The sequence below is a fragment of the Strigops habroptila genome, chromosome 7 (genome assembly GCF_004027225.2).
Source record: "Strigops habroptila isolate Jane chromosome 7, bStrHab1.2.pri, whole genome shotgun sequence".
NCBI lineage: Eukaryota > Metazoa > Chordata > Aves > Psittaciformes > Psittacidae > Strigops > Strigops habroptila.
The window spans coordinates 44,557,861-44,679,231 of record NC_044283.2 but is presented as its reverse complement, the minus strand read 5'-3'; the positions used below and the strand labels follow the sequence as shown (position 1 = coordinate 44,679,231).

General features: G+C 38.2%; 4 protein-coding genes and 1 non-coding gene across 6 annotated transcripts; 3 read left to right on the top strand and 2 right to left on the bottom strand.

The window, feature by feature from the left end:
• Positions 1-7,601: 7,601 nt before the first annotated feature.
• On the top strand, positions 7,602-50,764 carry GUCY1B1 (guanylate cyclase 1 soluble subunit beta 1). Its single transcript, XM_030491935.2, has 14 exons — positions 7,602-7,690; positions 8,018-8,091; positions 25,022-25,122; positions 25,758-25,876; positions 30,809-31,006; positions 37,433-37,663; positions 39,101-39,217; positions 40,042-40,175; positions 41,548-41,745; positions 43,553-43,790; positions 44,628-44,768; positions 45,925-46,079; positions 46,388-46,514; positions 49,429-50,764. The coding sequence occupies exons 1-14, from the start codon at positions 7,688-7,690 to the stop codon at positions 49,450-49,452; spliced, it is 1,860 nt and encodes a 619-aa protein (XP_030347795.1). The 5' UTR covers positions 7,602-7,687; the 3' UTR covers positions 49,453-50,764.
• TRNAG-UCC lies at positions 12,453-12,524 on the top strand. Its single transcript has one exon. It is a non-coding gene; the product is annotated as a tRNA-Gly (tRNA).
• A 15,941-nt stretch (positions 50,765-66,705) lies between the features above and the next one.
• ASIC5 (acid sensing ion channel subunit family member 5) lies at positions 66,706-82,105 on the bottom strand. Its single transcript, XM_030492572.1, has 10 exons — positions 82,066-82,105; positions 78,334-78,640; positions 76,722-76,953; positions 75,535-75,654; positions 74,418-74,567; positions 73,688-73,835; positions 72,621-72,677; positions 70,389-70,557; positions 67,512-67,603; positions 66,706-66,905 (listed from the first exon to the last, which is right to left on the bottom strand). Exons 1-10 carry the CDS (start codon positions 82,103-82,105, stop codon positions 66,706-66,708), a joined length of 1,515 nt encoding a protein of 504 aa, XP_030348432.1.
• A 10,765-nt stretch (positions 82,106-92,870) lies between these two features.
• Positions 92,871-104,990, top strand: TDO2 (tryptophan 2,3-dioxygenase). The gene is made up of 12 exons (XM_030491889.1): positions 92,871-92,958; positions 93,332-93,437; positions 94,928-95,018; positions 95,844-95,914; positions 97,639-97,766; positions 98,711-98,897; positions 100,135-100,242; positions 101,180-101,291; positions 101,406-101,463; positions 101,975-102,054; positions 102,780-102,870; positions 104,005-104,990. The coding sequence occupies exons 1-12, from the start codon at positions 92,924-92,926 to the stop codon at positions 104,156-104,158; spliced, it is 1,221 nt and encodes a 406-aa protein (XP_030347749.1). The 5' UTR covers positions 92,871-92,923; the 3' UTR covers positions 104,159-104,990.
• A 223-nt stretch (positions 104,991-105,213) lies between these two features.
• Positions 105,214-114,041, bottom strand: CTSO (cathepsin O). Of its 2 annotated transcripts, XR_003992207.1 has the most exons (9): positions 113,671-114,041; positions 112,757-112,862; positions 112,625-112,674; positions 111,638-111,771; positions 110,629-110,796; positions 110,241-110,362; positions 108,945-109,108; positions 108,391-108,483; positions 105,214-106,616 (listed from the first exon to the last, which is right to left on the bottom strand). XR_003992207.1 is itself a non-coding variant. In XM_030491892.1 (8 exons), exons 1-8 carry the CDS (start codon positions 113,869-113,871, stop codon positions 106,582-106,584), a joined length of 1,023 nt encoding a protein of 340 aa, XP_030347752.1. In that variant the 5' UTR covers positions 113,872-114,041; the 3' UTR covers positions 105,214-106,581. The 2 variants fall into 2 exon arrangements, 1 of the variants encoding a protein (XP_030347752.1); XM_030491892.1 differs by lacking the exon at positions 112,625-112,674.
• Between the last annotated feature and the right edge of the window lie 7,330 nt (positions 114,042-121,371).

Genomic DNA, 121,371 nt, shown 5'->3' with positions numbered 1-121,371 from the left:
GATTTTGCTCTCTGCATATTTTCAAGGAGCAATTACATTAGACTAAGGTGCCATTCTGTTCATTTTCTGAACTTGACTGGTTCATAATGAAGCTCAATATACTGTTTTGTCTCAGGTTTTTATTTGAGTGTTTATCTGAGTAGAAACTCATACAGAACATGGACCATCTCATACAGAACATGGACCATCAGAGCCTTAGGAAAAATCCTTATAAGAGACTAGCACTAAGAACATTTTAAAAGAATATTTTAATACAGATTTCCTGTAATCAGCATTTAAACAAAACTTGAAACATTGAATCTTGCTATTGCTTGAGGTCTCCTATATCCATCCAACACACTTAGAAATAATTCTGTGACACAAAAATGGAACCTGAATGTCTATATATTTTATATATATACACATCTCTCTCTTGCGCACACCATATATATACATGCACATATACAAGCAGATGTATTTGTAACATTTTTAACAGCAGTGTTTCAAGGAAACAAGAACTATGCAAATCTTGGCAACTGATATTTGCAATATTATTTTGGTTGGAAAATTCTGTTCTATTGATATAAATACCCAGAGGCTAGTAGCAGTCCCATGGGGCTACTCCTGGATTTTAAAATGTCAGAGTATTTGAGTACTGAGTCTTCAGTAGGCTCATTATATTAAGTCAGTAATGACTGAAGTCAGTAGGAATTTATCCATCCATGTCAACTGTTGAATGTTAAAAAGCAAATAGGCTTTTAAATTAAAAAAAAAAATCTTTCTCCGTATCTACTGAATAGGAAGGACTCCTAGGAGTGAATTTGCTTTTGTCCCTAGGAAAGAATATTGCTGGACTGAATGATGATGGCCATTCCTTTGTCATTCAGTAGGATGTCCATGACACCTTCCTAAGTATATCTCTGTAAAATTAAATGTGCCCTAGGCCAAAGGGGCTAAATTAATAATTGTGTATTAATGCAGATAACAGATCTTATTACAGATCAAATTCATCTTCCAACATTAGTTTTTATATCTATTTTTTAATACACTCTAAGCTACATTACCAGCTAGGATAGAATTGCCATAGAAATCCTTTTTATTTCACTTTTTTTCTGAAAAGTTCAAAACTTCTGCTTCAGCCTTAGTTCAGAGAAGAAACTGGATAAGGCACTTAAGTGTAAACATAAAGGAACTTACTTGAATCTCAGTGAAGTAAATAGGATTTAGGCATGTATTTAAGATGATTCCATAAAGCGCTTTAAAATGAACTTGTGTTCAGACCTGTTCTGCAAAAAACCCCACAAGTCTATGTTTAGCTTGAAGTATAACTTTAGAATCCAGGTCTCACTGAAGCTGTTCCTCTGTTTAAGTTTTTTGCTGAATGAATATGTATCTAATAAGGGACAATTATTTTCAACTAATCTTTTCACTTAGATCTCCAATAGTCCTTTCACTTTTTAACTAATCTTTTTACTTAGATTAAAGTCAGTGGAAAAAAAAAGAATCAGCCAGCAAGAAAATTGCTGATAAACAAAAGGAAGGCAATTTAACTGCTGCTATACTGGAAGATTTTGCAAGGAAATAAACCAGTTGTTTTCCAACTGATGTCTTGTATAGTAGTATATTGTACATTATTGTGAAAGTCTTCAGATGCAATGCTGTTTACATAAGTATACAAATACCTTAGTATTATGTCCAGAAACGGTGTTGTTACTATATGAACTTTTATTTTATTTTAATGTTATTAATTCATGAAGATTCTAAGGGGCTGATTCCATCACTATCTGATAGAAGATAGATTTTATCACAATGCAATTTCTTTGCCGAAGAGGTGTTCATGGCCCTTGAAATAAATAACAAGTGGGACCTCTGAATCTTAACAGCGACATAGCGAAAGTAAAAGCTATAGCAAAAGAGTTCAACTGATTTTATTTCATCCAGGCAAGACCTGATAAGATTTCAGGGAGATGTTAGAAAGAAATTCTCATTGCTGGTGTCAGAGGAAGTGCAATTAGTGTGGAGCTAATATTTTCTTTCTCTCTAAACTACTGTGCAAAACCAAAGCAAACGAAGTCACAGAAACTGATAAAACAGTGAAGTGCACAGATAATAGAGCCCTAGGACAGATCTACTTTTTCCTGTGAAATCTTACAAAGGAAGAATTCAAACCTCCCCCAAATCCAGTATCTTTCTCCCATCATTTTCTTCTGCATTCTCTGCAGAAATAGCTGCAACAGATAGTACAGGAGACAGAATCAGTATTTCCAGCTGAAGGCCACCACAATTGAGGGGAATTTCTCTTGAATCTTGGCAAGAGGACCATTTTTCAAACCCCACCCATCCTATAACCTAGCAGGCCACTGTAGCTCCTACCAATTTTTCTGCCTGTTCATTGTTCTGCAAAAGCAATGGAAGGGAAGTTTTTGTTTCCTGCAGCAGCAATAATTTTTGTGTCTATTTGCCCTATAGCAAGGAACCATGTTGCTTTCAAAGCCCTGCTCCAGTTTATCAGAAGTCAACTTGGCAGGAACTAAACTTAACTTCGAGGCTGTTTCTGAAGTGAAAGCTAGGACTTTCTTTTCTACCTCTTAAAGTCGGCAAGATGTGTGTGACAACAGTCTTTAGAGACCTCTAAAACCGTCTCCCATGGTATGGCTGCTCACAAATACATATAAAGGAAATAATCAGATACAAGCTGCTTTTTTCACCCTTTTTTTCTTTTTTATTTTTTTCTTTTTTGATTTCCTAATCCCATTCATATGAGTTCACTCACAGTCTTTTTCTGCCAAGAAGCAAAGGCAGAGAGTAAAACTCACTGTCTTATGCTACTCAGCATTGTTCTGATTCTGAAGTGCAAATACAAGATGGAAGATAATCAGTGGTTCTGGAACTTGTGCTACATTGAGATGCAACAGTTTAAAGATACGTACTCTCCTGAGAACAAACAGTAGGATCTGAATGTTAAACGTCCAGTTAGGCTAGAACATGAAACTGCAGAGCGAGTCAAAGAAATAATAACCTATGAAAGAATCTCAAACTAAGGAACCTTGTAAAGTTTTGTGTCTCATCTGCTTTTGATGCTTAAAGTCAAGTTTAGCCAGTAGTTTCCTAATATAAATGGAAATGAGCAGTGCTGTGTAGCACCATTATAAGGCCTCCTTCAAAGATCTATGCTGAAATTGTTTCCCATCTTCTGAACAGCAAAAAGTTACAAATTCTTGTGCCACTACACCAAAACCTGTCATGTTTATATGATTATCCTGAAAGCATGTAATAGGAAATAACCTAGAGGAATACATGCTGTAACATCCCAAGGATGTGAAAGGGGGCAGATTAAGTCATAGATACACTTCTACTCTTCTGAATTTTTCAGCCCGAACAAAACCTGCCAAAGAAAATATCAAGGACAGTAACATTCCCAAGAGCTTTGGAGTACAAGCCTAGGAAAATCAAAGTCTTTTTAGTGATTGCAGAAGGTATTAGGGAAGATTTGGATATATGATTAGTTGGCTCTACATTGTTAAAATTACATTCGTCTTGCAGGAATGGGCAGAGCCCACAAAGTTTCTCAAGTCTGCACAGGTTATGGCATTACAGAACAGCATTGACATGTTGAGGACTGTTTCAGTCAAAACTTGTCAATATCAGCATTGGAAGATGAATGTAACGGCAGAGTGAAATAGCGTACAGTAGAAATAATGAATCTTGCTGAAGTGATCTTTAGAGAATTTCTCTGTACCTGAGAAGTATTATTATTATTATTACAATACCAAATGTCAAGTATCAGGCCATTATGATTTGAAACAGATAACTAGAAAATACCCATAATTCAGTTTTATGCCAGTAACGTAACTCTAGTAAGTGAAATCCAGCAATACCATGTAAGGCAGCAATTTTATTCAGGATTACAGGAACAATATAAACTGTAAAAGCAAAGTCCAAAGTAAAAAATGCAACTTATTACAATACTTTGTTTTATAGTGCTTGTGTATTAATGCAAACCATATTAAACTGAATGTAGATGTTCTTGGCCAGCTAGTTGTTTTCCCAAAGTCATTGTCTTGGCGACTGCCCTTTCATACAGCATAAAAGGATCTTATGCTGCTTTTTGTTTTCATGAATCTCACCAAGAATTTCCAGATGAAGTTAGTATCTCAAATCAGGAAAAAACATGTACACCATCATTTAAAAAGTACAGCAGTTGTTTTCTTCCTGTAATCAGTGACTACAACTCTTTTGGCTTTCTGATGGCCAGTGCAGGAAACTCCTCTTGAGAAACATGTTCTGGGAGACACGAAGTGGCGAAGCTGCCTGGTAGGATTTCAGTTACAGAAAACACTTTCTAAAAGGCTCCTTTCCATCCCATACACATCCCAGTTGTGGCTAGTGCCACAGCTACTCTCCCACTCCTGAATGCCAAAAAGTGTCTGAGCAGCAAGGTCATGAGCTGTACCTAGCGTAGAGGGTCCCCGAATGGGAATGAGATTGTGTGCTATAACGAATAAGCTGCAGGCTTTATGGAAGTGCATCAGATTGAGTCCAAATGATTGCATTATGTGCATGATGCATGTAACCTAACAGTACTGATACTGATAGAGTTAGGCCTTGAAAAACATAGCCCATATGTAGTTCATCTTGTTGACTTAGATCCTTTCCTTCAGCTGAAACAAAATCTTGCCTAAGACCTACCAGATAGTCTTGATTCACAGGCATCTGGAATGGAGGCAAGTCCCTCTCAGCAAATCATTTTGTTGAATTCTTTAATTCATCATCTTCCAAACGTTTAAAAGGGGATCCCTGTTTTAGAAAACTAAATCAATTGTCTGCATTAATTCTGCCCATGCTGGTTTCAGTTCACATTTTACAAATCTCACCTGGCATGCTAGAACTTCCACTTGTATTACAATGGTTTAATGGCAAGAACAACCTGCAAAGGCAACCTACGAAGCTTGAAGCAAACCAGAGGAAGAAAGGGAATTTCACAATTGACCTTTGCAGATATCAGCACTTTTTCAAAATGTCACTCAGTAACACAAAGTTGTCAGGATAATTTACTTTCTGAACACTGCACCTAAAAATTATTTTATGTAATCTCTCTAGTATCATATTATGAGTGTGAGGATTTACCCCATATACAGACTAAGCAAGTGGATCCCCTTGAAACTTATGACGAATGGAAATGTTAACACTGATTCTCAATCCAGTCTTCTTGTTTCCTGCCTGGGATGTGCTGTCAGGACTTCCTTGACATTTTGTATCCTCAAAACTGTTTTATAGGTGTGCAAAGAGGAAGACTACACAACATCAGAGGGCAAAACTCCCAGGTGTTGTCTTAGATCTTCCAGTAGTGTAGATTTACTACCACCAGTAGGCACACAAAGATTACAAAGGGCATGTAACTACAACATTTGTATTGTAGGATATGTTTTCCTGTTTTCCCAAAACTTACTTCCTACCAAATCAGAAAAGCAGATGGAGACCTGATATACTTGAATCCTAGTTAACTGGTGACTAGCTGACCCCTTCTCAGCTATAGGGAAACGTAGCCTTTTGTCTGGTTACAGCAGCATGATTTATTGTATCATCTCTGTTGCCAATTTCCTGGAGATTTAAGAGATTCTTAGAGATTTCATCTGTTCAGTTTTTGTTTGGTTTTCTACACAGGTATCTTTAACCACTAGTTTGGTTATTCTTTCCCAAAAATTTTCTTTCCTCCTTTAAAAATTAGCGTACTATTTGTACGGCTTTAATTGGCTATGTTGAAACTTTTGTTCTTGGTCAACCTTTAAAAAATGTTGAATTGGTTTTCCCAGTAGATTAGGAATGTGTGAAACTAAGTAGAATTGATTATTATGCCTATGTGACCCAAAAGCAGGGTTTGACTCTACTGTTCTTGGAGGTGATGTTTGCCAGATTTCTCATGGTTATCCACCCATAATCTGTCTCCTCACTTATTAGCAATTTTAACAGACCTTGACACAGATTTGAAAGTTCACCAAGCAATATATGAGATTTCAAAAGATTTTAAATGCTGTCATTGATTAACTTATTTACATAGAAGTTCCAACACACTCCATCTTCACTTTCTTTTTTTTTTTTCATGAAGTATGTGAACAGTTCGAATTTTAAAATTATTTTGCACTATCTTACTAAGGTCTGAACTTTTGCAATTTTACTTAAATCTAGAACCACCTGGATTAACATCTATGGCTCTACTGACTTGATGTACCAAGGTCTCTGCCCAAGAGCTACTACAGTAGTAGTCCATCAAGTATTCATCCTATACTCCTTCTAGATAATGTCATTATCTCTTGAACATATTTTGATTCTTTTTAAGCAAGAAAAAAACCAAAAACCAGTAGTCTCCACAGTATTTTTATTTCATGCACTGAGGTCAGGTCTTTAGATGGTACAAAGGGCTCTAAACTAAATGGGTTCTTCAAGTGCTGCACTCTCTCTTTTGTTCCATGTATACGATAACATATGGTGACAGTCGGTTGTTCCTGAACTGTCTTAGGCATTTTGTCAGCAATCTTCTGCTCAAAACCTCCTGTTTTAAGGATCATAACTTACTTGGAAGACCCTTTCAGAATCAGTCTGCAGTGGGTTACCGATACAATGCAATGTTTATTCAGTGGCTACTGACAAGGACTCAACAACACAAGCCTCCTTCCCGTCCCCCTCAAATATTACTGACAGCACTTGTTATCATGCTTTTAACTTTAACAGCATTTGAAAAAAAATGAACGCACAGAAACAGGGTGCCTGAAATCATTTTCATAGATTCATAGAATACCAGATTGGAAGGGACCTCAAGGATCATCTGATCTAACTTTTCTAGGCAAATCATGACCTAGACTAGATGGCCCAGCATCCTGTCCAGCCAATCTTTTGCCCCTCAGATTCTTCACTTTTTAGGGGGCATTTATTTCCCTAAAAGCTGAGTGGTTGCACTGGGATACGAACATCTGAGGAAGCATTTCTACTCCTGCAAAAGCAACCGCTGCAAAGGGCACTGACACCAGAGCACATGTTGCCCTACACGTGCCTACCTAACCAGTAGGAACCTGCATTTTGATCAATTTTCTGCGCCAGTGTCAGCCGAGTCCCAACGACTCCGGCTGGAGAAAAGCATCTGGGAAATCCTTTTTGATGCGTAGGAAACTGCAATTTAGATGTTCAAAGGGTTCCCCGCTGAGGCGAGCATCGGGAAAAAATAGCCGAGCGGGATGTGCGTGTTCCCTAGGCCTGTCCCTCCCTCCCTCCCTCCCTCTCTCCCTCTCCCCCTCTCCCACACACTCCAGCCTCAGGCGACAGCAACCGCCGTTATCCCGCCGCCCGCAGCACCTGAGGGCTAATCCCGCCCAGCCGCCAGAGCAGCGGCCCCGCCCGCGCCCCCCGGCCCCGGCCCCGGCCGCGGCAGCGGCGCCCCGGGAGCGGGGCGAGCTCCCCGGTGCCCATTGGCCGCGGCCCTCGCACCCGCCGCTCCCACTGCCACGCGCCCAGCCCCCCGCCGCGCCGCCGCATCTCCCCATCCGAGCCACCCGCAGTCCCGCCTCCGCCTCTGATTGGAGGAGAGCACGGCGGCCGCGCTCGCCATTGGCTCTCGGCGGATGCCATTCGGGGCGGTGGCAGCCGGGGGAGGTTGTGAGGCAGCCGGGACCGGTCTTGTGCTCTGTGGCGGCGGCGGCGGGGTGGCGGCGGCACCATGGTGAGCTCCGCGGGGAGACCGGCGCTGGCGGAGGACGTCTGGTCTGGTGTGGTCTGGTCTGGTCTGGTCTGGTGTGGTCTGGTCTGGCCGATGGGAGGGAAGAGGCTAAATCCGCTTGGGAAGAGGGAACCGTGAGGGGAGCTGGGCCCCAGCGCTTTGTTTTCTGGGAGGAGATGGGGTGGTGGGTGGTGTGGTGTTTTGGGGTGGTTGGTTCCCGTCGGGGTAACCGGCACCGCGGTGGGAGGGATGGGGTGGGATGCTGCGGGCTGTGGCAGGGGCTACCCCGCCCGGTGCCTGACCGTGCCGCCGTCTCGTCCTGCCCCGCAGTACGGCTTCGTCAATCACGCCCTGGAGCTGCTCGTCATCCGCAACTACGGCCCTGCCGTCTGGGAGGACATCAAGTAAGTGTGTGCGTGTGTCTGTGTGCGTGTGCCTGTGTGCGTGTCCCTCCGCCCTGGGCGGGCGGGGCCCGGGTTTGGGGCCGCCCGCGGACGGCGGTACCAGACCGGGTGGCCACGGCGCCGCGGTGCCCCGTTTGCAAGCGATACCGGCAGGTCTATATAAACGTCTGTTGCGTGCCAGCGGACCCCAGGAGGTGGCTCTCACCCATCACAAGACCAGCACGGTTCTTGCTGCGTTTGGTCCCGCTCGGGGCCTTTCTTAACGCCACAAAGACCCGGCTTGTCCCATCGTTACTGCTGTCCAGGAGCCGCAGCGGAGATGGCATTGATGCCTGTGGTTCCTTCGGTTATGCGAAGTGTATGGCAGAAATAACGTGTGGGCAAAACGTCCAAGAAACCATGGAAGCCCTTCCTTGAGTCAGACTACCAGATGAACCACATAGCAGTTACATCTCTTTGCGTTCCTAAAGGAACGGAAATGCAGTGTTTAGCTAGTAAACTCTCATCTAAAATGAGTGTGAACTTTTGGGAATTTGATTAGCTTGAAATTAGAAAAAGTCACTGCTGTATAGAAATATGTATAAGAATGTATGTATAAGAATGATTTTTGGTTTTCTGCTCAGGAATTCTCATATTTCTTGTGTCCTGCCCTTGCTTGTCTGTCAGTATAGCATTTTTCCAAGGAGGTGACTGTCTTTAAACTTTTGATGAATTGTGAGATTGCACACAAAGTTTGAAGTGGGTAGTGCAAACAAAATTCCGATTACCATAAATATAGTAGTATTGATACTTGGGCAAACTACAAGAAATATTTTTTAAAAAGACATAAATGCTTATAGAGTTTTAAGCTTACCTTGTAAGGCATCAGGTAACTACGTACTTAGAAGAAAGGGTTCTATATAATTTCTTGATATCATATGTTTTAGAGGAGAAATAGATTATCCAACTTGGAGAAAGTGATCTTCTTTCAACTGGACACCTTCTTTTATACTCCTCTTTCCAATTTATTTTGGGCCAATTTTACTATGTCAACGTAGCTGTCTTGCCATTGTTCTAATACAATTTTTGGAGTTAAAGGACTGTTCCTGACTCTCAGATTTTTGTGACCATGAGATTTTTTCTCATTAATCCATTTATTAAGAATGTGGTAATCTGACACAGTATCATGAAATTAGAGAATCATAGAAATGTTGGTTGGACAGGACCTCTGGAGGTCATCTGGAGGTTCAGTCTCTGTTACAACCAGGACTGTTACCGGCACTAGATCAGGGCTCAGCTATGATTTTTGTCTAGCTGAGTCTTTAAAATCACCAGAAATGGAGAGTCCACACTTCTGGTTTTGCAGACATTCTGTTCCAGTGATTCCTGTCAGTCCATAAGTTACTCCTTGCAAATGAAGTTCTATGGATTGCATAGATGAGTGTTGAGTGAATGCCACACAGTTTTGTGCTGTAGGTGAAGTGAGCTATATATTTTTCTTACATACCTTGTCTAAACACACTGCTCTATTTTGAATTCTTATGGTTTGATACTGGTTTTATAGGACACATGTAAGTTAAGAGACTTAATAAAAAAATAGCGATACATACATCGTTTCTATGAAAATGATAATAAAATACGTATAAAATATAATAATGTTCACTGTTTCCTGGCATGCCATCACTTACCAAGATGCCTTTCACTGTTATGGTCCACTTTTGTGAACTTACCCACTGAATAGAATTTGTGGTTAAGATTAATCCATCTGAAAAGATACAACATTTCATCTTCTGGTATGAGGTCATGCTGCAGCCTGTCAGAACCTGGTCATAATTCATGAATAGAATTTGTATTTAGGATTAATCCATTTGAGACGATAGAAAGTTTCATCTTCTGATACAAGATGATGCTGCAGCCTGTCAGAACCTAGTCATAATTCCTGATGCATCCTGTCTCTTAAGATTTTACATGCGCCTAATAGATTACTGAAAATAAATAAGTAGTATTCCTTATAGGCTTTAGTTAATATTTCGAAGAAATTTAGTAGAAAGATATGAAATACTTTGCAAAGGTCAGTTGTGGAAATTCGGGAAGCTTCTACATCCTGTTTCTGATTTTCAGCTGAGAAACGTTTCTGTCTTGTAGCAGCCCAACATCTAGGCCCTGCTATTAGCTCACAGAGAAGATGGCTTTCTGGAAGGCAACCTTACCACACCACCATCCAAACAAGAATGGAACATGATCTGCAAGAAAGAGCCAACATATGCAACATCTGCCATAGCTCCTGATGCAAAAGGTGTTTGCAACAGGGTAGTTATTCAGCAGGATTTATCTTAACGAATAGTGTATCCTAGAGTTTAGAAACCAGCAAACAAGCACCTGTATATATATCACTGGAACAAATTATAGTGATGCTTATTTAGGGGATGGTACAGGTTCGAGTGATAGCCACTAAATGCTTGTTGATTTAGGTACTTTTAGGTACTACAGGTTCCTGCAGAGGAGATGTGGAAGAGGTTAGGTGTTTTAGCTTATAGAAGTAAATACAGACTTCTCGCAAAGGCTTTGTTAGAAGTGTAAATGATGTAGACAACAATGGGAAGATACAGACTAGTGCTGTGGTATGCTGGGTTGAATCGCTGAATCGCTGATGATTGAAATGGAGGAGTAATTGCTGAAGTCAGCAATCCTTGGCTGTGTCATGGCTGTTTTTAAAAAATGAGAGGAACTTAGCACTGCTAGTATGGTTGAACTTGCAGCATTTGCAACAATTTAAGCATTTCTGTGAAGCAGAAAGGCCTCTGGGTAGTTTGGTACAAAATTTGACATATAAGCTTTATTTTTTCTGTTGAGCTAATCACATGCTGCTATTTTGTTCTCCCTGAAGTCACTGCAGAAGCTGTGAATCAGCATTGCAGAGTGGTGGGTTGTGATTGCTGAGGGATTCTCAAATGCCAGTGGGTGAATTTGTACTTAATATTGATAGAAGTGAAAAGAAAACATAGAACTGAATAAACTGAAGTAATGCAAGTAAGTCATTCTTCAAAAAAGTATATTCAGAAAAGTTAAATACAGAATTTAAAGGGTATGCTCCATCTGAAGCATGAAAACTTTTGTCTCCTGTGGCTTCTTCAGTCAAAAGCGACATTGAATGAAGTTCTCAAATATAGAATTTGGGAGACCAAATAGTTGAATTGGATGCTCTTGGGAGAGATGTTTTCATTGACATGACTTAGTATTAACTGAGTCAGAATGATGATTTCAAGTCTCTGTTTCTGCTGTTTCATTCATTTTTCAATGTTCTTGTCAAACAATCTATCTAAAAAACATACATATTGATTCTGTTTTTAAATGTCTCAGAGTGGAATTCTTGGGAAAGTTAGACTCCATGGTTTTTTAACCCACCTTTAAAACAGAGCATAACTAAACAACAGACTTTTTTCTTTTTTTTTTTGGCAATTGTGCATTTGTACATTAGGCAATCTTTACATTGAGGTACTAAGCTTATGGAAAAATTATAGTATATACTCTGAAATTTTACTGACTATCAGTTTTGTCAGCTCAATGGAAATACTGCTTGGTTTTCCTAAAGAACTAGAACTAAAAATCTTTAAACCCCAAACAATTTAAAGCCATCTGTTTCAGAACCAACATTGTTGATCCCAAATAGGATGAACTCAAAACAAGATGAAGAAAGCCAGTATATGAGCGATGAGAGGTGATCTTCATTTATGGAACCTTTATTCCTTTTCTCAACTGCAAAGTCTCATAAATTAATTTCTCCTTAAGTTTTTCTTTGGCTGCCACTCATAGAACTGAGAATTTGGGCTTGTGGATGGTTTTTTCATGATGAAGCCCTAGAAGGATTAGAGGGATTTAGCAAAGCTGGATGAGAGGGGAAGTGAGAGCCTCTTGGAAAGAGTCCTTCTGCAGTTGCTGAATTCTGCAGTAGCAGATTTTTCTTACTGGGAAGTGAAGATGATCCAGCATCATAATTTCTTTTCCTTACTGGCAGTTTTAAGCTGCATATACACTTCTCACTGTAGTTCACTCCTTAAGTCTTTGGAAGGGGGCAGTTAGGACCTGGAATACATGGAAACATGCTTCTTTGATCAGCATTCTACTAGTTCTGCAAAGAGTTATTAGTAAATAAACTTTTAATTAGAGCTGTTAATCACATTTTCGCTAAGAAGACACTTTTGATTTGTCCCTTCCCTACTTAAGAGAAAAGCTCTCTCAAATTGTCATTTCAGGGCTATTTCAGATTGTGTGGCCACAATTTCAATAGCTTGAAAAGATGGTGCTCAAGATTCTTTTGGCATTAGTTATCTTCAGTTCCTCTGCAGCCAACATAAATGCTAGCCAACATAAATAAAACATCTGCGTTGGTGGTATAGTGGTGAGCATAGCTGCCTTCCAAGCAGTTGACCCGGGTTCGATTCCCGGCCAACGCACCAATACTGTTCTGGGTTCAGCGGTGACAGTTATTTTTCTCCTTCTTAGTAGCTATACAGTGCTGTGTTTCAGTTTGAGAACAGTTCTGTTAACACACCAATGTTTTGGTTGCTGCTAACTAATGCTTAACTAATCAAGGACTTTTCAGTCTCTCATGCTCTGCCAGTGAGGCACAGGAAGCTGGGAAGAAGCAGAGACAGGACACCTGACCCAAACTAACCAAAGGGGTATTCCATACTGCAGCATGTCATGCCCAGTATATAAACTGGGGGGAGTCACCCGGAAGGCCAGATCGCTGCTCGGGTTGGGCTGGGTATCGGTCGGCGGGTGGTGAGCAATTGCATCCTCTCCCCTTATTATTTCCCTTATCATTATTAGTATTAGTAGTAGTTTTATATTATACTTTAGTAATTAAACTGTTCTTATAGAGATAAGAACAGTTTAATTACTAAAGTATAATATAAAACTTGTGGGGTTTACATTCTTTCGATGCTCTTCCCCATCCCGCCCACAGCTAGAGGGGGAGATAAAAGGGGGACACGAGTGAGCGGCTGTGTGCTTCTGAGTTACTGGCTGGGCTTGAATCACGACACTAGCATAAACTAAAAATTGTCAGGCCTAACCATTCTCACATACATGCAGTTGTGTGCTCATGTCTGATCGAAGCCAGGTTTGTACTGCTGGGTGATATGGTAGTGTGTGAACGTGACAGTAAGTAGTATGCATGGAATTACTGTCTATGTGCCTGCCCAAAACAAAACAGAGATTACTGACATTAAAAAAAGCAACCAACCAACCAACCAAAAAAAAAATAAAAATCCAAGGCTTATGAAGTTCTGTCTTCTCTGATATTTAAACACGTGCGGTTATGTATTTTTAAAAGGGGCTTCTATTATGATAAAATCTGAGTTCTTCTGCAACAGGTGTCACATCTGGCTGAGCTGAACAGCCAATACATATGAAATTCTGAGCACTCCATTCAGCATCTATAAAGTTTTAGTTGTTTAATAAGAATTAACAGGGATGTCTTCCTGAAACAGCTCCAGGACAGTATGTGGGAACTAGAGCAGTGCTGTCAGCAGGGAATATGTACATAGTCATTTATCTTGTGTTTCCCAACAGTATCCCTCTGTATTTGATTAAATGAGTATAGGGTTTGCTTACAGGCTCCTAAATCTGAATTTAGGCCAGATTAGATGCTCAACTGTGACACTTTCAAATATATTGCCAAGAAAAGGAATAAGAACTCAAATATCTTCTTAAGAAATCATAGAATCATAGAATCATAGAATCGTAAGGGTTGGAAAGGACCTTAAGATCATCTAGTTCCAACCCCCCTGCCATGGGCAGGGACACCTTGCCCTAAACCACGTGGTTCAAGGCTGTAGAATAAATTAGTATTTTTTCCACAAAGGTACATGAAAGATCTGGTTTTGAGAAATCAAACGGCACAACCAGTCAGCTGCTGTCTCCACAAATGCACACGTAGCCTGATGAGCATGGAAAAACTAGAACTGAAGTTGACAACTCAGTGTTTGCAAAAAGTAACTACCTAAAGGTCAAACCACTTTCTAATTTATTCTAGAAAATAATCTCTGTGTTGAAATTTGCACAGTAGCAAAACAAGCATTTTCTGCCCCAAGAGCTATGAGTCCTTTGCTGGCTGTACCTTAGTGTGGGATGCAAAAAGCAAGTAATGGTCTTATTTTCTTGGTGCTCAATGCTTAATGTAGAATTAAGGCATCATCCTGCCTTTGCCCTTTTTTGTCCTCCTTTTGTGGGTTAGGCTGGTGTGTGCTGTCTACACATGCTCGTAAATGCCAAGACTCCAGGTCTGGGTAGCCTGCCTGTGTAGCACAAACTTTACACGGACCTGGTGGTCTGGAAGTGCGCACAAAGAAAGAGCAAAAGTTAATCACTTGTCCTGTGAGAAAGGAAATTTTTGTTATTCTCCCCCAGACTTCACACCTTATCACCTACCAAGGCTCCAGGCTAGTTTACTTTACAGAATTTGTTTTCTGTAACTGTCCTGTTATGGTTAAAACAGTGGAAGTCTGAGGGTTGAGAAATTATCCTTGTGCAATATAAGTGGAATGTGTCTCTTCTCAGTTCCAAATTGGGTTCAACTGAAGTGGTAGAAAACTGTAGAATTAGAGGGAGTGAGATAAACTGCAGAGCTACCAATTGCCTGTAGAAAACTGAACAGGCACAGAAACTTACGCATCATATAGGTAAAAGTTAACAAGGTCAGACTTAGGTACCCACTGTGGCTTTTGCAGTAAAATGTAAGTGATTTAAGAATACATATTTATTGGGTAAATTTTAAAAGGCATTTAGGTACATTAGCAGTTAGGTGCATTAGTGTTGTTGCAGGTTGGCTAGTTAAGTTAGGAGAGGTAGATGCTTTTATTCATTTATGCATCTAAAAATGTCCTCCACTGACTTTCACTAGAATTTAGATATTTATAAGCTCATTGACCGATTGTGATATCCTCGTAAATTTTATTTGCAGTTATATTCCAAAATAGTAAATAATATAAAAGATTATAATAGAACATCTACTAAACTCTGTCTTTAAGCGTATATATTACAGGTGTTTTTTGCAGGGGACAGAATTGGATCTTTTTTTAAACTCTCATTGTTTTCTTGGAATTTTTCGCAGAGCAAAACCTGCCATTTTTATGCATATTAAACAAAGTAAATAATAAAAAACCTTTTGTAGCTGCAGAATAATGGCACTAGCTTGACTTACTGTGTCCGTATACAGAGTTCAGAATGTCACCTTGTCAAAGATGTTTTTTTCCTGCTTACTAATATGCAAAACACAATTTACATTTGTTGACAGATCCTGTAAAAATCAAGGTCTTGGCCTGTTACTGTTGCTTAGCACAATGTTTAGATGTAATGACTATTCATATTATAGGATAGTTGAACTTTTCAGAAACCTAGAAAAATGTGCACAGAAGCTGTAATGAAAGGCTCTTGTTACAAGTTGCATCGGTAAGCTCTTAAGAGGTGTTGGAATTCAGATAGCTTGTTGGTCTGATGTTGGTGGCTTGTAAAGTCCATGTAAATGGTGTTTTGAGCATAAAAAGTGTGAAGTACCTTGAAAAAACAGGTCCTCCTATCTCAAACTGGGCACCCAACATTAATAAAACTTTCTGTCTGTAGTAGTCTTGTACATTTAAAATGAAAATGGTATAATTGGCCTCACGAACTTGTTGGAGAGCTAGTTAACACTTGTGTGTGCAAATAGTATAGGGATCAATTCCACAGGCAGGCTTGCTAGGAATAATTCTCTCTTCAGAGCTATGCTGTAAATCAAGCCTGATGTTACATATCAATGAATGGGATAACACAAAATACGGAAGAGTTGTGCACCAACTGATTAGGATCTGTCTCAGTACTGAAACAGCCAATAGCCTGGAGGAAAAGGGACAGGTTTGGTGGACACCTGGGTGTGATTGATAGGTTGTGTCATGCAGGCTTAGGGAAAGGCAGGGAAATGTGGCTTGGATCAAACTTTACTAATGTTGCTGCAACTGGTACCTCAGTGCATCTCTCCTGGTTTCATGAAACAACAACAAAAAAAGTTCATCATCAAATGCTTATGGCTCCTTATAAGACACTTGTTTTATTTCTTCACAATCATTCTGGAAAACGCCATGTTCTTTAAGTTTCCAGCTGACCGTAGTTTTTATATATAGGGCAACCCTTTAAAAAGCATGTAAAACAGTACCATAGCCTATACCAATCTGTCTACAGTGTTAACAGCATCATTTCTGCTAGGAGAGAATATCAGCTGAGAATGTACATTTTTTTGAGAAACTGTATATGTATATGTAGATACATATGTATATAAATATATATGTGTATGTATATATGTGTGTGTGCATATTATGTCTACATAACCACAGTGTGACCTGGGCAATAAAAATGCAAACTAAGCAGGAGAAAAGAATCAAAAATCTGTGCAAAATAGGAGGTATGGCATTTCAGTTAGTTATTGTGGGTACTTGAAGTGAGTGAAAAGCCTTCCAGTTACTTGTGATATTTCTCAACAAGGGCTGATTTGCAAGAGAACCTTGGTGTCAAACTCCTTTTAAACATCAAAACATAGGTTTGGGTGTGCCTAGGACTTCCAATTGTTTTTGATCCTATTAATGCCTTTGGGATTTCTCCCGTTAAATTGCTGTCTTTCCTATTCCTTTTTTTATGTACTTCTCTTCCTAGGAACTGTAGAAGAAGTCCAGATGGGTAACAAGTGAGTTACGGATTTTACCAGATAGACATGTGTAGCTGTATATTGCAGTGGTGGTAATAAGTCCCATGTGCATCATCTCTCCTGCATTGTTGAACTGCTGTTGAACTTGCTCAGTATTTCCCTTTCCTAGCCCACAATTAATTTATTGTAAAGAATGCTTGCTTTACAGTTGCCTAAAGTTACTGATTCTTTTATGCTCAAAAACACTGCAAACATACTGTGTTAATTATCTTGATTGTCTTCTCACCATGAACACTGATGAAAAAATAGACTATTCACTAGAGCTTTAGACTGGAAGCCCATTCTTATTTTAGCTCATCTAGGACTCAGTTATAATGAATTGCAGTGGTGTGTGAAAAAACATGGAAATTAATTTTTCACTGCCTCCTTAGTAGCATGTGGGTTTACCCATTGCTGAAGATGGAGTAATATGTTCAATCAATCTCATAACAATAAAGATTGCTTATAAACAGATGCCAAAAAGGGACTTTGGAAAACAAACAGTAGTGAAAGGACAATTCAAGATTAATTTTTTTAATCCATATACCTCTTAACATTAATGAGTGTTTATCAAGAAAGTGGTGGTAAGTAGGAACATTTACTGTTGTTTATGTTTCTAGGTCCTTATTTCATACTGTTCCAAAGTTCTAAGCAGTATATTTTAAGTTTTCTTAAAACTGATGCTGAATAGATGATTCTTCATGGGTCTGGAGATTAATATTCACAAGATTCATAGGGTCAGGACACTACACTTCCTGCCCCTTCAGTTCCTCTCAGTGGAAGGACCTGCTTGGAGGTCAGGAGTTTAGTGTGGATGCCAAATTCTTTAATTCATCTGGGAAAGACTTGTCTAAAAGGAAATAGTGGCATGTTGTGGAGCATGGTGTGAATGTTCTTGTAGCATCTCTCAGGTACTCTGCAGTTTTCCCAGAATTGGGACGTGCTTTTAGACCTGTCAGGATAGTAGGTGTTATAAACATATCACTCATATAAATGAAATGCTTAAAAGAGTATTTTGTAAATATCATTCCTTTGAAAAGGAAGCAAAATAATACTAGCTTTATATTTTCGGTATTTGGAATAGTAGCAAGAAGCTTCTACATTTGTTGACTGTATCTTTTAGGATTATCTTGTTTTGAAAACCTACATTAAACACTTTCATATCCAGCCTGTAAAACTGGGAAATAGCTCAGAACTCTGAAGTCTATAAATACACCTATTTACTTTACCCAGAACATAATTTTCCTGGACAGATTCCCATTTTTATTTAATCTTGTAACTTAATATAATTTATGTTTTTCCCAGCTGGGTGTTTTAAAATATCTCTGGACCATCTACAACATGTACACGTCTATTTTCTTTTTTTACTTTTGGGAGGAGTGAGAAGAATAGTTCAATATTTTTAATAATTTTTAACAAAGCATCTTTATGAAATACATGAAAAAAAGATGAGAATCATTTTGAAAACACAAACCATCTGTGAAATAATAGAATGAGCAGTGAGTTTGCTATTTTAGTATAAAAGAGATGCAAAGATGATGATTCTGATTTCACTGATACCATCTTCAGTTCTGAACCACGTAATTCTGTTTAATAGTGTTACTCTTGGAACGGAATTAAACTTGACGTGCTCCTATCAGTGAGATCAGAACCATGCTGGGTTTCTAAGTGCAGTAGTGTTATTTTGTCATTAAGATTGTTTTGACTGGTCTCTTCAATTTAATGACCACTTTTTCCATCCTTGGTACACCAAGAATAGTTAAAAATAGTTAAGCACAATGGTGGCAGAAGTCCCAACAGAAACAATACCTATCAGGGAAGAAGTCCTAGAGGTGGTCTTGGAACTAGCTGGTGGTGCGGTGTGTTCAGGGTGACACACCCAGGGCATGCGCTTCAGACTGGAGTTTTCATAGGAGCAGATCCAGTTGTGCTTTTGGGGCAGAGATGATCTTTTAAAGTGACACCAACAGCTTCTAAATAATAATGTTGTTACATCACAGAGAAGCCTGCGCATCTTCAGGATAAAGTAACTGTTCCGTGCAGTCTTGTAAAATCTTTTTTATTTTTTTCTGCCTGTTTGTATCCTTTACATTTTCTCAATATTTACTGAATGCAAAGCTCTGTAATGGGAAGATTTCTTTTTCTGTAAGATTGTTTGTTTTAATTCCAGCTTTATGACTGACTACAGAGACAGGATAGCAAGTGCTACTTCACAGGAATAAAAAAGTTCTGACAGCAGCAACCTTCATCTTGACTATGATTTATTCAAATTTGCTTTGAATGCTACAATCCAACTGCAAAACTACATTAAAAACCACGTTGTACACAATGGGCTGCATAACTAAGACCAACCTGATGTGGCATCTTGTCCAACCGTGTTGTCTGTAAAATCTCTAAAGATGAAAAAAAAGAATCCTTACTGCATCAAAATAGAGAAAATACTTTATGTAAAATAAAAATATGTGCAATCTGTGGTTTAAAAATCTGCACTATTAACATTACCTTTAAACATTAGTAGTGTGTTTTCAAATAGTAAACTAGTTTCACGATTTTTGAAAGTTTTTCAAAGGGCCCATTGTACATGTGTAGTATCGCCTTTTATACTATTCTGTGCTGTTAGACCAACGCAGTTTGGGAGGTGTTAGCATGACTGATGAAGGAAAGGCTGCTTTAAGACTTGATCCTGCTTTGACCTACTGAGTAGGAATTTTTCCATTGATTTCAAGGTCAAACTTGTACATGAAAAATGGCCTCTATATAGCTGTGTTATTTTCCATGGTGCAATGGTTAAGGTTCTTTTTTCCCCAAGTAAACTTCCTCACGTTAACCTGGATAATATAAACATTCTGGAGGAAGACAAAGGGCATTTTAGGAAAGTCTGGGCTGGAATATTTGTTTCCCACAATTCAAATAGCTCTGTGTAATCATTCAGAATTAGTCTAGAGTAAATAAAAAGGGCTGCCAGACCATAGCAGTTAGGACAGGACTAACATAGGATGTAAGTTTTGAACCATGAAATATCACATCCATGTGTTGATAACAGGAGTCAGTTTGGGCAAGAGTGTTAAGTTCATCGATTTTTTAGAAGAAAAGCGCATCCTTCTTTTGTCTCTAGAAATGTAAATGAGACATTAATTGTAAATTCTGTTCAATTTGACTTAGGAGTTACTTTGAAAGAAAGGCCATATAGAAGTTAAAAGTTTGCTACTGTAGTGCTGCTACTTCACTAAAGAATTAACCAGGGCTTGGGAATTTGCCAGAGCTTGTTGCTTTTGGCTCATTTCCAGTCAAGCCTTTAAGAAAGCCACCAACATGTTATTGCTGTTAATGCCTTTATGATCAAACACTGCGGTCTGCAGAAAACATTAGAGCAATGCTAATGTATTCCCATAATTTTATCTGGTCAAAAACTGGAATTGCAGCAAAACATTTCAGGCAAAATGCCACAGTTTTTCATAAAACTAAGGATTATGAAGTTTTCTGTGAAATATGGTCAGCCAAATGTAAATTCTCTGCATCTAAGGGTGCTGTGTAATATTGCAGTTCTAATCCCAGCTCATGAACCATCTGTCAGCCAGGAGAGGGAAGCAATTTGGGTGAGAACAGTTGTAGTTTTCTGGTCTTTTAAAGCTCACATTCTCAGGTCTGTAGCCGTACCTTGTTCCACAAAGGCAGGTTTGTTTTCATACGTGGTACTCATGGATTACGGAGGTAAAAACACCTATGTTCCACTGGAGGAATTGATGTTGATGGACAGCCAACCACAGCAGCTCTGCAAATGTGACAATGCATGCTCACTTTTAGTATTAGTTATAACAGTTTCCACAACACATACATTTCTTCATATTACCCTTGTTGTAGAACTAGTTCCTTAGTGTAAATGCAGGAAGCTTTGATACATCAGGTGTCAGTTTTGTAGACTTGCTGAAGGACATGGGCCTCTAAAAATAGGAGTTTTCACATTGCATTGACCATTTTGAATGAGCTTACAGCAGCATTTCCCCATCACATGCAGTCTTAAAGCTAATAAAATACTTCAGAGAGGAAAACTTTCAGAAGTTCTCACTGCTGTCAGATTACAGAGAGAGGCAGAAAGGCCTCAGAAACCTCAGACCCAGCTCACTGGAGACAGGGCAAGTCAGTTGACTTCAGTGAACCTCTGATTCTGTCCTGAGCCACTCCATCTGGCTACACGTTGTTCTGTACGCACAGCAACTTCTGTGACAAGGCGATGAAGCAGACAGGGGAATCCATCCAACAGAAAAATAACCCAGGAAAATAAATATCTAACTGAATTACATTTCAGCTCAACATCTAGCTAAGTGATTGGGATGTAGCAGCACAGGAGGGTTTAGAGGTATGGAGAAGGAATTGTCCTGGAAAGGAAGAAAAAATGTAATAATTTTCAAGCACAGGCTTTAAAAAGGCAGTTTATCTTTTGGCACGGATTTAGATCAGACATTGTCATGGGATTTACCATCTTTGTAGGACAAAAAGAGATTTTTGCCCACATGGTTGTGAGTGAGGAGCATAATCCCCTGCAGGAGTAAATATTTAATCTGACAAATTTTCTAGAAAAAAAATCACAAAACGAATTAGCTTTTGTTGGATTACATTTTTTTTTTTAATATATTTTTCTCTGTCTTTTTAAAATAAAAATAACTAGAAAGCGGGATATTTTTGTTGTTGTTTTGAAGTATTAGCCTGCAGTACAAGCACCGGGTCCTTTTCCTGTACTGCAGGAATGCCTAGCAAGGCTCCTGATACTGGGGGATAGCAAAGCCTTAGAGCAGTGAGTTTCACTCCAGAAGATTATATCCAAGGAATGCAGATGTGATTGCTGATTGAACTATTTTTTGTTTAACTTTATCAGTAAAGTTGTTTTACTGGGAAATACAGCATTAAGGCTGCAGAGAAGATGTCTGCTGTGTGATCGAAAGGATCTAGAGAAAACTGAAGAAAACCAAAATAGCTAAAATAATCTAAGTGGAATAGGCTTGAAATAACCACTGATTGTTTTAAAAAGTGGTGTATCTGAAAAACTGCAGGCATTGAAGAAAAGCTTTGAGAAAATAAACTAAAATCAAGACAAGAAAAAGGAAGCATGGCTTGGCACAGAGAAGGAAACAGGAAAAATTCCACTCAATGTAATTGGAAAGAAATGTAAGAAGTTTTGAAGGAGATACCAGTGTCATAAAACCGGGTCAGTTTTTAAGAGAGAAAATTCTCACACACAAAAACTATGTCTACTGGATTGGTCAAGTATGCATTATTTTCGAGGATGTTCATTGCTTTTCCAGATGTGTGTGTTATCCTTTGTGGTTTGGCTGAGATCAGAGAGACTGAAAGAAAGCACAGTATGTATCAGAGATGTGGGAAAGTTTGTTCGCTCTTGCAAACTTCCCTCCAAACTGTATCTGACTTCTAGTTACATAGCATATTATGAGAATCAAAGAATTGAGATGGTTTTCTTCTCATATTAATTTCAATTCAGTTCTAAGGAAATGTAAACTCTACCTTCTTGTCCCTCACTGATCTCGTATACTTCAAGACAGTGTTTCCCACTAATAACTCCAGCTCTCCTCTTACTTAGGAAGAAGGAATATGTGGCATGGGAGCTGTTTTCAAGAATCAGTGAGACTTGGTATCCTGCAGGGTGATCTAAAGTTTTCAGAGAATGGCTTGGGAAGAGGACCGGCAGTACTATTGTGGAGTGTGAAAATACTTTGGAGTATGAAAATAAACACCCCCATTAAGTTTATTAATGTTTTTCATGCCATTGACTAGAGAATGATGTTCCGTTTATGTAGAACTATGTAGTCTCACCTTGCTCTATTACTTTAGGAAAATTGTTTAGCTTGTTTTTAGTTCATGCCCATTCATAGAGTGAGTATAAGAATGTATTTCAAGTAGCAGTTACAAGACTTCATTAATTTGTTAAAAAAAAGTAGATATGTATTTTAAATGTAAAAACAATGTAGTATAATTTTTGGTCAGCAGTAAGAATATGATGAGCAAGATTAAAGGAAAATGAAGAGGAAAAGGAAAATAGTGAGTTCCAGACTTCCATTGACAAGTGAACAGATATTAAAGACTGATGATTACTAACTAGAGAGTTAAATGACAAGGAATTTCATTTAGGTCAATAGAATACTACTATATGGGATTGGATTCAGGCCTTATCAGCAGTATCATTTGCTGTCTAGCAGTTTAAAGATGAACAAGAGTACTTAATTCTCAGACCCCTCTCCCCTTTGAGTAACACAGAAGATGTTTTTGTGTGTATTGCTGGATAACTCTACTACAGCTGTAAATGCTTGAATGGTGTGCAGGCATTATTATTTTGTATTTTATTTTAAAAATAAGTTATGCCTGCTCTAGAAAATTAGAATCTGAGTTTCAGTCAGAGACTTTTGTTTTGTTTGATGGTTGCCCATGTTATGACTACAAAGATTTTAATGTAAAAGGAGATGTAGGATTTTACATAGTAGATTTAGAATGTACTTTTTTATAGGTTTGTAATTCCTCTGATGACGGTTAGAAATTTAGAGCAGTTAGAAATGTTGGCTCTTAAACTGTATGTTTGAGCATTATATCAAGGAGCATTTCTGGTACTAGTAAATATTGGTTTTACTCATGGATCTCTTTCATTTGTACTTTAGAAAAATAATTATTCCAGTTCTGAGTTGATGAATGTCTTGATTTGCATGACATGTGCTTAGTTTTTTTATAAAAACTACCTCATTGTCTGCCTTTTGATAATTTTTCTTATTCTAAGGTTTTTTCTGAAGAATAGCTCCCTTTACTGTTCGTTGTTTTGGTGTGACATAAGGACGTATGATTCAGTCATTCTCTTCTAGGCTTTCTTACCTCTTTGCCTTTCTTTTGTCTTTCTGAAGTGTTCTGCAGCATAAAGCTGCTTTAGATGAAAGGGTATCTTTTCTTTTTGATGAGGTTGCTCTTACCTTCCACCTGAAAAGCCACTATTGGTGCAATGATCATATTAGTTTTACTCAGCCAAAATACATGCTAAGTGCATAAATAAGAGCATGAGTACCTACAAATGTCTCCTGTTTTGTCACTATTCTGCAAAGAACATTGTCTCTATAGAGAATCATTGTAGGTGAGACCACAGAAGGTGAAGAACTATTATAAAAAATATACTGAGAAAGGAGGCTGTGCTCCTTTGTCAGATGAGGGCTTCAACAAACAGAGCATGGCTTCATCGCAGACCACAGTGTGCCCACCTGCATGTCACATTTCGCTGCTGAAGGAGAATGCAACGGGATGAGGAGCAAATACAGAATATGGCTTGCACTTGCAACAGGGCAGAGTTGGGGCCAATGTCCATTGGCATGTTCTGTGCATGGGCATAGGACAGCCGCGTCCTGGCGTCTTGCCTGTGCATGAAAGTGTCTTTGTCCGCCTCCTGAGAGCTGGGACTCAGCCATCACTGCAGCACCAGAGGCCTGGTTCCTCTGTTAATCCCATGGGGTAAAACAGGGAGGAAGGCACTTGTGGACTCTCCCTAGTAAGTCACTTTTTTCAAATGCAAGGCATGGAAGGCACAACAGTTAATTTCCTAGGGATAGCAACTTGTTTACCTCAGGCAAAAGAAAAAGGAAAAAAAAAGCTTACAAAGTTGCCTCTTGGGCAAGCTGCTGACTTAGTGTTCAAGCTGAAAGGAATAAGAAATGATCCTGAAAAATGAAGGTGTCATTTCAGTTTTTTACTTAGCAGCAGTAGTAAGTGTGCATGTGATATATGCATGAGTCTTGTCTTAAACCTGGGGTTGAGAGTTGTTTCCTTTATTGAAGAAATGTATATTTTTATTATACTTTTAGTTATGAAAGTAGCGTGCAATGCAAGAACAAGCCCTTACAAAATCCTAGCATGTTTTTTTTTTTTTCCTATCGAGCGTGTGCAAAATTCTGGAAAAAAAAGAAAAAAGGTATTTGATTAGGTACTTCCATCTTAGTTTTAGATTCTTCTTTGAAGATACGTGCAAATCATTAAAAACATTCCATGTCTTTTGTAAATAAAGTGTACCTTAATGACTCTGAGATATGGAACAGATTTCTTTCTCATTTTCGATCTTAAGTAACTTCTTAAAGGTAGAACCTACAAACTTACTTCTTTAAAAGGCTAGTTAGTACCAAACAATATATAATTGATTTATCAATATGGTGCTTCTGCCTCAGCCAAAAAGATTTTATGCTATTTTCTTTTTAGGAAGGAGGCACAGCTGGATGAAGAAGGACAGTTTCTGGTCAGAATCATTTATGATGATTCCAAAACCTATGATCTGGTTGCAGCTGCAAGCAAGGTCCTTAGTAAGTAATAAGGATATCTTCTTTGCCCGTTTATCACCAAAGAAAAAAGATAAACCCTCCTCCCTCCCCCCCCCAAGAAAAATCAATGTAACAGAGAGAAACAAGATTTAGCACAGAGGAAATGAAAACAGGATAGTGGTCAAAGAGGTTTTTTTTTTTAAATCTCAGAAGAAAGGAGTTTATTTATTCTATTTAAGATATTTTTATTCCTTTTATTCCTTAAATCAATTTTTATTACTTCCAAAGTATTCCAAGTCATAGGAACACCTTAAATGGTAGTAATATACCTCATCCACAGAGCATGGTCAGTGTTACAAGCAGTTAGTAGTAGTGAGCACTACTAACAACTGAGTTCGATTTCTTACCTGAATCAAAATCTAAAATGAAAATCAAAATCAAAATGCACAATGCAGCAAATTCATAATGGTAATTGATCAATTCTAATGAAATTCCTGTATTTAATACTAATTATGTGCCATGTGGACCCTGAATCTTGTTTTTCTCATATTCTTGATCTGGGATCTGGGTAGAGTTTAGGTACTGTCTTTCTTGTTTATGAATATGAAACTGAAGGGGTAAGCAAAGTGCATGAAATACAGTGTTTGCACTTAATTGTATTTTCCTTTTTTAACTAGATCTAAATGCCGGGGAAATTCTTCAAATGTTTGGGAAGATGTTTTTTGTGTTTTGTCAAGAATCTGGTTATGATACAATTCTACGTGTTTTGGGCTCGAATGTCAGAGAGTTTTTGCAGGTAAGAATTTTGTGACAAATTTTTTCAGATACCAGATGGAATTATGGTCTAGTCAGCAGATTAGATAGAGATTTGGAAATACAAGCTGCACTCTGTAATCTCCCAGTTATTTGTGGAGAGGTGTCTGAAAACCTTCTTCCTTGGTATTTGTACTTTACAGGGCTTTCCACTGCTCAGCAGTTTTAGTGGTGGTGGTGTCTTTCCCTCTCAGTTAATACAGTATTCAGGTACCTGATAGAGTCATAATTTTCCATAGCATCTTTAACTGTTCAATTTTATAAATGAGTGAGAAGGCATGTAACCTGGGGTTGCAGAGGCATTCCTAAATCTGAAATTTCATTTGAAATTCCAAAAAAAGTTTTGAACAGTTCTTATATGTAACAGAAGTATGGGGTAGAAGAAACCTGGAAAAACCCACCAGTCCACATTGTCTGTGTGTGTTAAGTAAAAAGACTTACCTTGCTTATTCTAACAGAAAATGCGATCTTCAGGTTTGTAGGGTATATCTTCTTCTAAGTTCTCTTGGACTAACTATAGCTACTGGTTATTTCTAATTGTACATTATGTACAGAGCTAGAGCTCGTACACAGCTTGTCTCAAAGACATTATCCTTCATCCCTGAAGTATGGGTGGGATAGAGTAGCAGTGTTAAAGTAAATTTTTATGCTTTCCTGACTGCAGAACAGCGTGGTGTGGCACTGTAAACCAAAACAAAATGAAAACAGTTTCTCAGTAGCGTGAAAGAAATGCAGTTGCTTCTCTGAAGTGTGATTTCTAAGTGTAGAAAAAATGGGCTTCCCTTTTTTGTCACTTGGAAATTGCTAACTTCAGAAAAACACTTTGGATTTAAGATTTGTCATATATTTCACTTTTGGAGAGAACTGTGTGCTATAATGAGTATAAAAGTACTCATTAAGATTTCACAGGACATTGCACAAAAGCCGAGTGTCAAATCTCTGTTGATTTTCACTGGAAATTTAGCAGCCTCTTGTAATCTGTTCCCTTAAAAGGTCTCCAGCAATAATAAGTGAAAAGAGCAGAGTGCACAGGTTGCTGGCTTGCTAGAATATTTACTTGTGTGTCTCACTACTTACCCCATAATTTGGATTATTACAGAGTAATAGATGTATCTACATCCTAGATGTAGTCAACCCAGACTTCTTGTACAGATCCCATGAATTGTAATTGCTGGGCAGACAGTGCATGTGTACTCTCCAACATGCGCATACCATGTGTGATCTGTGTACTGCAGCAGCCTCATGGAAGATGATCTTTGCTGCATTGAAACGCATTGATCTGTGTACTATTGTCTGTCTGTGGGATGTGATGTCCTTTATATTTCATGGCTTCATTCACAGGCCACCCTCAAAGCAAGCTTTCAGATAAATGGGATTTCTAAAGATGACTCATGTACTGAAGTTGCAGTTAGGGTTGACCAAGAATAGGGGAGGAAGAAAAAAAGGGTGTAGCTGGCCCATTGCTTCATCACTGTGGGTATACAAGGATGGGCCAGTCCTTCTCTGTTCCTTTCCTTCATGCCCTTTTCCATACAGTGTACTTCCTTCCATTCCTTAATTATGTGTGATGATGAAAAGACTGCACATTTGTAGTGCGCACCAAACATTTATAAAAGTGTGAACAGCTTACATTTATTTTCTTCTAATGACAGTATTTTAAGCTGCTGTGTTTGAATTCCAGTGTTAACAGATGACATTGGCTATTATATACCTCTGTAAATTTTTAGAGGACTAATGTACTAGTAACTGTGCCAGAAGTGTACTTTTTAGCTTTTTGTTATGATGAAAAATCAGCGTTATCTGTGATTTATTATTTGTGCATCTTCCAGCAGTCAGATTAGGTCAGGAAACTAATTGATATACCTGTTAAAAAAATAAGTGCAGATTGGGTTCAATGTGCTGAACTTGTGTCAGATTCTTAAAACAGAGTTCCAAAAGGTGCTGCTTAAAGTCTGTACTGAGTCGGGGTACATGAAGTAATTGAGGCCTGCAGCTTTTTAAAGTATGTGAAAATAAATCTCATCTATACGTTCTGTTTCCCTTGACATCTCAGAGAAAATTTAGTTTATTCATAGATGAAACACAGGTACTTCAAACTTCATGAAAGAGGTAAAAAAAAAGATGCAGCTAAATCTGATATTTATACTTTCTGTGGAAAACACAGGCCTGGAAGAATTGCAAATCATATTGAAAGACACTGTGCCCAAGAGAAGCAGTGTGAAAAGAGGTATCTCCGAAGAAACCCAGTGTGTACCTTTCTACTGAATGAAAATCAGACACTGCAGTAGTGGTTAGTTCTCTCATTTAGGGAATCATTTACATGACTATTTAATTGTTCATAATAGCAGTGCAATAAATTTCAGGGGACTAATTCCTCTTTTAGAAAAGTTTCCAGATGCTTTGTACTGCACAGAGCTGAACAGCCTATCTTTGTATTTCAGTTGCCAGTCACAACTCTTTTGCTTTTAGACAGGCCAGGATCTGCCTGAGTTAGTGTTACTGCTTGTTCTTGCTTGGAGATCCCTTTGTGTTTTGCCATGGAGCTGGTCGCTGCTCTCCAGAGCACTAGAATTAGTGTCTCCGGTCCCAGCACAAGCTCTGGCATATATCTAAGCAGTTTAGGAGCCACGAATTCAGGCAGAGAGCTTAACCTATTATCTGTACCTGATCGCACCTCTGGCCCACAGCAGGTAAACAAACTAGAAAAACCCACACATTTGTTCTTCCAGAAGCTGCAACGTCAATTTAGAATGGATCAAACACAAAAAAAAAAAAAAAAAAAAAAAAAAAAAAAAAAAAAAGAGTGGAAGTGACAATGGCACAATGACAATGTCTAAATGGCAGGGTCTGGGAGTGACTTCAGCCCCTTGATCTTGAAGCACATCTCTACAGCTTCTTGAGTTGGAGCAGGGTTCTGAATATTGTAAGCTCTTTGCTCGACCCATAATCTGTATGCACAGGGAGAAAAGACGCATGGGGGACTAGAAAGCAGCTGCAATACATCCAGAGCTAGTCTGTGCTCTGGATGACTAGAAAGTAAAGGCTAAAGGGCATATCATATGGGTTCACCTGTGACACTTCTTGGACAAAGTCAGCAGTAGTGGGGTAGTAGGCTGGCAAAGTGGTCTTGCAGAATGGGGCTAGTGCCAGATGTTAGCAATACTTGTGCCAGACTTAAATGTTAATAATTACACAACCATCTTAATAAAATTCTGGCCATGATACTGGCCATAACAAACTCCTTTTTAAATTCTTCAGGTGTTGATGACTAACTGAAAGATTGTCGTCTTTTCCCACGTATCTCTTCAGCAGTTTTTTTCCAAAAGGTCAATATATCCCAGCTGTTTCTGAGACATATGTACTGAAAGAGCATTTCTGTACCCGATTAAGGAGATTGTGGGGCACTCCCTCAGAGCCAGTCAGATCTCTTGGTCTTTTCTCATCCACACTTCCAAAGCAGTCTCTTCCCATTTCATTGTCTTGAACTCTGCAAAGATCTTGCAGAATTTGCCTTCAGGCAATTGCAATTGAATGCCCACTAACAGCTGGAATGAATTGACTCCCAGATTGTTGCCTTGTCAAGTTTTGATTTGGAGGTGTTGATATAGCAACAAAAACATAAATTTGAAACAAACCAAAAACTGAAGGAGGAAGTTCCAAGCTGAGTACATCCTACGGAATTCATTTCTAAGCATCTCATTTCCTCTGAAAGCCTCCCAGAAGAGGCAGCTGTCCAAGCACTTCACAGCTCACATGAAATCAAGTTCAGTATGCTTCCACAAATTTGATAATCAACAGATGCTCATGAAAGGTGGAGAATGTCCCAGACAGCACATTGAAAATATTTTCACCTCACTTCTTGTGCTGGCAGAAAACAACATGCAGAGCCTTGTGCTAGCACTTACTTCAGAGGGCAAGAAAACAACATTTAAAATATGCAGTAATCTTCTGGACTTAAGATGTAAAGGAGTTGTATGAATTTTACAATATAGGTAAATAATTGTGTGGGTTGCAACACTATCCACCAAACTAGGTTGCTCTTACTGTGTTAAATATACAGTAAATAGCAACCTGAAGCCTTGAAAATTGCTTCACAACCAAAGTCGGAGCTAGTCTTGTGTTCTAAGTGTGATTGTGATCTCATTGTTCTCTTTAATGTCCTTATTAGATATGCCTATCAATTTATCATTTAGCTCTCCTTTTTCTGGTCAAGATTTAAAGTTCAGTGCATAAGATGTCCAGGACATTAACTAGAAAAATAGAAGACTTCTTCCCTTGCCTGAATAATCTTTTCTGAAACGTGATTACAGCAGCTGTGATATGTGCTATGTATTCTGTGGGGTTTTTTTTCAATTATTCTCAAAGAAAATGTGTATTTGAGGTTGGTCTTTCAGTCATTTTTATCTTTACATTAAAATTTGAAACTTTGTTAGGTCCTGTAAACTTGGGTTGACTGTTACAAATGTCAGAACTAGGCCTTTTCACTGAAAATAAGGAAAAAGATTCATGTTTATTCAGACATGGTTATTTGTATTTGACACCTAAATTCACATCTTAAGAGGAAATTATAGGGACTAGAATCAGAAGGGGTAAAAATGGGTAAGGTACAGGTTTGGGAAACTCACACAGAGCCTTTAATCATCAGAGTGTTTCAAAATACAGCATGGTCAAGCATGAATTCTTACTAACTGGAGTAATTTTTAATAGTATTAATTTTGATTGCCACAGTAGATGGAAAGAACATCACAAGCTATCCGAAAAGCCTGCTATGATGGCAGTTCTACAAATCATGGCAAATGCACAGGGAGTGTGAGAAAGTAGGAGAAAGCAGATATTCAAATTAGAATATGTACATACCTTCTTCGGAACTAATAAGTGAATGCCTCGTAATCGTGTTTTTAATTTCTTCTTCCAGAACCTGGATGCTTTGCATGACCACCTTGCTACTATTTACCCAGGCATGCGAGCCCCTTCCTTCAGATGTACTGATGCAGAGAAGGGGAAGGGGCTCATTCTGCATTACTATTCGGAAAGAGAAGGTCTCCAGGATATTGTCATTGGCATCATCAAAACAGTAGCTCAACAGATCCATGGTACAGAAATAGATATGAAGGTAATGTCTGAAGGGATGCGCACATTGAAAACTTTTGTCAAATAAAGAAAATCAGAAGAGAACTGAAGTTAGCTCAGGTTGAATGGCTAGTTCTGTGTAGTGGTGGTGATATACTTGATGTCTTTGTTTAGATTCTATTTTGTAGAAAGCCATAGTTCAAACATTTACAGCAGGTGTTAGTACTCAGATACGGAAGGATGCAACAGAATCAAAACAATCTTCCTCTTAGGTCCCTGTTTATTGAAAGTGTTGAGACAGACAAGAAGGACCGTGTTGGAAAGTTGGCTGCAAGAGTGCTGAAGCTGTTGATTGACAAGCATTTCTTTTGGTAGCACAGGCAACTTATTCCGTCCTCCTTCTCTTACTGCTCAAGCTTGTCCTATGACAGTTTCTTCAGCTGTGTCCCTCCAGCTGTTGTCAAACTATAAAATAAACTAGACTGAGGAAATGAACTGGGTTCAAAATAACTTTTTTTTAATTGAGTTATTAAAATAACATTTTTTTTTTCTGGGTTTATTACACCTATTCCTTTATATGGTTTGGTGTTCTTTCTGTCAGAGTTCTTCCAGCATAGTCAAGGGGTCATGCAAAAACAAAAGTGATCAGCAAGGCAGAGGAGAAATAATATATGCTCTGAAGAGGTTTAAATATAAATATTAATTATAAATTTACTTCTCATTTTCATGTGACTTTCTTAGGCTTTTCTGGAAATTTTATTGTTGTACTGTAATTAAATCAAAACTTAATACTATTGGTCAAACCTAATGTAAGTGAGCACATAGTTCAATTTAAATCCAAACTATACTTACAGACTGACTGAGCCAAAAGCATGTGGATGCCTAAAAATCAGTGTTACCTCTAAACAGAAGAAAGTGCATATTGTCCATATTTTATTTTGTCTATTACCCTGTTTTTTCCCTGGTCTCTATTAGAAAGTCATGTGCCCTCAACCCTGAACTTTTGTTGTCTCTGCTGGTTAGTAATCCTAGCTTTTTTCACCTTTAATGACATTAAATAGTGCTTTACTCCACAAGTACTCACAAACTACACTGGTAGTTATGTAGAGAATAATCAGTTACTTGTTTCTGCAAGGTCAGAGTGCCAAAATTTGCACCTTATCCCCACAGGCAGTGAAAGTCTCCCACCATTACTCGACAGGTCAACTATTAATCATTAATGGTACATAGTGGGAGTATTACAGCAGAGTAAGCCTGCCATTGTGGTACCTGACTAGTTTTACACTGTTCAAAAAAATGAGAACAGGAGAAAAAAATTGGCTGACTTCTTTCATTTCAATCCCTTGCCTCATAATTTGATTAATGCTTTTGTGTTTCAGACTGTTAGTAATGCTTTGAAATAGCACAGCACAGAAAAATGATGGAGTTGATTTTCATTCCCTGTTTTTGTGGACCAATCGATGCCTCTTCGGTAAAATTTTTGGTTTGGTCTTTAGTTAGAATTTTGCTTAAGGAGGAATTTTTTTTTTTTTTTAACTGATAAGAGCCTCAGTGCCTAGCCCTGAGTTTCTGATGTTATGGGAGTTGCCTTCCAACTTGCAAGAACAGAGATGAGATTCACAAGTTGTCCTTCCAGATCTCTTTATCTAAAGCATTTACATAACAATCCAACACAGGACTGGTTTAGTAAGTTATGCAGTTCTCTTTATATTAGTGTGAAGTTGATATCTACAGTTTGATGTTTAGTATTTTATTAGTCACTTTTCTTTTTTGGCTATTTAGAACAAATGCTTACATAAATCTGTTTGAGAAAATGCATGCTTCTAAGCTGTATTTTCACACAATTTTGCTTGAATTTCTCTTACCTTTTTTTTACCAGCTTCTGTGCAAGTGGTAGCAGATCTTAAATTGTTTACAGTAATTCTGGTTTTATATTTCATTAAGTGATAAGATTTTGTTTCGTGGGTTACACAGAATCACGGAATGGCACAGGTTGGAAGGAATATACATACGTATGTGTGTATGTATATACATACATGTTCTTCTAAAATATAATAGGGCTTCCCTTTCCACAATGCTGTCCTTCAGGACATGTATCCTTTCTTCTAACACCTAGGGTATGTGTGTGCTGAAGGCAAGGAAAAAAAAAAAGGTAAAAGGTCTCAATTTGTCACTGTTAAATTCTGTTAGCACTGAAAGGAAGGCCATTTTATTTGAACTTGGATTCACAATTGCAGTTCTATAGTTCAGGAAAGCCCAGGTTGACATGGATGGATTAATTAGTTCAAAACCAATTTGCTTTATCTTCCCTGATACGGTAATTCAGTTTTAGCTAAGTAGAGCTAAGACTATATAATGTTTGCAGCAGTTATTGTCCCAACAGTTGTTCCTGACTTTGAGAACACACTAAGAGTATTTAAGTTCCACCAGTATCAGTATGAGAGCTAAAAATCTTCACAGTGCTGGTGACCAGCTTTGGCATGAGATCTCTGTTAGAAGCCTTCTTGCTATGACTTCTCTTGCTTCACTTGTCAGCGGTTGTTTGTGTATAAATGAGCGTAACCTGTGAAGGTGAAGTCAGGACAGGGATTCCCTCAAGGCTACAAATGGTACCAGTCAACGAAGAATGTTGTAGAATCCTGCAAAGCCCAGAAATCTGTTGGGAAAACAGACTTTTGCAGTTCTGTTATTATCTGAGAGCAGACTCTCAGTGTCTTTCTTTTAGACAGGGAAGATGGTTTACAATATAAAATGAAAAAAGATCTGGGGAAGTCCTTGACAAGATGGTAATTTCAGACTGTCTCATTACTAATGGCAATATAAAAATCAAAGCCAAGATGTGACAAGCTGGAGAGCTGACCTAAAAACTACTTCGGTACTTGTGGAGGACAAGCAGTACTGACCACATGTTAAAATGCTAGCTGTGTATGAAGATGTCAGTCATGCAGCACGATCAACCTCTAATTCTGACACAAGGGCAGCTGGAAACTTAGAGACATTCCCACGGTTTTAATGTTGGGTGTGCAAAGCTAAGGGTGGTACCATTTACACAGAGAACTGCTTTGCCTCAGGATCCCCCCAAAACAGCTGCAGTGAAATTCGTCAAGTAACATTGCACACTTGGTTTTGATCAGAAGAGATCAAAAATTTCATCCTGTACTGACCTTTAAATGGCAAACCCCTGACTTTGTATTAATCTTCACAATCTGATGGAAAAAGCTCCCTGTCCAAGGACAATCTGTCCTTCCTCCTCTCTCTGTCCCGAGATATGAGTGTATCTCAAGGACATCCTCATATCTATATAACTGAGTTTTGTCGTGTAGGTACATCAGTGGAAGTTTAACAGATAGCGCATGTTCATTATACCTGCTGTATCACGGTGATACTGCTGGATTTAATGTCTTGTGTGAAGCTCACCAAATATATTAAACCACAACATCATTTTAAATTAACCGATCTCTCAATTGTCCTTCTCTGAAATATTGGTTTGACTTTTCACTTGTCTAAGAAACAACAAACTCTGAAGATACACCCTCTGGAAAGCACAGGCATGTTAGCAGTTGTTATATGTTCTCTTTGGAACGAGGAGAATGATTTTCCGCTTCAGTTTTTAATTGCAGTTACTATGGTGATTGAGCTCTTAGACGTGGTGAACTGATGTCACTTCACCACCTGAGACCGCAGAGGAGGAAGAATTAGATTTGATTCTTGGCTTTGTTGCTTCCGTCACTGAACTTTCATTTGTCAAGCATTTAACAGAGGCTTCTTCAACAGTATTTAAATGACAGTGAAATTCCATGGCTTACAAACTTTGCTTGGAGGGTGAAACAATGGGTGAGTTCTATCCTAGTTAAGCTTACTACAGAGTATGTAGGACAGGTCTTTGGCCAATTAGGTTGGATCTGTAGGTACAAGGGTGAAGGGACAGAATTTAACAAATTCTGTTAATGGCAAGAAATGCATATTTTAAATTTGCTGGCAAAGTGGATGACATGGTGAGATGGGAAGATTAGATAGTGCATAAATGATGTGAGCAGAAAAAACATAATGAAATTACATATCCAATGGGAAGTTATGAATCAGTAGCTTTCTTAGGCTGGAGAGGGGTATAATTGTAGTGTCTGTTAAGAAGGGTCTGTGCATGGGTGACCAGAATCAAGTTCAGTAAACCAACCATGTCCACAGCATGTCAGGTTTACCAGGAGTATGCATCTGGCACTGTGGCTAGCCTGTAGATGTGACACATCTACATGTAGATGTGACACATCTACATTTCATGTGTTTGGCCTGTTGTTCATTTGCTGCACTAATGTGATACACTAGTACAGCAGGCATTTCTTGATGCCCTGGAGTCTGGTCAAAAATAGTGTTGCAAATGAAGATGCTTGGGAAATTTTCAGCAGTGACTATTTGGTCAGTAGGTTATAATATTACTCTGGAAGGTGGTGTACTGTTAATATGAACATTTCCATAATAATTATTAGATATTTAAAAATTAATTTTAGGACTGCTTTGCTGAATTAAGAAGCTTTTGATTCAAAATAAGCATTTTGTGTTTTTTTCAGTTGAGGCAAGAGCAGCTCTTTGAAGTAAGATCCAAGACTGGAAATGATCTGGAAGCATAGATCACTTCTAGTGATAATTCTACACAATTTGAAAAAGATTACTGTGTCTCAGCTATCCCTGGCCACAATAATATTAGGAATAGAATAAAACTTGTGGGAGTGTGCGTGAGTGGTAGAAAGTAAGAGCTGAGACTGTAAGTGTGTTCTGTCCTCAGTATGGCCACAGTCTCTTAGGGATAATGATTTAAAAGAAAAAGAAGAACATGGAGAACCTTTAAACCCTAAATTCAGAGGAAAACTAGGTCTCCATCTAGTATATTCCTTTTTCCAAGACAAACACACGTAATTTGTTTTCCTCAAATGACCACCACATAATTTTTCTGAGGTTTACCTTTTATTAACTCATAATTTCCCACTTCTCTTTGCCACACACTGGCATATGGATTACCAACACAGTTTCTTGAGGAAATTAGGTTTTATCAACATTAGCGTTTGAACTTGTTCATACATCCAGCCTTAGGTACCTACATTAGCTGGTAAATTCAGTATCCCGATCCTTTTCTGTTAGTTACATATGCAATAGAAAGACAAGACTAAGGCAGCATGTGGTATAGGGCACCTAAACCAGGCTCCTGCTCTGAACTGTTCTCCAGAAAAGCCACTCTTTCCTTTAAACAATAGTTAGATAGGAGATCAAGGAACACTGCCTTCTTAATTAAGCATCATTTAGCAAAAAAATATAGTTTTGTTGTTTCACACTCCTCCATTTGTATAGGAACAAACAAAGGTATCAGCATTCCCCAACCTGTCAGCTATCATGGCTGACAGTTGTGGAGGAGAAATATTTAATAAACTAAACATCTTAGGGATCAATGCAGTGTTTGTGCTTTTAAGAAGTCTATTTTGCTTCAGTGGCTTTAGGATCAAATTCTACATGAAAGCAGAATCAGGTGCAATGTGTTCCAGAAAGTTGCCGCTAAACAATACAGTGTAAATAGAATTGTTCTGTTCCAGTCATTAAATCTAATTAAGCTTGAGAAGAGGTGAATTTGGCCTCTCAAGGTAAATTATATTATTCTATTAGTTATTAGCTTTAATTATACTGCAATACATGACTCTCACTGCAAACAAAACAATCCCTATTAATTTCCTGTTTTTTACGAAGTTTGAGTAAAATTAATAAAGTGTGAGCTACTATACTCAAGACACTTATTTGAGATTCCACTGATGTAGATGACTAAGGTTTTCCTGTGATTTCATTTAATAGGGAATGCAGCTTGGAGAAGATTCTCATTACTTTTAGTTTTATCCATTTATATTCATCTTGAATGTGTAGGGACTCGAATCTGCTTGAATGTGTAGAGACTGCATATTCAAACATCTGCTCCATCCACCTTTCTTCTGGCTGACTGTGACATGCCCATCCTCTGGTCAGCACTACTTGCTGTTCTGTCATAGACCTTGCAAACAGATTTCAACAAAATAAGGATTCACGTGGTCTGTGTAATTCAAGGTTTGCCACAGGTTCATTCAACGGTGGGGGGGGGGGGGAGTCCTGTTTTCCAACAAGTACCAGTTAAAGCAAGCATAACCGTAGCCTTGACCCCTAATTTCAGGATGTGCATTTTACTCAGGCTTTATAAATTGTATTTGGGTGATACTCAATATGTTGTTCATGTAAAGAGCAACTAGCACTAAGCAAAGGCAGAATTATTCACCTGGAATTATAAAGACTCTCTAAAATCAGAAATACTTAATAGAAAACAGTATTTTCCAAGATGCAGATACCATTCTTGAATTAATCTTTTTGCTCTAAATGCGCTCCTGTCTTTAAAATAGCATTCCAGTTATTAATGAGTAGCAGAGTTTTCAGTTGTTATTTTTTTTTCCCCTTCATTTTCTAGGTTATTCAACAGAGAAGTGAGGAATGTGACCACATTCAGTTTTTAATTGAAGAGAAGGAGTCTAAAGAAGAGGACTACTATGAAGACCTTGACAGATTTGAAGAAAATGGTACCCAAGAGTCTCGCATCAGTCCCTATACTTTCTGCAAGGCCTTCCCTTTCCACATAATATTTGACAGAGATCTGGTGGTCACGCAGTGTGGCAATGCTATATACAGAGTCCTTCCACAGGTTAGATGATTCTCATGCATGAATAGTTACAGAAATTCCTAGTAGTAGAGGCTTCAGGGGTTTATTTTAAAGATTAATAAAATAGATTTAGGATTCTCTGTCTAAATTGCATTTCTGTGTAAGTATATAATATTTACTACATTGTGCTCCTCTTGTTTGAAAAAGGACTGTGAAAATAGCCCTAATTCTGCAACAGCTCTGTCTCTTATGATCATATCCATATGCAGTAAGAGAATAAGCTTGAGCAAAAAAAATCTGATCACCCCCACAAGTCAGATGTTAGCTTGATACCCTATTCTGTCTCATAGCTCACTCCAAAATACATTTGCTATGAAAGTGGTAGATAACTCGTTAAAGTGGATGTGATACAGTCAGTGCAACTTGGCCTGGGGTTCAGGACATGGTCTTGCCCATGCTACTGCATAGTGTAGCAGCAGATAACATAGTCTATATACGTTACTTGATAGTAATGCCTTTAAATACTTAAACTGTTGGTTGCACAATAACTGCAGAGCAGAAAACCAGGAATTCTAGCATGCTTTCTTGGCTTATGCATCAAAAGCATCAATATTAACTAAGATGAGCCAAGCTATATTTGTGAGGTGTGTGTGTATATATATGTATATGTATATATATACATATATATGTGTGTGTATGTGTTCTGAACTGAATGCACCTACTGCAATTTCCTATGGTTATTTACAGTAGAAGAGTACTCAGAGGTCCATTTAGGTCCATTTAATGTTACGTATTCTGTATATGAATAGGATACCTCAGATTTTGCCTGAAAGAGCTGACAGTGTTTCAAAATATAAGTAACAGGTAAAAGGAATAATATGAGAAAAGCAAAAGGTAGCATGATGAAAATGTCAAATGATCTTTACAATTATGTAGGCTAATGTTGCACATACTTTTAAATGTGATTTTATTAGCTTTTTGCTGCAATTTGTTTTTGATAATTTCTCTCCGAATTATGCAGAAAAATTTTAAAGAAGAGCTTTGTAAGTAGCTTTGCCAAATTCTTCCCAAGGGCATTCACTGAACAGCTGTTCAGCCTACTGAGGATGGCTATCAGTATCCTTATTATCAGAGGGGATGCTTTAGAGAACATGGCTTATTGAAAAGGTAGTTTAAAGGAGGTCAGTCAAGAGTAAAACACTGGAAAGCTTTTTTACTGTAGAGTGGGAACATTTTGGCAGATAATGAATGTGATAGTCTAACACAATTTTACAAAGCCATCTTGCTGACTAGAATTGCACTTTGATATACTTCTGATGTAAAATCCTTAGTTCGAAACCCTTGTATTTTAATGGAGAAATGCATAAAGCGTATATTCTCTTCCATTCAGTATTGTCATCTTAGCAAATTGAATAGAATTACTTCATGTTTGGTTTTATTATAAAACATAACAATCTTTTTTTTTTCTTCCAATTCTAGCTGCAGCCAGGAAATTGCAGTCTATTGTCAGTTTTCTCCTTGGTCCGGCCTCATATTGATATTAGTTTCCATGGGATCCTCTCACATATCAATACAGTCTTTGTACTGAGGACCAAGGTAACTAGAGAATATTCACCTGGCTTTTCTTTAAGTAAATATGCTTTGGAGAGATACGAAAAAGTGCTGAAAGATCAGAAGTCTTCAGAGAAAATTCTTTCCACAGCAGTAGTCCCTTTTGAGCTGGAAGCCAAGAAAAAGTCACAGGTCTGAATTCATGTGTGGCTGTCAAGTAGAGCACTTTATGGGCATGGTGAAGTGCATATACCTCATGTCTGATGCTTTCTTTGCAAGGGGCCAACCCATAATATGGCGTTGTACTAAAGTATATGTAGAAAGATAATTACATTTACTTTTGCTTCATAACAATATGAGAGACAAATATGAAATGTGTTCTTGCTTGGGTATGTACATTCATACACAGTTGTGTGTCCTTTTCTCTAGAGAAGGCAGGAGAGCAGGTGGCTGATGTAGAGCTTGTAGAGTAGCATATACTATCTCAAGGAGCCTGCTTATTTATAGAAAAATATACCTGAGAGAAACACAACAAGATTTCTTAGAGATGCTCCCAGGCACAGGTAGAACTTCATAGAATAGGCAATACTTTTGTCAAACTGTTGTGAAGACATGACACAGAAGAAAAGAAATTACAAACATGAATGTAAAGAAAGATACCATGCTTTATATCTTTGAGGTAGCAAATCATAGTATTGAAATACGGGTAGTGTATGGTGTTCAAATGAGAAATTAATTGTGTTTTAATGTAGGGTGTAACTCTATTCCAAACATTCTAACTGCCTTCATAGTGAAGGCACTTACATATGTGGCCTGGTGTGTAACACATGTACCATTGCCCTTATATAATTGTGACTTTTCCTCACCAGGAGGGTCTGTTGGATGTGGAAAAGCTGGAGTGTGAAGATGAACTGACTGGCACAGAAATCAGCTGCTTACGCCTGAAAGGGCAAATGATCTACTTGCCTGAAGCAGACAGCATTCTCTTTCTTTGTTCCCCAAGGTACTTTAAACCTTAAGAGTTCTACAATATTGATTTTCACTTTACAATTACTAATTTTAAGAACACTTATGAGAATAGTAGTACAGAGATTAATTGCTTCAAGTATTGATTTCATGGATTTCAATGTGGTTATACTAAAAGAGGGAGGAGCATTTAAATATCAGAACTTGACTGATTATTAATTCAGTATAAACATTGGGATGCCCTGTCCCAGTTTGTACAAATGCGAATTCCTTGTGATTCCAGGACTTTTGGCAAGTTTTGTCCTTTGTTTCTTACTCTGAGAATGTGTCCTGGGTTCAGCTATAGCAGTCATTTTTCTCCTTCTTAGTAGCTGGTGCAGTGCTGTGTTTTTTAACTTTCAGCCTGGGAACGACACTGATAACACTGATGTTTTTAGTTGTTGCTAAGTAATGTTTATTCCAACCAAGGACTTTCTCAGTCTCATGCTTTGCCAGGGAGGAGGGGAAGCCGGGAGGAAGCAGAGACAGGACACCTGACCCAAACTAGCCAAAGGGGTATTCCATACCACAGCACGTCATGCCCAGTATATAAACCGGGGGGAGTTACCCGGAAGGCCCAGATCACTGCTCGGGTCGGGCTGGGTATCGGTCGGCGGGTGGTGAGCAATTGTATCCTCTCCCCTTGTTATTTCACTAATCATTATTATCACTGGTGGTAGCAGCAGTGGGTTTGTATTATACCTTAGTTGCGGGACTGCTCTTATCTCAACCTGTGGGAGTTACATTCTTCCGATTCTCCTCCCCATCCCTCCGGGAGCGGGGGGAGGAAGGGGAGGAGTGAGCGAGCGGCTGTGTGGTTCTGAGTTACCGGCTGGGCTCAAACCACGACAGAATGCTAAGAAATGTCACAGTGATTTGGTTTCCTATGTGGATTCATGTAGTTTTGCAGTAGTTTTAATGTAATAGATCATTGATGATTATAAAGAGTGGTTAGAATGGGGGATTCAATGGAGGGCATCTTTAGGTAAGAGCATGTTGAGCTAGCACATCAGATTACAGTTATGATAATCTCCTGTGGGAAAGGAACAGTGTGGATGAAGACAGAAGGGGAAGAGGCTACTTTGGTGTAATCTTGGTTTTATTTGTGAACTGCAGTATGTACATTTGATACATTCATGGAACTCATCAGTGAGAATTCTGTATTTAAATACAACAGTCAAGAGCCATCTGTTAAGATGGATGAACACAAATAAGGTATTTCATAGAAGGGACATGTACAGCTCATCACAAGTTCAGAAGCATCATCTTTCTTCTGTTATTCAGCAGCCTCTGCTGTTCACTTGAGTTTCAAATGCTCCTTTGGCAAGTTAAATTGTACCCATGCTATTGTATGTTTCTTCACATTGCAGTGTGATGAATTTGGATGATTTAACCAGGAGAGGTTTATATCTGAGTGATATTCCATTGCATGATGCTACCCGTGATCTGGTACTTTTGGGAGAGCAGTTCAGAGAGGAATACAAACTGACTCAAGAGCTTGAGATCCTCACTGACAGACTGCAGCACACACTGCGTGCACTGGAAGATGAAAAGAAAAAGACAGACACGTAAGAACCAAATCGTGATTTCGAGCTGAAACTGTCACAGCAATATATTATTTATAGCTGTCTTCTTCAAAAAATAACAGAATCTTGGAAGGAATATGAGAGATACTCAGTGCTGTTAATTTTGGAGTTAAGAAAGAACATTTTGCTTTAACGCTTCATAGGGTATTTCTTCATTTAGATTGTCAAATGTCATCTGTAGTCTAGGCTGTTACATGCTTAGGTGCTTTGATTGCTCCCTCCCTGATAAGGAAACTTATGAGAAGTGAAGTGACAGTCCTTTTTGCTCTGTGACTTACCTGAACAAGTAGTTTACAAACTTTTATACATGCAGTCCTTGTAGCCAAAACGAATTTGGTGAGAGGCCATATGCTACTATTTGACAGAGTTCCGTAAACCACCTGTAGACCACTTTGTCTTTCTGGAGTGCCATGCTTACAGGTTAATAGAAGAGAAAAACGTACCTTGCAAGCCTCAAAAATAGTCTGTGTAAAGGTGAAGTTTTGCAATAGGCTGATGCTATGAATTTTATATTATAGTTACCTGTAAAAGTGAGTTTGGGGTGATCTAGATATAAGTGCATAACAATAATAAAGTGTATGCATTGGGCCCCAAATCCGTTTCTACAGGTAACTATAAAATCAAATTCATAGCATTAGTCTGTGGCAGCTCAGCTCAAGGACTACTGGCAGGTAAATTGAAAGTTTGTGTTACAAGCAGTGTGGGGTTGATGCTTGACTCTCGTTTTTAAAACGTAGTTCCCATCTCTGTAATAGAAGAATTTCTTGTGGATTATACTTGTTTAGTAGTAGAATTAACATTCATTGCGCTATGAATTCTATGGACATATATTTTTTTTTTTGTGTAGTAATGGAAATTATTGTAAAAAGATCTGAAAGAGATGGACAAGACTAAAAAATATTTTTTTCATTCATTCCTGTTGCTTTGCTTTATAAAGTCATTTTATCTTCAGGAATTCTAGCCTTCGTGGCAGCTGCTGGAACAGACAGTGTCAAAAGCATTCACTAGCTATAACACTTGAAGTAGTGAACTTGCCAAAAACTCCAATGACGGTTTGTGCAGGAGGCTGTGTACAAAGTGATGCTCAAGATTTGTGAAACAGTCAGAGATCTTTAGCTTGTCCACTTAGCTGTGTAAAGAGGGAAATACACCTTAATTTGGCTTTTAGAAAGCTGAAGGAATACACATGAGAGTAGGGTGAAGCTTTTTGTGTGTGATTTGGATTTTATTTGCATAATTTGTAAATTGAAACAAGTGTTAATAGGTCACGTAGACTATTAATTAAAAACAACAACCATGCAATAAACCCTAAAAGCAGCATTCTCAACAGAAGAGGAAGCATTTAGCAATGCAGGAATTTATCAAAAGTGCAAAACTCTTTGATCTCTTCATGGCCTTTTTCTGCCATATTTGTGGTTCCGTGAGCAAAACCAGATTAGATGAGCTGAGGATGTAGCAGAAACACTTAAGCAATAAGCAAAAATGATCCAAGACACTACTAACAGATCAAGTCAGAAGAATTAGTAATATGTGCCTCATTTTGTTGTTGAATTTAGATGTATTAATTTGTGTTTGAAATGCATGGCTTTAGATATGCTGATGTATATCAGTTCCTGTTTCCCAAATAACATGTTCTTTAGTGAGCATCTTTTATATTGCTTTTTGATGATGCAAGTGTCTTATAAACCCTGTGGAAGGTACTAAGTTAATATTTGAAAAATGCTGATGTAAAGACCTTTCTTCACATTCTTTCTGTTTTGCTTGTGCCTTTCTTTTCTTACACATTTAGATTACTGTACTCTGTTCTTCCACCATCAGTGGCAAATGAGCTGAGACACAAGCGTCCTGTTCCAGCTAAGCGATATGACAATGTGACTATTCTGTTCAGTGGCATTGTTGGATTCAATGCCTTCTGTAGTAAACATGCCTCTGGAGAGGGAGCCATGAAGATTGTTAACCTTTTAAATGATCTTTACACGAGATTTGATATTCTGACTGATTCACGAAGGAATCCATTTGTTTATAAGGTAAGCAGAAGCTTTTCAAAGTGTTTAATCTGTGACTTTTCAATAATTTACTATCATGCTACTCTTTTCCATCCTTTGGATTTTAGGCTAAAAAAAAACCAAAAAGTTGTGTTTGCAGTCTTTGAACTGTGTAAATTGCTATTACATAGCTAAAGAGGAGTATGTTGTTTAAATGTGTGAAGGAACATTAAGGGCTTAGTTCCCAGCAGGATTTCTGCACAGTCACACAGTAGGTGGATATGCAAATCTACTTCCACATTTAGCAGATGTGAACAAGCAGTTTGTGGTTCTGCTGACCATGTGCTTTTAAATTTTTCAGTCATATACCTGAGCCTCCTGGTTGTAAATTATAACTTCATATTCAGTTATTCATAATGTGAATTTCATTAGGAATGAGGTGTAGTTGCAGATGAGGCTGGTAGCAGGTAGATAGGTAGAGAAAGAGATAAATACATTATATATGTACCTGTGTATGCTTGTGTGTTTATACTGTAAGGTTAATTCCTAGCTTTTACTAGAAACCAATTTTATGTCCTGTACCAAGTGAATCAAGGGTGTGAGTCAAAACAAACACAGTGCTCAGTTTCTACAGAAATTCAGAAGACCACAAAAGAGAGGCTCAAGTCACAATCACAGTGTCATTTTAATTGGTTATATTGTGGACAGACAGTACATTCTCTTCAATAATGAGTAGGGATGATGGGGATTAGGGTGATTAGAATGAAAGTGAAGGGAAGCTTTTTGAAAGAACAAGCAGTCTTGTAGGAAGCACTATGTCCATTCTAGTACTCTAAAGCCCATGATTATAAAGTAATTGAAAAATATATATCTTGGTAGGTGGAAACAGTTGGGGACAAGTATATGACAGTGAGTGGTCTCCCAGAGCCTTGCATTCATCATGCTCGATCTATCTGCCACCTTGCATTGGATATGATGGAAATAGCAGGCCAAGTTCAAGTAGATGGTGAGCCTGTACAGGTTAGTAAATGTGAGGGCTTGAATGAGAGCCCATTCTTTGATGTGACAGTAATGCTTTGAAATATGATAACGCTCAAGTCCCAGTTCATGCAAGCTTTGATATTGTTAAATTTTGATACTGATATCTACAAATAATATGAAGGGTTACATGTAGATGTGACACGTTCAGTTCCCAGACCTTCAAATCTAATTATTGTGCTTAACCTTTTAAAGGACTAAATTAGGTTTGCATGATTTGTGTCTGTTTTCCGATCATTTCAATCTAATCAGGAAATTCCCATTGCACATCAAGTACAACTCATTGAGTCTTCTTTGTCTCAGTGAACAGAACAATAATATTCTTTCAGTGATATTTTTGATCATGCTTCAGATCTTCATGTCAATATGAGAAAATACTGCATTAAAAAGAAAAGTACAGTTCCATAGCCAGTTATGGCACTGATTACTGGCAACAATGTATATTAGTGGAAGTTCACTCATTGTGGGATTTTATGGAGATATTCTGGCATTAATACAGAAGTGGGGAGGCTGCACTGACCTATCCTCATCAGGAGGCTGTGAGAGCAAAATAGCAAGTTTGATGCATATTTCTAGTTACATGAATGTTACTGGTTTAACACCTAGCTTAGATCTGTGTACTTCACTTTGTCACTGGGCAAAGAAGCAAGAAGGTTTGATTTGGGGCTTTACCATAATTGTAATGTGCTACAAGAATGAGTTTCTCCAAGCCCCTCTCCTATCTCTTCAGCTTTTAACTGAAAGAATACTCTGATGTTTTCATCTGAGAAACATCTTTTTTGCTTGACCTAAACCATCCATTTCTGCTCCTTCTGAGTACTCATTAGACACAGACCTGCAGAGTATGCCTCTTTTCCATTTTTTTAAATTTCACAGTACGTAATTGCAGCATGGCCTGTTGCATGCTGGAAAAATACAGTTTGTTCTTTTATGTGGGAGGCAGAGACATGACACTGCACTACAATAAAAAGAAGTGACACAAAACATGGAATGCAAGGCTTTGAAGAAGCAGGAGGAGCACTTTGAAAAAAAAAGACCTAAAGTAGATAGAAATAGCGTAGTACCTGTATTTAGTAAGAAGCATCAGATTAGGTGCTTTGATTTTGAATATTCAAACTTTATTTTTTTCTCTCTAAAGATAACAATAGGAATCCATACTGGTGAGGTAGTCACAGGTGTCATAGGCCAAAGGATGCCACGTTACTGTCTCTTTGGAAATACTGTGAATCTAACAAGCAGAACAGAAACTACTGGAGAAAAGGGAAAAATCAATGTCTCTGAATATACTTACAGGTGAGTAACGCAGTATTTTTGTTGGTGTTGACATCTTGAAAGAAATCACTTTGACAGCGTAACATCAAAGTGTCTCAAGTTGAAAGTGATAGGAGTCCTGCAACACATTATTTAAATGTCAGATCTCATGAAACTGTATGGCAGACTGCATTATGATATATCTTTATTGGTACGCAAATGTAATAGTGATCTGGAGATAGCTTTGACTCTTTTGTTGCTCACATATCTGTATCATGTTTAATATTTTATATAGTATGTGGCATGCATGCAGAGTACATACATTTACATGTTTTCTCTTTTAATTTCAGGTGTCTTATGGCACCAGAAAATTCAGATCCTCAGTTCCACTTGGAGTACAGGGGTCCAGTTTCTATGAAGGGTAAAAAAGAACCAATGCAGGTTTGGTTTTTGTCCAGAAAGAGTACAGAGACAGAGGTATGACTAACCAGCATATAACTTTTTTTTAAACAAGGCATAAACATGACAAATTTAATCTAAACCACCGAGATCCATTTGCATTCGCAAAACTAAATGTTCCCTAGAAAAAACGAAGTTTTGTACAACACTATATCATTAATGCGTTTACTGTCTTGACAGCACATAAAAGTTCTTGATTATTTTTCTTTGCAGTTTATGCAGTCCCTGAAAAAATATTTTTGTACTTTAAAAAGTCCTTGAGAGAATGCCAAGTGTTTAAATATTTATATCTCCGTTTTCTTACGGATTTCTTCACTGTACTAGATTTTGCAATATAATGTCCATTTGTGTTTAGCTGACATGTCTGGTTATCAGCAGTTCAAAATTCACCATTTGCTTTCTTACAATGGGTGAATAAATGTGCCTTCGAATATTTAGGCAGTAGTCCAGCAACTACTTGCAGGCAGGTTCACACCTGATGGGTATGGTGGTCATTTAACCCCAGGTGGATCTGCTTGTTCAGAGACTGTTGCATAATAGAGGTCTTGATTTAGAAATATACAGGGTGAAAACTATTTCTTCTAAATTACATATGAGCCTAAATCTTCTTCTCAAAATGATGTAAGGTAAAGCTCTTCAAGCACTGGATGGTCTTTAAGCTTATCCCTCAATTTCAGAAGTCTGGGCATGTATTAACCAAAATCTCATAGAAAGCCAATGAGATCTAGACTCATTAGTGTGCTACAAACTTAGACATTTAATCAGGTTACAGTATGCCAGCTGATTTGCCATAGCTGAGCAGGTGCATACATTCCTACCCATTGCCAACAGGGAGAAAAAAGGGGTAAAAGTAATTTACATAGCTTGAATTTTGCCCTAAATTAATACAAAGAGTTGTAAGCTAATGTATTTAATCTTAAAAATACACTTGACTAAAATAATGACAGTCATCAGTTATCTTGGCTGAAATAATTCTTGAAGTCGCAGGAATCAATTATGCATCTAAATACTGATATGCTTCTGAAAATGAAATTTAGGCTGTTAAAGTGTTTGGGCTTTTTAGTAGATCTAATAAAGACTTACTACCACTGGTACCCAAGTATTTGAATACTGACTTTTTAATGGTAACTCCCAGTATTAAACTTCAGGGGAGATTCTGTACTTTAACTCTGCTGAAGTCTGGATTTTAGTATGTATTACTTACGATAATATTCTAGGTGCCACTTTTGATAATATTTTCCATTTTTTATTCTATATCAAGATTAACTATAATTTCACATGGCTACTGTTCTTTCAAATCTATAGTTGTATTTAAAATATTTTTTAATTAAATAGCTTTCACTTTTTTCTGCATTATAAATTATACCCTATCATTTGTAGCAGGGCACATTGTAATTTTAAATGTAAAATTTCAGAGGGTTACTGAGTCAGGTGGGTATTTTCCTGGGTTAAGCCTCACACGTTTGAAAAGTGAAAGAATATAATCCTCTATAATCTTTTAATTCTTTTTCACTTGCACGACTTCATCTGTCTATACACAAAAAGATGCACTGAGTTTTATCCTTTAAGTTTTTCTAAACTGTTTGCAGTTTGTCTTGTGAAGGTACTCTTCGTGTTATTTCTGGCACTTTATAGGCTGTACATGATAGTTGTAATCCAAAACCAGAAATCAAATAACCAATTTTTTATGTTTGATTACCTTAGAGTAATTGCTTTTCTTTAGGCTTTTTAGGCAAGGGTCTAGGCTTGTTTTTCTTTTCAGAATCTTACTCTCTCTGACCTTTCAAATACATGCACATACTAATGTATTATGATGTGCAGTGCCGTTAATTTCAGGGAGACTGTTCATAACAATAAATATGGCCTGCTAACATACATTCAGGAACCATATGTTAAATTTCCTGAAAAGTCACTCCAGAATATTGCAAGAAGTGGCTTATAGAAGTAAACGCGAAAATATTTCTTAAATCATCCTGAAGATATTTCTGCTGATCATTCTTTTACTGTGAGGTTTTCTACCTCCAATATCTTTAAATCTAAGATAGATTCACATTAGTGATATGTTCTCCATTATATCCCTTAGAGAGTAATTACCTCAGCATTTGCAGATCTATCAGCATAATATTTTACCCTTACGCCTAGTAATTAATACATGGTGAGGAAAGGGGTCAAAATACTTAGAGCTGGAACAGAGATGTGAAACCAAGGTTTACAGTATGGTGTCTTTCTGCTAAACCTGTAGAAAATGGTAAGGTTGGAGCAGCTCAGCATAACTCAAACTTGGTTCCTAAATTGACATCTCTAATATCAGTCACCAGGAGCAGTAGTTAGTTCTGAGAAGCACCTGATTTACAAGAATCAGTGTTGATTTGGACTGCTGCTTCTTTACTTTTTTCCACTTATCTCTTCCATGATACCATTACAGCAAAAATTAGAATTGCATTAGAAATATATGTAGAACAAAAGTAACTGTGACCAACTGTTAATTTTTCATCCACTTGTTTGCATGTTATAAGATTATTACTATCATTATTATTTTAACAGAAGTTCAGCTGCAGCTTCTCTCTTGAGAAACAGATTTGTTGTAAAAAAATAAAGCTTGCAGAAAGACTCACATGTTTGACTTCAATTTCCATCATTCCCCACCTTCAAATATCTCTCTTGTCCTCTGTCCCCACATTACTGATGGGAACAAGTTAAAGTATCCTAGTCAGAGCTGGTAGTTCATCAGGGAATGTAGGAATTATTACATTCCAACGTAAAACACATACAAAAGAAATATGCGTATTATCTATTTTGTGTTTTATTATTTTTATTATTTACTGATACTGGTTGCAAATTGAAAAATGTATTTTGTTACTGCATTGACCCACCATGTTGTTGCTTCAAAAAAATTCCCTTACTTCTCAAATTCTACTTGCATGCATTCAAGGAAACAAATCAAGATGCTCTCTAAACTAAGAGAAGAGGAAGAGGACGCTGGATAGGGTACAATACTGTCTCCAAACAGGGTGCCAGGCAGTAAGGTTGTTATGGATGTTATTTCACATCATATCTCCCATTGCCATGTGCAATACCATTGTCTTTTGCCCTGCTCCTGAAATCATACTCACCATTTTTCTCCAGGCTCGCTTGCTATGGTTTGTTTTTTTTTTTCCCCTTGATGTTTGGTATTGTTATATCTCTGCTATGAGCATGTATTTCAAGCTTTCCTTTTTTTGATATGCATTTTTGCACGTCAGTCATGTGGCCCTTCCTACTGCCAAATAATATTGAATACAATTTTGTAGTATGCACGCCACAACTAACCACTTCAATGTGATGCTTCACATCTTCATCTTCATCTCTGAAGTATCGTGGTTATGTCAATCAGTGACATTTCTGGAAAGATAGGTATTTCAGTTGTTGGGCAGAACAATGAACCTGCAGAACTATTTTAAAGAATACCTAAAGCAGCATTATGAAAATTATTGTATAAATGTTGTTTATCAGATTTAGTTCTATTATTACCATGCTTACCATTCATGTTGTGAATAACACTTGATGCACTGTAAATTCCTGGTTAGAAAAAGGTTCCTCTTTTGATACCATTCTGCGTATTTTCCCTTTGTCTACACTATGTAAACATTTTCTGTATTGAAAGGGGGCAGTTGTTTGTCTGATATTGCCATTTGAAGCATGTGCCAATGTACTTCTTCTGAAATGCTCTTCACTTGCAATATATTTGTCATCGATTTTTATTAAGTAAATTAAGTTGTCATGTTAATAATAGATTGCTGGACAATTTTAGACTGCCTGTAGTGCTTTGATTCTTTTCTGATGGAGCCCTCAGAATCGAAAGGCATGCTGTCCAGTCATGGTAGTCATGGTTGCCTTTTGTTTTGGTCTCTCTTAATTTTTAGAAATGATCTTATTTTATACCTTGGGAGGACCTGATAATATTTTAGGCATCATGGATAATCCAAGGATGCAAATCTTCTAAGGGGACATAGTGTCTTTTATCAGCTGATATAGTTAGTAAAAGTGGACAAAGTTTCAGATGCGTGAACCTTCCATAACTTCAACATACAGTGCATTTTTATGTGAATAATACCTGTTCTTATCTGACTGATAATTTCTGAATATTTGCATTATAAAATAGGATAGTGCAATTACTTTGTGTATAAATTTGTCTATATCTAGTATACCTTATCAGCACAGAATATATATATATAAATGTTTCATGTTAATGTGCAAAAGAAATTGCAATAAATTATTTTTTCCACTGACTTACAGAAATCTGGGGACTTTCTTTTCGGTGAAAGCTGTATTTCATTGTTGTTGATAATTTGTTGATGATTTGTTGATCATACAAAAGAAGCGTGTTCTCCATTCCATAATTTGAAGTCCAAGTGTAAATAATTTATCAAGTCAGTGTTCCAATGTTTGCAAATGTCCAGAATTCTCCCACATTCACATTAGTGGTTCACATCCTCAGATTAAAGTAGTGTTCAAAATGTGCAGATTAACGCTCCAAAAATAATAGATGAGGTCACAAAAATGCATACACTCCATTGAAACTCTTGGACAGTATTTAACAAGCAAAAATTATTAGCCATCCACTTTGAGCAGGATGTACATTACCAACCAAAGCTTTAGGAATGGGAAATGAAGAGAGGAAGCCACATACATTCTTTTCCATCATCTCACTGTCAGACAGCAACGCATCCCAGCACCCCGTGAGAGATTGCCTTCACTCTCATAGATACATAACAGCAATTTGCACTTAAAGTTAATCAAGCCTGCCAAAACATTACTGGTGACTGCTAAAGATACGAGATTTGTGTCAGCTGTGGTTGTGCATTGACATAATTTATGCAAATGGATGTGAAGTAACTGAAGTTTCTGTATAATGCTTCAAGCTGTGGAAGAACACTCAGATACTGCTTTGACTTTATATTTTACATTCTTTAATAATTTCAAAGTATTAAAGCTCCTGTTAACCTACTCTGTAACATAAACAATTTCTAAAAGCACTAGAATAATAGCTCATAGATTGTGTTCACATAAGAGCTTTTTATCTCAAGGAAGCCAATACGATTTAGGCACTGCTTTTATTGCTAAAACTGGTCTTCACTTAAATGCCACATTCAGCTACTTGAAATTAAACTTTGGTAAAATATTGCTCTCAGATAACAGTTAAAAACTTCTGTTGGCATTTAGTTCTTTTATGTTCTATTATGTTCTTTAGTTCTATTGCTTCTTTCTTTTATTTAACTGTGGTGATTCAGTATCACAACAGTTATTCTTGTATTTTTTACTTACAAAAAGAAATTAAAATGTACTACTATGGTTACAGAACTAGAAAGGCTTTATAAATAAGAATAGCTTGAAAACTATCTTGAAACTTCAATAAATGGGAAGAGCATGGGTGGAATACTGCTGGTTTTATAACTCGTATGTTTCTGAAAAGTTACATATGGGGACAGACAAAACTATAAGCTACACAAGCAGAACTCCATTTTGTTTTAGTAGAGTGTGAGCTTGCAAACTTTGCCATTCTGGCAAATGCCTTAACAGATGTCATAATAATCATATCCCGTATCATGGGATATAGATGGAGCATGCAAACAAGTCAGCAGCTGGAGCAGAAGGCTGAATGTTAGGACTCCAGCTCTGATCTCTCCAACTGATATCACAAGCTACTGCACAGCTCATAGTTCTTTTCCCTCCTGTATCCAGCACCAGCTTAGCTGTAATGATCTTGGAGGTATAGCACCTCATCGTTGCCCCCAGATGTGATGATGTAACAGAGTGATGCATTATTCATGCAAATAGTGGCCTTTATCCTTATTGCTGATATTTCTATCGGGACTATCCACTAAGTCCAGCTGAATGCCCAATTAAATTTTGTAGGATATGGGGACTTCTGTTCACCTTCACTATAGGTTTGTAGGAACAGGAGACATCTGTGTATGTCTTAGACCTGGGTATGGTAACAAAAACTATTGCACGGAAGACTTTTAATTCACCCTTGCTGCTATTTGGCTATATTTGTTTGCTTGTTTCTTTGTTTTTAGAGGAACTGCTTATTTTTGTTCTTACCTCACATTGGCAACAATTGTTTATTAACACTTACATATATATAATATGTATCTTTTTTGTATGTGTGTGTGTGTGTCTCTGTATATACACACATATAAAGGACATCCTCTAGGAAGGAGTCATGAAAACAAAAGTGCAAAAACCAATTAGGTTATGTGAGATTTTTTTCATGACTTGGTTATGATGTTTAATACAGGTGGTAGTACAAAACACATAAGCTCACTTTTGAAAGACAATTATGCGGAAGAAGGACATAGGAAGGGATATGCTAGCATCTGATAAGAGTAAGAGCTGGGTGGAACTTGAGGCTATGAATCTTTTCTTTGAACAAAACTCTAGTAAAATCTAAACCTAATAAATATTTGACTGTCTTGCAGCCAAGCTGTGTAGTGCAATATACACACTTGTACTCTGAAACTTTGATAGGTGTGTCAGTAACACCTATCTCTGTGGAGCCAGAGGAAGGCCTGAGGCGTCTGTATCTTAATACAATTCTCATTCACTATGTAGATAGGTCAACACTATACAAATATAGTCACAAACTGTAAAATGGTTATTCGGTGCATTTCCAGAGCTAAAAAGAAGAAAAAAGTTGGATCACCATGTTCTAGCTGCATGAGACCTTCAAGAGAATTTGGTACTCATCTTCTCCAGGTAGTCATCAGGCAGTCATCGTAGTGATACAACTAGGAGCTTATGAGCTACTGTAAATGAGTTCTGTCAGTCCCTGTGTTGGCATATCATCTCCAAGTAAAGAGATGTTACTTGACTTACAGTCCTGTTTTATTTGAGTGCCAGGGACACACAAAGGGTCTGTGTTACTGTTTTTCATTTAACAAGATCCTTTTTTCCTGGGGGATTGTCTGAAACTGGTGTCATTTCATGCACCTACCTGTCAAGAAGCAGGGAGCAAATAATATGCCAGTAAACAGAGCTGTGCTAATCTAACTATAAAGAAAACAACAAGTGGTTCCATTCCCCAATCCATAGCAGCATATACAAGGTGTTACTTCTTTTCTCTACTGTTCCTGAGTCTTCTGGCTAGCTTTGGGAGACAGTTGTGGAAAAACTGCAACAATATGTGCTGTCTCCACCAATTCACTCTTTGTTTGTTATGAGCTGGAAAAGGCTAATGTTCATTTTCATTGTAATGGTCAATGGGTCTTTCTGCCAATGTGACTGTTTTGGAGATAACAATCAGGGAATGTAAGAACAATTACGTGATTATCATTCTGGGATGAAGATGTGTGTTCTCTGTTATAAAGGTTTTGTTCCAGACTGTTCCAAATGCCCAACAGTCAAGTTAGCATTGCCTTTGTTATTGTGCCTTTGTTACTGGTTTTTTTTTTGCAGAGGTGATCGTGGGTATTTCAATACATATAAAGCACCTAGTGCAAATTTTATACTACAGTACAGTTGTACTTTCAAGGAAAATGATTTTATGTGATGAGGGCGTTTGAACTCACAGCAGTCAGCTAGTGCTAACACACATTAGTTTTTGTCTGTTCAGATGCTGGACACCTTTGGCATGAAGCCTGTGTGGTTTATTTATATTGCAGGTTCCCAGGGTCATTCTAGCCTTCCAAAATTGATTTTACACTTTGATAAGTGTGGTAACCTGTCCAGTGCTGAAAAAACTGACTTGTGATTGAAATGACAGAACTTAGCTGAGTGCAGACAAAGTGTTCATAGTTCCTAGCTGGTGTTAATCATAATCCAGAAGTGGAGACCAATTAGGTCAATAGTCCTTGGGCCTTTGTTTGAAAATAAAAACCAAAAACTACATGGCCATGGTTTTCAGATGAGAAATAAAACTTTGAGTTCAGTATTGCTGGCTTCAGCACCTACACCAGTATGAGCATAGTGTTGTAATGAACAATGTGGAAAATCAAACCACCTTATAATTACTCTCAAGTCCCTGTCCTTGCAGTCCTTCTTTTGTTTAACATAAAACATGTTTTATTGCACAATTATTGGCAGGCAAGGGGTTCAGCTAGGCACAGAAGGGGAACACCTGAGCTCCAACTACAATGGCCAAAAAGTGTCTCAGATTGCAAACAAACATTGTTTTCTCATCTGCACCTCATACAGTGTAAAGTTGAGGTTTGGTGTACATGGTTAAACTGGAGATGTCAATATTTTCTTAAGCTATAATTAATTGTTTTATCATAGAGATGCCAAGAGAAATTCAACGTCTGTTTAAGAAATACTTGTCCTAGGCCAGGTTTTTTGCTTAGTCTCATTACTGGGCATGATTCATATTCCAGCTGTGGTATCTTTGGTAAATGTTGATTTGTATTTTCAGTTGGAAAATACAGCACTGCAGCTGGAGACAACCTCCATTGTCTCTTGCATTCCCAGGTATGTCACATTTTAACTGTGATACTAACTTATCTTAGGACCACATTTTTCTGGCACTATGGCACTGCAGCATTAGGAAACATTACTCTCTGAGTGCCATAGACTATCAAAAAATCCCAAAGTGAACCTTCACTTCAGCCAACACTTCAAAAAGCCACCAATTCTTTTTTTCACTATCTTTTCTTCATTTCTGGCCTCAACAGGCTAAAAACTCTTCAATAAATTGTTCAGAAAGAACCTGCAAAAGTAAGAGCTGCTGGAACATGGGAGGTCACGCAGTAGCCAAACAATAATTCTGACTGGGTAGCTCTCCACTGGAACAGCTGCCAGTCCCCAGTTTTTTATGTTCCTTCTAGTCTAATGGAGGAGCCTGGTCTGTATCAGATGATGTCATGTTTTCTAATTAAATGCTGCAGGGTGCTAGTATTTTCTCCTCTGTTGCTACAATAATACCAGGCAATCTATGTAGAATGTTACAACAGTCTTGAAGGCAACAAAAAGGATATCACAGATACCGGTATCAGGTTTTGAAAGCTCTGCAAGGCAGACAAAATAAAGCCATAATGATTGTTTTGTGTGTGATCCTGCCTATAGCTGTCAGATTCAGACCTGACTTTCAGTGCCATCCTGAGGTAGTGGCAATGAAGTTGGCAGAGGAGCTTTGTTAGAGCAGGGAAGAGTAATTTTTCTTGGGCAGCAACGCAAAACTGGCTGAAGGGAAAGTATCACATGCTGTAAAACATTGGCAAAAATGTAACAGAAGGGCCTTGCTTTGCCCTGACACAACAGAAAAGGCAACACTCTCAAATAGATCATCCAAGGGTGGAACAGGAGCTGCCTGAAGAAGAAATGTGTCTGTTTTGTTTGTGGGGTTTTTTTTTAAATTGAAGTCTGTAGGAGAAGGTACTGTGAACTGGATAGTTTTACCCTGTCATGTTTTGATGTTTAATATCTGTTTATACACGATTAGAAGACAAAGCTTTCCCTGTAAACGAGGAGCTAATTGACGAGCTGTGTGTTTTGTGCTATTTTATGTTTGTTATGCTGTGACATGAGCACAAACATTGCACCATGTTCCTGTCGGGTGGAGGTTGTCTTTCTGTGTCCTTCTGGCTGGTTGCCATTGTCTCGGGCCATCACCTCTGCTGAGAGCGGGGACTGCAGTCTCATTAGCAGTGTTGCAGGATGTTAGTTTGCAACTAATACCTGGGCAAAACTCTTATTGAAGGCAGCCAGTAAATTCTGGATTAAACAAACACACAGACCGCAGGGATAATTCACTTCCCCAGATGGATCATGGCTGGAGATAAGTCATAAGACTGCAGATGTTTTGCAGGAATGAGGAGGAAGAAAGGGCAAAATTAATCAGAGAACCTGCACACAATGTAGCTTTGGCTGCAAATGGTCGATTACCCTTCCTCTTGCACTCTCCAAATGGCCTATCCCTGATAAGCCCTCACTTTGAAAAGGAGACAGGAAGTGCAGGAGATCATACCTACCTACCAAGTGTGCAACTTAAATTTGTTAATCTCTGTGAGATTGGTGACATGCACAGACGGCACACTACATCTCTTCCCTTTCTGAATGAAGACAGTGCCTCTGGAGGTGTGGATTCAGGAGCAGATGTTGAGTAAGGCCTCCAGAGGTGACCTGGTGCTGGTAAAGTGTTTCTGTCCCAGCACTGCGTAGATACCCAGAAGAGACACCCAGAACTCTGATTGGCAATCACGAGTCTGCTGCCAGGCACGGAAGCGACAAAGAGCCCACTGTGCCTGCAGGACTCTGCACCTCCAGGGTCTTGTCAACCTCCCCTGCTGTGGCCATGCTGGCAAAAGGGCACAGAGAAGCAGCTGGCCCTTAGCCTGGAGGCAATGCACTTACCTTGGCTGCTGGAGGCTTGCTTTTGGTTAGAGGTAGCAGGATCTTGCAGGTATTTGTTAGGGAAGAAGCACAGGGCCACCTTGCTAGTTGTTGGCTTTCTCCTGACCAGCAGGCAGTTAGCTCTCTGCTGTGCCTGCAGTACTCCTGTTTAAAAGATGAGGAAATAATCATAAACGAAATAGGCACCTGTAACTGCACCTATTTGTGTCCTGTACACTCTTGTATAGAGTAGCAAGAGTGGCATACAGACTGCAAAAGTCTGAAGTCAGCTGCTGTTGGAAGACCTAGCTTCCCTGAGGTACTCAATTCTCCTAATGAAGACAATGGAAATAACTGCTGCTTTGCTTTGATCACTGGAAGAAAAGGTCAATTTTGTTATACAGGAAAATAATTAATTTTGAAAGCACTTGCTTCCTTCAACACATAGTGATGTGTCAAATTTGTTATATTCATTTCCATTGCTCCTTTTATAAGGCTTAAAAGAGAGGCTATCTGGACAAAAGTGCTGGTTTAAGGATCAGATCTCTACCTCTGTGAGAGGCTCAACCTCAGTTTTCACTTGAACCTTTTTTCCTGGGGGAATGGTCCCCAAATCATACTGTATACTTATTGAGGGACATTGTCCATCGTTTTGGTTCACTGGCTTTGTTTTCAGTAGGTGCTGAATTGTCGTCTTACCCCTGCCTGCCCCTGCCACCACCAAGAAAATCACAAGCCTTTCATTTCTTGAATTCTAACTGACTCCTAACTCTGCTTTGGACTTCAGACATCAGATTGATGTTTGTGGTTTCTTCATCTAATACTGCTGCTATTAATGTTATTTAAAAAACATACATCATGCGTTTCATTACATTTCACTTCAGGTATACACATCCCAGATGTTTTGCTTCTGATGGATGTATTGATACTTTGCATTGTAACAGCTGTCACATGCAAAAGGATGTAACATAACCTACTGTTCTGGATGGAGAAAAGTATTCCAGTATTTGCATAAGAGATGGTTAAAATGTCATTTATTTTTGGTAACTTTTTTGGCAAGGATTAGGTAACAACAGTGCCACATAACAACCCCAATTCAAGATACAGGAGTTAAACTTTTCCCAAGCAGCACACAACATTCCCATAACTACCTTTACAGGAAGCTTTTAGAAGTGTCCTAAAAGCAACAAAAACTGTTACAAAACAGATCCTGTTTGAAGAGGCAATTGTTTGTTTTAATTAAGACTTCCAAGGCAAAAATATTATAATACCGCATCTTTCTAAACTTTCCATTTCATATTTCATGGATAGTTCCTCATAGAAGAATTTTTGTGTTATTTCCGCTTGCATAACAGTCAATTTTATTACCTTCTTTGTTTTTTCAACCTGAAGACTTGTAGCAACTGCAATGTTGCTGCAAGACAACAGTGTATTAGGGCATTACCATGATGCATTTAACTGGTCTGTCAATCTAATTAGGTGTTTGAAAGAGCTTGTCAGCACTTCAGCAGTGGCTTCTGTTGTGGAGTGCTCACTTCTCTGCTAGGAGTTTCCAGTTTCTACTGACCAACAGTATTACTCTCAATGCAGGGTGGTCCATTTTACACATAGATTTCTTGTGTCTTATGTTCATTTTGACCACAGCCCTCTGGTGAATATACAAAAAAAGTTCTATTAACATAAGTGTTACTGAGTTGGAGACAGGATTGAAAATACTTACAAAAAAGAAAAAAAAAAGTGTCGTAGTTCTACCATCTTCAAACTATTTCACAATCTTCAATTGTGAGGGTATGGATAAACTGGATGGACTGATGTTAGAGTCTTTGCTTCCTTTCCTTAGCTGTTTCTGTAACAATCCCTTTTCCCTTCCATGTGTCTCAATAATGGAGATAGGAACTTTGGGTTGCATTTATCATAATTCTTCTACTTGCTCAGTGTACTTGAAAACATCCATAAGTCACTAGTGTGGCTAACCGCAGTAGCTGGGTCAGGTTGGAACATTTTCTGCTTCCAAACAACAAACACATCCTGGAAAATCCCCTGCCTGTGTGGAAGAACAAAATCAGCTTTCTTCTTGCTGGTATTTAAGAATATGGGTGAATCCTATCAGTGCATGGCTTGGTGAAAAAAAATCAGTAGTAATCAGAGAATAGGGACCTGAGCAGGAAATGAGGTGATGAAAAGAATAGATCCCACCCACCGACACACAGCTGCATCAGTGAATAGTTTTAAATTGATGCAAATCAATGATGAAGCGAACGGCTTTATCATTGATGCTTGTTTCCACCTGCAGAGGCAGGTGGAACAGATAATCAGAAAGCTGCAGGACAAAGGAGAACTGATGTTTTCTGAGTATTAGGCCACATTTGGGCCCCTCTAATTTTCTGGGCATTTTCATGAGCCACCTGCCTTGCCCTGCAGCAGCAGGAGTGTGGCTCTGTGGGTGCAGGGGGCTGGGGCAAGGGAGACTGGCATGCAAGGTGCTGGAGGTTTTGGTCCCTACTGAGAACTTTCTTCCCACCTGCACCTGAATAAGCATTGCAAAGCAATGTTGCTGCTTTTTCACTTTGAACAAGGAGGGGAAAAAAAAAAAAAAAAGGTCACTAATTGATTCTGTAAGCATGGCTAAAGAAGTTGTTTTTATGAGGCTGGGTACTGCCTGGCATCTGGTGTCTGTTCTGCTATCCTTCATGCTCCTTAGGTCAAATGTTCATCTGTTGATGCATGTAAACTATGCATTCATTTTAATTAACAAGACCTGTATATGCTTTATTTCATTAATCTATGGTTAGTAATACATAGCCAAAGGCATGCAGTCAGAATACATGATACAAGTCCATTCCTCTTGTAGCTTTCTCAGCAGGACAGCCATTCTATCCTGATGGCTGATAGCTAGCCCAAAAACTAACCCTCAACCTCTTTCAGCTGATTGTTTGAAGGTAGAGAGCCTTTGGGTAACCTGGTATTTATAAATGCAGACAGGGAGACTGAAAAATAGTAGTCAAATTTTATCCTTGATGTAGCCCTCCAGAATTTGGCTAGCTCTAACCACTATTGCATTGGATTTTGATGTAAATGAAATCCATATTGGTAAGTGAATGTCGCAGGGTTTCCTCACAGGGCACCCTAGAGCTGGTCTTGAAATCATGTAAATGAGTGATTAGTTTGTGGATGTGTTTACATTCTTTCCTCTGTTGAGAGAACAGTGTCAGAATTATGCAGTTGAGTTTTGAAATATATTTCTTGACTTTAAACTGTGAGAGTGTGATGAAAGCTCCTGTAAGGGTTGGTTAATGGAGCCTAACTCCATTGCCAAGTGCAAACTCAGTAGCAGATTCTGTATTTAGAAGGTATATTTCCTGTTTGGTGTAATGAAAGACATGGAGGTTAAGAAAGAAGGCAAATGTGTAGGGTTTTCCTTAGCGCAGGAAGTGTTTGGACCCTCAGCCCTTCTCATTTTCCTCAGAGATACAAACCATACCTCTCATCGGAAGTGTCACAAGAAATACTCTGTTCTTTTGAAAACTAATCCTTTCTCTTTTTGTGATGTTTCTCCAGTTAAATGGTTGGGGTTTATTCTCGTATCTGGTTTGTTTCATGTGAGGCATTGTTTGCCTTTTTTATTTATACATTGCTCAGAAGTTTGAAATAAAACAGCTTAAAAAAATTCCATTTATTCAGACTGCAGGAAAAGATCAAGATGTGATGTAACACTTCCAGACTAGAGCACAAAGTATAGGTGAACTGTGAGTTTACATGGGCATGGGCTGAAGTTGTTTGGCAGTTTTGGCTTGAAAAATTTCCACTGAACTCTGATCAAGTCTGTAACAAATAATACTTGGTTGCTAGAAGCATTAAGGATTCATTCAGGCTTAAAGATGTAGCAGGCCAGGTGACCAACAGGAAAATACTCCAGGGCACCAGGGCTAGTCCTATTAGCCAGGAGTCATAGTCTTTCTAAATATGTTTTCTTTGGCAACTACTGTATACAAGACCTGTTCGTTACCCCAGAAAGAGAGGTTATATTAAAATTCTTAGCTAACATTGTTGGGAGTATCAGTTATGGAAACTGCACTAACAATTAAGTCATTGTTGTGGGAGGTGTATGGGTTGAGTTGAACAACATCAGAAGCAAATTTTGTTTTTTAATGAACAGTTTTTGCGTATTCCCTGGCACGTGTGCAGCTCTGAAGCCCACATTTTTCACAGCTTGTGTACAAAAGTCTTCCTTCTTGTAACTCTTCCTATTTCTGATCTCTAGTTCATTCACAGTTGAAAATGAAGGCTTTAAGTATGTGATGGATACATCACAATGGTCAAATATATACCCATCAGTCCTGCCTTGAATGACTACTTGCCAAGTCTTGAATAGGTGAGACCTTAGAGTGAGACCCATGAGGGACACGACCTGTGTTAATCTAGGTGTTCATCACTTTAACTCAAAACAACCGGGTAGTTGAGAGTGGCTTTGAAAGTGTTGCAAAGTAAGAAGAAATCCTAACAATTGTAATGTGGACTTCAAACCTTCTTTTCATCAAGGACCCTGCAGTGTATCGGAAGTATTACTAAATTTTCTAGGCTCAGGGTAATTTTTTGAAAGCAAACCCCACAATTATCAAGGCAAAAATGAGACATGCACTTAACCAGGCTTCATGCTGCAAAATGACACACTTTTCTAGAGATAGAAGGGTTTTAGTATTTGAGTCTGGAAAGAAAAGGTACACGTGTGGATCTCTCTCTCTCTCTCTTCTACAGTTTTGTAAAAGCACTCCTGATCCCAAAAGAGGTTTAAAAAAAACCCCAAACAAACAACAAAAAACAACAAAACAAAAAAATGTTAAAAAAAAAAAAATTCATCATCTTGTGTCTGTCCTGGGATAGAAAACGGGTAGGGAAGGGAGCCCCTGTCCCTGTTTGGATACTAGTTGTGCGTGTAGTGGGAAGGGCCATTTGTGAGTTTTTATCTTCTAAAGAAGCTTCCCTTCTTGTGGTGACTTTGCTTCTAGCGAGGAGTCAGCAGAGGTGAGCTGCTTCTGGCAGATAAAGGGACTTACAGTGCCAGAGGGTTGACAAGACAAGGATGGTCATAAACAGCATCAGCAAGATGTGATACTAGCCCTGGATCTACAGCAGTATCCCATTCTACCCCATTCATACAGAGCTTATTGTTTATAACCCAGTCATGTTTCAACATTGCAGTAAGCAATTATTACAGTATGAGCTTGGCAATATTTCCTGTATCCTGAGTTTAATAGCACATCAAGTGTCAGCCTGAGAATGTGTTTAACTTGGGATACAGTTATAGTGACTAGATGTACTAATGTTTATAGCGTAATAAGGCATATACACTTCTAAAACACTGTGTACTTTGACAGGCTGTATGAGCGATGCATTATGGTTTATCTTGCTCTGGGATTTTTTAGAATCACATGATGATCCTTGGATTTCCAAAATACAGAGCAACCCCAGAGCAGTGCTAACCTGGGAAAGAGCCATAAGAAACCAAGGACCTATATCGTGCTGCCATGGGGTACTACTCTGCTGAGGAAGACTGCTTTCCTTAAGTTTTTCTAGCACAGATTCACACACAGTGTGAACACTTGTATCAGGGTGAGAGGGTAGACACAGCTAGCTACCTTCAAACTTGAGTGAGTGTACAGGGAAATTCCTGTTTTACTGTATAGTTTCAGTTTAAAGAATTGGTGATTCTTATTTTAAGGAGATTCTTAGTTTACCTTAAGCAGTGTTTTCTTAAGCTACAGTAGATCAGCTGGCTTGTATAAGCTTCTTGAGAGATACTTTGATCAGCTTATTTTGATGCAGAATGGGGATGGCTGTATATTTTGGTTCTTTTACCTTGGAAATGAATCTAAACAATGTGCCGCAAAGACGCTGTCAGTTCAGGCTAAATAATGTCAGGTTTGCCAGCACTCCTTTTGAAATATTTCCCTCATTAATCAGAAGGATTGAAGTTATACAGAGTAATTCCATAATAGATGTTGAGAAATCAACTCCACCCACGAGAAGGCTTGGGAACAGAAGCCTAAAGTTAGTGGGGCATCTACTGGCGATTTGCTGCAATGAATCTACTGCATAAAAGTCTGAGCCAAATACTTCTCCTGTACGGGCCATTCTGTGTTCATTTTGTTTTGTCAAATAAGCAAGTACCAGGCCTGTTTCCTGAGCTCTTTGGCCAAAATATGAATTTCTCCTTGAATAAATCCTTACTTTCTGGCACTCCTTTAGAGATGTCTGATGCATAAATTGCAATAGTAGACTTGTGAAATATCTTAGTTAGAAGAAGAAAGGAAACGAGCTAAAGAAACTTGTCAAAAGATGTAATGCAAGTGTGTAACAGTCTCCAACTTCCCTCAACCCCAATGTATCATGACAGGTTCTCTGTCTGATAGATTATAAAGCTGTCTTCCTTGTACCAGGAGCTACTTGCGATATTCTGCTGCCCAAGGGTGTGGAAATGAATACAATGCATAAAAGAATGCAACAATACATCCATAAAATACAGAGCAACCAAACACAGGTTGTTATTCACACAACCTAATCACCTTCCTCTGTTCTTCAGAAAGTGTTGTATGCAGCAGCATGATATTCTCTACAGTATTAAATAAAGTTTAATGACTTCTGCAGAATGCCTTTTAAAATGTCCCAATTTTATTTTTTATCATGCAACACTACTTTAGGCCAGTTGGAGGGAGTCATCTTCAGGCTGGCATGTTTCTAGCTACAAAATTCTATGTTGCATCTCTCTGTGCACATTAGACAAGGATTTGGAAGGAGCCCAGGGGGGCTTTCCCAATCATGTCACTAATTTAATTGTTAAGACTAACATTTTGGAATCGAATAATTAGCATGGGAAAAGCTTGCTGATATATCTACTTGGAGTATGGACGTGCACTTGTGAAAAGGAAAAGGGAACAAATAAGCAGCAAAGTAATGCTAAACTGGGAGATGATCAAACTGTTGAAATACCTTGCTTCTGCTGCCCTTATGGGTATGTCATCTTTACATAGATAGTAAAGCCGCATATTTTCCTAAAACTTTTTAAAATCCTGTTGCCTTAATAGAACAGTAGTCATACATCAAAGTACAAAAGCACCCTTACTTCTGCTCTGCTGCACAGCACACTTCTATATTTAGATGTGCTGGGGAATCAATTGCTTTATATAATCTCGTCACAAGCCATTGTTGCAAAAAATACATCTGAGTCTGTCACTTGACCTTCGGCAAAACACTAGCCTTTGTTCTGCTTTCTTCAGAGCTACTTCTGCCACGTATGTTAGAAGAATCTATAACCAAGCAGTGATTTGAGTTGTCCTTGTCCAAAGTCAGTGGAGTAAGCAAAAGTAATTTTAGTCTTGTTAAACTAAGCAAAGACGCAAGTACCTTCTCTTTCTGAGAACTGATGGTGGGTTGGGGTTTTTTTGCTGATTCTTTAGGATGTTCTGTGCTTCACTTCATTTGAACTTTTGCCACAGCAGAAGAAACACCAGTTTTCTTTTGTTTAGTCCTTATAATACTAATTTTATTTAGCCCTTATTAGTAGAAGGAAAGGAAAAAAGAAAAAAATCATTGTGATTGATTGATAGCCACAAAACACTTTGATCTCTAAAATACAAGGGGTGCTGCATCACTGTGTTTAATCTTTCCTTTGCTTTTCCTTTTATCAACAAGCCAGATAATACCTGATTCCAACTTCCCAATCCATAATTTCTTCTGGCTTAAGAAATCCATGGCTATAAACTATTTGAAGCTGGGAGAAATCTTTAGAGAAATATTGCAGTATGTTTGCTCTGTTCTTTCCATTCTTCCTCTGCATTGGCAAAAACACGCCTTGGATGACAGCGGGGTTAGATAGACCTTTTTGTACAGCTGCTGTCCCAGTGTGTGTGTGCTTGGTGATAGCGAGGCAGGGAAGAGTCCCAGCAGAAATGACTAATAAAAAAGAACGGAGCAAAAATATCTCTAAGTTAACCTTAAGGCCTCTCAAGCCTGCAGCTACTGAGGAGTAAAATCAAGGCATCTCTTTCTAGGAAGCAAAAACATTTCCTGCTTTTCCTGAATCCTAGGGCTTTTGTTGAAGAGAAGATATTGCCAGTGATGGCCAAATAGTAGCATTTTCATTACTTTCTATCCAACTTTAAGATAAGGTTACTAAGGATAAGGATACTAACTTGGCTGCTTAGTAAGTACACCTACTACTTTCTTTGTAAAACTAATTCATTAATAGTGGCTGAATTTGAGCAGACATAGAATAGTGGAAGAACAGTGTGAATTACAGAGCATGGCTATGACTGCTTGCCTGGAGTTTCTGGCACAGCATTGACATAAGAGCACAGAGGCTTGCTTCTGGGCAGTCTGAGGGTTGCAGAGCCCAGGCACCACTGGGGAACCATTGTTCAGAAGGTATAATGTTGTTGCCTTTGTGAGCTTTCTAATGTAAAAATGTTTTGATTAGCAAAGTCTGTATGGTGCTAGTCTGAAGTCTAGAAAACTGTAAGTTTTCAAATAAACAGTTGCCTATTACTGTTATGTATAGTTAATTGAGTAGAAGCCAATGCTTCAAATCAGGATAATCCTTTATCATGCAGTCTTACAATTAGTGTTGGGTGCATCTTTTACAAGGCTGTTTTGTGTCAGCCTCTCCTTAAGGGTTTCCATCCAGTCTGTTTGGCACCTCCAAATGCATCAAAGGCTCCGACTGATAGATTCTGTCAGGAGACATGAATTTGTTCAGAACTGTAGAGACCTATTCTAGAGAAGGACATGTATTAAAGATACACTGTTTAATTTCATTGTATAAATTGAAATTTTCCTATTGACTTTCACATTTAAAAATTATTATGCTGTTTACTAAGATATTGTACTTTAAAAGAACATAAGATCCCCCCCCAGTACACACTTTTTGTTCTATGAGCTTTAGTGTGTGTTGCGCGCAGCGGGAAGAGTGTCTGTCTGCACTACACTATTATACATCTTTGGAATCTTATTTAATTACAGAAGTATTCTTTTAAAACATTAGACTCTAAACCACTACTGCTCCATAGGCCCACACAGAAGTAGGAAAGCACAAAAGCTTTTCTGAACACTTCTAAAGGCATAAACTTTCAGGAAGCCTGATTGTCCTGGGTTCAGCACTTAAACCATGACACTGATTCAGCATCAAAGCCACAAAATTCTTACCCTCACTGATTTTTAATAAGACACAGATAAAGCCTTTCCTGTGATTTTGTGATTAAACTCTGACCTTGGCCTATGTTTGCTCACTTGCCATCCACTCGGATGCCCTGCAGTTCTCTATGGTAGCTGGCAGACTCACTAAATTTACTTTTTTTAATGCATTTCAGACAAATGGATAAAACAGTGTAGAAGTTCTTATTATTAGACACACTCCTAATTCTGATAGGCAAAGCTATAATATCCCTCATTGGATAATGTAGCAGTTGTAAGCGACTAGCAAAGACTTCATTGTTAATAAGGAAAATGGTTTTTCAGCATAGCAATGCTCCACCTTTATGGTGGTTAAGAAGCATGTGTGGATTAATTTGGCATGTGTATTATTTCTTCTCACTCAAAATACAGAAGATAAGAACTGGGTCAGAAATGCTAAATTGCACTGTATGTCAGTATCACTTGCTATACTATTTTTAAAAAGCGGTAATTCTCTAAAATTTTAGGTAAAAATTATGGTTTTCTTTACATGAGAAAGAAAGTGAGACTTTCCAAAGTTCACTCTTAATTTAGCACAGTTAAATAGTTCTAGGCAAAAAAAGAAGCAGGAAGAACAAGAATTGCAGAGAAGGAGCAATGCAAAATATTACTGTCTCCTTTGTGTCTTAGAAAGGAAGACAAGTGGCAGAAACAATTAGTTCTGCACTTCTACAGGCCACTAACATTCTTGTATTCCTTTCTCTTTTTCCTTGTGTGTTGGTTGGTTCTGGGATGGATTGTTCCATTGAGGCATCTCAGGAGCTTTCAATAGAAGAAAGATGCACATCCAACAGAAGTTAGTAAAAATATACTCGAGCAGTTCTATGATTGTAATCATACTGGCACCACAAAACAATCCAAGCTGGCCACCTACATCAGCTGTAAGACAAGGAAATAAACATATGTCATCCTAAGCATTTGGTTTAGTCTAACAAGGAAACAAAACCCTGCCAGGTTCAAGTGCTAAATACATTCAATATAAATAATCCATCACTTTAAGAAAACAGAATTAATATTCTTAAGAATGTTTATTAGAGAAGACTAATGTGTTTCTTAAAATTTTAAATAAAGAAGGTAAACACAACACATCCACTGTGAAACAGATATACTTCAAATATTTCCTATTTCTGTCTTTTTAACTGTTTTCTTGCTTCTCTTCGCCATGTTCTCCCTCATAAACATCAGTACTCTTACAGTCCTGTGTGTGATACAGCTGCAAACTAGTGCCAAACTTAAGTCTTATTCTCAGCTGCTGTCCATACTGTGGGTTCTTTAATGGGATGACAAAAGACAGTATCAAAAATGACCATGGGGCAGACATGATTATTACCATTATAACATAAAGGGTATTGCTTTCTGTTTAGAAGCCCACATAGGCTATGACTCAGGAACAGAGAGAATAAAAACCAGGTTTGCTTGTGTGGGTTACTTTATTTTTAGTTTAATTATTAATCAGCAATAAAAAAATGTTAAATATTCACTTACCAAGCAACTCAGATATAGTCAAGGCCTTCCGCTGCTGAGTTATTTTGTAGCTCAGATCACGATATTTAATGTCAATACTCACGAGGTTCTGCCTAGTGACAAATACATATGGTATTACTTGAGACAGTCAGGATTGCTGTTCACTTTTAGCAACATTTATCAGCATGGACAGAGTCAGGAAGTGTGATGGTGTCTTTTAAAGAATGTGCGTTACCAAAATGAGTTAAATGACTGAAGGAAAAAAAGTGTTCTGATACCAACAGTTGGAACAGAAGCTTATCAGAGGAGTAGATCTGCAGGCTGTGTTGAGAAAGTAACTCTAGACCTGTACTGTGAGATAGACTCCTTCTTTTTGAGGGTCACAGAGATAAGCTTGAGTGGAAGTGTCAGGCATCCTGACCTACAGCAGATAGAGTGCTTGGAAGTGTAGTCTATTGCTCTTGAATGCAACTGCTATTTAATTGCGTTTATTTCAATGAGCACGTTTGTGCAGAAGGGGCTTTGTCCTATATGCAGATGTTTAGTTCTATCCTCTGCTAATAGCCTCAGTTACCTAATCATTACCTAGTTACTTCATCTATAAATTATATTCTTGCCTGTTGCAAAAGTGGAAGAGTAGGTAAATCTGAGTTGGAGCAAGACCTGTGAAATGATTCAGTATGAGTAAAGAGCTCATCTTTAGATATCATGTCTACAGAAAGAATCTGCCTAACTCCTGAACAGAATATAAACATAAGGGTTGTGGAATAAAACAGACACAAAGACTGATTGCAAACATAATGATGTTTTTAAGAATAAAAGTACTGATTATTCTTCAGAAGTGTGAACAGCTACAGATTTTTGGCTTGACAGTGATAATGAGCTCATTAACAATATTCATGATAATGAAATATTTGCTATACAAAATAATCACTTCTGTCTCTTTAGGTGATAATTCTAAAATTTAGGTAGCACTGAGTAATAAAAATAATGTTGTTGTCATAGCTTCTATTAATAAGACTTCCTACCATTGTCATGGAGTTGCTAGCAGAACTATCCAAATAAATACGTAATTTTTCCCTCCTTACATCTTCAGAAAGAAGTAGATTTCAATGTTTTATAGTTTGGAATATGTACTCATTAATACATGGACAGGAATCCTATTGGTTAAGGCTTGGTAACAGGGGAATGCTCTTTATTTTCATTTGCTTAATTGAATAATTACTGGGTCATGCATGATGTTTACAGACAGTAAAATAATCAGCAAAGATAATAAGGATTAATACTTTTGCATATAACAACAGGTCTGACTTTCATAATATTCACTGGAGACAGACTTCTTAATAGGGCCTGTTGCAATAGGGCAAGGGGTAATGGGTTTAAACTAAAGGAGGGTAGATTCAGACTAGATATAAGGAAGAAATTTTTACAATGAGGGTGGTGAAACACTGGAACAGGTTGTCCAGAGAGTTAGTAGATGCCCCATCCCTGGAAGTGTTCAGGGTCAGGTTGGACAGAACACTGAGCAACCTGATCTAATAGATGTCCCTGCTTATTGCAGGGAGGTTGGACTAGATGACCTTTAAAGGTCCCTTCAAACACAAACTATTCTATGATTCACATAGTTACTGGTCACATACAAACATATGCAAGCATTTGCAGACTGATGGCCTCAGAGTAAGAAAAGTGAAGTCACTGAAACAGTGAAATACTCACAGATATTTCATTAGCCAAATTTTCTACAGTTCCTTATAAACATATTTTGATTTTGTTGACACTATGAATTCATGTAGCATCTGTCTTAATACTTAACTTGCACTGCTAACATCTACAGCTGTGAGCAAGAGGCAGCAGTTCAGTCTATAAAACTGTGTTAAATGGTCTTTGACCAGTAGACTGTATCTTTCAAACTGGAAATCATTCTATTTTTGGAGATATAATGCTTGTGTTTGTTTGCAAGGAAATCTGGAATCAATTTATTATATGGTAACCATAAGGCATGTATGCTCCGTTAAAGCATAAGCATATATGATATCTCTTCTATGAAATTAAAAGTATGTAGATTATGTCAGCTCAATGCTACTACTGAGTGACACAGCGCTATACATTACATAAGTTCTAACACCATTTTCTGGATAAAAGGTGTAGTCAATGCTGTTGAGACATGTTTTCATACTAGAAGGTCCCTTCTTTTGGATATAGACCTAACTTTCTTTTGCTGTGTAGTGTTTTCAGTCACACAGAACCGCACTATTTCACTCTTCTGCTACCTCATAAGAACTAATATTGTACCAAATATTTTCTAAACAACTTCTATAATATAAATGGTATTAGAGGATTCTACTAACAATATAAAAGAATATTAAACTTGTGACATTTTTGCTACACTAAAACTTAACTTCTCAGTGCTTATGGAGTTTCCTTTGAGAATGGGTTGGGAGAAAGAAAGGAAAACAACTTTATATAGTATCTATTTAGGTGGTTAATTGACTTCAGTTGTGGAAGGGTGAAGATTTGTCTTCTCTATTGGATTGCTCATGTGGACTGTGGATAGATTTGATAACCCTGCCCTTTATTTTTATGTGCAAAAATGATAAAAAAGCCCTTTGTTATAAAACATCAGTGACACAGAAGGTAATTGAAAACATTACTTTTTAATTGTAGTATCTATGTTACCCACAAGACTTAGATGTATCTAAGTACATTTTTTTAATATATATAAATATGTATAAATCTTAGCCAATTTTGTCTAAAAGATTATTTTATCTCAGAGACAGCGTTATTACTATCACACATAAGAATGTATTTTTAAAGGTCATATTTACATCATATGCTCTGTTAGCACACATAAAAGGAATTGATAATTTCTTTATTAGACAAAGTGTTAAGCAAGATTACCTGATGTATTCTGGGGTTTTCTTCAGTTTTGTAGAATAGTATTTTATAGCATTTTCTCCTCCAAAATTTGAATAGGTGACAGTGGTAGGATAATCTGTATCTTCACATGGGGCAGGGCAAGTGGAATTGTGAGTTCCTACTGTACATAATCCTTTTATCTCTATATCATCTGAAATTTCAGGATAAAGAATTTACATAGAATTTCTAAAAAAGCACACAGTTTAAAACTTTCTTTTAAAACTTACAAAATAAGTATTTGTAACTGGCATTTGGGAAACTGGTGCACAGTGATAAGGGTTGAGATTTTTATGTCCCTTTTTCCCAAAGAAATTCAGCACCCAGAAGTGTTTGTGCCTCATTAGGGATTTATGTGCTTATTATTTCTCATTCAGTTAAACAGCAGGACAACAGAAGACTTTCCATGTTCTGTGCTAGCTTTCTGATTACATACTTAGGTATATAACCCTTGGTCTTGGTGCCTTGATGTCTGCCTAGCTCATTTTAGTGCACAGAAACAGCTTCCAGAGCAATGCCAGTTGTAGTTTACTATCATCTGATAACTACATAAAAATCTTGGTAAGTTAATTCACTTTATCTTAACCCCTGCCTCCAATTTGATAATTGGGCTTAAGACAGCTAAGAGGGCTTAGGAACAGCTTTTTTTTTTTTTCAAATAGCAAAGAGAAGCCACAAGATTCTGCAGGTCTGGCTGCTCATGAAGTTGAGGAGCTATTCGTCTGATGAGGCTCTAACAGAAAGAAATCATTATAGAAATCTGGGAAACCTGGAGAAAATTAATATAGAAGAAAAATGGTAAGGCATAAATGTTTCCTAAAGCATAAACCATCACCCAAAGATATCTGGTACTCTAAGATGTGTACCGGAACCTCCTGCTCGTGATGCTGTGCTTGTCCTGCCGCGGTGGCAGCCATTGTGTCTGGGCTTTTGCAAACCACAAGGGAGAAGATAATCTCAGCCTGCTAGTTGATGATTTGAGGTGCTCTCCAGGGATGCTGGGGTTGTGGATTTCATTGATAGCCAGCCTTTATGGTTCCTAAAATACATGCTTTCACCAATGGTAGGTCCCACAGATAGTGCTGTCATTCAAGATTTTGTTATCAGATGTCTAACCTCTCCTGCACTGTAAAAGGAGACTTAGCACCTAACTTGGGGATCTGGGGACCAGATGCCTACAAGTCAGGTTGCTCAGTACTGTGATGCCACCTCCTTGTGGGGTCCAGCTCTGAATCCTATCCCTCCTTGATGGGACTTTTTGGGGTTATTTTCTTTTATTGTTTACTGTTTTCATCGAAACTTGGTCACAGAATATCTGTTAAGTAAAATAATACATGTATTTCCACCATGACAGGCTATCAAAGATCATGATTATATAAGGATGTGAACTTAGTGGAACCTATTTCAAGAGAGCCACAGGAGAAATAATCATCGTTCATAGTAGTACACCTTGCCTGAATATTACACACCTAATCAAAACAGAAATAAACCCCTACACTGGCCCACCAAATCATATTAATCTACTTGTTATCTTAATCATCCATTCCTTTGGGAGAGTCAAGTTACATATCAGAATCCAACACAATCAAAAAGGGGGCATTCTAGAGTTCATGAGAATTTACTTCTCAGATTACCACTTGCAGTATTCTCTAGAAAATCTGCTGTAGTGGTTTACAAATTTTCTATCTACTCTGTATGGATTATTTGCATATGGAAACTACTTGTGTTTGGAGCACTTTGAAAATATATAGTTCATTTTACTATTGAAAAAATAAAACTTTAAAGTCCAGTGATTTTGAATTATATTTTCTATCAGCAAACCTGTTATTACTGTGCTGTTCACTTTTCTGTCACAAACAAAAAGAATACAACATTGGAGCTTGAAGAATGATACAACAAAGATGCAAAAAAGCAAGCCAGAGACTTGATAACGGAAAACAGATTAATTGAACACTCTTCCATTTTACACCATTTCTGATTAGCAAAATGAATTATTATGGGGTTTGGGTTTGGGTTGTTTTGTTTTGTTTGTTGGGTTTTTTTTTTCCTTTTTTAATTGTCATCAATTTGATGCTCTGTCTAGTCACTATTTTCAGAATATTTAATGAACTGGGAGGTAGTCAGTTTCAGTACTACTTTCAGTATTGTTTTAATTGATGGGTGTTGTCTACTATTTGGAATTGGCTTAGAAAATATGAATATGAAGTTTTTACTTACAGACTGCTGGGTAAACACAATTGTAATACTTCAGCAAATCGCATTCTATTCCATTTCCTTAAAAACAAACAACAAACTTTAGGAACTTCCATTAGAGTCTAAGCCTTAGCTCTATTTGTACCAAACTGAAATGTAATGTCATCAAAGCCTGCTCAGCACTTCATGTTTATCGTTATACAACTGAGAAATCAATTTGGTTGGGCATAGTGCAGTTACCAACAAGAAAAGGGGCACATAGTGAAAAAAGACAACAGACCAAGCGAGGAAGCTTGCTGTTGGAGCAAATATCTTTATTATACGTGCCAGCCAGAACTGCCTTTATGCTTGTGGTGCACTCTTTGTGTTAGCTTGCTAAAGCAGGGAATTTCTGGTTTTCTGAATGGAAACAAGAAAAACAAAGTAGGATAGATGGGATGTATGATTACACCCCATGTGTTTCAGCAAAAGTTTTGAACTTTGTGCAAGTGTTAATTGGAGACCTAAGGGCTAAGATAGCACCCTGGGCTAACAGCAAACTTTTCCAATTTCGGATGATCTCAGTTTCACCCCAGTTTGTTCCCATGTATGGAAATATTACTTTGCAGTTTAGCACACAGTTAAAGAAGACATTGCCCTCCTCTATCTAACTGTCACTGTATAAAGCTCTCACCCTGGGTAGGGAGACCTAGATTTAATTTCCTTCTCAAACCCCTTTCCATGAGAGTTTCTAGGAGATTGACACTTCCTTTCCAAGAGGCTGTCAAACAAACAGGCTAGAGATTACTCATTAATGGGTCTGCCTTAGTGGAAACATTCTACCTTGCTGGGGGATATTTAAAAATATATTGAGTCAGAAAGGGAAGGCATGACAGTGGCTTTCTTACCCCCTAATTGTGAAAAAAGAGCTGTGAGAGCAGAGATTTGGGTTCCAGCTCTTACTTCAGAGACAGGTGACATTATCATCATTACTTTTAATGCTGGAAAGGTGAGAAAGAGGAGACTTTCCCTATCTCCTTTGCTGTTCAATAACAGGTGAGGAAACTAGCAAGATGCTCAGTGTATGGTATGATGATATTCCTGAGAAATACCTGGAAGAATGAATGGCAAGCAGCCGCACCAATCCTGTATATACTGAGCTTTGCATTCCTGCAAACATCCATCAGTACTATAAATCCTGTGGTACCGAAGCTTTTTATCAGGCTTGCACTCTCCCCATGGGTATTCTTGGATAATTGACTGTAGGATAATAATAACAGAAGATTTTTTCTTTTTCTTTTTTGTCTCAGTTTTAAATTTAAATGTTATTTTCTCACATTTTAAAGTACAAAGGAAGCCTGTTGAAGACATAAGCAGTAACATTGTGATTTAATTGGAGGCAATTACAGGTTGTGCTTTTGGTATTATAAAATCAACTCCTCTCACAGCAAAAGCAGGACCTAATCAGAAAGCCTAGCACAGAAGGATAGTCCTCTCCACTTGATTTCCACTAGGAATCTGAGACAGCCTTAATGGTAATGGAATGTGTTGATGGGGAAATGCTGTGGTGTCCTCGTATCATTATATGTCAGCAAGACTGTAAAATGTTGAGAAAGACAGACTGATTTGAATAGATACTGATTATGAAGACCAGTGACGCCCTCCCATGCCCCACACAAATTGCAGTAATTTTGTGTGTGTCTGGAGGAAATGTTAATTTTAGAAGTCACTGTGGCATGATAAATATTTTAACTTTCAAAATGTCTAATTCAAGGTCACACTTCAGAAGAGAATTAGAGATAGCAAAGACCAATACTTCCACTTGATGGACAAAGTCCTTACCTTTAGCTGGCGGATTGAAACCTGTGCATGCATTCCAACTGGTGTTAGTAAACCTAAACCATCAAAGCGTGGAAGTTCTTTGGGTGAATGGATATCAAAAGTTATACCAGCATCAGTATAACCAAGAGAAGGTTCATCGGTGAATTGTTCCTGATAAAAAAAGAGTTATTTAAAGTAGTTTTGGCTCTGCTTACCATCTGAAGCTTTAGCTATATTTAAAATGGTGTTATGCTTTTTGATTTGGTCTTGCATCTCTAGTCACATTTTTGACAATTTACAGATAAGTATAAAAGCAAACTGACTTAAATTCCCTTTGTTGATGACTTCTGTGGGTTTCCTTCCAGTTACTATAAAATTCAGGGGTTTTTTATTCCTTTTGTCATCTACCAGTTTCAAAAGCAAGAAGACATAGATAAACATTTACTCATAACTTGGATATTCACTTCTTTTACTTGCAACCCATGACATTTCAGCAAACTTTCCATTCCTCTCTCCAGAACCTGTCACTCCTGTCTCATAATTCCTAGAGAATAAAAGTGAATGTGTAAGTCATTTATCACTCAAAATTTTAGTTTTCCTTGCTGATCTCACAAGGTGATATTAATTTTCTGGGTTTTGTTGCTCAAAGACAATTCTAATGAGGCCAGAGGCTATAGTGCAAAGACCAGATCTTAGCTGTCATTGGGCACTTACAGCTGCTGCAACTAAAATTCAGTAATGCTTTAGAAGCTGGCACCATACGACCTCCTCTACTGGGCCTTTTATTAAAATGAAATTATGTCACCCCAAAGGGCTTGTATAAAATGAGATTTCTGCTCTGATGACATGTTTTAACTGTAGGTGAATTGCATATGTGTACATACACATGCACTCACAACTTTCAAAGCCATTTAGCTGGGGACAGAGCCAATAATTCTGACTTTTAAAATCTGTGTTACATCTTCCCTTGAAAATACCCTCTCACCCAGAAATGGTCTTCATATAGAAATTTGTGCATGAAATTCTGAAGGTCTGTGTAAAACCATCCAAACACAAACACAAACACAAACCAAACCAACTCCACTCATCTATAAGTTATTACACGATTTGTGGTTTATAATCATTAGGATATTTGTACCTGTTGGACATCAAAAAGCAAATGTAAGCCTCTTCCAGACAAACTCACTCTTCTTGCTGTAAGATCATTGTGATTAAAAGTAAAGCAGTTTCCATATTGAGTGAAAACATGTTCAAAATCCTTCAATAAAGGAAAATAGGGAAGAATAAAAGGAACGAAGTTTCCTTAGTGAATTACAATGCAAGAGATGGATTGCTGGAGTGTTTGTTTGATTTTCCTAAAGGCAATGCTAAATACTCCAATCAGAAAAGTGATAATTGATGGAAATATTCAGAAGGATTTCACCCTTTCTGTAGGAAGTTAAGGTTAAAGGAGAAATTTCTCATTGTTTATTAATACCTATGAGCTGCTCAGAATCAATTAATGAAGTCTTGTTTTTCTATATGTGTTACGTTATATAGAAATTATATATTCAAAACCAACTTGTTTAATTTTTCCAGTACATGTTTAGTGAAGACTGTTTCAAAATTAAATATCATGTTACACATGAAAGTACAATATTTGCTTTAGTTTTAGTTATTAGCACTCGTATCCTTCAGTTTTGAGAACTCTCCAATGCCTAATTTTAGAAGCTATAGCATATCTAAAGGTAATATCTGAAAGAACATAGTCCTAACTTTTCTGTTCACATATTCTGTTTAAGTTGGGAATTGCTGTATGGAAGAATTGGCATAAAAATGGGATGCTCATATTCTTTGGCTGTTGTCCAAAATTCCCAAAGATGGACTATTTTCACCTCATTATTTAAAATTCCTGTGCATTCTGCATGTAGTTACCCTGGCTATCTATATTCTTGACCTCAAGAACAACACTATGCAACCATGTAATGCAAAAAACTGTTCAAACTGACCTTCATTACAGGCCATTTATGGACAAGGTTGTTTGTTAAATACAGCCTGGAGTTAGGACAGTTTTCAAAGGCTGCTGTCTGTGCAGAAGTGGCACTGGGCAGAAGCAATTTAGATTGAAATCCCATTTTACAGCTTAGGGAGTCCTGCAAGCTGTCTCCACAGTCAGTGGGAGAACTGGAGTCCTCAGGGTAGTTTAGAACAGGACTTTCTCCGTTGGCTGACTGTAAAGGGACAATAGTGGGGAGTGGCTGGCAAAGGTAGATGTCTCAAGTGGAGTGGTAAGAATATACCCCTTTCTCCTCCATGCTACTGTTTTAGTAAAATAAACATCTTTACCTGTGGGTAACATGGCTTTCCAAAAAAGTCACATTCTAGCAATGTGCTGCTGTTCAGATAAAACCCATTTTTCCTTGTAAACTCTTTGATGCTGAAGTTCTGGTTCCCAAGAAGAAAATCATCGAGCTCTTGAGAATATTTGTCTTCCATAGAAATTTTGTGGAGTACTCCAGACACAATGCTCCAAATGAAAAAAACTATCTTGAGGTTGCTTGCTGCATGAACTTGGAACCTGTCAGTGGGAAGGAGAAAAAATTGTTTAGAGTTCTGCAGATCTAAGGCTGCTCTTGCCAAATCTGTGACACAATTTGTTGTCTGCTCGCAAACTATAAGTGATTCTTGCCCACCACATCGCCCTTTGATCTCTACAATATAGATGTATATAATATATTATATATTAAAGAATATATTATAAATATAGAATATAATATAAATAGAATAAAGAATATAGTCTCCATTTCTAGGGAGGTATTTTCCATATCTGAAAACAGAAAATGGACACCTTCCAATGGCTATTCTGGTCAGTCATATTGGACATATTTCTATTGTGTGCAGTTGTTTATTGAAAAAATAGATTTGCCATCTGTTTAAGACAACAACCAGATTTGCAGAACTGATGAAAAGCTGAACATTTACATGTGGGAAACTAGCTGGGAGGATCCATGCCTTTCAAAAAAGCTGTCTTCTATAATTTAGAAAATTGATTTGTAAGTGCATTTGCAGTGATCTCATATACCTGCTGTGCTAAGGCACTACCCCCCAGTGTGGAGACAGTCCACATTCCCGTGACCTCTGTGGCTCCATCCACAGTGAATCTTGTGCAATATAACCCAGGATGGCTTTATGGAGGGCAATGGGAAGGAGGCAAACAGTTCCAGGTATTTGAGACTGGGACTTCTGGCTGATTCTGCCAGCAAAAGGCAGAAGATTGAGGAAACAATGTGGGGAAACTTTCTGTATTTCTAAACTGTTCCTAAATTATATAGTTCCTCTAAAAACCAGGCCATAGGTTTATTACATTATTTTCAAAGAGGCTGCATCTGAATCTTGGCCATTATCTTCAGATGTAGAAATCTGTAGTGACCTTCCATGACTTCTAAAGAAACCAAATGCTTCCTTTCTGAAAATCTCACTGATACCAGCTAGAACCATAAAGGTTGAGCACCTCTGAAAAACAGCATCTGCTTTGCCCAAGATTTCTACATTTGTATGAGGTTTCTGTTTGGATATCTATGTTTGCAAATCTTGTATTTTATTTTTAACTTGGGTGTAACTGATGACTGTCCCTTAGTTACACTGTAGAAGCAGCATTCATACATAGAAGAACACAACCAGAGGTCTTTCTTATGTTTCAAAACTTATGTTTTGAAATGTAAAAATCTGTAGTGCAATTGTTCATCTGAAGGAGGGGGAAGATTAAAAAAGCAACCCCCTTCCTTGGTTCTTGTATTTTCCTCTTCATTTAAATCTCATGTGGTGGTGTGGAAGACATGCCTCTCAGGGCCATATTTTCCTTATCTTATATGATTTGTTTAGGCATGTTGTGGAAGCTGACTGTTTTCAGGTAAAGAGGTGCTGCCTCTAAAGAGCAAATAACAAACATAACTTTTACCTGTTCAAGTTGCAGAAAGTCACAGCAGGGAATTGGACATTTTCCACATACTGAATTACCACTGCAGTTGTGGTTGGCCAGGTGAAGTAGTAGATGAAGCGACTGCAGATTTGCCATGTAACAGTGGCAAAACAGCCCATGACTATGAACAGCCACAATACTTTGCGAGTCTTGCTCTGTGTTTGAACAATATTATGCACTCCATGAAATGAAGTGGATAAGGCAAACTCCTGATGATAATTCCTTCTGTCGTCCAAATGTGGCAGCAGTTTCTTTATTAAGTACAACCGTATCTTTTTCAATATTCCTTGACATGGAACAAAGTGAAAACACATTTGTAAAATTAGCATTTAAATGACTCTTAAAGGAAACCACAGAATTTTCATATTGGAAGTAGCTGTAAAATTTTTCTTTAACTGTAAACTCTCTCTTTAAGTAGTGAACTTGCTTCTGAGGATAGAAGAGTTGTGTGCTAAGAGATGAGCTCAGTGCTGTCTGGGAACAGACTATATCTTGCAGTATTTCAAGCACACAAATTTTTAAGCACATTAATGTGAAAGAGTAGTTCCACTTCTGTGGAAAAGATTGGATTTTGGCATACCCCAGTGATACAGTAGGTTGCTGTGAACCTACTGTAAAAAGCTGAGTATCTGATTTTTACAGTAACATCCCATTAAAGGCCTGGTCCTTCATACTTGCTCTGAGAAATAAGATAGAAAAGGAAAGGTATGGGATGATATGAAAGGAGATTTTACATTTTCACTATTAAAAGTTTTTGAATAAAACTTGAGAAGTTATGGGCTCAAAAGGAAATCTACTGTCTTGATTTTTAGGCTTGTACATGTCTGATTCCTTAACTTTGAAATGGGAATGTTTTTAGTTTTCATTTATCCCACTTTTCTACAAAGTGATGTTAAAAAAAAAAACCAAACTATTTTTAAATCTAAGTTTAAGAGCTGTAACAGTAATGAACATAATCAGTACCTAGAAATGTAGTCATTTTCTTATGCTTGTTGCTGAATGATTTTTGGGCATGGATTTGAACAAAATGTTCTCTCTCAAAACATCCAAATGAGGGAAACTTAATAAGGCCTTTCCTGTATGTAGTCATAATTGGACCAGTCTGGTTGCAAAGTGTTTCATTTACAGATTGTTATCTGCTACTTTATTTTGTCATTAAGAAAGTACATAGGAACCGTAAATTAAAGAAAGTTTGTGAGACAATAACAATTAGGACCTGAAAATAAATTTAGATTAGCATCTAACAACAATTAAATGTTTCTCTAATTACATTTTTTTAACCAAAAATGGATTTAATAGTGTGGCATGCATGGGAGGAAGAGAATATACCCTTTATAAGACTAATTTACTTGAGGCTATTACAGTTGGACAGAGGATCAAAGGGATGTAAAAGAGTCATCTGCCAAAGCTATCATGACCACATCAGCAATCTGGGGTGCTGCTTTGGTGTCTGCACAGCCTCTGGACTGTGATAATGAAATCTCAGATGATGCTGGATTTCAAAATGTTTCTGAAGGGAAAGAATTTTCTTTATGTTGATCTTTAAAGATGTAAGAACTTTGATCAATACTGGTTGAATTTACTGTGACCCCTCTTTATCATCAGTTTTCTGCTGGAAAACTGTCCAAAAGTTTCTCTCCTAGCTCTAATGACTATTGGATCCTATTGCAAAGCTGTTCACCCACTTGTGCTTTTGTCTTGCTTTAAGCTTCCCTCTCACCAGTGCATGTGCAGTGGGACAAGTACTTTGCATGTTTCCTGAGTAACAGCAGAGCAAAGTACATTCCTACCATGTGTCTGCATCTGCTGCCCATAGACTCTAGCAAGAGACCACAAGCAGTCAGACCCTTTTCTCTCAGGGAAAGTGCTGTGCGTGTTCATTCCTGCTATACATACTGTGCTAGGTAAGAGAATGATAGCCTATCCCTAGCTAAAAGTGCATTGCCATCAAAACCCACTGGTTAGCTTAATCAGAAGAAGTGTAACTTAGAATCTATGCAAATATGTAACTAAGCTGTATTCTAGCTCTTGTGCGTACCTACTACAGTAGCTATGCAGGATGTTTTATGTGATTGTGAAATTTTTGCTGTTAGTACCTAAGATTATCTAATATCATATTGCTGTTTCATTGCTGTGTTTCCCCAGAGGAACTAGCACTGCTAGGTGAGTGTCTTTAAGGATCATTACTCTACTTTCAAATTTCATTAGAAAATGCTATAATTAAAAAAAAAAAAAATAAAAAAAATTAACATAGAGTCACATGGTAAATTTCTGAAATTTCTCACATGTGATGGATTCAAAATCAGTATGAAATATGTGAATTGGGAGTAACCATTTATTTTGGTATTTGATCTATTTGAGGAACAGGTACATTCCAGTGATATATAATTAATAATAGAATGGTTATTCCAAATCTCGATTAATGAATAGTAAAAATACTACACCAGAATAATACATAGATGTGAGATTATAAATGATTAACTCTTCATTGTATGCTGTGCAAAGCTTGAGCTTTGTGTGTCTGGACTAAGGCTGTGTAACCAACACAGCTGAACTAGCTGGAAGTTGAGTATCCAAGTTGCTGCTATACAGACAGTAAGGTCTTGCAAGACCTCACACATATTAGACAGTAAGGTCTTGGGAGTGTTAAGTTCTTTTAATACCAATACTAAGTACATTTAATGTAGGCATTAAGCTAAAAAAAAAAATAAGTAATTTGTCAAAGATGTGAATAAACCCAATTTATAATGATCCAAAGGGTAGAGAATGGTTAAGTAAAAAAGCAAGGAGGTAACTAAATGAGAGGAATCCAGATCTAAGAGCAAATCTCATATTTGGAACCGAATATAGAACATAAATGTAAGAACTATAAGGTAGCTCATATGTTCAAGATGGGTGCAGATGCTTTGCCTCAGGAAACACTGATTACTGGAGAAGCCTCAAGAACCATCATGGTTAGTAAGAGAAACCTGATTTTCCAGTCAGTGTTGTTAAAGAAGAAATAAGTTCCTTGCATGTATAACCAGGGACACATGGCCAGGGACATACTGTTATGAGCTTATATAAAAACCTCAGAAATTCACAGTATCTTTAATATTAACACTGTAAATTGAATAATTGAATTTAAAGGGGTTTTTAATTTCACTCAGCAGGTAGTTGGTCACAGTCTATAACTGCTTGTATAGGGAGCTGATAGATAACAGTAATAGGCTCTTTGATCTAGTGAGGAAAAAAATATAACAGGACTCAGTGGGAAGAACTGGAAGCTAAGCTTTTGCATAGCACAAATAGAGTACAAAATTTTCATTTTTATATTCCCAATGTTTAATTATGATTGGATTTTCATTAAGGAACATATTAAAAAAGAATGGCCTTTTAAAATATAGCTCAGCAGGAGCAGGAGCTTTTGCCTGGAAGGAGTTATATCATTCAGAAAAGTAGTTGCCCAGTTAAAACTGTTGTCTTTATTCTAAATGCACAAAGGACAATAGCTAGAGACTTTTCCTCACCGCTTAAGTAACTATGATTTTTTTTTCTACAAGCTTTTTTCATCTCTCTCTTTATATCTTGAAAATGTACACTACTGCTATTTTTGGACAAGGTTAAAGAGAAATGAGGCAGATTTTCTCATTTTGGTTGTCAGTCCTGAAAAAAAACCTACCAAAATGTAACGAAACTCTTCGTAAAGCACTCTAATGTCTAGTCACATACCTTTAGCATCTGATTGAATGAATCTCCCAAGCTGGTCCATGAGGCTGTGCTTATTTCAGTAAGGAAGGAATGGATAACAAGCTGCCTTATCACTGTGATCATTGCTAGGTAATGGCTTTTATAGAAAACTAAATGGGAGGTGATGCTCAATGACACATAAACACTGGGCAATTTACCTGCCAGGGTTGCTATGTTTTGCCTTCAAGTAAAGTGCTCTGCAACGTAAAAGAGATTATTTTTATGACAGGATCAGATGTACATATTTATATACATTTCAAGTATGTATTATACTAATAATAGTACAAGAGCAGGCTTGTCTGGTGTATTGCATCACCTTGCAAATTTCTTCTGTATTTTTGCCTTTTATTTTAGAAAGACCAGCTATCTAAACTAAAACACTGTGCTGTTCAGAACTGAATAGATTCTCTTTAAGTAGATAAGGAGCCCTTCCTGCTCTAGAGGGCAATAAATGTCTGCCACTAGGTTCCCACCAGCAGCAGGATTTAGTTCACCCACACTTTAAATAGCTGTCTTCATAACCAGCTCCAGATTTCATGTTCTTGTGGGCTTTAGCAAAAATGAGCTGTTTTTCCTGAGAACTAGCCCTGTGGGTGAGGATGAAAATGCATGCAAAGTCACTCATTCCAGTAACCCCCTAAGATAAAGGACAGAGACTGCTTTTGTGTTGGATGTGTGGTACGATCTTGTTTGAAATTTGTTTCAAGATAAAAACTGAGCATCTAATAGAAGAAAATTAAAAGTACTAGTAAATTCAGACCTGGGCTATGCTTGATTAATACTTTAGAAAATAATAATAATAAACCCTGCTCACATTCCCTCTCTGATCCAGTCCTTTCATTCACTCTGTTAGCACTGGTCCAGTTGATTGCCCACAGTGTTCTTGGGTTATCAGGTCCCTCAGTGCCTCACTGTCTAGTTGTTTGCCAGCAATTTGACAGTTGTTATCTGCCATGTTGTTAAAACTACAAGCAGCAAGCTAAAGCACTGAGCTCCATTTAGTAGTTCCTCTGTGACAAGCAGAAGATTTCTGTACGTGACTTCTTGGAAAGCCTTTGTCACTTTTGCCTCACCAATGAGGCTCTTTGCTGGGGCAAGCTTTGCACATGCATTCACTCAAGCGGTGAAGTGCTTAACAGTAAACTGTTTTTCAGCATCTGTATGTAACTAAACCACATCTAATGCTCTGTTGTGCAGTGATTTGCAGATCTGTTGAGTCCTATTAATGCAAACCACTTTAATGCACAGAACCCAGACGACGCCTCTTGCTTGAGTTGCTTGACTTCTTAAAGCAAATTATGCCAGTCTTTGTACCACTACGTGCATACAATTAGGAAGTACGAATTGTAAGTTGCTCTCTATGCAGCAAATATGATTCATCCTACCTGAGATTTTGGTAAAAATTTTGCGAGTTGTTGTCTTGCAAAGAACCTTTATGTAATACTTTAGATGAACATGGCTTGTGTTGTCTGGCTGTGCTTTACAAAAGAAAGTAATTTTTAAAAATGTCTTTCTTTTATGGTTGTTTTACAATAATTCTTAAGAAAACACTAGGGGGCGAAGACCAACGTTGTATTTGTTCATCATTCCCAAATGGCTTGCACAAACAGCTTTCAGATTGTAAATTGGTCGCAGGCAGCTTGGTTTGTCCGCTCAGTCCTTGCAGTATGTATCTGCTTATCTGAGCAGCACATTCCCTAATACTTAATGCAGTAAAGGTTAGGAAAACCGAACCAATGACAGAGGTGGTCATGATAGTTTTTGTCCATCCATGTTGTAAATTCTGTACTCAAAATGCTAACTGAAGTCAGCCCTCAGTGCTGTTCAGTTCTTCTCCTAAGGTGCTAAATTTAAACAAAGTGCTGCAGCCAGCATAACTACACAGCTATTTGCTGAGACAAAGAGATAATGTGTTTCCGATAAAGTTATTTCTTTATAGCCTAGTTGCAGCAAAATACCTCATAGGAATTCTTAGGGGCTGCTGAGAGAAATTACATACATACATGCACAAATATGTGTTCAGTGCATATTTAGGTTTCATTGGACATTTTTTTCCCCCGAATATTAAAGTGTTTCCTTCTAACTTATGTTTCATTGCACGAGGCTCTGCAAGTGCTTTAGCAACATTAATGCTTCTTAAAATGTTTTGCTTACCTCTCTTTTTTAATACAAGCATCTCAAATATTACCTCCTTTTAAGTCAGATCAAGGAATGCATTTGCTAACATAGCAGACAGCAAATACTTATACTCAATTCATACAAAATATACTAGCAAAAAAGGAAAAACAGCAGAAAAAAAACCCCTGACCACCATCTGGACTGTTATAATGTATTGTCATTGCTATTTCATGGCAAAAGCTGGAATATGTGAAAAATGGTAACTAACTGCACATGAAGGAATCTGTCTTGCTCCTTCCTTCAAAGTAGGTTTGCCAGTGGATTCAGAAATGGGGGGGGGAGGTGGGAGGGACTGCAGAAATCTTGCCTTGCCATAATTTAAATTGGTTACCCCTTTTCTCATCCCCTTGTATATGGAAAATTCTTATTACTCTTCCCTTTGAAGGAAAGGTATTTATCACTTTTGCCCCACAATCTTCTCTTAGTTATACAGGTCATGTATAATTCTTTCCAGCTCTGTTAATGGGCCATATTTTCTGCATCAAACATTCGTCATTCTTGCCATCCTTTTCTGAGCCCATTCCAAGTGGTCTTTATCCTTCTTCAAGAGTGGTATCCAGAACATAACACAGCAGACACCCTTTCTGATGCTGAATGGACTAGAAGGTTTCCATGCCATATAGAAAGTTTCCATTTAAAATTCCCAGTATAAAATTTGCTCTTTTCACAGTTTTGCCTTTTGTTGCTTAAACATGTTATTTTTGAATAATTGAAAAATCCAGATAATTTCTAAAGGGTTTCTTATTTGCTGGTTTGGTTATCTCAGCCAAAGTTCAGAACTACTACTCTTTGCATTACTGAAGCTGCACATTATGTATTTCAGTGCCTTAAGATGGTTCTGAATTCCAGCCCCCACCTACCAGCATGCTATTCACCTTCCGGGCTGTTCATTTGTCAGTTTAAGCAGTGTACAACTTATTCTATCACCCAAGTCATTAATGATAATACTGAGAATGAGATTAGCAAATTTTTATTACCGTTTGTCCTGAACCAGTCCTTTGCACTTCCTAACCATGGAGCAAACAGTAGCACGAGTTCAGCCATGGAGGCATGGGTGTAGCTTATGGCTCCAGATTTATACTTCACTGTACCTGACATAACCAAGATTCAGGTGTTTAGGAGGGGAAAACCAACAGCTTTCCTGTACTAAAGAATTGTACCTTGCAATGTATGGCTGCAAGGCATTAAAAGAGAACAGGTTTGCCTTGAAACAACTCTGTGGCATGTATTCGAGATATGTTGTTTTTCCTAAGTTTATAGTTTTTAGATGGTATTGATACATTTCATTCATAAAAGGAGGAAGTTTTGGCAATAACAGTGAAAGAAGATTTTCTCCATACTTGGGAAATAAGTATCTGTCAGAACATGAGAAAGATAAATTGTTCCTCTGGGACGATTCAGAGAGCAGGCTGCTTCACCATCCGAGCACAGCTTGCAGACAATCCATGAAAGCACAATCAGCATGAGTGCTGTATATTTAGAAAACACAGGTGTAGGAGGACCTGGTGGTAATCTAGAAAGAGTTCCTTTTTGAGTACATCTTGGGGCGGGAGATTTGGTACCAGCATTAACAAGGTCAGATATCGTGCAATGTGAAAGAAATTCTGCTGCATTCCGCTGAGGCACAAATAATAGACAGTGGGGTGAGAGTATTGTGCTGGGATGTGTGAAGCATAAATGGAAGTTACAGGTATGCTGAGAAGTGGTGACAGATTTCTTTGTGTTTAAGTAGAAAAAATATAATTAAAATAAAAAAAAATTAAATCCTTGCAGCGCTATCTCTTCTCTTTGTAGTTTGCAAGACCTTGAGCTCTGTTCCTCCCCCACGTACAAGTGTCTGATTGGATTATTAATATTGCATCAACTTCAAGCTTGTTTGTTTTAGCCTTGAGTCACTAAGTTTTAGTTTTCTTAAAACTGACTGTTAATTTCAAATGCTGGTTAAACAGCAAGTCCAGTTTTGAAAATCACAAAACGCTCACTTGAGCAGAGGACTTGTTTTGGTGCCAAATGTATCTTCCCCTCTTCACCTTCTTTTTATGTGTCTTTATTCACCTGTCTATCTCTTGCTATTTTATTAAATTGGCTGGGGAAGTGATTTTTGTTCAGTGCTTGTACAGCAGCTGGCACAGTGAGGATCTGACTTACACTGTGCGATTTGAGTTGCACCTTCTCAACCAAAACATATAGGTAGCTTCTCTACTGCATTTCACTATTATAGTTGTGGGTTTGGTGTCCAAACTTCTTGAATTGACATAATTTTATGGAACTAACAATGCTTACATCTATACATTGAAACGATATTTGCCTTTTGAATGCTTCATCTCAAAAAAGTCACAACAGAATCTGCCCAAGTGCAGAAGAGGGTGACTGGGACTATAAAGGTATAGCACAGTTATTTGTCATAAGCTCATAAGCCATGACTTAGTCCCAAGCAGAAATGAAAATTACTTGATTACTTGGCAGAAAGTTTGAAACTAGCAGAGGGAAATACTCTTTCACCTGATATGCACTTCAGTTATGGAAGTCATTGCTGCAGGCTGTGGATTCACAGAAGGGTTGTTAAATGCAAGGACCTGGGTATCTTAGGACCTGGACTATCAGTATTGGAAACTTAGATGGATATACTGGGGAAATTATCATAGAATCATAGAATCATAGAATCGTAAGGGTTGGAAAGGACCTTAAGATCATCTAGTTCCAACCCCCCTGCCATGGGCAGGGACACCTTGCCCTAAACCACGTGGTTCAAGGCTCTGTCCAACCTGGCCTTGAACACCGCCAGGGATGGAGCAGCCACAACCTCCCTGGGCAACCCATTCCAGTGCTTCACCACCCTCACTGTAAAGAACTTCTTCCTTATATCTAGTCTAAACTTCCCCTGTTTAAGTTTGAACCCATTACCCCTTGTCCTACCACTACAGTCCCTAAGGAAGAGTCCCTCCCCAGCATCTTTGTAGACCCCCTTCAGATACTGGAAGGCTGCTATGAGGTCTCCACGCAGCCTTCTCTTCTCCAGGCTGAACAGCCCCAATTTTCTCAGCCTGTCTTCATACGGGAGGTGCTCCAGCCCTCTTATCATCCTCGTGGCCCTCCTCTGGACTCGCTCCAACAGCTCCATGTCCTTTTTATGTTGAGGACACCAGAACTGTACACAGTACTCCAAGTGAGGTCTCACGAGAGCAGAGTAGAGGGGCAGGACCACCTCCTTTGACCTGCTGGTCACGCTTCTTTTGATGCAGCCCAGGATACGGTTGGCTTTCTGGGCTGCAAGAGCACACTGCCGGCTCATGTTAAGCTTCTCGTCAACCAACACCCCCAAGTCCTTTTCTGCAGGGCTGCTCTGAATCTTTTCTCTGCCCAGCCTGTAGCAGTGCCTGGGATTGCCCCGACCCAGGTGTAGGACCTTACACTTGGCTTGGTTAAACTTCATAAGGTTGGCATCGGCCCACCTCACAAGCGTGTCAAGGTCCCTCTGGATGGCATCCCCTCCCTCCAGCGTATCAACCAAACCACACAGCTTGGTGTCATCGGCAAACTTGCTGAGGGCGCACTCAATCCCACTGTCCATGTCGCCGACAAAGATGTTGAACAGGACCGGTCCCAACACCGATCCCTGAGGGACACCACTCGTTACAGGTTTCCAACTGGACATCGAGCCATTTACCACAACTCTTTGCGTGCGGCCATCGAGCCAGTTCTTTATCCACCGAGTGGTCCATCTATCAAATTGATGTCTCTCCAATTTAGAGACAAGAAAATTATCTCACTGTAAGCTTGCTTTTTAGGTTTTTTGTTTGTTTTTAAGTGTTTGATTGTTTGTTTTGTTCTAATATCTCTTCCAAGACATCTGCTACTTTCTAGTAGAAAATCCTCAGCATGGCATGACCTACCAGGATATTTTATCCAACTCACTGAAGCCACTCTTATGTAGGTAGAAGCCATTTGTGCTGGATAACTCCTAGTCTGTAATTCTGGGACAAGCATTGGGAAGCTTCAAGCGTCACTTGTTTGTAGCCAGAAGGTCTCCAAACAATTTGTTCAAGTTAATGAACGTTGGAAAAACACATTGATCTGTGATGATTTTGTAATCAGAATGAGATTTTGAGCAGAAGAATTGGTGACACCATCCAACCTATCTGTGTGTGCCTTTTTTTTTTCTCCGTAAGTGATTTCATGTAGGATAACTTGAGATTTGGCTTGGGTGAACAAGTCACTTCTAATCCAACACTTGTTGGATTCATGACAATACATAGGCGGTCATTGTTACTTACCTGTCCTTATCAGACTAATGTTTTAGACATAAAGCCCCACACAGTAAGAACATGCAGACTCTTGACTCCACCTGTATCTACAAAATATGCTACTGGCCACCCCTACCTTTCATCAAACCTTCTCTTGGCTGGGCTAGAGGGAGGCTCCCTTTTTGCACGTATGAATCACTTCCCTTTATGTAAGTTCAGTTTGTCTCCGCTCTGCAACCCTGTTGCATCTGAGATGAGCAAAGCTAGCTCAGCCACCCCATGTACACCTGGGGAACAGGAGGTAAAGAGAAAGGGGACGACGGTGGCTTAAGAATGGTGCTTAACAATTCCCATGCTGGTCATGGAGGCCATGACAGTTCATTTGAAGACCATAAAGTGCAGTTCTGGGAAGCCATGGCTTTTTTTCTGCTGTGTTTGTCTCGTATTCAGCCCAGTAATGAAACAGAACATTCTCACTGTCTGCTGAAGCTTAGAGTCCTCTAATATGCTTCTGGGATGAGCAGAAGTCTTTCTCTCTGACTTTCATGCTTTAAAAGTGAATAAACAAATAACTAAATAAAAGCTCAAGGGCACATACACACACTCCTGGTCTTCATGGCCTTGCTCAGCCATTCACAGCACGAACAAGTTGTGTGTGTGTTCATGCTGAACACTCAGAACCACATCTGCTTCTATGTGATTCTGAGTGTTCAGCATGAAGAAGGGAAATGATGATGCATTTTGAAATAAGAAGTAATACTGTCAATTAAAATGAAAGTTGTATTTTGCTTTCAGATATATTCACATGGAACAGCTTTTTTCATCAAGACTCATTTATCATTATGCTAGTATAAAGAGATGGCAAAGCAGCTGTAAAATCTCTGTCAGGGCATAAAGGCTTCTCTCAAGAATCAGGTCCCTACAATGAGTCCAGATTTGAGCAGCATGGCAAGAGCAGATTTATTTCTAAGGGTGTCTGCAGCCATGCCAGCGTTTAAGGCTCTGAGCTGACCCAAACCTAAAGGCTCTTTTAATCTGTGCTGTCATCTACACTGCTAACAGATAGTTTCATAATTGGGTAGTACAAGTCACTTTTTAAACATTTTTTTTTAGTACCACGTTCATTACAGACTTGTGAAGCCTTACTGAGATCAGACGGAGGCAGCCAGTAAGATGAATGAATGATAGTTCTGTATTGTCTGTGGTTTTATTTCAGGGGTTTTCAAGTCTTCATTAAGACCTTTTCTTCCGATGGTCTTGGATAGTTTGAGGTCTGTTGTAGCTGAGGAATCGTTAGAGAGCAGAAGTCAGCTAGTGTGAGATTAAATTTCCTTGAATGGTCGCAAGGATGATATTATCCACAATATCACCCAGCTTTTCATGAAATGGTCAGTCTACAGAGCTTGCCCTGGCTAGATATGTGATGCAGGTAGGCATTATAAACTTTAAGTCCCATACTTGTTTTTGCTTCTCTCTATAAGACATGAATCTAGTGGTCTCATCTGGTTTGCTTGTTTTAAGGTGAGGCAGGGAGAGATAAGGCTTTTGTTCAACAAGTTAACATGAAGCCACTTCCAACATTTGTAGTTTTCAAAGTGAAACATGGACTGTTAAATTACTGCAGCATCAGATCATACTGATTGAACTTATGCACATTTTAGATTGATCGTTTACTTCAGTTGGGGTTATATATGAGAGAAAAGAACAAATTGTTTCTGGTTTGTGTGCAAAATCAGAGAGTTCATGTACTTTGCCTGGTAAACATAGATTTGCATTTAATGCAAAGAATATAGTCTAATATTCATTGTAGGAAGTATATACAAAGTATACAGTATATATTTTAGAAGGTAAAAATATTTTTAAACAAATTTAGTAGGTAGTCTTTTTTTCTTAAACACATATTTGGGTTTTGCTTCCCATAAAAAAACAGAACTTGAGCTTACCATCTTCATTCTGCATTGCATATGAAAGTAACAGCTTGCTTATTTTTAATTATCTCTGCCACAGGAAGGAATTATTAAATTGTTGGAGCTTTTCTAGGATCTGAGTGAATATTTTGATAACAGTGTTTCATGTATTGACAGCATTGTAAAAAATATTTTTGTTTCTTATTTTAAATCAAAGCATGATATTGTACAAACCTGGTTAGAGGAATGTATTTATGGCCCAAGTGTGGGCTTGAAACAAACTGTTCATGTTTCTTTCACCAAAGTCTTTGCAGTTTTCTGATGATTTGGAGAATCATATTTTTTAATCCTCTCATGTACATCAAAAGGCTCTTGGTTGCTAGTGAAATACAAGAGAAACTGATGTAAAACAGATGTTGGCGATAAAGGACTTGGAGACACTTGGGAATGTTTTCCCTGCAGGAGGGTCCTGGGAATAGCCAGGCTTTCTAACTGCACCAGATCAAGAGGGTTGAACTGGAGAAAGTGCACATGGTCATCAAGCAAGAGCGATGAGTTGTGGATTGAGCTGGATCGTCAAGTTTCACAAGAGTTACTAGGCTAGTGTATTTTAGGATGGAGACACTTTGGGGCCAATCAGCTATCACATACCTAACCAGAGTTTGAACATGTTGGAAATACTGGAAATAACTTTCTAAATCATTGTAGTCTGGCTGATTTGATTGAAGCTTGTCTGTTGCTGAATCAGAGGGAGGAGTATAGTGCTTGGTTCAGACAGTATCCTCAGCTAGATTTTGAGGCAATTTGGTAACCCTGAACCAATTGAGGGTAGTATTACTTCCCAAATAGGGAGTTAATGTTTTGTTAAGCACATAGTTTAAAAGGGCTCTGAAACTTCAAAGTCCTTTGCCTGCTGGGTAGACAATGTAAAGGTTGCAAGTCAGAGACCATTGCTCTGGAAGTTTATTATTCTCTATGTCCCACAGAAGAAACTAAAACTGCACAAGAAGAAGATGATAACTTCTTTGGTGAGGTTAAGAGTTCAATGTTTTTCGACTACCTTTATTTTTACTAGTTTCACACTCTTTCTTTACTTGTAACATGAGAAAAGGTAACAGAAATTCTGATTTCACTGTGGAGGCTCAGACTGGATGTTTCAGGTGAAGGTGTATAGAAATGACAAGGTAAACATTACTTGTCCATGTCTTTGAGATCTATGGATGTGAGAGGTTATTACATTTGTAATCAAGCTTCCTGAGTGCAAATAGGATGGTGAAAAGCAGTTTTCAACATTTATTGAAAACAGTGCACAGCCTTCTTTCATCTCTACTCGCCTGCATCCTGAGCAGATGTGTAGATGTGTGTCATGAGAGGGTTATTTTCCTCTGTCAAGTTTTATATCATAAAGCAAGAACACCTTGACCTTGCCGGATGGGTTGCCTCAGTGGAGTCCTACTTTCTTGTGGCTCAGTTTAGTTTTAAGCTGACATACGGCATCTGGCCGAGCAGGGTACACATTTCATCACCCACATACTGCGTATGACTCTTTTAATGAGCCAACTACTCTTAAGTGACTAGAACTGCTGAAACCACCACACAGTCACCACTAAGCAGGATAAGTCCTGCAGAGAGCAAATGGTCTCAGGTCATAAGGGCCCTGCAGCTTTGTTTGCAGTAAAACTGAGCATTAACTTCTTTTCAGAGAAGGCTGGCAGGCAGGAAAGAAGGGTACACTAGTTACATGTTACCTCACTGTGTGTTAAGCTGATGAATAAATAGAATTGAGTAACATTTGTCAATAAGTGAAACTTTTGCATGAGGAAATGAAATTAAGAAATTGTCATGAGTTAAACAACTGGAAAAACAGCTTAAGATGTACATTATTACTTTTAGTGCTTTCACTTGATCTGTATGCATTTTTTGAAAGTATATGTATTACTTGAAATCTCTTACAATGATTATTCAGTCTGACAAAAAAGTATGTTCTACTTCTTCCCTTTCCTTTTCCATGTTTCACTTTTTAAACTTAAAAGTAACTTGATATCTTGATACAAGGGTCTGCAATTAAAACCCCTTTAACAATTTAATAACAATACTTTAACAATTTCTGAATTTATTAAATATTGCCTTTTTCTCATGTACAGACCTCTGTACCTTACCCCTAACACCAGCCTTAATCTCCAAAGAAACAACTGGTGGAAAACACATAGTAAAAAGCATGTAAAGCATGTGCCATAGGACAAAGCAAGTATGCCAGGCATTCCTGGTTTGACTGAAAAAAAACAACCCCAAACCTGGAGAGCCAACAACATGTGAACTTACTGACCTTTGTGCTGTGATAGTTTCTGGAATTACTGAATAGTGGGGATGGGCTGAGGGCTGAGGAGGAGAGTTTGGGGGTTGGCTTAGGCAGTGAGATAAGGTTACATATGAGGCAGCTGCAGCGGATTTGGGAACACTAACGGAGTATATTCCCTGGTGCGCAGCTCAGCAAGTTTGGATCCTGGAATCATGAGCGGGTGCCCCTTCGCAGGGAACAGTTACCTGTGAGTCCCTCGTCCCTGTGTTTTGCTTCATAACATCAGTTCAAATGATACAATGTTGACGTAAAATATGAAAACTCAGAGAGGAATTAATGACTGTCAACAAATAGACAGCTGTAGCTATCGCTAAAGGAAAAGAGATTGCACAAGGTTGTCTGAGCACTTGTTATTTGATGAAGTAGATGTAATGCTGCCAGCTGTTACTGTGACAAGAGGTATTTCAGGTGTACTGTTTTTTGCAAAAGCTTGCTTTAGTGGTTCAGTTTTTCAAAACAAAGCATCATTTGAATTGCGGATGCATCTGTTAGTAAAAAGGCAGGTATATTCATAGTTCTTTAATTAAATAGCTTATATATTTACTTAATTTTCTTCTTAGATTTAATTTTAACAAGCTATCTTTGGAAGATGAAAAAGATGACAAATCACAAGAAGGAATAAATAAAGCCAGCAAAGGTGGACTAGTCTATGGAGAATACCTACAAGTAAGTTTAAGGATTTCATGCTTACTGTCCTGGTCACTTTTAAGACTTGAGCCAGGATGTGTGACTGATGCTTCTCTCAGCAGCCAGCCAGACACTATGACAGGTCTCCAGGTGCCCTTCATCTGCCTGTCTCCATGTGCAGTCACGGGCACAGGTGCCTTTCTCAACTGGGATGGGGCCAGTGGACCAGGGAAGGCTTCTCAAACTGCAGGAAAGATGGATACTTTTTTGGGGGAGGTATAGGGAGTGGTGTAGGGAATTGCTTACATTGGTAAACCTAAACTGTGAAGTAGTGCACCACAGAAGTCTTTCTTTGGTCTGACAATCACCAGTTGACAATTTCTCCATGTCAGCAGGCTGTGTGCTACTTCCCCGAACTATTGCATGAAAGCCCAGAACATTTGGCTGGGAAAATATTTTTCAGAAATCAGTGGGGTGGGATGATGACACACACAAAACCCGAAAAGACCAACCAATGCCAAAAAACCCAAAACCCAACGAAACAGACAACCAAACAAAAAAATACAACAACTAGAAGTAATTAAGAAATAAGTAAAAATAAAATGCCATAAGAGCATCTGGACTTTTTTTTTTTGGGTGACAGCATGAACTGAAGTGAGTGCAATTACTCTGTGCTTGTGAACAGAAGATTGATTTGTTGACATACGATATGGATTCTTGCAGATTTCTTTTAAAACAACCATGATTAGATTGTAAATTTGACTTGAAAAAAAATTAGTAATGCCAGAAATTAAACCCCTAGTACAGCCTCAAATCAGAGCTCTCGTGCAGATTATTGCATGATTACACAGAATTTTATATAGAAACTCTGGTTTCATGGAACATGTCAGCATAGATAGTAAGGTTTGGAAAACAAGCTGGATATTTTGTTTTATATTTTTCATAATTAAAAGTATCCTTAAAATGATTTTCCAAACTTTATTACTTGATGTATCTAAATGTTCCATTTTACACAAGATTTTTTTCATAAATTAAAAAGTAAAAGTGCCACCTGAGACCATGTAGTCTAACTTCTCATACCTCATAGCAGCCTTCCAATATCTGAAGGGGGCCTACAAGGATGCTGGAGAGGGACTCTTCATTAGGAATTGTAGTGATAGGACAAGAGGTAATGGGTTCAAACTTAGCAGAAGTTTAGGTTAGATATAAGGAAGAAGTTCTTTACAGTGAGGGTGGTGAGGCACTGGAATGGGTTGCCTAAAGAAGTGGTGAATGCTCCATTCCTGGCAGTGTTCAAGGCCAGGTTGGACAGAGTCTTGGGTGACATCATCTGGTGTGAGGTGTCCCTGCCCATGGCAGGGGGGTTGGAACTAGATGATCTTAAGGTCCTTTCCAACCCTAACTATTCTATGATTCTATGAGTCTGATATATATTTAATATCCTTAAATATTAGCTCTACATAGTAGGACTACCATTGCTAATAGCAGCATTGAGAGCTTTGTAGAACAGTCTTATCTTTATTTTTAAGCTGAACAAAATATTGAATGCTCAAGAACTTCAGAGTGAGAAGAAAGGAAAGAAAATCCATGATGAGCATCTTTTCATTGTAACTCATCAAGGTAAGTGGCTGAAAGGAGTTCAGCGGTGGCTGACCAGCATTTTTGCCATGGGGAGTTATTCAGTGCTGAAACATGGAGTACATAGTTTGTTTTCATTTTAAACACAATCAATACAATTGTTCTGCATTTATATTTGTATATGTCTCTATATAATTTGTAAGGCTGTAATCAACTCTATGCTTGTGAAGCCAAAAGCATAACCTTTGGATTTGGTAAAACATGATTTGGATGGTTCTGTTTCTAGAGAAATTAAGGTGGTGAAATTCATTCCTTGTCTGAGTTAATAGGCTTCTATGCAACTTATTGTAGGCAAATTTTGTGTGTTGGCTTGTGCCTTCTCTGAAACTTCAATCCAGTTGTAACCACCTACAGTCTGCCTAGAAGCCAGCACACTGGTTAGATGCTCCCTAACTGCTAATATCCATATGTTTTGCAGGCCCTGGCCTAATGCTGTTTTCCTGTTATTGACAGAAAACATGCAGATGACATAAAGATTGTAGGCAGCTCTGGAGTTAGCTTTCATTGCAGTATCAGATCTAGATTTTCTCCTTCCTCCTTTCATAAAGAACATTCTGTACATCAAATATCTGATGTGTAAAAGATGCTTTAGAAATTCTGTCAACAATTTCAACACTACATTATTTCCTGTAATAGCTTAGGTAAAGGACAGCATACTGTAACAGATAATACATTTGTGTATCAGCATCTTTTTGTAGACCAGCAGTGTAAATGTAGGCTATTAATTTCAAATCAAAATGTAAGATGCTATGAAGAAAAAACAAAATAATGTTGAAGTTAATGTTAATAATGCCTTTCTTGTTGTAGCTTATGAACTTTGGTTTAAGCAGATTCTGTGGGAAATGGACTCTGTGCGGGTCATCTTTCAAAACGGCCTTGTAAGTTAAAAGCAAATATTAATTTTGGGAAAATGCAGCCCTCTCTTTCTCTTGCCACCTGCCTTCCAGTCTGATAGATTTGGGTTTACTAAAGCAACATGTGCTCTTTTTAAAAAACAGCATCAAAAACACCCCAATGAAATTTGGCAGAGTGGCTCTTAGATCCTGATAGTACAGATATTTGATCAGCAAAACATTATTTCCTCCTGAAGTTTGCCTTTTGCATAGATCACTCTCCAAGACCAATTTCATTGGCAAAAAAGCTCTTATATTCTCTTACTAGTACTGGAGAGCTGCAGAAACTTAACTTTGGAATATTCTACTGCAGAAACGGCATGCTCAGAGGCAAAACTGAAAACCAGATGGTTCCCAGGTATTTTTATGCTGAAAAGTCACTTCTGCCTTTGTTCAATTTTTTGATGTCTATGCACTATATCCTTCCATCCAATATCTGTTATACAAAAGGAAAACTCTTTTCTGTAGCTGTATATTTTAGTTCTATCAGAAAAGCAATAATAAAAATTACAGCATACAATTGTATGAGAATTTCTGAAAATTACAAATATAACAGGAATATTTTGAACATTTCTAAACAATGTTACATGCATACACACACCTCATAATAATAGATAACAAAGGAAAACTCCTGCCTGATACTGCATCCACAGAAAAAGGCTGACTGAATGTAATTTGATAAATACCTTAAACAACATCACAAGCATGTGTATATGAAGAAAATTTGAAACTAGACATGGCTGAAAGAAGGAGCATTTTTACCATAATGTCCAATGAAAATGTTCTCTATTGTCTTCCACATTCATAATTTTGTTGGCTTTTTAGTTGAATGTTATATCAAATTATAACTGATAAAAACCAGTTCTTAAGCAGCATAATTTTTCATTATTTATTTGTTTTAAAAGAAAAACTTTGTTTGTAATGAGAATTCAAAATGTCAATGCTAAGGTTAAGTACGCAGCCAGGCAATTAAGGAAATGGTTTTCATCTTTCATTTTTGTAGCTTGATATTTTCTAGTTGCATGCCCAGGGCATATGGATAAGTTTAATCCCATTGAAACTAATAGGAATTTTAGCAGACTGCCCTTCAGGCAAAGTGTTCAACCTAACCAGAAGAGAGCTCCTGTGTTTTCCATTTAATATTTTATGTTTCCCAACAGATACAGTGTTCTCTGTTTTCCTCTGCTTGCTAATGCATGTCTCTAATGAATATCTTTTTAGATGTGCTCTCCTGATGTACCCCTGAGATTATTCTGCTTCTCAACTTTTAAGTACTTTCCACATCTGCCTTACAACTTGTCCTTCACAATAACAGAAATGATTGTAGAAGTGATTATAATAGAATAATTATATCATGTATCATTAAAATTGGATTTTAATAATTGGAAATGATCATGATATAAATTTATTGTGGTGACTTCTATCTTAGCCAAAAATGTAGAAAAGAAAAAAACCCCGCTATATGTTTGGCATAGTTGTAACGTATCATCAATCTGAGAAAACCAGATTTCAATCTTTGAAAATTATAGTTTCAGTTTTCAGTTAAAACCAGGGCTCTCTATTCAAGATGAGATTCTGCTGCTATGGATTTCACATAGAAAGGATTTGGGAACAGTAGAGATGTACAACAGTGAAAAGACCCGAAATAAATAGGTAGGATATAAAGAGAACATCATTCTTTCTGATTATGACCTTTATGTTTTCTACAGGTAAGAGATGAGAGGAACATGTTGAAGGTTATTACTCGAATGAACAGAATTTCAATGATTCTGAAATTACTTGTGGAACAGTTCTCAGTTCTGGAAACTATGACTGCATTGGACTTCTTTGAGTTCAGGTAAATACTTAGTATTCCTCCACAGTAATCCATGAACTGATAATTCCCATCCTTAGAGCTCATGGCAAATTTTTAATGCTCCCTAGCTAAAAAGCACACAAAACTACAATTTTGCTTTTCTTGGAAGTGTAAGACAGCTGTATCATCCAGCATTACACTGCAGCAGGGGGAATCCATTGGCTAATTGTTTTGATGCATTCTTGCTTCTGCTTTTCAACCACATACTGTCATTTGATAAGCAAACACAAGATCAAATCAATGATCTGTTTCTGCCAAATCTTGTACTTGCAATTCAAAGTACGTTACAATCTACCAGTGTGGGATTTCAGATTACTTTTATTAATTGTTATTTCAGCATGGTGACACAATTTAACTCTGAAAGAATCCTGTTAATGAATCCCTCAAACAAAACCCACTAAATCTTCTTCTGAACGTTAGTCTGTTGTGTACATAGCAATTATTCTGTGTAACAAGCCTATTTAAAATGCATTCATTGGTACTTTCATGATGTGAAAATTTTTGTAGTAGCCATTTGTGGTGAAGCTACTTATTCTGTCTGGAAAGGAAATTATGTTCACTAACGTTTTCTCCTGTACAACACACACGCAAAGCAGCCATTTTAAAACACAGTACAAACTGTGTTTGTTTATGTGTGTTTGTGTGTTTATGTGTGTTTTAGACACACATAAGTGTGTCTATATATTTGTGTATGCATAAACAATATATAGCTAGAAAAGTAGAATATGTTATACATGCATTGTAGTTGCATTAAAATAGGTTAGTTTTCTCTTAATTGAAATAATATAAAAAATTCTCAGATATCTATTTGATATTCTTCAAATGTGAAATGCGGTTTGTTTTTTGTTTTGTTGAGAACCAGAAAATGCCATCATTTTAAAATAATATCCTGTCTTTTTGTATCTTCTTTTCTTTTTTTCCCCAAGATACTACCTAAGCCCAGCCTCAGGTTTTCAGAGCCTGCAGTTTCGCTTGCTAGAGAACAAAACTGGTGTTCCCCAAAGTCTGAGAGTCCCCTATAACAGAAGGCATTATCGTGATAATTTCAAGGGACAGGATTATGAACTACTGCTTCAATCAGAGCAAGAACCAACGCTACTGCAACTTGTGGAGGTAACAATGTCTGCCTTAGACCTTCTTTCATTTTGCCCCACCTCCCAAGAATGTCCTTTATTGATGTCAGTGACAAATTCTTCTTTCTTGAGAGAAGCAACCATGCTGGCAATTTCCCAGTCAGTTTTTTGGATTCTTACCAAATTTTGTATGAAAGAGAATTAGTCATTAATAAACCAACTGATTTTTCACGGCATTTGTCTTGTCTGAAAAGTCTGACTGTTAAACTAGTAAATTGCATTGTGGAAGTGTGAGCTAAGAATATAAATGTACTGTTTCATTCACACCATAAACCCTTTTTAGAAGAAAACTTTAAAAATATCTCCACTATTAGGGATGGCTTTAGAGAGGTTAGAACTAGAAAAGGAAAAATAAAAACTCAGAATAGAAATGATAAAAGACATTTAACAAATGTTTCATTATCACTTGCCTTAATGACTTTGTCTCAGAGCTATGAATGACTCTCAGTAATTTCTGTAACTCCTTGTCATTTTCATATACAAACTTACATAACTTTATAAAGAACAATGCAGTATAAACATCAATAAAGGTATCCAATCTTATTAGCGCTATCCATTTGACTAATGGCACCTAATGCATAATATATAAGAAATTTCTCTAGCTTTCTTTTCATTTGTCAAGACTTCATGTTCTTCTGTCTTTGAGATGAAGAGTGATCTCTAAAGGGAGTTTGACCTTAAAGGTTCCTAATTTTTCCCCTCTGAATTTCATTCCCATTATTAAAAGAAAATCAAAGAGAAAGTTTTATTAACTGCCAAGTAAATTTCTGATTTGTATCATCATATATTATGGTGGAAGTTAATGACAGACTGCTTGATCAATATTCAGCTTGTCTGACATGGTAAAAATTGGTTGTATAGATGGTTCTACACATTTCTTCTGAGATTTATTTTTACAATTAACCTATATATGGGGAATAAAGTTGTTATCTTGTATCTACAAGGGAGTTGTTTTTAAAGATAGTGAGACAGCTTTTGTCTTCCAAGACTGGTCACTTTACCTGGAACCCATTGGTGTGTTTGCATGGCACCATTATGCAGGTATAAATCATCTACGGGGATACACTTACTGAAGCAATAAGCACCTCAGTGGGATATTAAACCAGAATAACTGTAGCAGTATGATTTATGCTGCTGCAACTTGTGATTGTAAGGTAATGCACTTGCACTATTAATGTTTGAGCACATTATTATTATTGTTGTTGTTATTATTAAAGGCATGGCTGGAAAGAACTCCGGGACTTGATGCCGAAGGATTTGATTTCTGGGGACAATTTGAAGTGAATGTTTTAAAAGGTCTAGAAGAGGAATTTGCCTTATTGCAGGTATGTAGTATACTCTTGATATAGCTGTAAGCAAAGACAGCTGGCAAAATGACATCCTGACATAAATTTGACTTTGTGCTCATTTTCTTCACTTAATCTGCAATAAGTGGAAAAAACTGCATTTTTTTTTTTTCCAGGAAATCTGAATAAGTTTGTAGTTTGACATCTAAGATGGTTTAAAGATTGTGACACATGTATGATTTTGATTGCAAAAGGAAAAGGATAGCATCAATGGAAGGGTGGAAATTGATTTTACTGAAACTACATCTTCACCTTTAGTTAGTACTTGTATCTACAGTTCAGGGTAAACACGAAGTTTAAGGCCCTGAGCTGTGACTACGGAGTGTCACTATAAACAGCCCATTTCTATTTAACAATGTGGCAATTTGCTGCTATAGGATTGTTTGAATTACACTAGCAAATTAGCACAAGAAAACCCCCAAAATATTGTAAGACTTGTAGCTTTAAGTACATTTTTAATGAGGAGAAAAAGCATAACATAAGAATTAATGCATTTCCTGAGAATATGTTTACAATTTTCTAACTTATCTAACTTTTCTGTTCACAATTTTCTAACTTATCTAATCTTTTTTATTTACAATTTTCTTACTCATAGCTGTTCAAGGTTGTCTTCCTTTTTGCCTTGAAGATTAAGTGTTTTTAAGGCCTCTAGATGCAAATAAAAGTGATAAGCTGCCAGTTTGAACATTCATTCATCTGAATTGTGTTGACAGATATTTAATTGTACATTTTGTGGTGTTTCTTAAAGGACAGTGACTCAACGACTCATCTATTTTGTTTAAAAATACAGTTCTTACATTTCAGATGTGAACTTACGGAGTATTTCTGATGAAAATAGAAGTTACATTATGGGTCATTCAAGCGCTTAATTTTCCCTACTGAATTCTAAAACCAGTTTTTGTTTTAAATATCTAAGGCTAAACCAGAATCAGAAGAAAAAGATGATGAATTATCTGAATTCCAAAAACAGAAAGATGTATTACTTTCATTATTTGATGAAAAACGCCATGAGCACCTGCTTAGTAAAGGTAGATTGCGTTAATATGCACTTTTAACTTTTTATACATGATCTACATAAATGCATAATAGTATTAAATTTGCAGGAGAATCAGTAACAGACTAAGGACACTCGTATTTTGCAGGAGAAAGACGACTGTCTTATAAAGCACTGAAGGGTGCCCTAATGATCTACTTCTACAGGTAAAGTTAGAAGATGTATTGTTAATGCTTACTGGCAGGAGGGGAGGTGAAGGTTAAGGACAGCAGCACAGATTTATTTAGGTTGGAAAAGGCTTTGGAAAGTAAGCTTGTACAACCCTCCACAAAATCCACCTTGAGGGTCAGGTCGGGCTGCTCAGGGCTGAGTCCAGTTGAATTTTTAATATCTTTTCAAGCATGTAGGTTGGCCTCTTTGGGCAGCTGGTTCATGTCTGTCCAGCTGCTGCTCCTCAGAGTGTAACTGGCAAATGCCTTGTTCAGACCATTCTACAAAGTGTCCTAGCAAGAGTTAGAGTAATTTTCCAAGTATGAAGGAAAAGGCACAGATTCAGACTTTTGTGGCAGAAGCATTTCTTAGCATATCTACTGACATTTCAATACCAATTTAGGAAAAATATGTATGTTAAGCCATTATTATGCAATGGTGAAGTGCTACTTTGAAAAATACCACATATCATAAGAGGTCCCACTGTCTTCTCTTTCATTTTCCAAGGGAGGAGCCTCGTTTTCAGGTTCCTTTTCAGCTTCTTACTTCCCTTATGGATATCGATGTGCTCATGACCAAATGGCGATGTAAGTTAAGTTCCACTGTCTGACTGTGACGCTCCCTCTTTTAGATGCAAGTAAATTGCTCTGTTTTACCCTCTTTTAGACAAGTTATGCCCAGAGTTTTAGAACTGAGCTGAGTTCATCCTTTAGGAATGACTTTTTTTTTTTTATACTTCATATAAGAGGAAAGATGAACAGCTTCTTCTGTGATCATTAAATACATAGGTATAGCTGTCACTTCTATGACATGCTATAAGTGAACCATTTTATTTGTGACAGGTATATATTTTCTAACGTCTCCCAAAATGTGACCATGTCGTTTCATCATAGAATCATAGAATGGTTTGGGTTGGAAGGGACCTTAAAGGTCATCTAGTTCCAATCTCCTTATCACGATCAGGGGCACCTTTCACTAGACCAGGTGCTCAAAGCTCTGTCCAAACTCATGAAGACCTCATATACAAACAGTCTTTCTGCTTCTCTATCTAGACATCCAGAAATTAATTCTGTATTAACAGAGCATAATAATGTATAATAATTAGTGTATTCTTTCTATATTAACAATAATTTTTTATAAGTTGACTGAAGAGTGGCAGAATTAACTCCTGCATTGCTGAATACCTAGTAGTGTTATATCTATGTAAAGATCTCTGTATGATCTTTAATATTTCAGTGATGCACCTTGATGTGACCCTTTGGTTGCATCTTAACACTGAACATACACCCTGTCTTTCTTTTCTGTTACTTAGATAACCATGTCTGCATGGTGCACAGAATGATTGGCAGCAAGGCTGGCACTGGTGGCTCATCAGGCTACCTCTATTTGCGCTCAACAGTGAGGTAAGAATAACGTGTTTCCCCCATCACTTGCAATCTAATGCCGGGAGACAGATTCCAGGCAGCTCACTGGAGGACGAAGAGTTGTTGTTTCTCTTCTGGGACTCTACCATTTCCTCCTGGTGATTGTAACACTGTTTTTCAGGTTGACATACACAAATTCCAAGCCTTTTGGGACAAAAAGAACTCCTTTTGCTAACCTATGCAAAGTGCCACATATAATTCTCAGTCAAGTGAGCTAGGCATTACTGTAACAGCAGCAATAATTAACTCTGCTTATTTTAGTTCGTGTCCAATTGTTGATGCCTAACTTCCTTTCTTAGCATGACCTCTAATCGTACAACGTAGGGTACTTCAAATTAGGACTGAATATATTCTTAAGGCTGATAGTAATTAACACTCCCAACCTGTGCAGGCAACAATCAGAAGTATCATTCTTTTTGCGGGATGAAGCAGAAAAGGAGCTTAGAAGGGATGGTTGGGGCCTGAGCACAGAACTCTCTGAATGGGCTTCTTTTTTTTTCCACACAAAATTGGAGGATTCACATAATTAGACCATTCAGGCCTTTTAACTGCAACTATGACCTGATAGTCCTGAACAACATTATGTCAAAAAGCACAAGCATCTTTGGAACATCTTCTTCCAAGAGCACCTTCTTTGAGATTTGATTTCAAAGAGAAACCGTATGTAGGCAGTGACTGCCATGTCTGGCTGTGGATTACAATTCCCACCACAACCATCGTAACAGAGGGTGGAATGGAAATCAGACGGTTACGTTGAATTTGAGGATTAAAGGTTCACTTTTCTTTTTCAGTAAGCCACCTCACTCTTCCTTGCTTTCAGGTTAACCTTCTTCCTAGGTAAATTCTACTTTGTATCTACTCTGAGAGTGGAGGTCTGGAGATTATAGCCTACACACTGCATTTTCAGGAGAAAGATGTGACTATAGCAACTATATTTCCTTTTTAAGTCTCATCTGATATGCCCTGTAAACAGGGTTGTATTTCTACTCTGGAATACTCAGGAGGAGTAGTGTAAAAATCTTGTTAAAGAGGTGGCATGATTCCTGAAGATTTTGAAATTGCGACCTTCCACGCCAATACCACAGTATTAATTGTTCTGATTGTCTTTTTCAGTGACAGATACAAGGTGTTTGTGGATTTGTTCAATCTTTCAACATTTCTAGTGCCAAGACACTGGATACCAAAGATGAACCCAAACATTCATAAATTCCTTTACACTGCAGAATACTGTGACAGCTCCTATTTTAGCAGCGACGACTCCGACTAGCCTACCTCTCTGGACTGGTTGCTGTAAAGAACTTCAGGACTTTCACCTCCAGTGCTGCTGTCACTCAAATGTAACAGCTACTCTCACGGAGTGTGAGTGTGTAAATACGTATTTGTGTATGACAGCTATGTGAATAGTATGATTGGCTTGTGGAAGAAACTTAATTTTGATAGAAAAAGTAACCCTTACTGATTCACCTATATTAAGACTAAAACGATACCCCAATCCAACTCAATGACCAACTTAATTCTTTCATTGGCTTCTTAAAACCTACAGCTAGAGGTTTTTAAAACCTACAGCAAATTATACAGAATTACTATGATCATGCCTTATTTGTACATATTTTTGTATTTGTTTGTTTGCCTAATAGCTGTTATTAATATACTTCTAGTAAATTAATGATTAGTCTCATCACGTTCAGAGGAGTATTAGTTTCTGAGCTCTTGTGCAATTTCAAAAGGAATTTTGTGTTAAGAGTTTCAAAAGCTAGATTGAAAAAAATAATTCCCGAATCCATAGAAACCCAAGCGTCTTGAAGTTTTACATACATCAAGAATCATGTTGCTGTCTGTTACAAGTGAATGTAGAAACACTTACTGTTAAGAGTAGCAGATGATACACTTACTTTGCACTTCAAATAAAGCAGTATTAAAGCTCACCTTTTGTTAATGCTTCTTCTAACGCAAGAGTAAAGTTCAAACAACAGTATGATAGCCATTTAAAGTGGTTTTTATTCAAAATATAATTGAAGTAAGAATAAAACTGATACATAACAAAATCAAGGCAAATTGGCAATAGAATATTGATAAAGCTGTGTAGTCTTCTTGTTGGATGGAGGCTCCTCATTTTAATCGCTTCCCTTGGAAATAAACATACACTGTAGGCCTAACTTCTGCTGAGTTGCTCTGTGCCTTAGGTACTTATACACGTCACAAACACTAGTGTAATAATCTGTGTCTGATACTACTATAACAACATTACTTTTATCAATGCCAATTGGAAACTTTGGCTATTGTTTTCCAGTTATGGAAGTAAGTAAGTGTGCCATTTGTTGCTTGTAAACTGTTAAAATAGTAACACTTAGAAGTAGATGACTAAAATGGCAATACTTACAACAGAAAATAAAGAATGCTCATTGTGTTTGTCATAAGAAGCTTATAAATACACTGATCTAGTAACATGGTACAGTAATTGAGTGCAAAAACTACAGAATTGCTTCAGTATTTTTCACCGTAGTGCTTCATAAAATATACAGGTTCCAGAAAGATTCAGAGCATTTTAGTTACATGTTTGGTTGTGAAATCTAGTTAGGACCAGCAAAGCTGGCACCCCTTTCTGATTTCCAGCAAGTCCCACCTATGAATTCAATTAATGAATGGAGGGAAATTTAACACCCACTCTATTTGGAGTACCCTGTAATTACTGACTTTCTAAAGGTGTATTAACAAACCCCACTCTCAGAATTTTTTCTACAAGAAGCAAGTTTTTTAATTTGTACTTTGCAACTGGCTTTGCTGTAAGTCATAATGCAGAGAAGAAAAAAGGCATGGAATTGACACAGCTCTTGAAGCACAGAAAGGCTGATTTGCAAACACATACAACCTCCCAGGACACAGGATATTAAACTGCTACAACTGCCTCTTTTTGTCTAAATACACTTACTTCTTACTTTTCTATCCATCTAACAAATGAATGCAGGAGACTGTGATACTCTAGGCACTTTCCAAAACACATTCCCTGCTCTGAACAGCTTTGAAGTTTTACCCAATAAAGGTCTGAAGACCAAAGATGAAGGACTACAGCACTTCAGAGAACCGGGTGCTCAGGCAACAAGTTTGAGTGTCTTTTACCCTCCTGTATTCTTCTAACTTCAGAGAAAGAGTAAGATTTCACAAAAAGGAGGAAGACAAAATGTATGTGTCTGTCAGAGGTGCTACAAAAACCAAGTATCAAAGAATATCAAACAGAATATTTTCTTCCAACTTCTTCCCTGCCCAATAAAAGCAGACCCGATCATGGCAGTTCTCATATGCAAAGCATTTCAATTATACCCTGTCATAATATTGACTATTTGATTCAAATTTCTCATCATTCATCATCACTTCTTTCCCTGTAAGATTTTTTATGGAGTAGTATTCAACACCTGGATAGAGATCACACTCACAGTTTCAGTCCATCATTGTAACTTCTCTTTGTATACTCTGCAGTTGACTCTAAGTCTTCTTATTCCATGAGAGATCTGACACACGACACACATTGCAAATAAAAACATTTTTAAAAACTCCAGCCAACCCATTCCTGTATTGCTTAAAAGCAGGAGTTGCCCTTACAGCAATTTCTTATTTTAGGAAATGTTGTTTTGAAATAAATCTTCATGTACAGTGTGTGTCCAAATGATAGTTGGGGTCTTTGGCCAGTAAGTGTCAAACAAATACCGCAGAAACTGTATCTGCTATACCTACAAATGAAACAAAAATATTATTTTTTAATAAATACTGGAAGTGGGGACTTGCCAGAAAGAAGTTACCAGTATTCATATTAATATAATGTCCTCTCTCCTCTGCGCCAGGACAGCAGGTGAACTGCTGAGGGGCAGGAGAAGGCAGGAAATCAGCTGCAACCTTTTTATTTCTTCCTTGCCTGACACTGTTTATAGTTGGTATCTACTTTCCTTCTTCCTCTGCTTTCACATTCAAAACTTTAGATCCCTTCTAAGGATTCAGCATTGGTCCAATCTGGGTGCTGAAAAGCAACCTAAACCTCGATGTCCTCTTCCCTTTTAATCATATATATTAGCAATGTATAGACAATATGAAGCTATGCAGCTTTGAAAGCTCGCCAAGAGAACAGAGACCACAAATTCCATTACAAGACACATTTTTGAACATTCAACACATACAAACACAGAACAAACCAGGCTTTTATTTATGCCCAGTTCTTTTTGTATTGCTGTACTCCTTCCAGCACTAAAAGCAAAGTCTGACTATAGTCTGTAAAGGTAGCAAAGGTTAATGGCTTTTATATGCTCAAAAGTTGTGTCAGAGCACCTCTAAATCAGAAGACAACATCTGTGGGGGGAAGACAGCAACTACTGGCCTTTGCTGGACTGTTCTTGCGTGGGACACTACAGAAAACATGAAAGATCCTGCTTTTTGAGAGAACAGAATTTGAAAACACCACATCTGTTCTTCCTGACCAGCTCTACAATCGACTTGCTTTAATTACCACTACTTCTAAATTTATTTTTCCGAAGAGTTTGTTTATGCAACAAGAACAAAAGTTTCAGCAACATGGAAAAGCTATGATGTCCTGATCTTTACTGGGTGCAGGCAAACTGAAGATCATCTGTTCCTATTTGCGGATGATTTGCATCCTCTAACACCTTTTACAATGACTGACAGCTACTGTGAAACATGCATGGAAGTGAAAGCCAACAGAAGACCTCCAGTGTTCATTTAACAGAAAAAAAAAAAAATATCAATTTACACACAACACTTACTGTCTCATAGTTCAATCCTAGAAATTTGGTTCAGCAGTCTTTGCTAGTAAACAGGAGCTCCACCTGCCTTACCTCCATACTCAGCGACTCAGAAGAAACGGGGTATTTAAAGTGACAAAACCCCCTCAAGCACCAAGAAATACCACTTGCAAACAGTAAGAGCTGGGAGATGGAACTAGCACTGAGAGTATGTACCTCTTATCTTAACAAGAAAAGCCACAAGCAAGGTACACAACTCCCAGGCACTGGCAGATACACTTTTCATACTTGTTTGCTAAACTGAGCCCAGAGACAATTCCATGCACCAGACAAGGGCAGCAGCTGGTTTACCGATACTGAGTGTAGTGATGGCATTAACCTAGAACCATGACACATGACTGTACACTTTGCCTTGTAATGTATACATTTATACATCATGTAGTGTATACATTGTATACATTATGTAGTGTATACGTTGTAATGTATACATTACCTCTACATGGTAAGGTACAATAGGACTTTATTTGTTATGCCTTTACCCTTGTATGGTGTTTTTCAATCATTCAGCTATATGGCTTGGTTGAACTAGCAACGGCTTCATTTCTTTTTCCATCTGGATTCATCTAACCTTTTCTGAAATGTAGCAATGACTTGCACTTCCTCTCTGAGGATCCCATTATATTGCTTTACTTACATGGAAAAAACATATCCCAGCAGGTGGCCTTTACCACTAATTACTTTTTGTCAGACTTACCACAGACATTCCCGCCTATCTTAACACGAACGTAGCCGTCTATTCCCCATGTGGGCCCCCAAGAGTTCTGTACAATCCAGTAAGGGGTACTACCTGGAAGAGACATTTTCATAAACAAGAGACAACATGAGATTTGGGAAGCATAAAAAACTTCTAACATTCTACAGAGTTAATTACCATTTTAATATCTCATTATTTCTGATGGTTTGATGATACAGTATAGTGAAACCTAATGCTGTTCACATGCAGGACAGAGCTAACATGCCAGTGTTGAACAGACTGGTTATATCCTCTGCTGGCGTAAATACACATACAGCTGTTTTCTTGACTTTACAAGGACATGAAATCCCACAGAACTAATGGAGCACAGACACAAACTTTCTCTCCTGGGATCAGGCTGTATTTCCAGAACTGGCGTGACACCAAGCCAAACAGCTCCCAACAGAACTCCCAGTTCTGGATTTTAATCACTTACCCTGCAGGAGGCAAGTTGCAAGTAGGAGAAAAAAAACCACAAAACCTACTTGCTTGAAGTTCAGTTGATGGCAACACACCTGTTCCGTCAAAACCAGTGATAAGAACAGCATGATTTGCTCTTCCACTGGAGCAGTGATATCGTATGATTCCACCAAGGTAATCCTGCCAGCTAACTGCATCTACTGTTACTGCCAAAGGGCCCCAGTTCACAAGCATCCTCATCATTTCTTCTTCTTGACCGCTGTGAAAGGAGTGATAATGCCAAGTTACTTATGTTAGCACACTAAAGCAATCTGAGAGGTGGTAATCTACTCGTTAAGTACGATTTAGAAGTCAAATAATTAAACTGCTTCCTGCGAGTTCTACACACTGCATAACATAAATCAATAATTATGTATTTCATATAATAGAATACAATAATACAAATATAGGGCACACAGACCATGGGAAAGGTGCAGATCCAAGGACATAATGCTATTAAATAGCAGCAGATTCCTGGGTCAAGTTGGTGGGGTCTACGTAACTTTCATGTATCACTCAATTAAAACCAGCTCTGGACAAAACATTAGTCTATGTTACTATTTTCCATTAGTTTTTCAAACATACAGAAGTACCTCTTCTGCCATACATAATAACAGACTAAAATCTGTATCTCAAACACATCAGAACACAGGACATTACCACTATCAGAAATGCTCAAACAGTTTTACTTATGTCATGTACTGGAACAGGAAATCTTTATCACTGCATGATATGTGTGATAACTAAATGTGGCAAATACAGACTGGCAAAGCTATAATTAATTTCAGAAAGTTATACCTGGCAGTAATTCAATTCCTTGTCAAAACTGCATTTCTTGTCTTTAAGTTCAGTATGCAGCTGTATTGTCCTGATAAAGATTAGATTTACACGGTTTGTAAAGTCACGGACTGGAGGAGGTTGCGGGTGGGTGTGCAAATGGATGAATATTGAAGAAAATGAATATTTCCACATTTTTTTTTCAACAAATTCCAACTACTATTGGTAGGATTTACTATGTCTGATACTTAAGCAGTGCAACACTCACTTATATATTAAAAATTGAAACTAACTCAATGTTCCAGTTTAAACATAGCCAATTTAAAAGACCTAATTTCAAGACACAGACTTTAGCTTTCTAATTTGAGCAGGCCTAGTGATGGCAGGGCTCATCGCACAAGCCTTAACTCTCAAAAATGTTATGTATTAATTCTTATCCAGTACACAGCTACAGAACTGATGCAATCGACCTCATAACCTTTGGCTGGTCAATGCACTATTGGCTCTCACTTACTCCACAGTTACTGAACGCAGAAGGGAAAGTACAGCAAATAAGAAGAATCAATAGTAGCTACCTGAAGTCATATGCAGCAAATCCTGCTATTGAAACTCCAAAATCTGAGTGACCAAAATAATGGCACAGTCCTGTCTGAGCTTTAAAAGTGTATTCTGAATCTCTCACAAGTTTTACTTTTGTCTGCAAGAAGAAAAATGAATATATAGGCCATAAAATTCCAATATAGTTTCAGTTCTGCTTGAACAAACTCTTGGCTCCAGACTAAATAAATATGCATGAATATATACACACGTGTATGTATATGCATATATACATACACATGCACGCACACATTAAAAAAAATCAGATGAGCTGTATGCTCCACCCTCCCCATCAGTTTTTCCCACTAAAAAGAATATTAACATGGATACGAAGGAAAGGTTTGAGATTTATGAGGAGTTTCAAACCTGGTTCAGCCAGCTCAAAGCACTAACAGTGGATCCCCCGCTGCAGCCGTAATTATTGTATGAACAGTCAATAACCTGCTGTACGCTGAGTTCTTCCAGGTTATTTCCTTTAATTGCATAGGCAGACTCTATACCACCCACCACGCTGAAAGCCCAGCAACCTCCACACTGGTACAAACAGAAGGGAAACAGGAAAGAAAAAGTTAGTGTTTTTTAAAAGGAAGCACTCAACGAGACAGTCTACAACTTTCTACAGTCTGAAGAATTTTACAGAAATATATTACAGTTTAAGAAACAAACTGAAATTAAACAGAACAGAAAAATTCCTTAGACAGTAACAGAAGCTAGACTACAGTTCTAGGCTCTTTAAACTGTGGCATTTAAAATAGAAAGCAGAATTTATTCCTAGGCAAGGTCCAGGTTACACCATGTGGTGCACAGAAAGAAAAGACAATGGGAATGTAACAGCTTGTTTGTTTCTTACCAGTGACCATAACCACACTGGGATAAACTGTAATCATGTGGGATCTGGTTATCTTCCTATCACCCCCTGAGATGTTCAATGGTAAAGATATGGGTATTGACTAGTTGATGGCATTCATTCATGAGAGAAAACAACAGCAGAGGATCTATCCCCATGCAGGTGATACGGAGGAATGAGGTCAGGTACTGAACTTACCTCAGTCTCTTCAGAAAAAATACAAAATACACATGTTGCAAAATATTTGCAGATTTAGTTAAACAGAATAAAAATGTTTTACAGTTTATAATTGCACAATTTAAAAAATGCACAACTTTTACACCTCACTCTTTTAAATCTAATCCCTCTTTGCATAAAATGCTACATGATTTTGTATATGTTCAACCAGCCATACTTGTGTCAGCACTCCAAGGAGTCTTGAGGCAGTGTCAGTCCCTTCCAAAGCCTTCACTGTGCTCTATCACATACCTGCTGGAGCTGTCTCTGAGCTGTGTTTGAGAACCAAGAAAAGAAAACACCAGGACTTACTGTTTGCTGATTTCTCACTTCTGCAATGACTTTCTTGTCCCTCCAGTCAAACTTCTTTGGCAAAGGCTTTTCCTTTCCCTTTGGCACTTTAACATATCTGGGAAGTTTGTGAGGTATGCTTCTTAAGTAAATAGCTAAACACAGAATACAAACATCTATAAATCTACTAACAAAAAAACCAAACCACAAACAACTGTTTTACTAGAAGCCATAGAAGTAACTTTGACCTGTAGGTACAATTGTGAGATTACATCTCATTTCAAATCCACAGAAAATTCATGGATTTTAAAATACTCATTTAACTGCAGAATGAATGTAAATATTCCTTCAGTTCTCAAAAGAACAGAAATATTCCATGTAGGGAATGTGGGCAGAATGCGGAAGGTGATCAATAACCATTCCATAAACCAAGTTTTGTTTGAAAATTTTCACAACACTTTACTTACTGGGAAATAATACTTTATTTTAGTCAGGTAGAAGGTGAAAAATAAGAGGAGAATAATGTAAAGGTTCTGAAACACATGTAGCTTGCTAGTTTTTCACTTTAAAAAAAAGTTCCTTAATTACTAAAGATTTAAAAAGGTGTGAAATCTCCTGCTGAATAGAACACATAACAGCTGACATGAACAGCAAGAAGGGAGGATTAGGATATGTATCAGACATTTTCTTAGCAATCAATAAATAAGTAAATAATCAAATGTGTCATTGCTCCTGAAAGTCATAGCTATCATTGTACAGCCATGGACCTCCAAGCACTGTTTGGATTGTAGTCAATTTTGTTTTGGGGTAGGGAATAGGAATTTGAGAACCTTGTGTATGTTCCAATTTTAAAACTGTTGCAATCAAAGAAGGCTTTAAGGCCCAGTGAGAAGAGACAGAAAAGAAGGGACAGTCTATAGACTAAATCATATTCAGGCTCTGGGCAATTCAACCTTGCAATACTAGCGAAACATGAAGACAATCACTGTGTCCTTCAGAAGTACTTACAGTTTGGTACCAGACATTGTAAACTAGCTGACTATCAGCACTGGAAGAATCTGTAAATGTGAAAGACACAAGGTTCTGGGAAAGAATAAGAAAAATAACAGAAAAGGCATTAGCAGCAGCCAGGAAATGTACCTTTGAACTCTTCGGGAAACAGGTGAGAAAACTGATTTATTCCATAGAAAGCGGTCGTATTATCTTTTGATGATGCATTCAGTAAGCTAATTCTTTTAGCGCTTTCCTGAAGGGGGGGGGAGAAATAAAAATGTATTGTGGCCATTATGGAGATAGCAGTAGCGACACAACCATAAGAGCAGGGAAAAAACCGGTTAGCAACAACAAACATGAACTCAGATAACAAGACAGCTCTTCACCTCAGGCTCACCTCAGATTGATTGTGGATTCCCAGCAACCCAATGTGAAAGCCATTAGACTAATTTCAACTCCGAGAGATACCAGAAAAGCATTTTTAAGTGCACAGAGGGTAAAAAATTGATACGAGACAGACAAAACAGGCAAGCTGAGAACAAACTGTGTCAAACCCATCTGATGCCCTTCTCTGATAGCACAACAAACTTTGTGGTTCAGAGATATGTAAACATGTCTTCAGATAAGAGTCAGCCCTGTCTTACTTTATGTCCTTATAAAGCAAAGGCACAGTATAATGGCCTAAAGACAACGAAAACCCTAAACTTTAAGTTATCAGGAATCCCAGATCTCCGAAAAACATATTTTTGACCTACGAAGGCAAGACAATCGGACAACCCCGCCACCTCCTCGGTGCGCGGCTGACACCTGGCGCCAGAGACGGGGAAGGGGAGAAAAGCGGCGGAATCCCAACGCCTGTAGTTTGGGGGGAAGCCGAGGCAAAGAGAAAGTAGGCGGGAGCGGGTGTCGGTACCCTGGGCTGAGCGCTCCGCCCTGCCACCTTCCTCTACCTCCCGCTCTCCGGTTAAAGGGGCACCTTGACACCCCTACTCGTCCGGCGGAGCCCGCAGCCAGCGGGCCCGCCGCGGATCGCCAGTGTAAGTGCGGGCAGAGACACCTACCCGGAGGGCCGCCGCCGCCACTTCTTCCTCCCGGCCGCCTCTGTCCCACGGCGGGCGGCCCTGAGCACCGCCGCCCTGCTGCCCCGGCCAGGTGCCCGCAGGCACCAGGAGGGCGGCGCTGCCTGCCCGAAGCAGGCAGCAGACAAGCGCCAGCGCCCGCACCCCCATCGACCGGCCGGGGCGAGCGACGGGTCGCACCATGCCACGCCGGGCAGCGGGGCCCGCTCCGTGCCTGGCCCCCGTCTCTGGGCCCTCCCCCGGCCGCTATGTCATGGCGGGGTGGGGCTTGGGGTCGCACCTCCATCCCACAGAGCTTATGGGCCGGGCTGTTTCGGGGGGGTGGAAATGAGCTGAAACTTTTTTTTCCGGACGCGGAGACAACCTCCCTTCCTTCGTACTCCGGGCCTGGGGGCAGGCACCTCGCTGGGCTGCGGCTGCCGCGAGGCGGGCCGAGGCGGGCCATGCAGTGGTCACCGCCCTCAAGGGCTGGGCGCACGGCCGCCGAGGTACCCGGGTGTCCTTTTCACCGTGACAGGTTTGCTGTGTTGTGGGGTGGTGGGCAGCGCCTGGAAAAAGCCTGTGTTTCAGGCGGTGCTTTCCATGTGAGAGATGCGAGGCGCACAGGGCTGCAAACTAGGAGAGGAGAGGTGCTGAGCGGTAACTACTAGGGTAAAACTGAATGCCAGACCTTTGCTGAAAGGAAAGGTAGTTGGTACCTGCAAACTGGGCTGCCAGTAGGAAAGCAAAGGTGTAGTTGCTCCTTTGGGGTAGCAGAGGTGCAGCTTGTAGGCTTTAGCAAGGGAAGGCATTGGTGGGGAGAGAACTACCCTGTGCCGCACAGCTTGTGTCCCCAGCTTCTGGTGTCCAGTTAGGTTATGCCAGAAGAAAATACTTGAGAGAAACCTGTATGCATGCTGGTGGTGGCTCACAGGTTTCCTTAGAAACTAGTCAAGTACTGGTACTCCATTAAGCAGGTTAGTGTTTGATATTTAAAACTTTGTTAAGCCAGTATAAGTTAACACAGTCCTTCTCGTAAATTTCCATCAATAGGTATTTTTATAGAATCATAGAATGGTTTGGGTTGGAAGGGACCTTAAAGATAATCTAGTTCCAACCCCCTGTCACGGCAGGGACACCTTCCACTAGACCAGGTTGCTCAAAGCCCCGTCCAACCTGGCCTTGAACACTGCCAGGGGCGAGGCGTCCAGTGTTATGCAGTGTTCATATGTCGAATATTTGTATGTTTAAAGCTATTCTGTGTTTTAGTTGTCCCTATTGCTTTTCTCCCCACCATCTTGCTACTGCAACACAATGGTGCCAGTAGCAAACCTTGCAGTGCGATGTTTGAGACAGGAGGCTTTCGTTGCATTGAAATTTCAAAGAGTGTGAAGTTTTGCTACCATTTCTGTGCTGTGTAACAGCAAAGTCATGTAGGAGTGTGTGCTTTGTAAAAGGTGAGGTGCAGAACTGTGCCAGTGCATGAGGTTTTTTTATGTGGCATGCAGCATTTTATGGAACAGTACAAGTTTGGAAGTGAAATTGTATTGTATGAAATGCAAGATATCTATATATTTATAATTTCTAGATTAGTAGACACAGAGAGACCTGGCAAGTAGAAGACAAAGGATTAAGCCTGTGCCTGGTGGAGGGTCAGTCAGGGCAGCCCAACTGTTGGGCTGCAGCTTGGCGAGCTGCACCTGTCTCTGCCCCATCACGCCAGTTCAAATGCCTGGGCTTGCTGGCTTCTGAGAGCTGGCTTTGTTGTAGTTCCCATACCAGGGAATGGTAACTCCTGTTTGAGGGGGGCCCAGGTAGCTTCAGCCATTTGAGTGCTGATTGATGTCTGTCATCTTCATACTGGTGACTGAAGAAGGATTGAGATAACCTTAATCAGCAGCACTACAGACTCCTCTGCACTATGTAAGCATTTAGCCGCCTCTCCCCCTTCACGTAAAATGGCCTTTTGCTCTTTTCTATGGCAAAAGTATTTTGATATTGGCTGGCCTTACGCTGCGTGTGCTTGGTGGGTTGTTTTTTCTTTTTTTTTTCTTTCTTTGCTTTTTGATGAGCAACTGACCAGCAATTCTACAAAAAAACCCACTCGCTTTTCTAAAGTGAGACTACGGTACCAGAGCTGTTATCTGATAGGGCAAGGGAGAACAAAACCCAGTACTTTAGTCATGAAATGGCAACAATTCTCTCCAGTCCACCCCACTGATAAAGGAGCGCTTGTGTTTATTTGCAGAACACTTACCATGCAGGTACCTTTTCTTAATAATGGAAAGAAAAATTCATTATTCTGCTTTATAGCCTGCAGTTATACATATTTCTGTAGTGAAGAGAGGATTTAACATACTGTCATTTCTGAGAAGTTGAGGCATTTTAAAGGCACTTAAATGGTGGCAGGTAGATTAACAATAAAACAATCACGGCAGTTCAGGAACCTCCTGACAGTATAAATAAAAGTTTATGATCTGTTCCTATGAAATAGCTCATGTCCAGGGTTGAGCAAACCTGTGGGGATCATAATCCAGCTCTGCCTTTGCTTTCCTCTTCCTGTGGAATGGCTGTCAGGAGGATCAACTGAACTGTCACCAGTTTTGGTACAGGAGGGCTGTTTATGTCTTGTAGCCAGAGTATGAAAGCTTAAAAGGGCAGATTTTATTGGTTATTCTGATTAGTTTTATTCTCCTAACCCCAGGATTGGCAAAAGAGGTGTTACTAAAATAAATTACAAACTCATATTGGTATAATGAGGTCTGGGATCAGTCTAGGGACTAGATAGGGTGAAGACTGTAGCATAAGTGAACAGTGAAACCTTTTTAAGGATGGTCCAAGCCTCAGCAACCAAATTCTGAGGCAAAAATCCATCAAACTGACTCTGAGCACTGTGACTCTCGGGAGAAGTGCGGGTCAGCGGCTGGCAGGAGTGTCAAAGGAAAGCTTGATATGGGAACCGTAGCTTTGAGTGTACTGATAGCAAGAGTAACAGAAGCTTTAATGCAATAGCCACATGATTTTATTCTGTACAGTATAATATAATGGAACAGGAAAGAAGGTACTTTGCCAGTCAGTGTAATCAGTGGAAAGATGCTGAAATTGGCTTTAATGAAAAGCAAGTTTTGAAATAAAGCATGTCAGATTTTCCATCAGGCTGACATCATCCACTTGGACTAAATTGGCATGCTAGCATTGAAATCTATTCATCGGGAATTATAATTATCTCAAACTGAATAAATTTTCTTATTTTTAGTATATAATCATTAAATTATAAACTGGTCGGCTTTGCTAGAAGAGAGAGAGAAACTTTCAGGGTTTTTTTTGTTACTATTTCCATGGACTGTCTTGTTCATAGCAGGAGAAGCTGTTGTCTTGCTTGGAGAGAGCGCTATTTTATTTTGTATGTAGACTTCAGGACTTAGTTTTCCTGTGAAACACATGAGGGCAGCAAAGGACTTTTGAAAAGGTAGCCATGCAATTTTAATTTTCATTTTAATTAAAACAAATAAACATACCACAAACAAACAAAAATCCCCTCCTATTTTGGGAAAACAGATATATCCCAGATTGATTTGCATTAAAAATTCTGCACAGCATAGCAAGAGGGAAAAGTGTATTTCTACAGGATTTGCCCTCTCAGTGTACTAAGTAGATCTGTCAATTTATCTTGTTCAAGAGGAGACAATGTTAGAAAAGTCAGTGTCTCCTCTGATGACTGGCTCAGGGAGAAGTGTAGCAAACAGCACAAGGTAGGTGACTGACAGCCAAAGTGTTTCAGAATGCTTTATTTTCCACTAAACTACCATGCTATTAAAACGTTTTGTACTTGTACTTGTGCTTGTGCTTAGATGAACAAAACCCCACTGAAGTACCTGGAGAGCTCTGTCTATAGTCACCCAGACCCTGCTCTGTTTTTAATTACTCCGGTGTGAATCTAGCTTTGTTTCATTAGAATAAAAGAAAATACCCTTGTAAAAATAATATAAGAAGCAGGCCTATAAAAAGGAATAGGGTATAAAATTTGTGGTTTGGTGGTTTGGTTTTTGTTTGTTTGTTTTTAAATTATTTTTAAGGTTTATTATTCATTGGCACAGGTGAGCCATATAGTAGTTATACGTTGTTCTAGAGAGGTTATTAAAATATTTTTATGCAAGCACATGCTTTGTTTATGTTTAAAGATTTTTTTCAGAAATTCTGGTTTAGAATTTTATAATTGTAAATGCTTATTTTTAAATGTATCTTGATGGCATTTTACATGTTTCTTTCCTGTTCTGGCTATTCATGAGAAGTATTTCATGAGCACAAGTGGTGCCTACTAAAGGAAGAAGCAGTAATGAATATATATTTAGGAACCTCTAAACTCATTGTAAGATGTTTTCTTTAAATGAAGATACTCTTTTATTAAGGGAATTTGTTTCTCATCAGGTGCAAAACACCCATTTCTAAAATTATTTGTAGCTTCTAAGAGTGTAATTAGTGAGTGGGTTTTCATAGTGTTAGAGAGTCAGAGTGAGAGAGCATGCTAACGTTCTGTAAATTGAATCTTGTTAGACAGCCCAGCTTCAGTGCCCCTTGTCCTCTGTGTTTATAATTGTCATAGCAAACACGGGGAAAATACGATAAACTGTTTCTGAGTTGAAGACAGGTCTTCCAAGGATTGGTACTGCTGCTGCTAAGGGCAGTAGCGAGATACATTAATGAATCTGTGGGGAGGAAGGATACCTTTCATTTTGATAGGTACCTTCATAGCAGCAGTTTGGACTTCTGCCTCTTGCATGCATATAAGATGTTTAACAAGTGGAAAATAAATCCCTTTGTGCAGTTCTGAGCCTCAGAGAGAAATACTCTAAATTCAGCACCAGATGGAGCTGAGCACCCTTTCTTGAAAAGATTTGTTGGGAAAAATTATTTCAGGATAAGTCTAAGGATTTGTTTATATGAAGTCCTTGCAGAGGTGTTTGCGAATATAGTTGCATTGGTAACAATTATTAAATATGAGCAAAGCAAGTGTGAATTGCAATCTTGGGATAAAATCTGGTCTTGTTTAAGCCAGTGTAAGGGTAAATAAGCAGTGTTGCTGTAGCTAATGTTCAGAAGTCATCTTGTCTGAACACAAAGGTAGCCTTTGAAGCTTGTGAGAAGCAGGGAAGAAAACTCTTGGAAATATTTGGGTTTGCAGGAATAACCAGGCTGTGAAGGGAGTTGCCTTAGCTAGATCATGATAAATATCTGTGGTGTCCATGAAGTCTCCCCTGGTAGTGCTATCTTCCTTTGCAAATAGTGAAGTAACTGTAGGACCTTCTTTTCAATCCTGACTCTTCTGTATCTCAGTTGAATATCCTAAACACCAGTAAGTCTCTAGCTCTTTTTTAATCTTTTTTATTTCAGTCTTGTCAGTAGGGAGTAAATTATGAATGAGGAAGGCTGGCAGCAGAGCTAATAATTCAAATCAAATTGTGAATTGAAATTTGAAAATGCAGAAAGATGTGGTTAGGAGCAACACCTATTCTGAGCGAGACTGAGGTAAGAAATCTTGACAGTTTTAGGGAGCTGAGAATTGGCTTTTAAGGTGGTGACTGTGCCATTTCTGATTTTCTGTCCTCATTGCCAGTCCCACTTGCTAGTATGTGTAATAGCTTGAAATTAAGTACTCTCAGCTGAGAACTTTTCAGATCTAGGTCATTCAAATAATATTTTCCTGTTGGCTTCTTTTTCTTTTTAATATTTAATTATCCCCAGAAAGCGGGATAAGTGGTCAGCTTTTCAGGAAGACATTCAGACAGTATTGGGTGCAGCCTGGTTTAGGGGCACAAGCACTGTTAAACATTTATTCACCTTAATTGTTCTTATTTCTGCCATCAAACTGTTAGATTGTGGGAGATGGATGAAGTACTCATCAGTAGAAGTAATGCTGTTTTGCAGAATCTACTTTGCAAATTTCTGTAAATCCTCCAGTTAATTTGTTTATACGTCCTTCATGAATTCATCAGTGACACTGTTGGTAGAGGAATCTGGGAAGAGGGTAGAAGGATTTTCCAAATTAAAAAAAAAGAAAAATAAAATTAAAGAAAAAAGTACCATTCCGGAATCCAGATATTTCTATCCTACATAGATTTCTGCACTCATGTTTGGAAAATGTAGCTACTGACCTCTTTCCACTGGTTATTATAACTCAAAAATGTTGAATCATCCCAACCTATATTCTTCCTCTTCCCTATGCAATGCCTTCCAGTTTGGTTTTACTGTGGAACTTAAAGGGACTGATTTACCAGTCACATTGCTGTGAATCAGTTATGACTATTATTGCTGATTATAATATACTGAAATTATACCTTGTCACTATAGTGCTTTATATCCATAGATTTCCAGTGCTCTTTGTGGGAAGGTCAGCAATGTAAAACCAGTGTCAAATTTGCACCTCAAGCATGAGGTCTATGTGTCCATGACTAACCCGTGCACAGAAATAGGGAATCTGTTTTGCATCAGTGACTGACTTTAGTCTTGCTTAGATTTTGTTGTTTATGTGACACATGCTGTTAAGGTTGGCATAAAGTAAAATCCTTGCAAGAAAACATACTGGTTTTATTGTGTAAAGTTTTGATGAAAGGTTAACTTTCTTGTTATTGCTTTAGGCTTTGTTCTAACAGCACTTTATAACTTTATAACCCCTTTTATGCAGGAGGAGTGACTGCCCTTTCTTCCCTACTGCTGCTTGTGTGAAATTCACATTGTCACCATTTCCATGCGTGCTGCTAAAGGTGCTAAGCTTTTATAAAATCTTGCAGCTCTTATAAGCTAGAAGGGTAGGACCCAGCTGCCTGTTGTGAGTGTCAGGGTTAGTATGCAGGAAAATAAACTTAGGGGGAAAAAGTGAGGACTAGGACTGTGCTCTTGGTTTCCTCTTTTGTTACCATGGGGAGCACATAACCTGCTGTGGTTGTCATGTTCAGTCATAATCTACAGCCATGTCAGTGCTATGTCTGTCCTGGTATTTTAGTCCTCTGATTCTGAGGGGTGGTGCAAACACACCTAGGGAATTGCCATCTTTGTCTCATTCCAGTCAGACAGTAACTATTAGTCGATATTGAAGACTACAAATATTTTAAGTTAAAATAGAATGGTCTTAAAGCATGGAGCTGCTAAAAAAGAAGATACCCACTGGATATTTATAAATGGTATGTTGGAAAAAAGTTCACTTGCTGAAGGGCGAGGAAATGAACTGGATGACAGATAAGGACCCTTGGCTTTTATTTCTGTGACTCAATGATAATTTTTCTACTGGAATCCCTTCCTTATTCTGAGCTATTCTCTGTTCAGTTGTAAGAACTGATTTTGCTATTTAGAAAGAAAATAGTGTAGTAGGAATGCATCATATACAGTTACTATGCTGATTAAAAATCTGGAGCCAACTAAAAAGTAAAAATGCTTTTATTATGCAGAAAGGCAAAGTGCTTCAGGGTTCATACGGGTTTGTTTTCACTGAAATTAATGTAATTATTTTATGAATTGATATTTGAGCATATTTGGGAGTTAGGGTGTCATAGGAAAATAGATTACGCATAGGTAAATTTTCAGCCAAGCAAATCAGTGCTGGGGTTATAGTGTTTATACTTAACATTCTAAGTCCAAAAATCATGTAATTTTAATATCATTTCAAATATTAAATGTCCAATTAAGCTGATGCTTTTTTAAAGACTGTAA

Excerpts from the sequence above, each read along its gene's own strand:
- GUCY1B1 (XM_030491935.2), top strand. Across the intron at positions 43,791-44,627 it reads GGAATCCATTTGTTTATAAG|GTGGAAACAGTTGGGGACAA; the intron begins GTAAGCAGAAGC and ends ATATCTTGGTAG. Across the intron at positions 46,515-49,428 it reads GAAAGAGTACAGAGACAGAG|GAAACAAATCAAGATGCTCT; the intron begins GTATGACTAACC and ends CATGCATTCAAG.
- ASIC5 (XM_030492572.1), bottom strand. The coding sequence starts at position 82,105 with ATGGACCAGCTTGGGAGATTCATTCAATCAGATGCTAAAG. Across the intron at positions 76,954-78,333 it reads ACTTTCTGCAACTTGAACAG|GTTCCAAGTTCATGCAGCAA; the intron begins GTAAAAGTTATG and ends TCCCACTGACAG. Across the intron at positions 66,906-67,511 it reads GACTATATCTGAGTTGCTTG|CTGATGTAGGTGGCCAGCTT; the intron begins GTAAGTGAATAT and ends CTTGTCTTACAG.
- TDO2 (XM_030491889.1), top strand. The coding sequence starts at position 92,924 with ATGAGCGGGTGCCCCTTCGCAGGGAACAGTTACCT. Across the intron at positions 93,438-94,927 it reads TCTATGGAGAATACCTACAA|CTGAACAAAATATTGAATGC; the intron begins GTAAGTTTAAGG and ends TTTATTTTTAAG. Across the intron at positions 102,055-102,779 it reads GCTCATGACCAAATGGCGAT|ATAACCATGTCTGCATGGTG; the intron begins GTAAGTTAAGTT and ends TCTGTTACTTAG.
- CTSO (XM_030491892.1), bottom strand. The coding sequence starts at position 113,871 with ATGGTGCGACCCGTCGCTCGCCCCGGCCGGTCGATGGGGGTGCGGGCG. Across the intron at positions 110,797-111,637 it reads AAGTGAGAAATCAGCAAACA|TGTGGAGGTTGCTGGGCTTT; the intron begins GTAAGTCCTGGT and ends TGTTTGTACCAG. Across the intron at positions 109,109-110,240 it reads TTTGCTGCATATGACTTCAG|CGGTCAAGAAGAAGAAATGA; the intron begins GTAGCTACTATT and ends CTCCTTTCACAG.